At 37.2% G+C, this 144,179-nt stretch overlaps 2 protein-coding genes and 1 non-coding gene across 7 annotated transcripts in view; 1 reads left to right on the top strand and 2 right to left on the bottom strand.

Annotated features, from left to right (window-relative positions):
- Positions 1-34,670, bottom strand: part of LOC149822678 (LOW protein: exocyst complex component-like protein) — a 46,772-nt gene extending 12,102 nt beyond the window's left edge. Inside the window, exons 1-5 of the mRNA XM_089981212.1 lie at positions 34,528-34,670; positions 16,409-16,503; positions 11,693-12,716; positions 9,204-9,725; positions 8,189-8,377 (exon numbers count right to left, since the gene is read on the bottom strand). Of these exons, the coding sequence (XP_089837338.1) occupies positions 8,189-8,377; positions 9,204-9,725; positions 11,693-12,716; positions 16,409-16,503; positions 34,528-34,623 (1,926 nt within the window). The 5' untranslated portion in view covers positions 34,624-34,670. The remainder of the gene's footprint in view (positions 1-8,188; positions 8,378-9,203; positions 9,726-11,692; positions 12,717-16,408; positions 16,504-34,527) is intronic.
- Positions 34,671-46,784: 12,114 nt separating this feature from the next.
- On the top strand, positions 46,785-46,857 carry TRNAK-UUU (transfer RNA lysine (anticodon UUU)). The gene has a single exon. It is a non-coding gene; the product is annotated as a tRNA-Lys (tRNA).
- Positions 46,858-51,076: 4,219 nt separating this feature from the next.
- LOC149822676 (SAC3 family protein A-like) lies at positions 51,077-134,111 on the bottom strand. 5 transcript variants are annotated; one of them, XM_089979968.1, is made up of 15 exons: positions 133,885-134,111; positions 133,708-133,783; positions 129,156-130,014; positions 106,808-107,242; positions 106,427-106,528; positions 100,296-100,396; positions 90,064-90,241; positions 89,331-89,801; positions 89,048-89,188; positions 88,766-88,825; positions 79,175-79,305; positions 53,658-53,791; positions 53,351-53,577; positions 52,641-52,738; positions 51,077-51,693 (listed from the first exon to the last, which is right to left on the bottom strand). In XM_089979968.1, the coding sequence occupies exons 3-14, from the start codon at positions 129,945-129,947 to the stop codon at positions 52,643-52,645; spliced, it is 2,868 nt and encodes a 955-aa protein (XP_089836094.1). In that variant the 5' UTR covers positions 129,948-130,014; positions 133,708-133,783; positions 133,885-134,111; the 3' UTR covers positions 51,077-51,693; positions 52,641-52,642. The 5 variants fall into 5 exon arrangements, with proteins under 5 accessions (XP_089836094.1, XP_089836096.1, XP_089836095.1 ...); XM_089979970.1 differs by having other exon boundaries at positions 89,331-89,798; XM_089979969.1 differs by lacking the exon at positions 51,077-51,693 and having other exon boundaries at positions 52,502-52,738; positions 133,899-134,012.
- Positions 134,112-144,179: the final 10,068 nt, after the last annotated feature.

The following is a 144,179-nucleotide window of genomic DNA, read 5'->3' as shown; positions in this document are numbered from 1 at the left end:
ATTTACTAAAGAAACTACACAAGCAGGAGCAAGTCTTTCAAGACAATATATTAAGAATGACTTAATTACTAGCTTCAAGAACTTTAATAGCCATGCTCGATCATGGTTTACATCCTGAATATATGGTCATAGTTGTTGTGTTGCAGGGCCTCATAAAATCCTTGCAAAATTTTGGGAACATTGAACTTTATCTTTATATTTGTAAGTGTGTTTCTGATGTAGAGTTGATTGGACCATGCCTTATATATCTGCACATAAATGCATATAAGCTTTGGATAATGAGAATGCTGTGATGTATATATGTTATAATGATAAATGTGGGCATTTTATGTTGTTGGTTTTGAACAAGGTGGCTGCCAACTATTGTGTAGGTCTCAGAGATGGTTGCATGAGGGATCAGTTATGTTAGCTGGATTAGTGGATTCACTCTATGTTCATTGAGGGGTACTGGGTTTGATTCCTTACCTGGAGCTACCAAAAGGAATGAATGATTGACAATTGGACATGTGAAATTTGATTGACTTTTACTAATTTTGTGATTTTATATTAAGTTGGTAAGCCTATTGTTATTATGCTATTTGTTCTTTGAAAAATGAACACTTACATATGAAAAAAAATGCCCATAGCCTTTGAAAAATGAAAAAAGAAAAAAGTGCCGAAAACTCGCTCGAGTCAGCCCGAGTCAACCCGAGTCAGGCCGAGTCAACCCGAGTCAGGCCGAGTTTTCGCAGAACAAGTTTAGCTTACCGAGTTGACTCGTTGGAGGGTCGAGCCGAGCCGAGTCACCGAGTTGACTCTGCGAGTTTTAAAACCATGAGAGAGAGAGAAACAGAAAGCAAAAATAAAACCCTAATTAAGGTCGGGCGCTCTTTGTTTATACCCCATTTTTTAGTCAAATCTGGGCTTTGACCCTAATTTGACCACCAGCAGTAAAGGCGTATACGCCTCATTGTGAGGCGCGCCTCGCCTCGAGGCCTGCGCCTCAAGGCGTATGAGGCGCACTGTAAAAGTATCTTCAACAAGATACTTTAGTCGATAACACAACAACCTTAAGAATAAATGTGTGAACATACACACCCAAGAACACTTGTGCACAATAAACACAACACACCGAATCACAAATGTGCACTTGTACCCATAAGTTTCATAAACACTAAAGAGGTTGGGCTATAATCCCAAATCCCTTCCAGAAATACAAGAGGAGCTGCCCATATAAATAGGGCTTGGAGGAGGCCTTGGGAGGGGCTCCACATAGTCGTTGGAGCCCCTCCAACGGTCACAAATGTGACCGTTGGAGGGGTCCAACGACTAGTGGGTTGGGCCCCTCCCAATGCATGTACAATGCATTAAATGCAAAAAACAAAAATACAAAAAGAAAAAGAAAAAAGAAAATACAAAAAAACATATTCTTGAAAAAGAATATGTGTAAAATTCCTAAACTACCCTTACTATGACTATATATATTTTATATATATAATTGGTAAATACATATACATATATTATATATATGTATATGTATTACCTTATATATATAAAATATATATACGAAATTACAAGTTTGATTACATAATTTAACACCCCCCCTCAAACTTAGGGCAAGATGACCGATAGTTTGCCAAGAAGGAAGTTGAACCGCGGAGCGCACAGGGCTTTAGTAAAGAAATCGGCCAACTGATATTCGGACGTGACATAAGGAAGGTCGATAACTCCTCGGAGATATGCTTCACGAACATAGTGACAGTCCATTTCGATGTGTTTTGTCACCTCATGAAAGGTGTGGTTCTTTGCAATGTAGATTGCACTTTTGTTGTCGCAACATAGCTTGGTGGGTCCTTTAATTTTGATCCCCATGTCTTCTAGCAGTTGGTGAATCCAAACAATCTCCATGGTAGTAGTGGCCATGGCACGATATTCAGCTTCAGTTGAGGAGAGCGACACATTTTGTTGCTTCTTGCATCTCCACGAAATTAGTGAGTCTCCTAAGAACACACAAAAACCAGTGGTGGAGTGACGGTTATTTGGGTCACCTCCCCAATCTGAGTCAGTATAAGCAATCAATTTTAAATCAGAGGAAGAGGACAGAAAAACTCCCTTATTTAGAGTACCCTTTATGTATCTTACGACCCGTAAGATGGCACTCATGTGAACGGATGTAGGCGCATGCTGAAATTGACTTGCAGTATGGACTGCATGGGATATATCTGGTCTGGTAATACTCAGATACATCAGAGACCCTACAAGCTGTCTGTAAGGTGTAGGATCCAATAGGGGAACTCCATCATCAATTTTCATCTTTGCTCCTACTACCGCAGGAGTTTCACACAGCTTCTCATCTGTAATACCTGACCTGTCAATGATCTCAGAAGCAAGCTTAGTTTGAGATAAGAAATATCCTCGAAGAGAGTATGCCACTTCAATTCCCAAAAAATAAGTTAAAAAACCCAAGTCAGACATTTCAAATTTATCTTTTAAGATAGATTTTATACTTTTAACCCCGTTAGAATCACTCCCAGTGATGAGCATGTCATCAACATACAGAAGTAAAATAACAATCCCTGCATTGGATTTTCTAACAAATAGAGCAGTGTCAGTAAAACAAGAGGAAAAACCATTCTCAATCATAACAGAGTTAAATCTATCATACCAAGCCTTGGGAGCTTGTTTTAGGCCATAGAGTGCTTTCTGAAGACGAAACACCTTTCCCTTAGGAGTCTCCATTCCAGGAGGAGCATCCATGTAGACTTCTTCGCTTAAATCGCCATTTAAGAAGGCATTTTTCACATCCATTTGATAGATGTTCCATTTGTTGATAGAGGCAACGGTTATAAGACATCGAACAGTGACCATACGAGCTACAGGAGCAAAAGTTTTTTCATAGTCAATACCATATTCTTGACTATATCCTTTTGCAACTAAGCGAGTTTTATACCTTTCAAGGGATCCATCACTTTTAATTTTTACTTTGAAAACCCATCTGCACCCTATTGTTTTCTTGCCTTTAGGAAGGTTTTGGAATTCCCAGGTTTTGGCTCTTCTCAGAGCCTCAAGTTCATTGTCCATGGCATTAATCCATTCAGGGCATTTACGTGCTTCTTCAAAATTTCTAGGTTCTATATAAGAGTGGATGGCACTAAGGCAGGCTCTATATCTTGGTGAGAAAGAGTCATAGGAAATGAACCTAGAAGGAGGCCTTCTACTTCTCTCAGTTCTACGAGGGATCACTTCATTCTGAGAGGCACTGGAACTGGCATCATTATATCTGTCAAGAGCACTCCTAAAGTTGTTTTGATCTCTATGAGAGTAGGTGATAGGGTCTCTAGGTAATTCAATAGGTTGATGTGACGAAGGAGACAAGGAGATGTTTTCCTCGGTTTCAAGTTCATTTGGGTTATCTTGATCTGACTCATTATCACTAGTATCATCGTCCTTATTCAGTAAATCAAATAAAAAAGAGTAATCCATATTTTCATTATGGGGGTCACATCTTTCAAATCCACTAACATTTTCCAAAAAACTCACGTTCCTGGAAACATACAACTTATCACTTTTGATATCATAACAACGAAACCCCTTTTGGGTTTCAGAATAGCCAAGAAAGGCACAAGGAATGGCCTTTGGAGAAAGTTTGTCATTCTTATCAGTAAGAACAAAACACTTACACCCAAAGACCCTTAACCTGCTATAATCAGGTTCCTTATCATAAAGTTTTTCAAAGGGAGAAATTTTGTTTAAATTTTTCGATGGAAGTCGGTTTATGAGATAGACAGAGGTAAGAGCTGCCTCAGCCCAAAGATTTTTTGGAATGCTTTGAGAAATGAGCAAAGTCCTAGTTGTTTCAATGATGTGCCTGTGTTTTCGTTCGGCTAACCCATTTTGTTGAGGGGTTTTTGGACATGGATTTTGGTGAAGAATTCCAAAATTTTCAAGATAACCCTTAAATTCATTTGCGAGGTATTCTCCTCCAGAGTCAGACCTAAAAATTTTTAAACATCCATTGAATTGATTTGAAATCATCATGTGAAAATTTTTAAAGGTTGAAAAAACTTCATGTTTATGTTTAAGGAAATAGATCCAACAAAACCTAGTATAGTCATCCACAAAGATTACATAATATGAAAAACCTCCTTTAGACATTACCGGAGCCGGTCCCCATACATCGGAATGGACAATTTCAAATGGTTTTGTCGTAAACATGGATCTTTGAGGAAAGGGCAAACATTTCATTTTCCCAAGAATACATTCATTACACAAAAAGTCACTTTTACAAATATGTTTAACAAAAGGCAAGTACGAGATTTTAACAATATTGGGATGACCCAATCTCTTATGCCATACATGAATGTCTTTGTTTTGGACGACGTTGCAAAATTGACTCTTGGGAACTTGAAGAAAATCTACGTAGTAGAGGTCTCCTCTTCTAGAGCCTTCCCCAATCAATCTCCCAGACTGGCGATCCTGTATCCAACATTTATTAGAAGAAAATTTTATATCGCAACCATGGTCCGAGAGTTGGGAAACGAAAAGAAGATTTAGGTTAAGGTTTGGGATAAAACGAATTTTTGGAACAAAGAAGTCTTGTTTTTCAAAATTACCTATTCCTTTAATCTCAAGAGATGTACCGTCCGCGGTTGATACAAAGGATGGAAAAGCACTTTTAGAAAAATTTGAAAGAGTGCAATAACTAGGGGTCATGTGAAAGGATGCCCCGGAATCTAAAAGCCAAGATGTCTTACCGGGGGAAGAGGATGACATAGCGGCTCCGGAAGTACCTCCCTTGAGAAGAGGTTGTAGGGCTTCCACGATTTGTTGAAGAGAAAGAGACTCACTTGATAAAGGGGGTCGTTCTTCAACTTGAGATGCCATAGCTGTTGCAATCAATTTCTTCCATTTAGGACACAAGGGTTTGATATGTCCGGGTTCTTTACAATGATAGCAAATTACTTTGCTATAGTCTCTTTTGCCATACCGATCATTTCCTCCTTGACCTTGATTCTTGTAATGAGGAGGTCTATAGGTCCTCATGTTATTTCCCGGTCTTGACACGGCATTAGCCATTTCACCATCTTCTTGAGTAGAAGAAGTAACAAGAATGCTAGGGTTATTTTTGCCAATCCCCATACGGGTTTCTTCACCACTTAGCTTGGTGATAACATCTTCGAGTGAGGGGGATGTGAAGGCGGAGAGAAGAGAGGACCGAACTTGTTCAAATTCGGGTCTAAGGCCATTTAAAAAATTGAAGAACCGGTCTTCTTCAAGTTGTTTGTGCCTTAATTCGATAGCCTCACCACTCCATTTAGGTTCAAGGATTGCGAGCTCGTCCCAAATAGAGGATAATTCGGCAAAGTACTCCCGAATGGTCATGTCATTTTGTTGGAGAGTCAAAGCCCTCTTTTGAAGAAAGTACTTGTGGGATAGATCTCTTGAGGTGTACATTTTCTCAAGATATACCCAAGCTTCGGAAGCCCTTTTAAATTTGATGATGTTGGCATTTATCTTGGTCTCAACGGATGAGAAAATCCAAGATAATATCTTGAAGTTCTTCATTTCCCAATCATCATGTTTCTTAGAATATTCTTCAAGAGCCTTTTGTCTTTCATCCCCTTCAAGAATCTTAATATCACCTCCTTCAACAATGGTAATTTTGGGTTCCGATTCCGGTTCCGGTTCCGGTATGGATCCATAAACGTAACCCCAAAGCCCCTTTCCTTTAATATGGGCTTCCATATTACCGGCCCAAACATGATAGTTTGAGCCATTAAGCTTAAACCCAAGAGAGAAATGGGAGTTTTTTTCGCCCATTAGAGAGGAAAGAATGCAAGAGATAGTATGTACCTTAATTACTTTTTGCGTCTTTCTTGACAAAAGAAGCTCCTAAAATATTGCTCGAAGAAGATGATCCTCTTTGATTTCAAAAAACTTGAAGGCACGCTTCCCGAGGAATGCAAAAGAAGGCGAGTCGCAATTCTTCTTCTTCAACCTTGCTCTGATACCATGTAAAAGTATCTTCAACAAGATACTTTAGTCGATAACACAACAACCTTAAGAATAAATGTGTGAACATACACACCCAAGAACACTTGTGCACAATAAACACAACACACTGAATCACAAATGTGCACTTGCACCCATAAGTTTCATAAACACTAAAGAGGTTGGGCTATAATCCCAAATCCCTTCCAGAAATACAAGAGGAGCTGCCCATATAAATAGGGCTTGGAGGAGGCCTTGGGAGGGGCTCCACATAGTCGTTGGAGCCCCTCCAACGGTCACAAATGTGACCGTTGGAGGGGTCCAACGACTAGTGGGTTGGGCCCCTCCCAATGCATGTACAATGCATTAAATGCAAAAAACAAAAATACAAAAAGAAAAAGAAAAAAGAAAATACAAAAAAACATATTCTTGAAAAAGAATATGTGTAAAATTCCTAAACTACCCTTACTATGACTATATATATTTTATATATATAATTGGTAAATACATATACATATATTATATATATGTATATGTATTACCTTATATATATAAAATATATATACGAAATTACAAGTTTGATTACATAATTTAACAACGCACACCTTAGAGATTTTGCGTTTTATTCATGCGCCTCAAGGCATAAAGCCCCTCGCCTTGAGGCGAGGCGCGCTTTTTGCGCCTTGAGGCGCATTTTTAATAACACTGATCAGGTGTCATAATTCATGCATCAGCCTAGAACATCACATATGAAGGGTATGAAAAGAATTTTAAGATATTTAAAGGGCACTGTTGAAGATAGCTTGCTCTACAAAAATAGGACACCACATGAAGATATGTTAATGGTTACGGTTTATTCAGATGTTGATTGGGCAAGAGATCTTGATGAGAGAATGTCTGTTTCTAGATAGTGTTTTCCTTGAAAGAAATTTGGTCGCTGGAGTAGTAAAAAACAAAAGGCTATTGCGAGGTCTAGTACAGAGAATGAATATCATTCCATGGTTGCAGTTACAGCTGAGATGACATAGATTAGACACACGTATGATTTGGGAGAAGTCATCCCCAAGTCACTCTTGTTGTGTGATAATCAAGGAGCAATCAAGATTTTAGTAAATCCCATTCAACATAAAAAGACAAAACATATCGAAATTGATCAACATTTTATTTGTCAAAAAGTGGAGGATCAAGAGATTGAGACTAGCTATGTCCGGACTGAAGACCAAGTGGTTGACTTGTTCACTAAAGGCCTCACAAAGAACAGGTTTTGGTATTTAAGAAGCAAGTTGTCCATGGTTGTTAACCATGTACAACTCGAGGGAGGCTATTAGAGTGTGAGGTTTGAGGTGGTTGGATCTGGATCTTGATCCAGATCCATATCACTCACGTCACTGTTCACGTCTCCTAGTTCTCTATTGTATTTTATTATATATTGTGTTCCTAAAATACCCTTTATTAGTCTTCTTGTATTTTATGTTAATAAGAGTGTTTTAATAAAGATGTATTTTAGTGTAAAGTGGATATAAATAGTCACAATGAGGCACAATTTTCTCATATTGAGAATCGTGAGAGTTCAACCCAAACCTTTCTCTCTAAAGGAAACCTCAGAAAACCTAAATCTAGCAGCATACACCATTTAACTTCACACAAAGAAGTCGTGCAAAATAGGGTATTAACTTCAAAAGAAATTTGTCATAATTTGAAAATCAGAAAAGCGTCTCATCCACAACATATTATCCCAAAAGCCCGACATGCAAATAAAAGTATCATATGCACTATACACTTCTAACATGATCCAGATGTACCATGACAATGGACTCAAATATGTGAAGGTTTCAAGGTGAATTCTGTAGTCTTTAGTTAAAGTTCATGGAAGCAAAATAATGTTAAGGTTTCAAGGTGAATTCTGTAGTCTTATTAGTTAAAGTTCATGGAAGCAAAATAATGTTAAAATCATTTGAACAGTCATGTTTTTTGTTGATTATTTAGAAAAAGTGATGCTCCTTGTTTGCATATTGAAGAGAAATTAGGAAAAGACAAGTCCACGGTTTTGAAGAATGAATGCAGAATAGGCAGAAAGAGAACCAGTGCACCTCCAGCCATAATAGAGGTTAAAGCACACACTGCAAACACAAGAATATCATGAAAAGGCTAACAAATGAAACCTGAAATATTTGGCCTATGGGCAATTTAATATAAAAGGTAATACAAAATAACATACTTGTTGTAGTCCAAATGGCTGTAGCTGAGCAGAATCATCCTCAAAGACTCCCCAGAATTCTTGTTCATCTGATAGCCACATCACCACAGTCTCTATTAACCTAGCAAGCAAATTTTTCTGCACCTTTTCTTTTCCAACTAAGATAAGCCCCGCAATGCTTGATAGCTGCTGCAGCTTTGCAAATAAATCCTGTTGCCAACAAACAGGGAATCAAGCCAAAAAATCAAATGGAATTTGTGCAGAGACAAATGGTCAACAGGGTCGCAGGTCATAGGACCAATTTAGGTCCTGTCCTTTTTTCTCCTGTGTGTGTCTGTGTGCACACACTCTGAAACACACCCCATATTTGGAGAATATCACAAGATGTTATCATTGGGGTTTCTAAAGTATCATATCTTCAAAAAATATTAATTAGCTTATACCATGGATCCCACCACAAAGATGGTTTCCTCTTTTAAAATTCTCAAATTAAATAACATTGTTTTCTGAATTCTTTTCTTTTTCATTTTTATTTTATCTTTTCGATATTGCCAAAAATTCTCAATACTTTCTAGAGTTAAAACTATTTGTTTTGTCTTTGTGTTACCAAAAGGATGCTGACGTTGGTGAGAGGACATGATAAACAAATACAAGTATGCTTTACAGTGTTTGAGAGAATGTAGACATGATTTTTGTGTTTCATTAGACATACAAAAGTAATAAAGTAAAGACCCACTTTCCAAAGTGTGGATTAGGGGATACCAGAAGACACTGGTTCACATGATAATTGAAACTTCCTATTTTATATACTTGAAATAAGATAAACTTGTGTTCCTTGTCTATTTAAGTCACATGCTTTCAATTATGATTATGTTATTTTGGTAAGAGAAAATTATATATATATATATATATATATATAGTCTTCAACTCATTCCATATCTTCAATCGAAATGGGATCTTATGTTTCTTTTGATCCTACTTTTAGGATAATGCTGAAGCAATTCATTGGTTATTAAGAACAGCACTCAAAATTTACCTGGAATGCCAGAGAAGGCAAAGGCTCTGAGTCCCAGAACAGATCCTCCGTTTTCCCATGTAAGTACATCCGTGCATCTAATTGTGTTTTACCATCTCTTGAGTAAATGAAGTTCAACATATATTGGCGACAGAAATAATCTCTAAATTTATCCAATGAGTGCTGGAGATGACGCCTCCAATCTTTAAGTTCTACAGTTTTACTAGTAGGGCCAGTGCTCTCAGAAGATCCACTTTCACTTCCCTTACAGTCTTTCTCCTCGCTGCAAATCTTGGAAACCGCCATTGGTAATAATTCATCGACAACAGCGTATGCATTTCCTAGAAGAGAAAGCTGCTGTGAATCAGTTTCTGCCTTGAACTTAATAGTGTCTTTCTGCTCCATGAAGTTATCATCTTCGGAAGGACCTGGTAGACTTTTCATTAACCCATCTATGTACATATCAAATAGCTGAGAGATTCTACTTAAAATGGTTCCACCAAAATGAAGAATGACCTCTGATGTTAAATGATCAACAATGTCCTGTGAACAGAATTAATATACAAAGCATGACAAGCAACTACAAGGCAGAGTAAGCAGTCATAACTAAGAAAAGAAACAAAAACCAGTGTCAACACAAAACGTCAAAGAAACGCTACCAGATGTGGGAGATAATCATAGTAATACTATCATAAGCAAACAGTACACATAATTTCATTTGAAAAACATATATTTAAGTGGTGCAAGTCTTAATTCTAGAAACAATAGTCCACTCCCAAAATATGTTTCTGCTATTAGCCAGAACCACTATTTCTGAACAAGCAATTAAGCCTTCCTGCAACTAGCCTCAATAATGGCAGCAAGCTTTACTACATTTTGTTTGGAACATGGTCGAATAAAGTATCAAGGTATCATTAATCTCACAAGAGAGGAGCTTGATGGAAGGAAAAAACAAAAAAAAGGAAATCGAGGTGCAGCCAAAAGGGAATCGTCCTTGGGATGACTGGGACGTCCCATGATACTAGAAACCAACTCTTATAATAGGGATATAAGCTGATTACAGTTATATCCTACTGGGTTATAACTACAACACCATGTTCGTATGTTACAATGGGTAAAACATCAACACAACAATATACATCAGACCATATTCCTAAACATCCACCAGACAACACACATAACCAGAATACCACCATAAGTTAAAATGTCTGACTACCCTTGTACTGCATGGATTGACACAACAACGTACATCAGACCACATTACTAAACGTCCACCAGACAACACCATGGTACATAACCAGAATAAAAAATTCCTGCAGCTTGATCCAGCTTTGTGACTTGACCTGGGCAAGGCCAAAGAGTTTTAAGCTATGTCACATAGGTGTGGGTGCGGATGAGGCGATGCGGCACTTTAAAAAAACTTGGGTGTGGGGGTGCGGGGAGGGTATATATATAAATTTTTTAACAGTTTTAAGTTAACACTGTGAGTATGTGTGTGCATTTATGTATTTATATATATAATATAGATAAAACTGGACTTGGTCAGGGTTAACTGAATCTACTTTTAGACATAAATGGACCTCATTGTGGTTGACTTCACCTGACACAAAGGAAGCCATGTCCAAGTGTCGCACCCGCATGGGTGCGGGTGTGACGCGGGTGCGGTGCCCTGTTAGAAGAGTCCGTGTTACATAGGTTTCAAGTTTGGGTTAAACCATACCACCATAAGGTTAAAATGTCTGACTACCCTGGTACTGCATGGGTCCCAGAAAAAACTATCAGAACCACACTAATGCTTTCAAGAGAAAATCAGATTCGGCAATAATGCAAATTACAAATCCTAACACATTCACAAATACAATGAAAAATCATCATCATCGTTCTACACATCCATGGTCTACATATCCATCAAATTAGCGGACATGTTGAATGATGGAACTAAGCATCTAATTCTTCACGTAATAAAGGTACTTTTTCCAAAATATAAGAAAAAAAAGTCTGAACAATGACAAAGTTCTCACCTACCTACATCCCTTAAGTTGTTGAAATGCATTAGCGTTCAAAAGGGAATGATCATGCAAGAGAGTTATTTGTAAGAATATTTGGTGATGCATTTAGCAAGTACATTAATGCAAATTAGTGCTCAAAAGGGAATCATCATGCAAAATAGCTATTTGTAAGTTAATGCTTAATAGTTAACGTCTACTATTTTCATGTGAGGATTCTGCAGGTTACAGGATCCCTATTCTGATTTCATCTTGTATACAGTTAATTCAAGAAAGAAGAATAATCAGGAGTATGTTTACAATATAAGTTATTCCTAATAACAAAAACTGCAAATAATTTGGATTTTTATTTAAGTTCCCAATGACAACAAAGAAGTTGCTACCCAAGAGCAAAAGACATGCAAATAAGAGGCCAAAAGCTGGAGGAAACAGGGTTACTCAACATGAAAAGAGTACATTTACATTATAGTAGAACATGATTTAGTTATAGGAGGTGTCTCTTACCTGAATGACAGACAAAAACTGCTTTCCGCTGCTAGTAAGCATAGAACATGCATCAGCAGAATAAGAAGATAAGTACCGAGGGGATGAAATCACAATCTCATTATCTGCCAATTGATCAACTAACTTTCTTGCACGCCGAAAATTCATGTCTAAGACCTCATCCACGTATGGGCGTAAAAGCATTAAGAGCAATTGAGAAAATCTTAGTCCTTGAACTTCCAACATTGAGCAGTGACTAAGACTAGCTTTGACACAAACAGCAACAGCGCGTAAAGCAGCAGCAGTCTCTGATGAAGGTGAATTTTCCTTGACGAGCTTAATGAAGGATTCTAGTTCACACTCAATCCATTGTTCAAGCCTACTGGTATATACTGGCATGTCACCAAATATTGATGAAGACTCTCTCGCTGCAGTTAAAATAGCTGAAAATACAAACTTTGATAGGGTAGCAGAGTTTGTTTCTGGGTATATTAAACATGATGGAAGGAAGTTCTCAATATTCTTCTGAAGGCGAGAGCTGTATGATTTCAATAATAAATTATGTGCAGATGGACCATTTCCAAGTTTGAGCAGCCTCACTAGAGTGCTCTTCAGTTCTGAAACACCAATGGATGGGTGCTCCGCAATCTCAATAAGCTGTTCCACAAGCATTACTTTTCTTTTCAAGAATGCTGATTCATAAGACGCTTCCTTTGACAAATTACCTCCAGAATCAAGTAATTCAGGATTTTTCTTCTCCTCTTCCTCGATAGCTAATAGTGCTTCTTCCATTTTATGCTCTGCCAATAGAACATCTACAGTCTCCAAAAAGATAGTTCTTGGGTCATCTATACAGTTAGATGCAGAATCAAGCTCACATAGATTGTGTTCTTCACATTCCTCTTGCTCAGATTTGTTCAAATTCAACACCTCAAGCTCTCGGCAAACACCACTCATCAAATCCTGCACAAGGATACCTTGGGCAGAGACATGTTTCTGTAGCTCAATCAATTCTTGCTCGAGTTCGATAACTTCTTCTGCTATTCTACAATATGAAAGAAATTGCATGAACACAATTATATTAACTTTCAGGTAAGTCTAGAAATCTAAACTAAGTGAAACAATATATCTTTATGTTGACCAGAATCATCTAATAAGAAGAATTAAAGAAATCATTATCAAGTCCATGCACCCCATGGATAATCATATCACAAACAAAGCAGTTGTTAAAACCCATTGCAAAGGGACAATATAGCAGCCAGACTATTAACAATACACAGCCCATCCTTGAACGACAGACAGGTTAAAATTTTTCAGAACTGGAAAACCAATCAAAGAATATAGAAAATGCAAGATGAAAGAAACTGCAAATAGTTTCCATGAGAGAAACCTTCACAGGAGAGAGAATGTCCTGTTATAGCAAGAGAGGAAAGAAATTGCAGCTATTGCAAATTATAATTGCTCTGCAAGACATAATGATGTGATTTTTTAAAGCCAGACATCCCTGTGCAAAAAGGTTGTCATATACTATTGAATTAAAATCTGCATTCAGGGTATTTATTCTGTTTGACCTATTTCTTGTACATATGCATGGGATAGTCCTAATAACTGAATTTAATAAATGAGAATGACTCCTAAAATCTGTAGTTATTATAATACTATCTCAAAGTCACAAACATATCATTCTGCAAATAAACTAGGGATGTGCTAAATTTGTGTTTCATAACATAAACAATCTCACAATTCAGATTATCTTCTGATCTAGACTATGAACTGTTCTTCCTTATGCATGTTTCCATGAGACAACTAATAGCATACAGCTGATAATGTCTGGTATATCTGGACAAATCAGAAAAACCTGCACTCTGAAAAGAAATCTCCCAATAAGAGATGTGAAAAAACTTCTTGGGAGAATGATGCTCTTACATCTCAGATTTTTTATTGAGTCCAGGCTTGATCTTGACACAGTTAAAGCTACAGATGACTGGAAGACCCTGTACAATAAGACTAAGAAGATTTGGCAGAATACTCACAGCATGCAGAGCTTAATGAAAATCATTTCTATGCATCTCGAGGATCAGACTCTGGATATGGATTTAGTTGCCGTGGAAAAAGATGAACCCCAGGGTGCTTTATGAACCAAGAAGATCATGCTCTTGGAGATATAATGCAAGTATTATATGTTTTAGTTTTGGATTCAGGGGAAAAATACTGGAGGATGAATGAAGCTTACTCTGTCAATGTTCAGCAATCTGGCGGTGAGAGATGTTGAGCCCAGTGTTGAGATAATCATTGATGAAGAAGCAGATGTTGCAAAGGTGTGTTTTCCTAGCTATAGGAGACTGCCATGGTGAGGAGCTACTACATGACAGGCCTTCCAAAGCTATGGTCTGCATCAGTTTCTGGTCTTCAGCAAACATAGGTAGACTCTTTGGTTGGCCACATCAAGCATGATTTCAATGCGCAGGAAGGTGATCCAAAACAAGATACTGAATCATCAGTCATTATGGTGGTCACCACATGGAACAGGCTCTTTGTCAGGTGCATGCAGTATATAAAAGTGCAGAACAATTTGAGGGTTCAGTTGGATTCTAGTGTTTTTATTTTTACCCAACAAAATATTTTGCACAATCAGAAAATGACCAAGATGGCGGTAAACTTGATGGAAGCAAGCATCTTGGCATCCTAGGTACATTTGGGAGAATCTGGTTGCTGATGGTGCACATATCTGTTGATGAAACAGAAGTCATCCCTCAAGAGCTAAACAAGCTTCACGAGACTAGCTAGATATGCATCATAGAGACGCACTACAATGCAATCTTGGTTTATAGCTTTATAAGAATAAATATGGCGGGACATAACAAAAATAATTGCCCTAGCATAATTCAACAAAAATATCAACGACAGCAATAGTAATCTGATGAGAAATGCACATAGGCCTACAGACAGGTGATGCAACGGTCATGCTAGCCCTATACTGGCATGCTCATTTCAGTAACACCTGGCTCAGACAGGCTATGTGGGTCAAAGATGCTTTTCAGATAGGATTGCCAATACAGTGCTTTCTTGCAACACTAATTAGGAATTTCTCTCATCTAGATGCAGATCCAACCTAGGACTAAACAAGATCCTAGAACCATTTCCACATGATATCTTCTAAAAGAATCAGGGCTCATTCAATTAACCTGAGGTTGGATTATGCCAACTGGATCTGACACCTGTTTCAGATCTGACATCTTCAGATAGATTCAGACTTAGATCCGTTGATGGACGAGATTGCCCCAAAACCATCACAATCAAGTCAATGAATCCATCTGCTGCTTGCATCAGATTTAAGTAGTAATATTTACAAATTTTTAGTCTGAAACAAGGTTGTAGGCATCGTATCATTACCCGTATCAGTTGGGCACAAAATAAGGTATGTATTGTATTGTATCGTATCATAAAAAATATTTTTTAATAAATTTTTTCTAAAATTCTAAAAAAAATCAGAAAAATTGCAAATAATCTAAAAAAATCATAACACATGAAACAATGATGAATTGCACAAAATATAACTATAGAATCACATATAAAGCATTTATGTCTCTATAAGCTTCACAAGACGTCATCAAACGTCAACTATCTCACAAGAACAACGTAAAATATTAAATATCTTGCAATTAAAAATTGCCACAAGACTCATATTTTTATATTACATAAACAAAAATATTATGGCAATAGTTGCACTCGATTTTTAATTGGTTTCTACTCATTACTTGAATGCCCCATTTCCATGCCGAATCATCTAATGCCATCTTTGTTGGAGGAGTATGGAGCCTGATTTCTACATTTATATAAATCCCTAATTTCTGCGGGCGAATTTTTTTTGGAGGGTACTTTTATAATTTTACTCATAATAGGAATTTTTTTACTTTAACCTATTTTTCTTGAGTGAAAAATAGTGAAAATGCACTCTTACTTGAGCAAACCACAAAAGCCCTCTCCCTTGCGCACGGATTGATCCCCAAATCGCTCTCAAAACTCCTAGGTTGAGTGGATACCCCTCTAATGGCCTCTACACAAATGAGGAAGTCTGCCTTCAAGAGGTCTTTAAAACCCAAAAAATAAAAAACAAGTTTCGGCCCTTTTTAAAGTGCGTCGAAGGTGTATCGTATGACACACTATGTATCGTACGATATGGCACGATACATGGATGTATCGAACGATACATATGATACGGATATCGTATCGCTTTTGCCCATAGTAACGATATGCATTGTACGATACGGTACAATACTTACAACATTGGTCTGAAAAACAATGAATCAGTTGATCACAAGCATCGGAATAGTGCATACAACTTGTTTTTGTTGTATACAGACAATGCCAGTCTATTCTTTTTTTCACTTTTCCAGAATCCAGTAAAACAGGGTTTCTAAAAGGAAATTTTGAACATCAAAGAAACAGAAATGGTTAATTACAGAGACAGAACAGTTGTATTCAGGTCCTGGTTTTTGTCATATCAATTATCCTATTGTATTGACCACCAAAATTCCAAAATATGATCGTCATTTTTCTGTTACCTATAAGGTGTGAGATACACCTATTAAAAGTGTCAACATTCTGAAAGCATGCTCATATATTGCTAGTAAATAAAATCAACATGAAAAAATTTAGTTACTATTCACATTGTTATATCTTACCACACACTAACCTAGAAGTCTAGAACAAAAGCAAAACATTTTAGCAGCTTACCTCAGAAAAGCTGTGTATTTTGCATGCTTATTTCCACATAAATTATCTACTGAATCTTTTAATTCCAAAAGCTCTGTGCAAAGTCTCCTAATTCCCTGGGAAAAATCAACAATTAAGCAAGAAATTGATCTTTGCACTTTCCCATCATAGGATAATACCAACCAAGATCCAAGACAAAAATTACAATTGCCTAAAAGAAAAGTATAGATGCAGAAAAAATGCATGAAATATGATACTAAACAAACAAATGCTAATCACAATATGAAATAAGAAACGACCATTTTCATATTGATGGTGAAATGCTACAAGTCAAGCCTAGAAACTGAATTGGTACTAAGAGGAAAGTCCTCTGAATAAAGGAACCATCCCGTCCAGTATCAATCAGTAACTCAATGCTTGACCATAAGTGGAAACTTCAATTTAGTGTCAAATACAGCAAAAACAATATCCAATCTGCTGCAATACATGGAAAACATTCACTGGAGACAATATCAATGTACTAAATGGAAGACATGCACTGAGACAGCAGCAATTGTTTCAGCTCAAGAGAAGAAAAATAAAGAGAATTAAATGACCTGTCCTTAAGTCTCACCAAGTCGCTAAGTCCACGGGCATTCACCAACTCATAAAACAAGATTGTGATATAAAAGTGATCAGGTATCAATTGATGGTGGATAGAAAACTGAAGAATTGTTTTTTTATGTTGGAAGTTGGAACGCTGCCAGGAGAGAGAGAGAGAGAGAGAGAGAGTAAAACAAGGCTTTGATGTGAAGAAAAAAAAGAACTTATATTCATCAATCATGAAGAAAAAGGTGAACATACTTAACAGCTACAATTATATACAACTATGTGTAGAAGTCTAGAAGAATACTAAACCAGAGTTACCGGAAGCTTCTTAGATATGTGGGAAGCTCGCTGCCCGGAAACTCGCTTCAGAAGCGCGATACTCCTCGCTTCCAAAATTTGATGAAAACCTCGATTCCCCCATGCTTCTCCTATGCTTTCCACAAGCTTCATTTATTCTTATTATATGTTCTCTTACTCAACTTTTCATGTTTTTTATGTGTTTTCTCCTATGTCACACGGACTCGGCAAAACAGATGCCGCACCCGCGTCGACGCGACGCGACGCGGGTGCGCGTGCGGGTGCGCGTGCGGGTGCGGCACCGGGTGCGGTCAACACGACCCTGGGTGCGGTCAACGCACCCAGGGTCATTTTGATACATGTTTTTTTATTTTTTTTTTAAATTTTGCCCTATGAAATGGTACAAGAGTGATTCTTTGGACAAATCAGAGGTGCCGGAAAAATGCAAAGGGTGTTTTGGAAGGGGTGTTGTTTTAGAGTTGATACCTGGGGATTTGAAGGCAATAGGAAAAGGTTGCAGAGTCCTTGTTGCAGTAGCTCCTGCTGCAACTGCACCACAGGGGACATCGTATAAATCGCTCGACCTGCCCTCACTGTTATAAAAGGTGGGGTTGTTGTTACAACGGGAGAAGGGAGGCATCCTAAAGGGGAACGCATCGGTGCGAGACAGCTTTTGAGGCGCCTTACTAATACCTTCCCTCTCTTCACCGGAATCATTCACGGCCAAGGCTGCTGCTGCGCCTGCAAAGCTCCCTGTTGTGCCTGCACTACTACTGCCCCGGTCTCTGATGCGCAACCAATCTCCCCCTTTCATCCTTTGCTGCTTCCAACATTCGGCCTTTGGGACAAATTAATAAAGCTAACGCTGCTGCCCCTTATTACTTCAAATCACATCACACTAACCCTTTACATGTCTCGAGTGTTGCACCCAACCAGGGTTGGGGACTCTAACCAAAGTTCCTTCACGTGATGCACTAACTAATTGCCCCCAACTAGTCTCACCTCCACTTCCAGAAGGAAAAAGCGCAAAACACAAAATCTCCAAATATCTTATTATATGTCATAAAGAAATCTAAAAATGTAAAGGTAGAAAAGATGGCTGGAGGCGGTACGGTCACGGAAACAGAGGTCAAAACTAATAAAATATTGACTGGTGATTTTAAAGCCCGAGTAATTACGCGGGACGACTTTTAAATATGCCTTGCCCAGGACCCGCGTTGGGGGAACCCGGACCCCTTTTAAATATATATATATATATATATATATATATATATATATATATATATATATATATATATTTTATTTTTTTTTGCCGCACCCCCGCACCCGGGTTTTTTGGAAGTGCCGAATACCCGCACCCGCACTTGCTCCCGCACCCATGTGACTTAGGTTTTCTCTAACTCTTCTCACTCACTTCCACGTGCTTTCGCTAAATTGGTAGTTATCATTTTTAGATTTTGTTAAATTAATTCTTACACTAAAAAATCATGAAATTTATTATGTCACTTTTATTTTAGTTTTTATTTGTGTTTTATTTTTATTCTCATTCAATTCTTATATTTCTTTTTTTTTATTCCTCGCTTCCTGCTTCCTATATGTTTTAAAATGCATCGCTTCTCGCTTCTGCTTTCCGTATCGTTTCTCGTTTCCACTTCCTAGTTTGACAACCTTGTACTAAACTAAGAAAATATATCATTAAGACTCCATAGGAATGAAAGTGGAAAATATTCACTTGAAGGCTGATGAAAGATGACCGGTCATACCAACATGGATTTGCCTCAAGAAATCCCCTCATGGAAAATGCCCGCCTTAGGGATCTGTTTGGGAGCCAGTAGTTGGAGGTCACCGGAGCAGAACCATGGAACCAACAGCAGCAGCCATGTGGTTTGGGAGAGAACAAAAGGGACATTTGACGGTGTCCATAATCGGATTACCACCACAGGGAGGTGGTAATTTGCAAATGTTGTGCCAACGCCCACCTCCGACAGCACTCAGTGATGCTTCACCTACCATTTTATCAACCTTATGGGACTGACTGCCTTCAAAACTCTAGCCCTTTCACTTTCTCTCTCCCTTTCCCCTTCACTATACCCCCTCTTCCAAAAGGCATAGCCACAAGCTTGAATGACCCTGCTATGGATAGCTATGGAGTACATCTCTTTTGAGCCTTCGCCTATTGTTGCTATTGTAAAGGGTGTGACAGGAGCTCTACAGAAAATCAAGTTAAGAAGCTGGACTGTCCCTCTCTTCTGTATATTGAAAAAACACAGCCCATTTGAAGGTACATTCAAATCCAAATCCAAATCTGGTGACTCCATTACATTTTCTTGTTGTATTCTCTGTTTTGAAGTGTTTTGCTGCAACACCCTGTTTTAGGTTGTGTTTTTAGGATACTAATGCAGCGAGGGGATCAGCTTTCACGGGCACTTGAAAGTTGAAACGAAGAGCATGACTCCCACACTGTGCGTTGCTCAAAAAATAATTGGAATAACCACCGAAATCGATGGTGTTGGGTTTTCTTTAATTCAATATGCACTTCAATCGAACAATAGAATGATCTTAAATTAAATAGAAACAAGCAATAGGAAGGAATAAAGAACAAAGGGAAATTTGCTGGAAGAAAACAATTCAGAAACAAAAGGCTGCTGCAATCTCCAATATTCTCTGCTCACGCAACCCTAGAATAGGGTTTTTAAAGACGTCAACTGGATCCGGGTCTCGAGTCCAGTCCCGGACCCAAGACGTCTTCTCGTTGCTGCTGGGCCTGGGGCGCTCGAACCTGTGCTCGTCTGGAATAAGTACGCAGGGGTACACCATCCCTGCGTCTTGGTACCATGTTCTGGGTCGGATCCACTACGTGTGTCTAATCCTCAATCCCATCGTGCATGTCCAGTCCCCTGCCTGGGTCAGGCTATATGGATCTGGATCAATCCTGCTCTGCATCAGATACCTTGCTAGAAAATTCTAACCATAGTTACCAAGAAACAAAATGGATACGAGAAGCAATGCATAAGGCGGGAGCGAGGAAGCGTGTTAAAAAGCAAGAAGCAGGATCCGGTCGTGAAGCAATTATGCAAGTGCATGAAAAATAAAAAAAGAAACCCATAGAAATCAATATGAAACACGCATGAAAGCAAATAATAAATGATATGAACACAAGTATAAAATGATATAAAACCAACACACATGCTTGTTATTAAAAAAAATATTATTTTTTAACATGAAAAACGTAGGAAGTGTGAGAGAAATGAGTGAAAAGTGATAGGAAGTGAGAGGGAAACGTTAAAAAAGCAAAAGCGAGTCGATTTAGGAAACGAGGAGGAAGCAGGTTTCCCACTAAAGGGATCGAGTTTTCCATATTTGGAAAGCAGGTTTCCCAAAGCTTCCTCTCCTTTCGAGGAAGCGAGGAGTTTCCCGCTTCTAAAGCGAGATTCTGAGGAAGCGAGCTTCCCCACCTAGGAACTCCTTCTAAATGCCTATTATTGTAAACTGATTTTAACTCTACCAGTCTTTCTTGTTCCACAGATCTTTCCCTCATTTTTCTCTTTTATTTGTAATTTTGTAGCTTTTCACAATATTTTTTGTGTTTCCCCTTCATCATTATGTCTGCAAATTACATCATGGAACATATTTTTTGAGCAAAGCATACTCCAAAGTTCAAATCTCACAACTACTATGATGAGCACACTTGTTTGAGGGCCAGTAGCTGGGGAGGCAACTGCAAAATCCATACTTCAAATTGATAATCCCAAACAGCTGACAATGGCTTTGTTAAATCTCTAACCAGAAATTTTTCCCAAACAGGTAACATGGAAATGCTAAATCCATGACATTTGTGGATTTCCTACCTAGCTACCATCAACTGCCAGCTCCCAAACAGAGCCTAGAAAGTCAATCCATGTGACTTAACATAATAGGCTACAAACAGTTTTTATTTATATTCTCCCTAATGAAACAGAAATCCACACCCTATGCTTCATTGTTATGAAATACAAGGTTAGCATCAATACCAATTGACTCATTATTGTCTATGCACAGACTTTATACATGATTTCACATGCACAAAAGCCCCCATAGTTCTCTATGTGGTTTCCACACTTGACCTTGCTACAAGTCTACTGTTAAAATGTATCATTCAACATTTGTAATATATATATATATATTTTATATATATAAAGCATAATACATATTCATATATGGTATATATGCATATGTATTATCCTAATTATATATATAAAATATATATTTTTCTATTTATAGGCATAGGGGTAGTTTAGACATTTCACTATTTTACGCATATTCTATTGGGAATATGTTTGTAATTTTCCTTTTAAATTTATTTTTTATTTTTTCCTTTTTCGTGGTTTGCACAACCTTGGGTGGCTCCCCAAAGAGTCGTTGGGGAGCCCCCAACGGTCACAAATGTGACCGTTGGGGGCTCCCAACGACTCCTTTGGGAGCCCCCTAGGTGGCTCCTTTCTTGTGTTATAAATAGGGGTCTCCCCCTTTGTATTTCTTACTACTTGAGGGAGCTTATGCTCCATTTGTAATGGGTTTTTTACCCCTTGTCCATTGTTTCTTCAATGATATGCAACTTATGACTTTATGTCATATTTTTCCCTTTTTATGGGTTTTATGGGTTAGCACATTATGTGCTTGTGTTGTTTCCCTTTAATGGGTATATTTGCACTTCACGTGCATATGTATGGGTTCATTATTGAACCCAATGTATTCCAACTCACTTTCTAACATGGTATCAAAGCAAGGTTGAGATCGAGTTGCTCTTTGGTGCATCGGGAAGCGTGGTGTTCAAGAATTTTAAAGAAAAAATGGTGAAGTATTCATTTCTCTCTATTGTTTTTCTTATAGTTATTCGGTATGCATTCTATTTCTTTGAAGTATTGTATGAAGAATTTAATATGTTCTTTGTTTTTTTTTTTTATGTGTGCTCTTTGTCATTAAGTCCTTTTATAAAAATTTGAGTTACTTACTACTCCTTTGAATCTTTTTCGTATGTTTTTCTTTGAAAATTTTTAAATGATAACTTGTTTTGCGAAAAATTAGATATATGATTGCTCAAAACTTGATTTAATCGGTCGGTAAAAATTTATGACCATTGGAACTTTGAATCTACTTTTTAAACCTAACCTTGTTTATGAGAATACCTTTATATGAATGTTTAGTCTTTAAAGAAAGGTATGTTAAGATTAAAATGTTTGTGAAATGTAGCTTTTTTGAAAATTGTTTGTCATATATGAAAAATTCCATATTATGTTCTCTTACCCAATGTGTCCGTTTTATATGAGCAACATTTAATTAAGAAAGTTTTTTTTTTATATATAATACCGGTTGAATTAAATTTTAAAATGGTCTTATGGAATATGGTGATTTTCTTTTCATCTTTACACTCTTAAGGATGTTTTCAACAGCTCTCTCTCTCTTTTCAATAAGAGATATTTATATTTTTATGTTGTGTTGTCTCTTGTGGGTTTGGGTGTTTGCCCTTTTGTTTGTTCATTAGTGAATGTTGTAAGTGCTTAATGCACTCCTTGCTTTTCAGCATATTTCATTATAAAAGTTATGATCTTCCCTAATGTTTATTGCGTACTTATTTCATTAGGAGTAGGTAAGAATCTATTAAGTCATGTTTTTTGATAAAACTAAGAGTTTTTTAATTTTTCCCTCAATAAATGTTTAATTTTTATTTATGCCATAGTACAATCTTATTTTATCATAAGGTTTTGTTAATGAATCTATTTTGTTGGGATTTCTTCCACTTTAATGGAGTTTTCCCCTTCGTTGGGAGTTTTATTTGTGCTTAAGCTCTCCTTAAGGAGCCTTTCGGTCCTTATAATCTTCTTGTGAGTATATACTCTTTTATGGAGATCTCATGATTGTTTATGAGTATCATTTTTAAGTTGCAATAGTAGATTTCATAAGTTTTTTGAACTTCACCATCTTTATGAATGCCTATATTGGCCTAAGTTTGTTATTTTCGAACTTCACCAACTTCACCGCTTAATTGCACCTTATATCTTTCATAATTAAGGCTTGTTTGTTCCAAATCGGTTCGTACGCATGATGTTGCTTAATATTTCATGTTATGTTTGTTGCATAATAAGCCTTTTTGGTGTACAAGACTTCTTTTGAAGATTAAGCATAATTTGTGGTTATGCAAAATTGTTTTGATGGATTATATTGGACCTTTGATTCAATTTGTTAATCGGTCCTCTTTGTAAAAAAAAAAAATTATTTTGAAAATGATTCCTTATGTGTTTATTGCCCTTTTGTGGCATTTATGTTTGTCCATCACATGTTATTTAATGCATCATTGTTTTGGCCTTATTATTGTTTTATTAGAGATGTTTGTTGAGGTGAGTTATGGGCACCTCGTGTTATATCATTTTAGATTGTCCAAATTGCCATATTATAGATGGTGGTTGAGGTGAGTTATGGGCACCTTGGGACTCTAGAATGATTTGGTATATGATCTCTAATTATGAATGTGACACTCGTTGTTATGTCTTTTTAGATTGTCCACCTACCATATTATAGATGGGGGTTGAGGTGAGTTATGGGCACCTTGGGACTCTAGAATGATTTGGTATATGAGTGTGTCACTAGTTTGTTCTTGTGCCATTGATATTATGGATGCTTCTAAGTAAATGTGATGGACATATGGTATTTGAAACCTTAAATGTTTTAAGGTACTTTTAAAATCAAGATGTTTTGGGATTATAGCCCAACCTTTTATTTGTTTATGAATCTTATGAGTGCATTTGCACATTTGTGATTCCGTATGTGGTGCTCGTTGTGCACATGTGTTCTTGTGATTTTGCACAAGTATTCTAAGTGTTCTTGGTGTGTGTATGTTCACACATTTGTTCTCAAGAATTTTATTTTATCGATTATAGTATCTTGTTGAAGATATTTTTTACATGCATGTTATTGTTATGAGAATTCATTTTAAAAGGAGTATTGTTTTATTCGAGGTTTATTTTCATTACAAGTTTATTGCCTCAAAAGTCTTTTTCTTTTATGCCCATTATCTAAGTGTCATCATATGTAGACAAGAATTTTATTACACCTTCGTGTGTTTTTAGCCCTTTGTTGGCTTTTGCTCTCTTGGTCTAGTAGCTGAACACACTTGTCTTGAGTGTTTTTATATGTAGACAAGGCACGTTGATTCACACCATGGTGTGTGATTTTTAGCCTATGTTGGCGTTTGTGTCCTTGTTCTAGTCGCTTTAGATGTATGCCCATGGTTGGCTTATTTCACTCATTTCAAGTGCTATCATATGTAGACAAGAGATGTATTATGTTTTAGCCCATGGTTGGCTTATTACTCTTGTTCTAGTAGCTGAACATACTTGGTTTTAAGTGTATTTTTTACGTAGACAAGGGATACTTTTTAGTCCATGTTGGCATGTATTCTCTTGTTCTTGTCGTAGATGCACTTATTTCAAGTATTATTATATGTAGACAAGAGGTTCTTTTACACACCTTTGTGTGTGTCTTTGGCCTTTAATGGCTTTATATTCTTGATCTAGTAGCTTATACACTTGATTTATGGGTTTTGGAGGACTAATGAGGAAGATGTTTGTAATGGATAAACTATTGTTGAAATTTGCAAAATTTCATTCATGACTTGTGTTTTTCAAGCAAATCATATTTTTGATATGCATATCAAGTTGATTTCTTAGCATTTAATCTATATATTAAGTGCTTATTGTTTTTGCCACCCTTATATACAAAATGTGTATTAAGTATGTCTTTCATAAATGATTTTAAAACCTTGTGAACTCTTGGGTTTATTTTGCCTAAAGTATGCTTGGAGACTTTGTTTCTCTTGTTTGGCACTTCATTACATGTTTGAAGCATGATCATTAATGAGTTCTTTGAGTATTAATTCATTTCATGATAAGTATATGCATATGCTCTTTATGGCTTTTTTGGGCCCTCATTCAATAATGTTTATGTATATCATGCCTCTTCGTAGGCTTATTGTGGTGTCCCTTAGTGGACCATTTTGTTATTCCCCATTATGGGGTTATATTTGTCCAATGGTGGACCTTATGAATGCATTATGCATTCTTGCAATTTACTTTTACATATTTTTTGCTTCCGCTCATTTTGTTTTAACATGATGTATGATTTAGAAACTTTTGGTTTTCTAAATTTCTTCGGTTCATGCTAAGGTAACCATCTTATTATGCATAAATTTTTGCACCTTGTTAGGAATGTTCTTTTTTGAGTAAAGTGCAAAGATATTGTTTACTTGTTCTTTTGTTGTTTTTTCTCAGGATCCTGAAGATAAGAGGAAAAGAAGTACCTTGCATAGCAGGTGCTCATCGATAAAGACATTGGAGGAAGACATTTACAATGGCATTCGTACTGAAGGCTCTTGAAGCTTTGAGATTCTCCTTCTTGCCGTCTTCAATCTTTTTGTTCCCCCACGCAAAGCTTGAGGGGGGGTGTTAAAATGTATCATTCAACATTTGTAATATATATATATATATTTTATATATATAAAGCATAATACATATTCATATATGGTATATATGCATATGTATTATCCTAATTATATATATAAAATATATATTTTTCTATTTATAGGCATAGGGGTAGTTTAGACATTTCACTATTTTACGCATATTCTATTGGGAATATGTTTGTAATTTTCCTTTTAAATTTATTTTTTATTTTTTCCTTTTTCGTGGTTTGCACAACCTTGGGTGGCTCCCCAAAGAGTCGTTGGGGAGCCCCCAACGGTCACAAATGTGACCGTTGGGGGCTCCCAACGACTCCTTTGGGAGCCCCCTAGGTGGCTCCTTTCTTGTGTTATAAATAGGGGTCTCCCCCTTTGTATTTCTTACTACTTGAGGGAGCTTATGCTCCATTTGTAATGGGTTTTTTACCCCTTGTCCATTGTTTCTTCAATGATATGCAACTTATGACTTTATGTCATATTTTTCCCTTTTTATGGGTTTTATGGGTTAGCACATTATGTGCTTGTGTTGTTTCCCTTTAATGGGTATATTTGCACTTCACGTGCATATGTATGGGTTCATTATTGAACCCAATGTATTCCAACTCACTTTCTAACAGTCTACAACACATTGTTTTGCTTTTCCACAATAGAACTTCCCTCCTACCATAACATTAAGAGATGATGATCTACTCTCAGTTTCCAATATCTCCAAACTGATATATGTGTATGTGAAAAGACGTCATTCACGACTGGGTCTGGATCTCGGGATCCAACCCCAATTCGTTTTATTTTAACACATGCTCATTAATGGCATGTTGTAATTTTAACCTATCATGTAATGGGTATTTTCGTACCCTAATTATTATATCTGTATATACTTAATGAGATGCAAAACCGTAGACCCTGATTAAGGATTCTTCTGCAGCCATCAGAGCCTCTCTCTCCTCTCTAATCGTTCTCTAACATGGTATCAGAGCATTGATCCTCTCCAACATCTTCTTCCAAGGTATTTCTGATCTTACCTATTCTTCTTTTTCTTATTCTTTCTAAATCGCTTGAATCTCTAAGCCAACGTATTCTTCAGATCTCTGTCCAGCCAACGTATTTTATTTCCCTTCAACATATTTTCCCTATTTCTAAATTCTGCATCTCTATTTCTCTCTTTATCCTCCTTATTCTTCTATTTTTCTCACACTGTTTGACGTGATCATCTCACTTAACATCTCTTATAATCACGCAAGAGTAAATCTTGATCTTTTGTGTGATTTCATAAGTTAATATCACGTCCATATTGTTCCTCATTTTCTTCAAAAAAGTAAGGCCAGATTCAGATCTGAGTAAAATATCAGATCCCTTTAATTTCGGATTTCCTTTCTTTTATTCCTCTTTGCATTTTTCAAAAAGAAAAACACGTTACATTCAAATAACGTGTTTCTGTTTTGCATTTCATTGACTGATCTTTATTTAGATCAGTTTACTGCATAACCTCGGTTTATATCTCAGGTCTGCTGTAAAAAAAAGGGGGGGGGGGCAGCCGAGTTCTCTGAAATTACATATTGGTTCTGACTTTTATTTCTGAATTTTATTTGTTGGTCTTTTACTTCTTTTGTTCTACTCCAGTCTCGTTTCTAATTCTATTTTGCTTTCACTTTCAATCGCCTATGAATTCTTTTTCTTTTTCTCAATCTGGCCTTTCTTCCAACTTTCTTAACCAACTTGCATTTGAAAAACTGAACAATTGCAATTTTCTCACTTGGAAAAGACAAATCATCTCATTTATAAGAAGTCGGGATCTTTCTGGACATCTAGATGACTCTATTTTTATTCCTCCAGAGTTCATATCACAAGATGGTAAGACCGGGGAGGGTGACACTTCCATTACTTTTGTCAGAAATCCAGAATATACATCCTGGATGAAGCGAGATCAGGCTTTGGTTGCCTACATCACTTCCACCCTGTCACAAGAGGTGCTTGTGGCAATCTCAGATGACTGCACAGCTATGTAGTTATGGCATCGTCTTGTTCAGACGTATTCTCAAGTTTCTCAGGCTAAAGTTTTATTTTGAAAGAAAGAGTTTCAAATGCTGAGAAAGAAATGGAGTACTTAAACAAAATGAAAACTATCACAGATCAGTTGGCCATCGTAGGTTGTGTGGTCAGTGATAAAGATATGGTGCAACAAACTTTGAGCGAGCTGGGACCCGATTATCATATGATGGTTACTTCATTGCTGTGTTTGTCAGACTTACCTATATTTGAAGATCTTCGTGCTAAGCTCTTACAGTATGAGATGACTTTGAAAGGATTCTCTGAATGTAATCACAACCCCATTGGAGCACACAATGTTCTTTACACAGGAGTTATCTATGGTCGAGGACGTGAAAGGTATGAATCTCGAAAAAGGGGAGGTCAAGAGAGGAATGGACAAGGAGCTCGTAGAATATTACCTACTCTCAGTATGCCTCCTAATCTGCAAAAGCAAAGGACAATACTTACCTGCTTTCTCTGGGGGCACATAAAGGCAAATTGTTGTTTTAACCCGCAAAATAGAGGAAAGTAATTGAAGACAAGAAAGGGAACAGATACATTAAAAAATAGTAGAGAAATCAAAGAATTGTTATTATCTGCCTTTGCTGAATTGAATATCAAACGGAATGATCAAGGCACTTGGTATGTTGATTCTGGTGCAGCCACTCATGTCACTGGTGATGTTGGTAAGCTCCTAAATCTTGTTCCTTATGTTGGTAGAAATAGTATAGTCACTGAATATGGGTCTCACCACCATATTTCGCACATTGAAAATTCTGTAATTCCTATGTCCAACTCTTCTCTTGCTCTTTAAAATGTCATTCATACTCCTAATATCAAGAAAAATATTGTTTCTGACTCCAAGCTTGTAAATGACATTAATGCTTCAGTTGAGTTTACTATTTTTTCTGTTTGAGTTAAGGACCTTCACACGAGGAAAATATTCACTGAAGAAAACGTCAAGGAAATATGTATGTGTTCCAAGAGAATCCTTCCTCTCGTGTTCAGCATGTTGATTCCATCTTGAAGCTCACATCATCATCTTCAGTTCCTCCTGAGAGTGTTTTTAATCTTTCTGAATGTATTGAGCTGAATCTTTGGCATGGTCGTCTGGGTCATTGTAGTAATCGCTTTATTGATAAGCTTTTTCAAGTAGTCTTATTCCCAAGTCAAGTCTAAATTTAAGTGTCGACAATAAAAAATGTTCTAGTTGTCTTCAATGTAGGAGTCATGTTCTTCCTTTTCATTCCATTAATAAAAGAGCTTCAAGACCATTTGAGATTATATGTTCTGATGTTTGGGGTCTGGCTCTAGCTTCTTCCATGTCTGGCACTAGATATTATCTCATCTTTGTTGATAGTTATTCTCGATATACATGGATCTTCTTTATGAAAAGTAAATCTAAAACCTTCAAGTTATTTCGGAACTTTCATTCCCTTGTTCAAAATCAATTCTCTGAGAATATTATTTGTTTCCAATGTGATGGGAAGGGGTGAATTCTCTTCAAATGACTTTATTAGTTTCCTCCAGACAAATGAGATAAGTAGGCAGGTGTTTTGCCCTCATACACCTCAACAGAATGTGATTGTTGAACGAAAGCATCGCTATATTGTCGAGAGTTCAATGAGCATGATGCATGATAGTAATCTTCCAGTTCGATTGTCCATGAACATCTTGGAAAACAAATCACCTTATTTCTCTTTGCATGGTGTGCATCCAAATTATCTTATTTGCGTGTATTCAAGTGTGTATGTTATGTTCATGTTGACAGTTCAATGCGGGACAAGTTTCAGGATAAGGCCTTAAAGTGCAGATTTGTGGGGTACGCTGATGATTACAAAGGCTACAGATGCTATGATCCTGTGAGCAAGCGCATCAAAATATCCAGAAATGTTGTGTTTGACGAATCAAATTTTGGTCATAATGCTAACACTCCTGAAATTGAAGTTTATCATCCTTGGTTGAACTCAAATCTCTTTTCTCGTATTGATGATGTTTGTTCTTCTGAATGCAATCAAAGAGATGAGGGAAACATATCTACTGCTGCGCAAAGGACTCAGAAAAGTGTGATTTCTAAACCACTATTGGCCCCCGAAAGGTATAAAGGCATTGTTTACTCTCGACGTGAGAAAGAGATACCTCTCAGCTCTAATCAGGAGTAGAACCCGATATCAGCATCCAATTGATAGGTGGGTTAGTTATGAGAACTTCATGATGGATTTTCAACTCTTTTAGCCTCTTTGGGCAAGGAAGATCAACCCACAACATTTTATCAAGCAATAAATTCTAAGAGATGGATTGAAGGTATGAACGAAGAAATGGAGGCTCTTCATGAATATGGTACTTGGGATATTATTCTCAGACCACACAATCTAAATGTGGTTGGGTCAAAGTGAGTGTATAAGATAAAGTATAAGTCAGATGATACTAAGATAAAGTATAAGTCAGATGGTACTATCGAGTGATACAAGACTAGGCTGGTTGCCAAAGGCTTCACACAGAAGCAAGGACAAGACTATAATGAGACCTTCAGTCCGGTCGTGAAAATGGGCACTATCTGCATCATACTATCATTGGTTGTTGAGCACCAGTAGACTCTCAGCCAACTGGATGTGAAAAATGTGTTTCTACATGGAACTCTGAAGGAGGAAGTATACATGGAGCAATCCACTGGGTATGCAGAAGGGAACTCTAAAGAATACGTGTGCAACCTAAAGAGAGCTATATATGGTCTGAGGCAGGCATCTCGATCTTGGTTTGATAGTTTCTCTCTTGAAGTAGAAAAATATGGCTTTAATCGGTCTCTTCTTGATGATTCTCTTTTCATATTCAAATGCAAAGATATAGTTACCCTGTTACTGATATATGTTGATGACATTATCATTACAGGTAACTCTAATGAACATATTGAATAGGTTAAAGAACTTTTGAACCATAGATTCAAGATGAAGGATCTTGGTAAATTGTGATACTTTCTTGGAGTAGAAGTTGACAAGACTCCTAAAGGTATGACACTTACTCAACATAAGTATATTGTTGATGTTCTTAGCAAGGCAGATATGACAGATTGCAGGCCTCTAAGTACACCCAGTGTACTTCATCAAAAACTCAATTCCCAAGATGGAGAATTGTATGAGGATCCTACAGGATATCGCAGTATCTCACCTTCACTCGGCCTGATATTGTCTATACTGTCAATCAGGTATCTCAGTTCATGCAAGAACAGCATATTGGGCATATGAAAGTTGTTAAACGCATTCTTCGATATTTGAAGGGAACTATTGGAGATGGTCTTTTGTACAGAAAGAGTATGCATGGCCATCACATGCATGAACTTCTTACTTACACAGATGCAGATTGGGCAGGAGATCCAGATGAGCGTAGGTCAGTCTCAAGATATTGTGTTTTCATTGGCCTAAATCTTATCTACTAGAGCAATAGGAAACAAAAGGCCATAGCCAGGTCGAGCATAAAAGCTGAATATAGATCAATGGCAGCTGCTACAGTTGAAGTAACATGGATCAGACACCTGTTGACAGAAGTAGGAGAATCAATTTCTAAAAGCGTTCTTTTGTGTGACAATCAAAGTGCTATCAATATCTCATTCAATCCTATCTACCACAGTCGTGCCAAGCATATTGAAATTGATCAACATTTTGTAAGACAGAAGATTGAAGAGAAGGAAATTGAACCAGAATACGTATGGACTGTTGATCAAGTTGTTGACTTGTTTACAAAAAGACTTATCAAGGACTGATTTTGGATGTTAAAAGGCAAGTTGTTCATGGTTAAAAACCATGTACAACTTGAGGGAGGGTGAAAAGACGTTGTCATTCACGACTGGGTCTGGATCTCGGAATCCAGACCCAATTCGTTTTATTTTAACACGTACTCATTAATGGTATGTTGTAATTTTAGCATATCATGTAATGGGTATTTTCGTACCCTAATTATTGTATCTGTATATACTTAATGAGATGCAAAACCGCAGACCCTGATTAGGGATTCTTCTGCGGCCATCAGAGCCTCTCTCTCCTCTCTAATCGTTCTCTAACAGTATGAACATGCATGCATTGTGGGTGTGTGCAAGCATGTTTGGGGGGGGGGGGGGGGCATGTGTTCATCATTATCACAAACTGTTGCTGTTTGGGAGATCCACTAAAATGCTTCAAGTATCCACATGATTGTCATATGGGATTTCTTGTGCAAATAACTTTTTTTTAAAGGAAAGCTGGGGTTAGGCAGACCCCTACCAGTTAAACAACTATACCATTGGGTTCCAACATAAAGTGACGTGCACTAGCTGCTCCTACAAGACAAGCAGAGCCCCCATTGGTTCTTGTGCAAAAAACTGTATCACACTTATCACGCATGAATTATTTGGACATATGAGCTCTCACACAAGTATCACTGATACTTTATATATCTTTGAAAGACCATACTTTTGAAAATTTATGATAAGAGACTGTCTGTTTTTTTGCTATTGCTAGTGAGTTTAAGAACTTCTATAACACACTGCAGAAATAGCTTCCTTGTATGAGACAAAAAATTGCAGTTTCCTATATATTTTGATCCCTCTTAGTTCAAAAATTAAATACCAGGGAACAAAGTTTTGTTAAAGCAAGTGGGAAGATATGTGAATTCTTGAAATAGTGTGGGATCATTAGTCTCCACATTTCTAGAACCAGAAACATCTTTCATTGCTGTGCCTCTCAGTCCAATCCAACAGTATCTTATGTCAAACTTGGTCTCCAAAGTGATTCCAGTGCCAAAATGTTGTCTGCATAGCATGAAACCAGGCTGGACCATATCCATGCTTGGACAGAATAGTTGCTCCAAAATAGCACAACATCTACAGAGACTTGACAATATCAATTTCAAGAGTTGTAGATTAGATGTGTGTCTACTGTCTATATTCTTCTTGTTCAAGTTTGTATTACATAATTGAATATGAGTCTCCTAAAGTAAAATTCAAATTTCGGATTGACTGGTTTAATATTCTGACAATAAAACTAACTCTGTGGTTATGATGGACGCACAATATCCCTCAGAGTTCTCAGGATGAAAGGTTATGAATAAGACAATAAGTAGAACAGGCAAGAGACATAAATAGGTACTTCCAAGTCAGTCCTTGGGCCCAAACCTGCAGAAAGCATTGAAACTTATCTTGAAAAGGAATGGGCAGCAACCACTGCCAACCAGACCTAAACCTTAAACCAGGAAGGCCCTTGAAGGTAATTTACGATAATGAATCAACAAACTTCACTCTATGGAAACATTACATCCATCTATTCAATGACAAAAAGTTACGGGTATTTAGACTGCTCACTTAAAGCTCTCCCCCACATTTTCTTTTTTAAGCCACTCATTGTGACTCAATGTTCATTTTCCCTAATCCAGAAATGAGACTTTCACAATCTAGTAAAGTCCATCCATATTCAACACACAAGAATAAATATGATAATAAAAACTGCACAAAGCTACATAACACATACACATTAATAGTTGGTTGTAGCTAAATAATAAAATCTTCAGTGCTTGTGATGTACGTCAAGTTATTGTCAAGAACTGGATACAAGCTGCAAGTTTGCTAGGATCTAGACTACTTCATTTTAAACAAAGACAGGGCCTGTTCTGCCTGTTCAACCATGAGAAGCTTCAGCTTCAAACATAAAAAAACAGAGCTGCTGACTTAGTGAAAATGATCCAGAGAAGCAATCATATGGAGAATGTTTTGACATGAATCACTTTTCACAGTTTATTTTTAGGCTACTGTACAGTATAGCACGCTCTTCAATTTCTTCTTTATGCTTCCTCCTTCACAATTGAAGTTTCTTCTCATTTCCTACTTGCAGGTCCAATAATCTCAACAACAAAAAATACTTGAAACACTGTTGCCTTAGATTGAATAACAGGATAAGTCCATTATGTCAACCAGGGTGGGCTTTTGTGATGTAATTAAGAAAGAAAAAGAAATGAGCCACAACCACAATCAACTTCTTTCTAGACATCAAAAGATCCGCACTATTCCCAGTTACCTTGTAATCAATCTTACAGATACCAACCACCCAAGTAGTCTACTAGTATGATACATCTTCTTTTCCTATTCAAGCATGTATATGTACAGGGTCGCGCATTTGATACCACTGCGATATATCTCAATCTAAATATATCCTTTCTGACGATATTTCGTAAAAAAAACATGGCATTTCCTCGTATATAAGTAGTTTTAATAGTACACCACAGATCTTCGGTTCCCTTCCAACATTTCTCTTCATATTTTCAGTCGTTCAGAAACTTCAATCTTTCACAGTTTTTCACCAAAACCATGTGACTCCTTTCATCAGTACATTAATTTCCCTACCTTACAAGATAGAGACCAAGTACAGAGCTTCCTTTTCCTTAGTGAAACAATGAGAAACCAACCAATTTACAGACACCATCCTACACAAAGTATACACCTAAAAAAATTAAACGCAAGAAAATGTAACCGGAAGATACCACACCCATATTTCCACTAAATTTCAATAAACTTGATACCGAACCCTCTGCAATGGCCAAACAAATGCGACCCAACAAAAAGGAATCAAAGATTTTCAACAGAAAAATGAAAAAAGCATGTATATCCTAAGCCTTTTAGCTCTAGCATATGAGAGAGAGAGAGAGAGATTGGATGAACGACAGAGCTAAAGGAGTGAGAAGCAAGAATAGGGGAGATTTCATTGTGGGTACCAACCTTTTCTGTGATAGATTGGTAGACGGAGTTGATTTTTGACTGTGGTGTGACCCATTCGTGTGATGGGAAATCTGGTTCCTCCTCGCTGCTGTCCATATCTCTCTCTCTCTCTCTCTCTCTCTCTCTCTCTCTCTCTCTCTCTCTCTCTCTGAGTATCGGAGAAAATGGCCCACAGTAGCGCTAGCGCTGGTGGACAGTGAAGTCGCCTGTCTTTATTTTCCTGCTGTTTTTAGTTCAAGGTGGTGATTAAATTTAACTAATTAAAAATTAATCCTACGAAAATTTACAGAAACACCCTTTTGTGATACCAAAAATTTTGTATAGATGAGAAATTTGTGAGGATAATTGTAGTTACCTTTTCTTAGTTCCCTGAGTCATTGGTGAATTTGAAGAGTAAGTCCATTCTCAAAAAAAAAATCCAGCACAATTTGTTGTCATTAATTGTATATTAGTGATGAATACTTACATCCCAAAATAGCTAAAAAAAAACTGTGCATCTTTTGTGCAGCTGGCAACGTTACATGGTTGAATTTGATTTCTAGGTTTAACTTTGTTAGCATATCGTTATTTTTCTTTGTTTGTTGTTCTGTTCTGCCATTAAGAGATTAGACACAGAATGAAATGTATATTTTTAAGTCTGACGATAATTAGTAATGTTATTAACAAGAAATATGGTCATTTTTTCTATAAATCTAACAACATACTCCAATACACAAAAATTCAATATATCGTTATTTTACTGCTTTTCTGTTTTTTTATTTTCTTCCATCTTTTATAGTTTTCTGTTTTGGTCCTCTTTTAACTTAAATTTTCCCAGAACTGCTAGGCATATCACCAGATTTCCTTGTGGAATCCTGAGAACAGTATTTGTGACACTGAATGCTAAGATATATAGCCTATTGTTTAAGTATATTGATTAAAAATTTTAAAAATTGCATGCCCTCGTGTCATATTTTCTGAAAAAAAAAAACTTGGGAGTCAAACCCGTGTCACGCATCCATGTATTGACGTATCTTTGTGACATAGGGTAAATGTTTTAAATTTTTAAGCAAGTGCTCAGATGACCACCTGACCTACTTTTTATTCACAGAATTCGAGTTAACTCCTACAAATGATTGTCTTAAGTTTTTCCTTATTTAAATTATTGAGTAACCCTTTCATAGCTTCCCATTTTGGCAATTAAGCCAAGGTCAGTAACGACAGTAAAAGTAGTCCATGAAGCTAACCGAGTAAATATTGAAAAAAACGGGGAATTTACATATCGGCACCTAACTTATAGCAAATTACATTCAGCTACCTAGATTTTAAAAGTTTTTTTGATAGACACCTATCTTTCCAAGCAATTGCTCACATGATTACTTATGTACTTTTAAAAAGTCATCAATTACAAAAAGTGACATTCAAAAAAAGGGTTAAAGTGTACTTTTAAAAAGTCATCAAGTGATAGAAAATGTAACTTAAGGTGGTCATATGAGTAATTTGTGAAGAAGCTAAACAGATAATTGAAAACTTTTAAAACATAAGCGATTAAAACGTAATTTTGCCATAAATTATGCTTCTGCACGAGTTTCCCTCTAAAAAGTGAGGTGCTTTCTTCAAATATTTTACACTTGAACCCCAGTTAAACGTAAATTCATCATTGTTGGGCACCTATATGTAAATTACCAGTTTATTTAGTGTAAGTTGGCAAAAACTTGTATAGTTACTCCATCATGTGGATTTTGTACCTAGAAAGCTCTCGATTTGAGAATGAAGCATGCTTTTACTTAACATATATGTGATGTTGTTGATGGTTAATCACCTAAGATGCATGATCCAAAAAGCATATTGGTCATTGCTTTCTTCTAGAGGAAGAAAATCACTTTTAAATGAGAGTAAAGCCTCACCGAGAACCGGGTCACTTAATGGGGTTGAAGTAGAGGTCGGATCTAGGTCCAGACCCGGTTTCTATTGGGTCTGTTATAAGCAAAACCATACATGGATCATATAAGGATTACATGAACCGGACCCAGTCTATACCTGGTGAAATATTTTTTATCTTTTTATATTGAAAAAGCATGGGTCTTAATTGGAACTTGGGTTGGACCCGCGTCTGGTATGAAATTTTATACACCATACCTGGCTCCATATACTAATCAAACCCTTTGGGTCCGACCCTATTTTTAATTAAACCTTCTTTTTCATCACCAAACTCTGATCCTATAAGGTTTGGTACGGGTCGGGTTTGTGGGTTCAGGTCAAAGCGTGCCCATTCCTACGTTGAAGGCATTTGTTGTTTCTGATTATTTTTTTTTTATATTCAATGAATGTGAATTTCTAAAGATTGTGATGTCTGCATTCTCGAAAATTCCACATTTTAAAAGCATTTTTTCTCGGGCACTCGTAAGAAAAGATTGAATATAATAAGCACAATTTGAGAAAATAAGTCACCTTCCGACTTGCCATTCAAACACATCAGCTTATAAGGAAAAGTCAACAGCAAATTTAATTTATTTACCCAGTTCCCGAACTTCATAATTTAAAAAAAATATATTTACTCACTTCTGTCATTATGGATGTTGACCGATATATATATATATATATATATATATATATATATATATATATATATATATATATATATATATATATATATATACAGAGAGAGAGAGAGAGGGGACGAAGGAGTGCCGCTGATCACGTGCGATCAGCAGCCTTTATTTTGCGCAAAATGATGATTTAGTGGCGGTCAAGAACAATTGCTAAATCAACATTTTGTGTGATTTCATGCAAAATCGGATGATCCAGGATCAGCAGCCCTCCTTTGTCCGATTATTGGGCATCCACTGATACACCCAATCGTGTGTGTATTTATGTCCAAAAACATGATCCGGTTTCTATCAAATAAGCTATGTTAAGTATATCTATAATGTTTGATTGAGAATATGTAACCTACAAATATGATTTTTAGTATGTTGGAGTAGGTGCATTAATATCTCTCTTATATATATAAAGGAAAGTCCAAAATTGATGATAATTGTAACGCTCTAAAAATTTACATGGTTTTTTTGGTAATTTTGTTTTAAATAGTAAGCACAACAAAAATAATTTAAATAAAATGAACATCTTGAGCTAGTTACAAGCGTTATCATCCAAACATGACATCAATTAAAATAAAAAAAATCATAGGTTATCACATAAAGATTTAAAAGAGTTATTACGATAAAATTATTTAAATAAAATGGTAAAGTCCTCAATTAAATAAACAAAGGTAAGGATCTCTAGAGATTGTGTAAATCATGACTGCATTTGTAGCAACCCACAACGGCTCCTGCATAGTCATTCCTGACTTATAGATTTTTGGCAAAATACTAGTTAGACTTCACTAGTCTCAGTAGAAAACTTGTTTCAAAGCACGCAAACAACATACCAAACATATAAGAACATGCATAATAAGGAATTAAATACTTGAACATTCATTAATATCAGAAACACAACATATCTAAAGGCATATTTCAAAACTAACCGTAGTGCATTCACATAATTCAGTATGTAAAATCAATTGTATTAAAAAAAATAAAGTTGTATAGTTATCATTTATGTTCCACAATTAACACCCTATGGGTACATACAATTCGCTTACGTCAGAACAAATGAGACCATCTGGGGGTTTATTATGCTTGAGTGTTTTAATATCCCAAATCACTATCTAAAATGAATTCTTAAAGGGGTGGTGTAATAATCAAGAAAATACTCCAAAAGATTGAAATTTCAAGATGCATCCAACTTTTGAAGAAGTTATAGGACCTACCCGCTTAGAACAAAAGTGATAGACCGAGTTTCCTAACTCTCTGGGGTAAGGAACCATCGAGTCATTGCCTCACGTAGCAAGTTTAGGCATACACCACCAGCACACCAAACTCTATATCATCTACTCTCTTCAAGGTAGCATCGAGACCAGATAGGCATCAACCTTATCAATTAATGTTTATGACATTATGAATTGAGCCCTGATACAAAATCAGTCAGGCTTTTATTTATGTTTATATTTATGTTCATGTAGAGTATCTCATTGGTCTAATTCGATCATAAACCCAGCTCATGGGCTAACACACAGATGCACTTAGGACACCATCACAACACAGTATTGGCATGACATACCAACAAAATCCCAAGTGCTCATGTGGCACTACCAAGGTTCTACACCCGTTTTGTTCATCCTCGAGCTTTCACACATCCATGAACCATACTCATATCCACAAACATATAATTAATCAAACACATGCATTCATAATATGGACTATGGTCATGACATTCATATATGAAATAAATATAATTTTATGCAAACTAATAAATGCATACAACATATCAAGCATTTTCACAAAGTTCAAAGAAATATAAACATTTTCATGCACAAGTTATAAAAATAGCAACTTATGTGATAATACATTCATGTACACTAACTCTCATAGAGTGACGGTAAAAACCATAAAGAATCTTATTTTTACCATGTTTCTAAGATACCAATTAGTTCAGACAAGTGTTTAACATAACACATCCAATAATACACAAATGCACGCAAGCATTCGTTATATATATATATATATGTTTTTCCCATATATTTATTTTTAAACATATATATATATATATATATTTTATATATACATATATATCATATATGTCTTGATCTGCAGCTAGACTGTAATAGTCCATGGTAGACTTGCAGTCATCGGTGGTGCACCGAACTTGTCACCCCGATCTAAACGCATGCGGGCTGGTTTAGTTGAACCTAGCCTACTGCACCTAAGCAGATGTAGCAGATGCTGCCCACCCTGCACAACACAACAGACCGGGTCTGATGTGTTCAGTAGAGTGCAGTGCCTTGTTGTCCAGCCGCATGGTAGTAGCCGACTGGAGGTTGGCAGACCCCAATCGGTCTTGATTGTTGCAACAGCAGTGCCTGGCAGGGTGTTGTGCACCCTGCAGTGCCCTACTGCACCTAGGTTAAGGCCGAGCAGACCCAAGGTCAAGCTGGGTCAAACCAACACGATCTGGTCTGGTCCAACCAGCATGACCTTGGTCAACTCGAGGAAAGGGTTGGGGTCGTTCATACCTCAGTCTAGTTCCCCCCCCCCCCCCCCACACACACACACACACACACATATATATATATATATATATATATATATATATATATATATATATATATATATATATATATATATATATTCTTTTAAATGTGCAGGTGTGTGCACACAAGTGATCACATGTCTTCCAAATATTAATACAATTTTCATATCTAAAACAAAAACATAATTTTATAAATCCCAATACAATAAAATATATTTCAAAAAAACATGATATCAAGGCATTGAATTAAATCCAATACTCACCAAAGAAATAATCATATGAAACGTAGGCCATCATAGTCTTGTATAAAAAATATCCAGATCGCATTTGATACAAAATAGAATGCACATAATAATCATTATCTATTGAACAAAATCAGATTTTGAATCACATTGATTAAAATTGAATGTTCGTAATAACAGTTATGTATTAAAAGAAAAACTTTCATATTCCAAATTCATAATAACCAATACCCATAAAAGAGAAGATTAGATCAACCGTAAAAACCTTAAAATTTGAGATAATCAATCATGCATAATAATCAATATTTAGATTTCAGAGATATCACAAAATATGAACAAATTATAAACTAAAAAAATAACTATTTTTTTAAGCCTTCCATAAAATCAAAACACATGCATAAACATTATGGTTTTGATTCGCACCAATGGTGCCATCAATTTGACTTAATCAAGGTGGATCGATGAACATATATGAGGTGGGTGCCATCAATCTCACTTAATCAAGGTGGATTGATGCACATATATGAGGTGTGTCCAACATAGTCCTATATGTTAGTCCATCATTTATGAGCAAGGATCCAAGAACTCTACCTTGATGCAAATCAAATAAAAACATAGACCAAACATAAATTAGCCCATGGATGTTTCACCTTCATCAACTCTGAACAGTACCACTCCGTTAATGGAGTTTCTTCACACCAGTAGTGTGAAGAAAATGAGAGGGCAGAGATAAGAGTTGAGATAAGAGTTGAGATAGAGAGAAAAAGAGAAATCGATAGAGAGGAGAGAGATTTGAGAGAGATATAGAAAGAGAGTGAAAAGGTTGGGTGTGTGAGGCTCCCTTCCCTAGTGGGCCTCACACCAAATATGAAAGGATAAGGGGGTGTACCCCCTCTTGCACATTTGGTGCCCCTCACCAAGGTAAGTGTTTTGAATTTATTTTTTCCTTCCTTTAATTTTTTTGCTTGCTTGCTTTGATTTCCTAAAAAGAAAGAAGAGTAAAGTTAGGAAAGAAAGAGTGTGTGTGTGGCTCTTTCCTTGAAGTCCTTACATACAAATAGAAGGGGATAGTGTCCCACCCTCTTACCTTTTCAAGAAATGATAATGCAAAGGTAACTCCTTGAGTTACCTTTTTTCCTTATATTTTTTTTACTATATTTTTTTGAATTATCTTCGTGAAATAAAGAGAGAGAAGGGGGTCGACCTTCACCTCTTTGGTAGGTGGGTCCCACTAGGGGTCGAGCCACCCTATCCTCTATGTATAAAAGATTATATCAATTTTTTTGACATTCTAATTAAAATTTTGATTTGGTTTTTCTATATGATTCTAGATCCTATTTGGATTGCAGTCAATTTGGATCAACTAAAAATTCAAATTCAATTTTAGAATGGATTTTGGATATATCCAAGATCCAATACCCAAACACCAAATCCAATTCCATTGGATCAGATCCAACCATTTCTATAATGGATTCTGAATCAACCTGAGCAGATCAAAATACTAGATCCAATAATTGGAATTATGGAGTTCAATTTCAAGTTGAATTTCTCAAACCTTTAATTCCATTTGAGTATATTTCAAATTTTTTTTTCTTCAATTGCTATTTATCAAAATTTAAACTCCAAAAAATTGAACAAAAAATCCCTTTATTCATTTAATAAGTCATTAAAAATTTACAGGTTTTACAATAATAGACGACATTTTTTCTCTAATGATAAAGTTTTTTTTATCGAAACAAACTTTGCATATTTGTTTTTTATTACTCATTGACTGAGCGACATGCTTTGAATTATGGATTTTTTTATGATTAGATGCATTTTTTAAAGCTCTAAAAAATGAACGACTCACAATACTTTTTATCGTAAAGTTTTAAATGCATTTTGAGTTGTCTATTTTTCATGTTTCGAAAAGCATGCCAATATGTTGTAAAGTCTTTGTGTAAAGCATATTTCTTACTAAGTAAATTATAAAGAACAAATATATGAGGTTTGATCAATCAGATGCTCAAGCATTGGAGAAGGGGCGGTGTTCGATCATCATTGGTTGTAGATTTTGGGTCTTCGTTTGGTTGGATAGTCTTCATTTCATATATATATATATATATATATATATATATATATATATATATATATATATGGGAAGGGGGATTGTGCAACCAAAGAAATGTGCAACATCTGTAACCAATGATGATGGGGTGGTGTGCTTTTTCTAAGGATTGAGTTTTTTATCGTTTGGGCTCTATATATTGCATTTTTCATTTTTTAATTAGCAATATATTTTAAATTATGAATTTTAGATATTTAGATATGATTTATAAATCATTAAAAATGAACGGTTGACAATACTTTGTATTATAAAATTGTGAACAATCTATTTTTCATGTTTCAAAAAACATGTCCAGATGTAAAATCTTCATATAAAGCATATTTCTTTTTAAATACATCATAAAGAATAAATATATAAGATTTGATCAATGAAACACTGGAACATCATAATAGGAGAATTGTCTAATCATCATTGGTTATATATGTTGCACCTTCCTTTGCTTGCACGGTCCGCCTTCACACACACACACACACACACAAGGGGGACCGTCCAATCAAAGGAAGGCCCAAAGTCAACAACCAAAGATAATTGACAACATTCCTTCTCATACAATCAAGTTTTTTTACCGTTCAAACTTTTCATATTGAATTTTTATGATTCATTTAGTGAACGAAATATTTTGGATTATAATTTTTTTTTATGTTTAAATACACATTTGTGAAAGTGCTATAGAATTGAGGCAACAAGCACTAGAGGGGGGGTGAATAGTGCTTTTAAATATCGTCTTCAGAATTTTGACGGATTTTGAAATTCACAAAGCAATCACACAAAAAACACAAGAATTTATCCTGGTTCGGTCTTTCCCAATCTACATCCAGTCCCCAAGCAAAACCAGCTTGAGATTTCCACTATCAACCTTGTGTAACTACAAGATCATACATAGACAAAATCCGGTCCCACTTTCAGTAACACACCTATTGAAAGCAAACAACTCTTTTAAACCAAGGAGTCTTTTTTACAGAAAAATAAAATAAGTAACAACTTACAAACAACCTACGAGCCCTTCTTATGAATGCTAATGAGATGCAATTGGCTTTTGAGGTTGTTGAAATACTCAACTCACGAATTCACTGTCTCTTAAAGAAATTTGAGTGAAAAACTGAAGTGAAAAATATCAAGTGAGTGAAAAAAACAAAGAGTAATTCAATGTAATTCAATTGGATTGCATTCAATTCGATAATTTTGAATGTAGAATGCACTCATATTTATAGTTGAAAGATTCCATACGTTGAGGGTATGAAAGGGTGTCAAAATAGTTCATTTTGAACGATCAAAATGTTTGAAAAATGAAAAGACACGCCTTTTAAAAGTTACAGAAAAAATGACAAAATTAGTCGACTGGAACAGTAGTTAGTCGACTGATAATTAACTATTAGTAGACTGACAGTTATCGTCGGTCGACTAATGTGTTTATTAAGCCATTTGAAAATCTGAAGTTTTGAAACTTAGTCGACTAGAGAAAAAGTTAGTCGACTCATAATATCATCAGTAGACTAAAAAATCTTTCAGTCGACTGCTGCTAAATATTTCTGAAAATACATGTTCTGTCCAGTCGACTGATAAAATCATTAGTCGACTGCTGTTAAATTTCTAGAAAATAGGCATTCTGTTCGGTGGACTGATAAAACCTTCGGTCGACTAATTTGACAAAAATGACATTTTGCTTAGAAAATTTGGCGCGAAAGGATTAGTCGACTGGTGAGTCTATTGATCGACTAATAAACATGAAAAATTAAATAAAGAGTTTTCTAAAAAGATTTTCATGAAGGGTTCTTTTAGAAAAGTTTTTCTAAAGACTTTTTAGGTGAAATGCAACCGAAATATGCACTCTAAGTAAGGCTCTTACAAGAATCTAAGACTTTTAATGAATTTAACATTTGCACACTAGTCTTCAAAGATTCTTTATTGAATTCTTCAATTCTTGTCATCTTTCTTCATTGCCTTAGCTGAAATGCATTTGATTCACTTGTTCATCATCAAAACCTTGTACTTGAAGTATCGTGTACGGCTTCATTGTCGTAACAATTTGAAAGCACTAAAAATCAATGGCCCACAATACTTTGTATTGTAAAGTTTTAAATGCAATGTGAGCCATCGATTTTGAAAGTTTCAAAAAAAGTGTGTATACATCGTAAAGTCTTCGTGTAAAGCATATTTTTACTAAATAATATATAAAGAGCAAATATATGAGGTTCGATTGATGAGATGCTCAAGCATTGGATAAGGGGAGTTGTCTGATCATCATTGGTTATAGATTTTAGACCTTTCTTTGATTGGATGGTCCCTTTTTCACACACACATATATATCCCTTAATAATAAAAAACTGAGATTTATCAAAAATTGAAAAGGGTAAATTACATATGGGCGGGAGTCTAATATATGCAAGTCTACATCTAGCAACCTCATTTTTTAAATACTTAACATAAATGTTGGCCTTCTCAAGCAATTGTTCAAATGACCGTGTGAGTTACTTTTATTTATTCATTTTAAAAAAAGAGTTACTTTTATTTATTATAATTATTTATTTACACTTGAGTTTATGTTTGCCGTAGATGGAAGGGCAAATAGTATTTAATAAGGCTTTAATTAATGTCCCCAACCCCGCAAGTGTTTGGGAACCCATATTTGGGACATGAGAATGGTGCTGAGAGTGAAGAAAGAGCGAAGATGAGCCTTTTTTAATTCTATCATCACAAGCACGTAGTTGACAACTTCATCTTCATCTCTCATTTTCTTCTAGACACCCATCTCATCTCTTCAACACTACATAAGTGACCTTCAACCAAATAAAGAAAGGAAGGGGTCAATAATGTCATTTGAAAGAGTTAACTAGAGTTTTTCAATATAAAAATAACTCAGGCAGCCGATGAACAATTTCTTGAAAAGGTAGTTATTTATCTTAAATATTCAAAAACCAAGGTGGTTAAGTTAAATTTTGAATTATCAATTAAAAAACAAAACACGATCTTACTTCCACTTTAATGCAAATGTTTAGTATTTGACACTGAAATTTTTGAAGAATAAGATGTTAATAATATTAATAGAAATTATGTACAACATCAAATCAATATTATCTCGCAAGAATCTCATTTGTTTTCTCTCATAAGAATTTCATCCAATTGCTCATCTTATTTTTTAAATTTTTTAAATTTTTAATTTTGGGTAAATCTTATCCATAAATGCTATATAGATAACCTTTTTATTTGGGATCAACATTTGGATCGCAGGATATTTAATAGTTTTTTTGGGGAACCCAAAAATCAACATTATAAATACACCAAACTTTACAATTAAAAGTCAATCATTACCAAATCAATCATGTTGAATATATCTAAGGCATCAGATTGAGTTAAAACAAGTTGCATCTATGAAATCCCAAATCGATTGTACCACTAATGCATTGAAGTAAATATATATCTAATTATTTGTGTCGTGTGAAGGAAGCTACAATTAAGCTTTGGTTTAGAGCCAAAAACCAGGATTACAGCTATGAATTTCATACACTAAGTAAAAAAAAATGGATTTGGCACTTCATATAGAACCTGTTTGAGATGGCTGGAAAGCAGGATACATCATCTGTGATTCCGGTTGTTTAAAGCAGGCAAAGTTACTAATGGGTATGCTCTTGCTAATAGAGAGTTTAGGCTCTGGACCAAAATCCTGTGGAGCTCATTGAGAGCTGCAGGAAAGACTTGGTTTTGGTGATTAACCGTACACTGAAAGGCAGGGGGGATGTCTTAGACTCGGTAAGATCTCTTAATAGGATGTCTCATCTGTTCTAAACTGTGTGTGATATCTTATGTTCTTAAAAAATTGTAAACAGAAGCTACCGAGCAACAAAAGAAAGCAAGCAAGGTAATTGTTGTTTTCTTTCTTTCATTTTTTTTTTCTTTTCTTGCCTAAAAGAAGGAGCAAAGCAGCCCATAAAAAAAGTAACAATTGAGTTGCTTGTTTTTTTTAGGCTCGGGTTTGTAATCCTAGATAAGCACAGAAATCTGAGAAATCCTGAGAACGAGGATGTGCGGCTAGATCTCTTGCTATCTCAGCCATCATCATAATGGAGGAACATCAATGGTCCTCGATGAACCCAGACTCTGTTCCCTCTTTGTAATTTTTTTTAACTTTTTTTTTAATCAATAAACTGGTAGGGGTCCTCCTAACCCCAGCTTTCTATGTAGAAAAAAAAAAAAAAAGTTGCTCACATCATAGGAAATCAGCACACTGGGCCATGCCTATATAGAATGGGCATTCTATAGGGATTCCCTTACTCCTTGAGAAATCAGAATTGAAATGGAATCCCACACAAGACTAGGGTTGCACAAGAGCCGAGCTCGAATTGAGACTGGGCTGTCCGAGCTCGTTTTATTAGAAAAAAAACAAAAGAAGGCCCAACCTTGGATCCAATTGGAGTCGGGCGAGCTTGGTTCAGCTCGAGCATTTAAACTCGAAAAAAAAGGTTAAGAGTGGGCAAGATTCGAACCCCTGACCTCCTTACCAGAGCCATAGGGCTTCTTTTTTTTATCTATTATTTTACACAACTTGTACATAGACAAATCTCTTTGAAGCTAGACAAGCCTCTATCGGTGAGTGCGGTCAAGAACGTTTCTACAAACAAGATCTTACCTACTCATGCTCAACTCATTATCTAAATGGGAGAGTTTGAATGAAGCTCGAAGGAGTCGAGCCCTAGCTGAGTCCAAGCTAGCTCGAGTCGTTGTCTATTACTATGCTTTAGAAAAGAACATAAGATGCGGTGTCTTTTGATAAGAATAATTTTCATTGATAATTTAACAAGTGAGCCGTCTTAGCTCAGCTGGTAGAGCGCGTGGCTTTTAACCACGTGGTCGTGGGTTCGATTCCCACAGACGGCGTTTTTTTATTTTAGTTCAGATTTTACCACTGTTTGATATCATTTTTATTATTTTAATTTCATTGTAAGGATCAGAGTTCAGACCCGAATTGATTCGGTAAATATCTCGCTTCATCACTTTTTATTACATCTAAGGGTTCTGCATGTTGATCTGATTGCAGGTCATGTTTTGGATGGTAAGACCAGACCGTAATTCATTGGCTAAAAGCTTTTTAGCATAAATTTACTTGTTGAATTTTTGGATCGTAATTGGATCTCGAGTCCAACTTCAGTATGGTTGGTAAACTTCCAAATCAAGTTCGAGTCAATTGACTACTGGAGCTGTGGGTCTGACTTAATTAGCGAGTCGGACCCATTTTAGTCGGTCTAGACACAATATTATCAGTCCGAATAGAACCGACTTACCTGAGATGGGATCAGGTCGGACCGTCAGAGTGTGCTATGACGGTATTCCGTCAGAGCACTTCTGGATGCCGTTCATCTCAAGATGAACGGCATCCAAAACCAGTATGGGAGGCCCATCATTTGGATGGGCCCCACTTTTTTCTGATGCCGTTCATGTTTAGGATGGACGGCATCGGAATGATTTAAAATGAACGGCTCACATCCAATGCATGTCTGGCTCTGACGGTAACACGTGATGCTCTCTTGGCTTATTTGGGCGTGTACCTGACACGTTATATAATATAACAGAGACACAAACACGTAAACGTCATATTTTAATGTCATTTAAAATTTTCATTTTTAATAATATTTCCGTAAAAATACATATCACAAGAATATTTTTTATTAATTAAATGAAAAATTTTCATACTAATTCATGTGCACACCAAATGTTTGAGTTTTTGCAAATGCTCACCAAAGTTTTCTTATTGTTTAATCAAATTACCGCAATCATAAACCAACGTTGGATTGTTTTTGCATTAACACTAACTCATTTTGAAGTTACCATGTTGCTTCCTGGTGAAATAAATTTAATAATTTGCCTCTATTCTAGAAGCATAAATAATAAGTTTGACGGTAAATACAGGATGAAAAATGAAATATATTTAATGTAAAGTAAATAAAAAAAGTTTTTATTTACTTTACATTAGATATATTTCATTAGTAAATAAGAAAATTTATTTACCACAGCCCTTGTGGTAAATAAAAAAAAAAGTTTTTTAAAAATTAGGACTCGTATGGGAAGGGCATATGGGTAGCATAATCATTTTAATAAATTTATAACAGAATTTGTTAGAGGTAACTAAATTGGGGTCATTTGATTAACCTAAGTAAAAACTTTTTTGGACAGAGAAAGCTCGGGTTTTGAGCATGGCCCGACCCATTTATTAACAGGTGGGGTTTCACGTCGGTTCTTAATGGGCTTGGGTTTGAATGGCTACCCATAATCTGCCCATTGGTCCAATGGGCCAATGTTTAGTGCACAGGTCTGACCGACCCAATCTCATTTGTAAGTTATTTTTTAAAATTAAGTTAAAAAAGTAATTGCAAAAGCAATGAATTAATGAAATTCTTAATTCCATATTAGTTTCAATACATTCAATTCAACCATTAACTTTAGTTTTCAAATTACTAAATCAACTAGTCAGATAGTTCAAGCCCATCGGGTCAGCTCAGTAGCCCGTGGGCTGACCGGTGCTAGTCCATTTATATAACAGAGTGTGCTTCTGTTACATAACTAATGGTCAGGGCCTAAAAATCTTTACCCAAACCCAGCCCATGGTGTGTTAGGTTGGCTTGACCGGTCAGGCTGCCCAACCCATTGCCCATACCTACATGTATCCAATCCATTCATACTATGTTCAAGCTCAAGCCAAGCTTCAGTTTGGTTCATTTGAATAGAACCAAGCTCTAAAAGGCTGGGCTCAAGTTTAGACAGGCTCATGTACAATGTGCACATCTTTTTATATTTACATGAAAAAACGCCACCAGGATCAGAGACCTAGCTGCGATGGCTCTGCCTGCCGTACTTACGACCACTGTCCTCGCAGCGTAAAACTCCGTGGGCTTACCTTTTTCTCCTACGGAGTCACCACGGTTCGACTTGGCAAGGGGTTGACGCCCATGATGAGATTTAAAACTAGACCGCCTTCCTAGCAGCATTGCCCTGTGTACATCTTTCACTTTCTCGACCATTTTCCTAATTGGTGGTACCCATAGTGACACATATATCAGAGATGTTTTGAAAATATCACAAAATAAATTATAATTTGCTTATTGTTTTGATAAACATATTATCCCGATGGTATCGTGATATTTGCATTTTGAATACCATATATACGTGTGTGTGTGTGTGTGTGGTGGCGGGGAAGTGAGACCATCCAATCAGAGGAAGCTATAAATCATCAAGCCACTTTCAAAAACCAATTTTAAAAGTATTTTTTGTTAAATATTACAGGATGCAATCTCCAAGGTCAAAAACCTACGAATCATCTCTTCATGTATATGTATATGTAGAATTTTATGACATATTAAGAATCAATATTTTGAAAATTTTGAACTTTTCTACATCATAAAAACCCAATCTATGCATCAAAACAAGAGTCAGTTCTTAGGTTTTTTTATCATGAAGATTACATCAGTATGGTCTGATTTGCCAAAATAATTTAAATATGATTTTTAAAAGTATTTTGGATGGTTTGTAGCTTCTTTTGATCGCACAGTCTTCTTTTCATTATATATATATATATATATATATATATATATATGAACGGGAGTTGGACGACTGAAACAGTTGATAGAGGGTCGGACGAGCATGCACGATCAACGGCACACTTTTTTTGTGCAAAGGGGCTCTTTAGCGGCGGCAAAGACTGCAACTAAAGCTCTTATTGAGTGGACGCACGGTGAGTGTTAGTTCGTTCGATGCTACATCCCATCTGACATTACTCTCTCTCTCTCTCTCTCTCTCTCTCTATATATATATATATATATATATATATATATATATAGAGAGAGAGAGAGAGAGAAACCCGTATCTTTAACATTGGACGAACTGTCCCCATTGATCACGCTGGGCAGAAAAATGACATTTAGCGGTTGTTCAAAACTGTCGCTAAATGTTCTTTTTTCGAAATAAAAAAGTGAGGCATTACACTGTGCATTTAAACATGTTCGAGGGAGAACCAGTTCAAAGATACGGGTTTTACTATATATATATTCTAATTTGATTTGTACACTTTGGACAATAAAACATGAAGAGATTAAAATTTCCAATTTCTCACAAGAAATTTGCTGCTGTATTTTTTTTTTTGTTTTAAAACTGTGTCAATGTGGTAAATCTCAGGAAACATCGAAACCACCCACGGTCACAAACTGTTTGTTTCTCAAGAAAACGTGGGGCTCACAAGCATCATACGTGTGGGATCGTTGCAACCACAGTAGGAAAACAACCCACTTTCGTACGAAGGCAGGTTGTTTTCCCGTGAAACAAAGGGCTCCGTTTGTCTGGTAGGAGCAGCTAGTGCACGTCACCTTGTGTCGGGACGTTGCAGATTCAAAACCCAATGGTATAAACTAAGCCCTTGAGGATCTCGTACTAAATCTATCTGACCCTTGATATCCATTGACCACCTAGTGCATCCAAAAGTACACCCATCACGAGTCAGGTACCCGACACATCAGGGTACTCCCAAACCCTCTCAAATAACCAGCACTCAGGTTCAGGTTACGTTGAGTAGAGAAAATGAAAGTTCAATCTCAAACAAATAATTTAAAGGGTATTTGAAATTAAAAAAAAAATTACACAAAATACGTATAAAAATGCTCAGGTCATTCAAGTCTGGTCAGATATCTGGCAAACCTGACCGGAATGTAGCTCAGGTCGAGTTTGGGACCACTGAATATTTGGGTTCAAACCCCAATTGCATAAAATGCACCCAAGACAAAAACATGGCTTGTCCAAGACTCCGCCGCACGGCCAGCAATGTCCAAACAAGACTGTTGCACATAGCAAAGTGCATGCAATCAAAAGGACCTCAACTGTCCTTCCCACAACGGTCGCCTATAGATGTAAAACTTTTGATCACCCCATCCCTGCCCGCCAGTAACGCCTTCCCTCCAGCCTTGCGGTGACCGATGCATACCCGAGAACCGAATTGGAATACTCCAACTTGAAGAACCTTAAGCCAACCCACCCTACCCAGGTGCAGAGAACCCTCATGTGAGAAGTTTGTTTGTGTATCATAAATCTATAAAACAATACCAAATCAGATAAAAGAAGTCCGAAAACAAGCTTTTCACATGTAAAAATAACACAAATGGATTCGACATGAGCAATATCAAAACATACAAAATATCGATCGATATATAAAAAAACATAATCCAATTAAGCAACTCCAACTGACATGAATACACATTCAGATCTTATTTTTAAAGATCTCGTATCAAAAAAATCAAGTGCCGGATACAAATTGGGAATCCCCACCAAACACGATCCATTTGTACACTTGCATCCCAGCACATCACCCAAGTATGCTCCCTCCTACAACCCTGGTCGACTCTGACCTTCGAAGAGCTTCTGAAGGGCCACATCCCTATCCTTACGCACCAATTTCTCCAGGAAAGAAAAAATGAACTTTTCCCATTTGATCATGAAGCTTTTCCCGTGATTTGCCATAAGAAACAAGGGCTAATCCTTTTTTCCATTGGATCTATAGCTTCATTTACCAACGGGCAGTGAATTGACTGTGTACCTCCAATCATTTACCATGGAAGGCATAGGGATTAGTAGTGACTTACCCCTTTCCCAGTATTTGAGGCATTGATATAGTCGGTGAAAACATTTTGCCTTGATGGATCAATGCCCCTACCCAGCAAGATTTGTATGAAGTGCCTGCACCAATCACATGGAAGGTGTATCTTGAGACGATGTTTCCAACTTCATTTTTATCATTATTGCCAAAACTCTCAGAAAAGTTGACAGCCTAAACCATAGTTGCCAGAGTAAAATGCGAGTGAAAGAAAAGAACAGTTGAGATGCAAACGAATATGGAAATGACAAGCCACATGAAAAAACTGATTGCATGAACTTTAATGAATCTTTTTTCAACAAAATACACAGGTGTATGCTTCATATGAAAGAAACTTTGAAAAGTCATATTTCCAAGCCTCCCATAGTAAGATTACCAGCTTCTTCTCGAAGCTTCTGGTAACTATGGCCAAAACTCGAAGCAACCACATCTAAGCATTGTGATTGCTTTGCCACATCTTCTATCCACATTGTTACATCAGTTCAAACTATTAAGGGTATGAAAATATGCAAACCATGTCTTGAACCTGGACATGTACGAGACAGGAACCTACTGACTTGTTCAACAGCATGATCATCTAGAAAAGAAATGACGAGACAGAATAGTTTCCCACACTGAAATGATGAACGGACCATGAGTAGAGCACAATGACAACACTGTCTGAAAATGCTGATGAGAAATAAAACTTTAAAATGTGATTATATTTTAGCAGCATGAGCAAGTGATAATGATGAATATGTCAAGCTTTGCTCTTCTTGCAAACACAGGAAGAACGAGCATATAACACTACCAACTCCTAACAATGATGGTTGAGTCGTTTGTTAGGTACAGCCACTTGCAACAAGAACAAAAGGTTCGGAAAATTGGCTTTTTCCACTGAGATATCCCCAATCAAAATTACAGGTAAGTGCTACTTTAAATGGCCCAGCAAAATGCAGTCATCAGGACTGATTTTTTTTTCATATATTTTATGTTACATAATGAATTAACAAATAAAACAAAGAAAAAACAAATATATATATATATATACCACTATGTCCTTGTGAGGAAATCATTCACAGCAAGACTTGCATCACCATGTGCAACTGCATCTTCCGGCTCTGGCATGTAAAGGCTGGATGCTGTTGCCTGAAAATTTCCCAATGAAACAAATTTTTGGATGACTGAAAGTTATAAAGCAGATTTAAGTTCTATGGATAACTAGAGGATTACTACTCCCTAAATGAAAATAATTCAGAAACTTTCTGTAAGATATATCCAAAAATCAAGAGCCAAATTTTCTTTTAACTACGAAAACATCAAATTCATAGATAACTTCTGATTCTAACATGACTAATGGCAATTCTTCGTAACCTTTTCCATTAGAAAAAGAAAAAATAAACCAAGTCAAATTCTTCTTTAACAATAGAAAACATCAAACTCATAGATAACCCTTGACTAACATGATTAATGGCATCTTCATAGGACTACCTTTAAACTAATTGTTTTTGGTTCTTTCCCTTTCCAGTTATTGCTAAGATGAAGCTGACTTATGTCCATCCATCGCACATTTAATCCCACAGAAAAATTGTCTCTCATAGTATGCATTTTTATTGTTGGTTAAAATACCATTTGTTCAGCTTATGACACTATTCTATGCAATGCAGAGGGCAGTTATGAACTGTGAAATCTTAAGAGAGTTCATCTGGATTTCTCAGTGGCAGATCTGCAAATGAATGTGTTATGACATCAATGACATACCTTTGTGTCAAGCAGTAATTCCCCATTGGGGTCATCAAGGAGGTTTGCACCGTGAGCCCTTAACCATTCTTCACACTCTGATAACCCCTCTGCGTCCTTCTCACCTTCCGCAGGCACTGCACTTGTAAATCCCAGAGCCCGAGCAATGAATGATACTGGCACTGTAGGGCGATATGCACGTGACATGCATCTCACAGCTTCAAAACGCATTCTCTCCATGTAAAGGTCTGCAACAGAAGATGAGCAATAATTAATGTATAATGATGATGAAGAAAATAACAGAGCATCAACTGACAATTTGCAGTACCCATAAGACAAGTGTTCAAATTTGGTGCAGTCTTGTACAGCCTAAAAAACATAATATAATTTCCAGATGTTACAGCTGTGCGGACTGCCAGTGCATGCTTCACAGCCTCATCCTTCTTTGATTCCAGTGACAAACTGTCATGAAATTAATATTTGATGTCAAGCAGGAAGACTAAATTGTCAAAGTTACAAAACTTAGGAATTTTGACATGAAATATAGGCAAACAGCACACATGAAGGAAATAGAATTCTAGAAGATGCCAATACATTAATGTACTAGAGAAAGCATGGTGTCCCATTCCAAAAAAACAGATGCACATCAAGTGCATCCTAAAGATTGCACTTCTGCTATTGCTCATACAGATAAAAAAAAACTTCAATTTCCACTGAGAATACCCATACCAACATGAAAGCATCATTGAAGTTAGTGAATTATCCAAAAAACAATCTACCTCAAATTATTTAAAAAAAAAAGACTAAAAACCCCAAATTATGTGAAAGATGCTCATCTTCCAAAGTCTTGGACAATGAAGCCAGCATTCAACATGCCCCTTCGGAAGGACAACATTATGCAACACAAACAGAAGAACAAAAACTTGATATAAAAGAAAGCATCCTTAGACATCCTTCAGTCAAATTTATAAAAACTGTATTCTTCAATTTGATCCATCTCGACCATCTACGAATGAACTAATCAATTGGATTTCAGTCACATTTGTTTCCTCCCCCGCTTTAAAAGCGGAGCAGATCCAGTGATCGAGCCTGATTGCTTTACAAAATACTCAGGCCACACAAAACACAGAAAGTCGCTGTGCATGCAGCGAAATTTTTTGGCAATTTTCTGTGTATTCTGTGTTCTACACAGAAAATCGCTGCAGGCGCAACGACTTTTCTTTGTTTTGCATGACCCGAGTACTTTCCATAAGAACTTAGTATTTCTTCCTCCAGTTCCTCTTTCCTAATTATATGGTTTATTTCTATCATTTTTCATTAGCATTTTTACTTTCTCCACGGGTTCCGTCTATATCTCTATATACTCTTTCAATCCTTATTCCTTGCCGATAGGTTAAAGTAAAAAGGTAGGGAACATTTGTCCCAATAATTTTCAAATTCTCAGCCTCAAAAAGCCCAATATTAGAAATGTGGATCAGTTCCTGCACATGTTTCTTAGGCATTGTTTAATGGAATATTTTAAACAGAATATTTGCAATTTCATGGGAATCTTACAAGATCATTGTGTGCTTGATGCCCAGAACTGCATAAAAGGTTAATCCTAAACTATGTCACACGGACTCTTCTAACAGGGCACTGCACCCGCGTCACACCCGCACCCAGGCGGGTGCGACACTTGGACACAACTTCCTTTGTGTTAGGTGAAGTCAACCACAATGAGGTCCATTTCTATCCAAAAGTAGATTCAGTTAACCCTAAAGTCTATTTTTATCTATATTATATATATAAATACATAAATGCACACAAATACACGTAGTGTTAACTTAAAACTGTTAAAAATTATATATATATATATATATATATATATATATAAAAAAATCCCCGCACCCAAGTTTTTTAAAAGTGCCGCATCGCCGTACCCGCACCTGCACTAGCACCTGCGTGACATAGATCCTAAATCAGTGTTGTTGAAAGAGCTTCTCAAGGCACAAAAAGCATGCTTCGCCTCAAGGCGAGGGACTTTTTGCCTTGTGGCATAAGCCCATGGTGCAAAGGTGGTCAAGGCGTGTGCCTCATACGCCTTGAGGTACACGCTTCATTTATATTGACCCAAAATCAAATAAGAAAAACTCAAAACAAAAGGGGGGAACAGGGCACCCCCACCCTCTTTTTTTAGATCCCAGACCCCACCCTCTTCACCACTGGCGGCAGCTGTAATGAAACAAGGTACAATAGAACAATAGGGAAACAAACACAATGCCAACAAAGGGCTTTAATAAACTCACTTAAAGTTGGTCACTAATGGACCAAATACAATCTCAAAAGAGATAAAAATACCAAACAGCACAAGAGGCATACAAGCCTATAAGATGGGAAAAAACTCTAGAGAAAACCCCTCAAATGCTTCTAAAAGCATTGAGGAACAACAAGGGAGTGAGGCTCTATTTATAGAGCCTCACTCCAACACATGGGAGGCAGTCCAGCTCTTTGGACTGCCTTCCAACAGTCATTATTATGACTGTTGGGTGGCAGTCCAACGTCTGGTTGGACTGCTGCCCAACAGTCATAATTTGACTGTTGTGCACAACTGTTGTGCCCAACAGTCATATTTTGACTGTTGTGCACAACAGTCATATTTTTTACTGTTGTGTACAACAGTCATAAATATGATTGTTGTGCCTAAGCTGTATGACAGCTTATTTATTTATTATAATGTTAAATTACATTTCAGTCCCTAGTGGACTGTACTATATGATAAAAGACAAAAATACCCTTATTGGGTATTTGGATACAATTTTATTTTTAACACTCCTCCTCAAAGTTATGGGGAAATCACCGAAAGTTTGTTAAGAAGATACAAAAATTGAGGTAGTGGAAGAGCTTTGGTGAAGAAGTCTGCAATCTGAAATTTGGACTGGACATATGGCAATGTAATGGTCCCCTTCAAATATTCTTCGCGAACATAGTGACAATCCATCTCAATGTGTTTTGTTCGCTCATGAAATGTGTGATTGCTGGCTATATAGATGGCACTTTTATTATCACAGCATAGCTTTGAAGGTTCTGAGACATCAACACCCATATCGGAAAGTAGTGCTCTCATCCACACAACTTTAGTGGTTGTGGTAGCCATTGCCCTGTACTCAACTTCCGTAGAGGATAAAGACACTTTCTGTTGTTTTTTGCATCGCCAAGAAATGAGAGAATTACCTAAAAATACACAAAAGCCAGTAGTTGAGTGACGGTTATTGGGATCTCCTCCCCAGTCAGAATCAGTGTAAGAAATAAGACTTAAAGATGAGGAAGAGGATAAGAATAGTCCTTTAGATATAGTTTTCTTGATATATCGAACTATTCTTAATACTGCACTCATGTGGACGGTTGTGGGCGCATGTTGAAATTGACTTGCAGAATGTACGGCATGCGCAATATCTGGCCTTGTAATGGACAGGTACATCAACGATCCAATAAGTTGTCGATAAGGGGTTGGATCATCTAATAATACTCCATCTTCAGCTCGCATTTTCGCATTTATTACTTCAAGAGTATCAGCATATTTTGTGTTCGTGATTCCTGAACGCTCAACAATATCAGCTGCAAACTTGATTTGAGATAAAATATATCCTCTTGGTGAGTAGGCTACTTCAATTCCTAAAAAGTATCTCAAAAAACCAAGATCAGTCATATCAAAAGATTTTTTAAGCAAAATTTTAATATCTTCAATTTTCTTTTGATCATTCTCTGTGATGATCATATCATCAACATACAAAAGAAGAATGATCAATGAGGTACCTGTAGATCTCACAAAAAGAGCAGTGTCAGTGTAACAAGATTTAAATCCAAGTTTTAATATCGTACCACTGAACCGATCATACCATGCTTTAGGGGCTTGTTTAAGCCCGTATAGGGCTTTTTGAAGACGAAGGACCATGCCTTTTTCAATAGACAGACCAGGGGGAGGATCCATATATACTTTTTCATTTAAGTTTCCGTTCAAAAATGCATTTTTAACATCTAACTGATATATCGGCCATTTTCGAATGGATGCTACAACAACTAGAGTTCTAACTGTAGTCATACGAGCTACTGGGGCAAAGGTTTCTTCATAATCTATACCATATTCTTGAGAATATCCTTTTGCAACAAGTCTTGCTTTATATCTCTTAAGAGACCCGTCACTTTTTGTTTTAATTTTAAACACCCATCTACACCCTATTGTCTTCTTTCCGATAGGAAGAGGTTGAATTGCCCAAGTGTGAGCTTTGTGTAATGCATCTAATTCAATTTTCATGGCTTCAACCCATTCGTTTATATTTTTGGCCTCGTTATAGTTGAATGGTTCATGATAGGAATGAATGGCTAGAAGACATGACCTGTAGTTTGGTAAGAAGGATTCATATGAGACAAACCTACTTGGAGACCTATGTGTTCGTTCTGACCTTCTAACACTAGTTTCTTCAGTATTTGTTAATTGATTATATCTGTCAAGGGCACACGGATGCTCCCCAGTATTTCGTCTAGAGTATTGAAGAAGATCTTGAGGTGGTTCACTACTTGAGTCATTAATAGACTCGAAGGTTTCAGTATCATTACTAATACCTTTATTGGGTAACAAATCAAATAAGAAAGCATACTCGGATTCTTTCTTAGGAACTTCAAAATCAAATCCACTGTCATTTTCTAGAAATGTAACATTTCTAGAAACATAGAGTTTATCATTTGTTTTATCATAACATCAATATCCTTTTTTATTATCAGCATAACCAAGAAAGACACATTTTATGGCTTTAGGAGAGAGTTTGCTATATTTTTCAAGAAGCACGAAGCATTTACAACCAAATACCCTTAGCCTTTTTAAATCAGGAGAAATTTTAAAGAGTTTTTCAATAGGAGACTTGTTTTCCAAAGTTTGAGAAGGCATTCTATTTATCAGATAGACTGCGGTTAGGGCAGCTTCAGCCCAAAATTGCTTTGGAATTTCTTTTGAAATAAGTAGGGTTCTAGTAGTTTCAATGATATGACGATGTTTTCTTTCAGAAATCCCATTTTGTTGAGGTATCCTAGGGCATGATTTTTGATGCACAATTCCATGATTTTTTAGATATAATTGAAATTCATTTGAAAGAAACTCTCCCCCAGAGTCGGAGCGGAAGACTTTAATATTTGTTTTAAATTGATTTTTAACTAGATTATGAAAGTTTTTAAAACATGAAAAAACTTCGGATTTGAGTTTTAGAAAGTAAATCCAAGTATGTCTACTAAAATCATCTATAAATGTAACATAGTAAGAATAACCACCTTTTGACATAACAGGGGCGGGACCCCACACATCCGAATGCACTAATTCAAAATTTTTATGTGTCACAGAGGTTCTAGACCCAAAAGGTATCATTTGCATTTTTTCAAGTATACAATCTTCACATACAAAATTTTTATCTTTACAAAATTTTTTCAAAAATGGAAAAAGAGATAATTTGGATATACTTGGGTGTCCTAATCTTTTATGCCAAAGATCTATATTAATGTCTTTGACATGATTACAAAACGAGTATTTTGGTAAACACAGGAAATCCATGTAGTAAAGGTCTCCTCGTCTATGGCCTTGCCCAATCAGCTTCCCTGACTGGAGATCCTGCACCCAACACGCCTTAGATGAGAAGAATACTTTACAAGCACAGTCAACAATTTGAGAGACCGAAAAAAGATTCAAATCCAGTTTGGGAATGACTCTCACTTTTGGAACAAAGATTTTTTTTGAAATATCATCAAGGTTTCCTAAGCTTTTGACTTTTAAAGAGGTACCATCGGCAGTTGACACACATAAAAAATATGATTTAGTGCAATAAGATAATAGAGACTCATTACGAGTCATGTGGAAAGAAGCACCTGAGTCTAGAATCCAAGAGGACTTACCTGAAGGAGACGAGGAAGAGATGGCAGCTCCGGATGTAGAAGGTGCAGCCTTAAGAAGTTGTGAGACGGCTTCTGCTATTTGAGCAAGATTTAATTCATTGAAGCTGCCCCCTTTTCTTGATTCTTGAGGTTCTTCACTTAAGGCGGCCACCTTTTTAAATTTGGGACATTCCGGTCTTATATGTCCGGGTTCCTTACAATGATGACAAATAATTTTTCCTTTGTATCCTCCTTCATTGTGTCCTTCTCCATTGAACTTCTTGTCAAAGTGAGGTGCATTCCAAGTCTTGTCTCTTCTTGACAAATTTGAGCAAGGGCCTCACTTATAGAAGGAGAAGTGGTCCTATGAAGCAAGGAAGATCTTACTTGCTCAAATTCCGATCGAAGGCCATAAAGAAAGGAGAAAAGATTTTCTCTTTCGATTTGGGTCATTCTCATATCAATAGCCGAACCTTCTCATTTTGGTTCCAACATGGCTAATTCATCCCAAATAGGAGATAAAATACCGTAAAAATCTCTTACACTTTTATCTCCTTGTTTTGAATTAAGTACCTTATCTTGGAGATAATAAAGTCTAGCCATATCCTTTTGGATAAAAGTACTTCTTAGAAAGCTCCATGCGTCACATGCCTTCTTGAATTTGATGATATTGGTGGCGATCTTGAACTCCATGGTATTCATAAACCATGAGAGTATTTGTGCATTGCTTGCCTCCCAATCTTCCAATTTATTTTGGAATTCTTCCAAGGCTTTTTCTTTTTCTTCTTCGGACAAGGCTTTGACTTGATCTCCTTCTATTCTAGTCAATTTGAGTTGTGGTTCACTAGTAGAACCACTAACAAAACCCCACAATTTTTTTCCTTTGATATGATACTCCATAGCCGTCGCCCACATCAAGTAGTTGTTTTAATTGAGTTTGTAGGTGATGACGGTGACGAACTCTCTTTCTCCCATAATGAATACTTGAGTTTAGACTAGAGAAGATAGGGAATGATCAATGATCGAAGAACACTTCCTTCACGAGATTCTCCTTCTTTCAAGAACCTTGCTCTGATACCATGTAATGAAACAAGGTACAATAGAACAATAGGGAAACAAACACAATGCCAACAAAGGGCTTTAATAAACTCACTTAAAGTTGGTCACTAATGGACCAAATACAATCTCAAAAGAGATAAAAATACCAAACAGCACAAGAGGCATACAAGCCTATAAGATGGGAAAAAACTCTAGAGAAAACCCCTCAAATGCTTCTAAAAGCATTGAGGAACAACAAGGGAGTGAGGCTCTATTTATAGAGCCTCACTCCAACACATGGGAGGCAGTCCAGCTCTTTGGACTGCCTTCCAACAGTCATTATTATGACTGTTGGGTGGCAGTCCAACGTCTAGTTGGATTGCTGCCCAACAGTCATAATTTGACTGTTGTGCACACCAGTCATATTTTTGACTGTTGTGCCCAACAGTCATATTTTTTACTGTTGTGCACAACAGTCATAAATATGACTGTTGTGCCTAAGCTGTATGACAGTTTATTTATTTATTATAATGTTAAATTACATTTCAGTCCCTAGTGGACTGTACTATATGATAAAAGACAAAAATACCCTTATTGGGTATTTGGATACAATTTTATTTTTAACAGCAGCCACCACCCACATCTCTCTCTCTCTCTCTCTCTCTCTCTCTCCTGCTACCTTTTTCTATTCCCTTCCTCTACTATTGCTTCTTCTTTCCTCTTTTTTTATCCTTCTTCCCTCCTTCCGTTCTTTTTCTTCCCTCCTTCTTGATCTGCAATTAATTGACTGCCAGTGTAGGTTTGTAAAGACTGTTTGTCATTGACTTCATTGCAAAATTTGACCATCATTTTCATTTTTACTATTTTTAAGATTGTACAACATTTGTAATATTGTGATATCCATGTTATATCCCAGTACTAGAAAATGATATTCATTAATGTTGTTACGCACTCCTTTCAGACTGATATTATTTCTGTTCTCGACTTGTTGAAGTTGAAATTGTTCATGTCATTCAAAATATTTGAATTTTTGTATGCATCATGGAATTGCTAGGGCCATTTTAGAAGTTTGCTTCAACATTTAAAAACTCGCCGAGTCAACTCGTTGACTCGGCTGACTCGGCTCGGCCCTCCAGCGGGTCAACCCGGTAAGGCATACTCGGGTGACCAAGACTCGGGCATGACTCGGCTAGACTCGGCCGAGTCACGTAGAACTCGGGCGAGGTCTGTCGTTTTCCTTTTTACAAAACTCGCTGGAGGACTCGCGCGACTCGGGACGAGTCATGGGACAACTCGGAGGGTTTGTTTTAATGGCAGTTTCGCAATATTAATTATTTTACCCTTTAAATGGTTAACGAAATGTGAAAACCTAAAGGGTTTTCACTGTTCATTGCGTTTAACCCTCGACTGAAGAGGGGAAAAGCCGAGAAGGTGCGGCTGCAGCTCCAGCCATCCGGCGAGAAAAGCGACGCCGGAAAGGAGTTTCCAGCGTGAGCAGTGACGCCAAGTCGCCGACGAAGGCACATCGTCGCAGCTCCGACGTGTCTTCTCCAGCAAAAATAGTCCATCGGCGACATTTTTCGACGCCACCAAGTATGTTTTTCAAATTTTCCCCTTTTGTGTTTTTTTTCTGCCGCTGCGATAATTTCCGGCAAGATTTTCCGGCGAGTTTTTAAACGTTGGATTCAAGGTGGTCCTTCGGCTGCTGCGACATCGCCTGCGAGGCGTACGCCTTAGTATTTGAGGCGTACGCCTCACCTCAGTATTTGAATCGTACGCCTCACAGGTGAGGCATACGCCTCAGTACTTGAAGTGTACGCCTCACAGGCGAGGCGTACGCCTCAGTTCTTGAAATGCTAAGATGGATGGTTGTGGAGCCAAGCTACATATGATGTGAAGTCTTTACATTTAGGAGGAAAGATGTGACTTTTTCATGGCTTTGTTTTCCCCCTCAAGAGTTCCCTTAGTTTCATGGCCGTTATTAATGGAGTCCAATTGGCAAGGTCAAGGTTTAGCCTCCAGTTGTTTAAAAAATAGTTTGCAGCTGCCATTTTATTCTAGCTATTTTCTGTGGCATATTTGCAAGCGTTATTTTAAAATTAATGGAGAAAGAAAAGGTCAAACGTTATTGTACGTGGATTCCACTTATCCTACATCTCTCTATTTGCCTTCAAATCTTCATAAAAGATTTGAAACCTTATGAATGAGAAAATCCATTTCCACTAGAACAATTGGCTCCTTTGTTAAATAGCACTAATCTCCCCTGGATCGCCAGTTTGGCTCACAGGCGAGGCGTACGCCTCACAGGCAGCACCAAGTTTCCATCCAATCAAACTGTTAAATTTTGACACTGGACCTAATGGTGCTCATTTTTACAGCACGTTCTTGCTTTCTCCACACCAAATTCTGATGACTTCCAAGAGCTGAATTGTTATCCCTGCACACTGAAATACACATTGAAAACTAGGCACAGACACACAAATACTGCAAGTCAAATTCCTCAGCCTTTAATAAATATATGACAAGTTCACTGGATTTTTGCTTTGAGAACTTCCACATGGTTACTAGGGGTACTTTTTTCCATTTTGAATAGCAGCCTGTCAAATATATAAATATCGTTGTGAACATTTCTATTATCTATGTTTGTATAAGAGATGCAGTTCTATTTTTTCTGCTTGTGTGTATGTCAATGTTGTAGACCTCTTCTTTTTCTGTGGACACTTTTCTTTGAAGGCTTTTGTTTATTTTTTTCACCATCATATTCTGGAGAAATTCAATGTGGCTATTTGGTAGTTTGTAAATAAATCAATAGCATTGCATATTTCTTGTTCTTATCCTTGATAGATGCAGCCAAGATTGGGTTTGATTTATTCTCACTGTTGAAGATGTAGGTTGCTGAAGTTGTGAAATAATATGCCATCATTTCTTTCGCTATTTTAAACAAACAAATTTGACAAAAAAAATTAGCATGAATCCATTATTTATTTTTTTTGGCAACGAAGCATGCACTAATGGTTTTTTTTTGTTGTTGATAACTTGATTGTGCTAGTGTTAATAGTAAAAAAAATGATAACTTGCTTATGCAGATGAGCATATACAGTGTTCATTTTGTGTGCATTATGTAGTGTACCATGTATAGTTTTAGTTTTATACTTGTATGACACTATGTTTTTAAGTTTTTAACTTTCCTTGGTGGGTTTGTACTAACCGTGCGTTATAGATTTATCAAATCATCAAAGAAATGTCAGAAGAAGGATCTTCAAGGACTCCAATAGCATTCACTAAAGGAAAGGACCCTGTGTGGGATTTTGGTTTACCACTTGATAAGAAAAAGAAGAGGGTACAATGTACTTGGTGTACAAAACAAATGAGTGGTGACATTAATAGACTTAAGTATCATCTTGCTGGTATTAAAGGAGAGGTGGAACCATGTGACAAAGTCGAAGAATCTGTAAGAAAAAAAATTCGTAAGAATTTGCAGTCATTTAAGGAACACAAATTATATAAGAGAAATATTGTAAATGAGATTGGTTCCTTTGTTGAAGTAAATGATAATGATATAGACTTGTCAGATGAAAGTGATGAGTCTTCTGAGAAAAGATATATAAAGGGAAAAAAATTGATGAACGATGCCCCAAAGCATAATCTTGATGCTTTTGTTAAAGTGAAGGCAGGGTCTCTATCAATGAAACAACTTGGAATAAAAGCAGTTTTGGATAAAAAAACTAGAGATAGGTTATGTTCAGCTATTGCGAGATTTTTTTATCATTCAGCCATTCCTTTCAACGCAGCCAATTCTCCTTACTTTACGAAGATGATTGAAGCTTGTTCCTCAGTAGGAATGGGATTGAAGCTGCCTTCTTCATCTGAGATTTCTGGAAGATTGTTACAAGAAGAAATTAAAAAAAATTGATGATTATTTTAAAGAATACAAGGAGTCTTGGGCTGAAATGGGTTGTTCTATTATGGCCGATGGTTGGAAAGATGCAACACAAAGGACATTGATAAATTTTTTGGTTCATTGTCCAAGGGGCATTTACTTCTTGAAATCAGTTGATGCAACAAGTATCGTGAAGAATCGAGAAAATTTATTAAAATTATTTGATGAAGTGGTGGAAACAGTAGGTGCAGAGAATGTTGTTCAGGTATATTATTCTGTTCTTTTGTAATTTTCTATTAAACATTGATATTTATAATTTGTCTAGTATGTTAATAATGTTTTGAAATTTAAAAATGACAGATAATCACAGATAATGCAGCCAACTATCAGGCAGCTGGAAAGATGTTGGAGGATAGGAGGAAAACCATATTTTGGACTCCTTGTACAACTCATTGCATAGATCTCATGCTTGAAGATTTTTCTAAGATAATAAGCATAGCTGGATGTGTGGAAAAAGGAAAAAGGATCACGAAGTTCATCTACAATCATACTTTTGTTTTGAACCTAATGAGGACTCAATTTTCTAATAAGAAAGAAATTTTAAGACCGGTTACTACAAGATTTGCCACTAATTTTATCATGCTTCAATCTTTGCTAGATCATCGAAGTGGTCTTAGAAAAATGATGGCATCAGATGAATGAAACAATTCAAAATATTCATCATTTGCTGAGGGAAAAGAGATGGAGGATATTATATTGAATAGTAATTTTTGGAGAGTCATAGAATCAATTGTTAAAACTATAGAACCTCTGGTCAAAGTTTTGAGAATGGTCGATGGTGAAGAAAATCCTACAATGGGTTATCTTTATGAAGCTATGGATAGAGCCAAAGAGGCTATAAAAGAAATTCATGACAATGACGAGAAAAAGTATAAACCTTATTGGAAAATAATTGACAATCGTTGGGAAAATCAACTTCATCATCCTCTTTATGCAGTAGCATACTATCTCAATCCCAAATACCACTATAGTCCACAATTTTCTAAGGTATGTATTTGTTTATATCTTTTTATTAATTGTTTTAAATTTTGAATATGAACTTTCTTTTATCAATTACCAATTTAATGTATTTGACTATTTGCACTATTTCATGTAATTCACAAAGCATCCTGAAGTAAGGCGTGGTTTAATTCAATGTATTGAGAAGTTGGAGCCAAATATTTCAGCTAGAGTAAGAGCATGAAAGCAACTTGAGTTATTTGAAGACGCAAGTGCAGATTTTGGTACTTCTATAGCTGTTATGACTAGAGATGAGCATAAGCCAGGTGATTTATCTTTAACATTATTGTTGTGTTGTGCAAAAGAATATTTCTTTAATCAACTTTTCATTTTTGTGTGTTTTGGCTTTATGCAGCAATGTGGTGGAAAATGCATGGAATATGTGCCCCCGATCTTCAAAAAATTGTTATTCGTATACTTAGTCAAACATGTTCTTCATCTGGATGTGAATGAAATTGGAGTACCTTTGATCAAATTCACACTAAGAGAAGAAATAGATTAGCTCAAAAGAAACTTAATGACTTAGTGTTTGTCTATTATAATTTACGTCTGAGAGAAAAGCAATTAAAGAGAACACGTCTTGACCCAATTTCTTTGGACAATGTATATTTGCAAACACCAATGGATGAATGGGTCATGCAAGAAGGAGTTTTAGATGGAGATGAGGTAAAATCATAAAAGTTTGTTTGATATTTTAACTTGATTAAAATTGTTTTAATTTAGTTTTTTGTCTTTCTCTATTGCATGTTAACTCAAATGTGTCATATTTTATTGAATGAAGGATTTCTTAAGAGACTTGGAGATGGAAGTTGAAAACATTGAAGAAGCTAATCTTATTGATGACGAAGGTGGTGATGGAGTTGAAGATGAAGATGCAAGGGAAAATGCAACCACTAGTACTCCAATTCAGCCATTAATTTCTACTTCAAACTCAAAAATTGATTCAAATGAAGTTCCAAATAATAGCACTTCGCCTCTATTTGAGATTTGAGTCACTGACTCTTGACTTGAGAATTGAGATATCATATTTTGTAAAAGTGGATGAATTTTGGATGAATGAAATTTGATTTTGTCATTGTGTTATGATCATTAACTTTATATTTATGAACTTTATAACTTAACTTTACTTTAGGGCTTATTTTTGAAAAATATTGAATTATTGTTTTGCTTGGTTGTTCGATTTCTTGCTATTAGATAAGTAATTATAAGTTAGATATAGTTTTACTTGATGTTATTTTACTTATTAATCAATTACACTAGTAATTAAGTCATTCTACAAACTTTTATATGTTTAAATGATAATTTATATATTGTTTTTCTTTTAAAATCAAAAGTTAACAAAACCCGGTCCGAGTCACTGAGTTGACCCGCCGAGTCACGAGTCCATAAAGAACGAGTCGAGTTCCGAGTCACGGGTTTTAAAACCTTGGTTTGCTTTTATCATATAGAAAAATCTTTTTGGGGATCATATAGAATTTTGCTTTTTTGTGCATCGGTATTTATTGGATATTTCCTATTTATTATTGGTTGTTAATTCATGAATAAAGCACTTCTTTTACTTATTTGTATTTTTAGATTTTTTAAAGTTTTAAAATATATTTTTGAGGCTTATGCTTTACACCTTGCTTCATATTTGGCGGAGTGCTTCACTATGCATCGATGCTTTTCACAACATTGCTCCTAATGAATTCATACCTAAGTCACACAAACTCGGCTAAAAGGTCGACGCACCCGCGTCGACACGCCCCAACACAGGTGCGGCTTCGGACACGGGGTGGACACGATCAACTAAGTGTTGGACTCGGTCAACGCACCGGAGCTGAGTCCATCCACATTTTGGACTCTGTCAACTTTGACCGAGTCTATTTTTGTCCATTTATTTTGGTAAGTTTGTGTTGTTACTGTAACGATCCAAAATTTCGAACCTTATAAATTCCTTGAAATAGTTGGAAAATTCCTTTTCTTTACAGAGTTTATTTCTAAATCAGCGGAAACGATTTCTTTTAAAAGAAAAAAGAACAGGTTTGACAACCTTGGGCACGTTAGCGAGAAAACAAAGATTTACCATGGACGATCTGCAATAATACTTAGGAAACCATTCCTTCTATTTGAAGAGAATATCAAGTTTGTACAAAATTTGGGTTTCCTCAAGGGAAAACCGTATCAAAAACCAAAAATGTCCAGGAGAAGCACTACGAGCAGAAACAGTGGATCCTTAAATCATCTCGCAGTCGCGCCATCGCCTGTTGCACCTAATCGTCACCTGTACCCATGAGATGGGTTAGTTTTGTGAAAAACTAGCAGGAGTGTACAAAGACAGAAATAACTAAATTAGGCATAGATAATTTATGCAGCAGGTAGTAACGAGCGAACTAAGCAGATAGACTGGAGGAATAAGCTAAGTACAACAAACTGAAAAGGGTGTGCATGCTCAATTTAGTTATTACTTGATAACCGACCATGCGGGTATATACATGGCACGTGAGTCGAAATAGTCGAGTCCAAGCCGAGTGTTCATTATGTTAAGTATTTTAATATACCTCGGTTGTCTGACTGAATCCTATTCCTATGGAGACGACCGATGGTCGAGAGAGTAAGTCTCCAAGGCCTGATAGGGATGCATCCAACTTCTGCAGAAGTGTTAGGCTAACTTATATAGCCCCTATCCCCTCCCCCTAACCTCCGATGACTGGGGAAAAATGGGTCTTTTGCCCTTTTTTGGAAGCCATAAATGGACTGTCCATCGGAGTTGGTACCCTTCGTCCTCTCTCTTGACGAAGCAAGGTTGAATTGAGCGCGACGGGGTTTCTTAGCCGTTGCATCATTCTTCATGCTCTGGTCCATTAGACCGAAACGAGCATCTTGCCTATGAAGGCGATCCCACTCTTATATGTGTTTTCAACAACCTGCACTAAGCATTAATCGAGGTCATAAGACTCTCTCATCCAATCGTCGTAGTACTAACATGTCTCGCATGTTTAAGAAGTACACTTACGAGAAAAGGGATACAGATCCCTAATAGGAGCCTCGGGAGTGTGTTTCGCAAAGATATAATGTTTTTTTAAAAACTATTTTAACATATCAAATCTTTCGAAACGACACACAATCTTGCCAACATAAGGCATGTGATTTTCTCGAATCTGACATCCGATGACGCAGTGTCTGGGTGCTATGTAAGTCACGACACTGGTTTTGGTAAATGGGTTTCACAAAGGAACCTATCACCCAACAACTTGGTCTTGCTCCAGATCAAGGGTTTCCCCAAAACATATCGGGTGGAAAGAGGAATAGGTATTCCTCTCGAATACACTGAGTCTATGGCAAGGAAAAGAAACAAAAGATAATAATGCGAAAAGGAAGTGCCTGGGCGCGAAGCGCGACGGCAAACAGGAACTGCGAAAGCAAGGGACAAGGATCGCGAAACCGCGTCCTTGAATTAAAAGACAGTAAGTAGTAACTATGAAAGCAAAAGCCTGGGCGCAAAGCGCGACGACAACAGAAACAGAAAGTGCGTAAGCAAAGGATAAGGACCGCGAAACTGCGTCCTTGAATTAAAAGACAATAAGCAGTAAATACGAAAGTAAAAGCCTGGGCGCAAAGCGCGACGGCAACAGAAACAGAAAGTGCGTAAGCAAAGGACAAGGACCGCGAAACCGCGTCCTTGAATTAAAAGACAATAAGCAGTAAATACGAAAGTAAAAGCCTGGGCGCAAAGTGCGACGGCAACAGAAACTGAAATGCGAAAGCAAAGGACAAGGATCGCGAAACCGCGTCCCTGTTACGGCAGGCAGGGGCCAAAGGCCCCCTGCGGCTATCTAAGAGGCGGCAGGGGCCAATGGCCCCTGTCGTTCGTGGAGAAAAAAGGGGGGGCAGGGGCCATTGGCCCATGCGGGACTGAAAAAAAAGGGGGCAGGGGCCGATGGCCCCTGCCGGAAGGTGAACAGAAGGAGGGGGGGGGGGGGGGGGGGGTAGTCGCAGGGGCCTTTGGCCCCTGCCTGCCGTAACAGGAGAGGAGACAGTGAGGGAGGGGGGGGGCTCACCTGCGGCTGCCGGAGAGAAGGGAGGACGGCGGGGAGGTGGTTGTCGAGGAGGGAGCTCGCCGGAGAGGGTGGCGCCGTGAAGGGGGGGGGGGGGGGGGTTGGCCTGCGTCGGCAAAGGGAGAGGGAGATGGAGTCGGGGGAAGAGAGAGCAGAGGAGAGAGAGACGAGAGATGAGAGAGAGAGTCGGGGGGGGGGGGGGGTCAGGGGAGGCTCGTAGGCCCTCCCCCTCCACTCTCCCCTCTCGTCTTTTAATAGGGAGGGGGCGCACACAAGGTCCGCCCCCTGTGTCGCCGGAGAGGCCCCCTGCCGTGGGCTGCCAGTCCCCTCGAAAAGGGTTTTCGAGGGGCTGGCACAGGTTGGATCCGGGTCGGGTCTGGACCCGACCCGGGTCCGATCTTTTTTAATTTTTTTTTTTAACTGGTTTTTACATCCAACCCTCCTTAAAATAATTTCGTCCTCGAAATTAAATTGAACTTAACGATCAAGGTACAAGTCAGGGTATTTCTACCTAATAGCAGAGTCAGGCTCCCAAGTACATTCCTCTATTCCATGGTGCTTCCAACGGACCTTTACAAGAGATATTGTCTTAGATCGAAGCACTTGATCTCGACGATCAACGATCTCGACTGGTCTTTCCTCAAAAGACAAATCCTTCTGAATGTCTACATCATCATAATGGATGATGTGTGATGGGTCGTGAACGTATTTCCGAAGCATGGATACGTGAAAAACATTATGGATCTGAGCGTACTGAGGAGGTAAAGCCACACGATAAGCTGCTTCACCAATCCGTTCTAGGATCTCGAACGGTCCGACAAATCTAGGGCTTAGCTTTCCCTTTTTCCCAAAACGAAAAACGCTCTTTGTGGGAGATACCTTAACAAAAACCATATCTCCTATCGAGAAGGTGAGCTCTCGACGACGACGATCCGCGTAACTTTTTTGCCGACTTTGTGCAGTACGGAGTCGCTCTCGTATCATTTGCACCTGCTGAGTGGAGTGTTGTAGCACTACAGGAGATTCCATCCTTCGCTCGCCAACCTCGTCCCAGTAGAGAGGCGAACGACAAGGCTTTTCATACAAGGCCTCGTAAGGGGCCATCCCGATGCTAGCGTGATAATTGTTGTTGTACGCGAATTCGGCCAGACTGGTATGAGAATCCCATTCTCCCTTCCAGTCCATCATGCACGCACGCAGCATGTCCTCCAAAGTCTGAATTGTGCGTTCAGACTGTCCGTCTGTCTGAGGGTGAAATGCGGTACTGAACTTTAAATTCGTACCCAACGCGATTTGAAGTTGTCCCCAAAACCTCGAGGTAAACCTCGAGGTAAACCTCGGATCACGATCGGAGATGATAGATACCGGAACACCGTGCAACCTCACAATCTCACGAATGTAGAGATCCGTCAAACTGTCTAAGGACTGACTAATACGGATAGGAAGGAAATGAGCCGATTTCGTGAGTCGATCAACGATCACCCAAATCGCATCGTTCTTTCTTCGTGTCCTTGGCAAACCGACGATAAAGTCCATAGTGATGTCTTCCCACTTCCATTGTGGGATGTCCATTTGCTGCATCACTCCGCCAGGTCGTTGATGCTCTATCTTAATCTGTTGGCAAGTCAAACACTTAGAGATGTATTCGGCCACGTCTCGCTTCATTCCGCTCCACCAATATCTGCGTTGCAAGTCTTTGAACATCTTCGTGCCTCCCGGGTGAATCGTATATTTGGATTTATGGGCCTCTACGAGAATTTCGTCTCTCAAAACGGGATCATTTGGGACCCAAAGACGATTTTTGAGCCAAACGCTTCCATCGTCCTTAAGTCGGAAAGGAGTATCGGTTTGATGTGTACGAGCCTTCAGCTTCTCGTACTGCGCATCAGTCTTTTGCCCAGCAAGGATCTTGGCTAACAGCTCAGGTTGAGCTATCAGATTAGAAAGACTGATAGAATTTGATGAGACTGCAAACGGTTTCCAGGAAACCAAACCCTCAATCAACTTCCAACCAACGTATGATAGGTTGACGGAAATGCTAGAAGCCTTACGGCTGAGAGCATCAGCTACCACGTTCGCCTTTCCTGGATGGTAGGAAAGGGTGAAATCGTAATCCTTGAGAAATTCTAGCCACCGTCGTTGCCTCATATTAAGCTCTTTCTGTGAAAACAAGTACTTGAGGCTCTTATGATCCGTAAAAGCCTCGAATTGTTCCCCGTACAAGTAGTGTCGCCAAATCTTTAATGCGAAAACCACAACCGCTAATTCCAAGTCATGAGTCGGATAATTTTTCTCATGAATCTTAAGTTGACGCGATGCGTAGGCGATTACCTTACCATTCTGCATAAGGACGCAGCCCAAGCCCGTCCCGGAAGCGTCAGTAAAAATAACGAAGCCGCCTTGTCCTGAAGGCAAGGCCAAGATAGGAGCGGTAGTAAGTCGTTCCTTCAGTAACTGAAAACTGTTTTCGCACGAATCGTCCCACACGAATTTAGCCTCCTTCTTTAGCAGCTTTGTCATAGGCAAAGAGATTTTGGAAAAGTCTAGGATAAATCTTCGATAATATCCAGCTAATCCAAGGAAACTTCTGATGTCACGAACATTCCTCGGTTGCTGCCAGCTTAGTACGGCCTCCACCTTTGCAGGATCTACGGATACGCCTTTCTCGGATATAACATGTCCTAAAAACATAACCTCCTTGAGCCAAAACTCATTTTTAGAGAATTTATCAAACAAACGCTCCTTCCGCAAGGTTTCCAAAATGATGATCAGGTGTTCGCGATGTTGATCCCAAGTCTCCGAGTACACCAGGATATCATCAATGAACACGATGACGAAGGTGTCTAAAAAGGGTTTAAACACACGGTTCATGAGGTCCATGAAGGCTGCAGGAGCGTTGGTGAGTCCGAAAGGCATGACAGTAAACTCGAAATGCCCATACCTGGTTCGAAAAGCCGTCTTGGAGATGTCATCTCCCTTAATTCTGAGTTGATGGTATCCTGCCCTAAGGTCGATCTTTGAGAAAATATTGGCATTCCGCAGTTGATCGAACAGGTCTTCGATACGCGGTAACGGATACTTATTCTTTATCGTGGCCTGGTTGAGCATTCGATAGTCGATGCACAACCGCAATAATCCATCTTTCTTTTTAACGAATAAAACAGGAGCTCCCCAGGGCGAGACACTGGGGCGAATGAATCCTAGATCCATCAATTCCTGTAGCTGCTTCTTGAGTTCCTCGAGCTCGGTTGGCGCCATACGGTATGGAACTTTAGAAATTGGCGCAGTACCCGGTAGCAACTCGATGTTGAATTCAACCTCTCGTGGTGGGGGAAGTCTTGGCAGCTCCTCTGGGAAGACGTCTGGAAAATCCCGAACCACCTCCAGATCTCTAATCGAAACTAGCGTCGGTTCGGACTGTACGACACTGACTAAAAAGGCAGTGCATCCCCTTCTCAGGTAATGTTGTGCCTTTAGCGAAGAAATCATCTTGCTTGCATGGACCGCCTTTACGAACTTGAATTCCACCCTAGGCATCCCTGGTGGAGATAACCCAATTTTGCTTTCATGGCAAAAGATCTTGGCATGGTACTTGTGCAGCCAATCCATGCCTAGGATGACGTCAAATTCGGTCATATCTAGAAGGATAGTGCAGGCCGGATAATGTCGATCTGCCAAGACTACGTCCAAAGCTGGCACGTAGGTCGCACAAATAGTGCTCTTCCCAATCGGGTTATAGACGTTGAGAGCATTATCTAACAAACTTACAGGTACGTGCAAGAGTTCAACAAATTTTACAGAAATAAAAGAATGAGTGGCACCGCAATCAAAGAGTACGAAAGCTGCTTGGTTAGCAATCAAGATGGTACCTTGCACAAGCTCGCCTTTGGTCAGCTGTTCGACCGTGGCAGTGTAAACGCGTCCTGGTGCTTTCTTCTGGCCGCTGGACTGTGGTTGCTGCGCCTGGTAAGAAAGTTGTTGTTGTTGCGGTTGCAGCGGTGGTCGGGGGAGCAGAGGTGCTCCACCATTCCGTCTGAGGTCGTCAGCCGCCTTCTTGTGGCACTCGCGTGCAAAGTGGCCCATCTTGCCACAGTACAGGCATCCGCCTGTAAGAAGAGGGCATGCTTGCCCGGGGTGAGGTCGTCCGCATTTGGGGCAGACATCGCCCGCCTGCTGCCGGGCGGGAGGGTTGCCCTGAGGACGCTGACGTTTAGAAGGAGGATATGGCTTTCTTTCACCTTCCTTGTTTACGAAAAAGGGCGGTCGCTTGGTTTGACCGCCAGAGGGATATTTCTTTTGATCGTTACCCGCAACGGGTGGCTTCTTGCTTTGGGTGCTCTTGGAGCGTTCCCAATCCTCGGTCAGGAGAGTGGCTGCAGCAACAGCTGCGGAGAGAGTTGATGGCATGCTGTTTAGGACCCTTGGTCGGAGTCCTTCTTTTAATCCGCGGATGAATTTAGCCGCCCGCTCCCGATCATCTGCAAATAAGTTAGGGCAATGACGCTCCAACTCCTGGAACCTGGAGATGTAGTCCACCAGACTTGACGAGCCTTGGCAAAGTTCCAAGAACTCCACCTTTTTCCTCTCCCTCGCATGAGGAGGAAAATAGTTCTCCAAGAAAGCCTTCTTGAAAGCCTCCCAAGGAATAAACGAGTCTGTCGGGAACTGTATGTTCCGAGTCGTGTCCCACCAATGGCGGGTGGCACCCAAAAGTCTGAAAGTACCATAAAGAGTCTTCTTGTCTTCCGGGACTACCAAAACTTGGAAAACCCGCTCTACTTCCAATATCCAATTCTCGGCTGCATCGGGGTCGGGCTTGCCTGCGAAGGTTGGAGGATCGAGCTTTAAGAACTTTTCATATGATACTGCTGCAGGGTGGCTTGGTTCTGGGGTAGGTACTTGCTTGTGTGCTTGATTTCGCATGGCGCTAGCCAATGCGCTCAAAGATTCCATGATGAATCCCCGTTGATCTGACCATTCGTCAGACGAACCTTCGTTCGACCCTCGAACCATCCTTAAAATACCCAGTTGATACATGAGTCATAACTTGAAAGAGAAGAGTAATATCAAAAAGTTTATCATATTTCCGAGTAATAGAGATTACAAAAGCCCAACAGTGCTGGTATAAGAGGGCACTTACAAAAAGTTAAAACAAAAACTGCCCACGGTACAAAAACCAACGAGTTTTATATCCTATAGGGATGATGAGAGTACTTCCTCAAGTACTCTCTTGCGATACTCGTGCGCCTCAACCCGCGCAGAGGGGGAAAAGGATGCAAATCCTCATTTGGGACTCCTTGCCCGTGAAGAGGAGTAGTGGGGGAGTAATGTGGTGAGGCATCCGGTGCATAGGGCGGCGAAGCCGGAGTGTATACCGGAGAATCCGGTACGTACTGCGGTGGAGCTGGTGTGTACATCGGGGAATCCGATATGTATAGCGGTGAAGTCGGAGTGTTTACCGGAGTATCTGATATATACTGTGGCGAGTCTGGGGATGGTGTGTAAATTGGTGAGTTGGGGGAAGGCATATGAGTGGGTGGAGCGATGTCCTGAGCACTCTCTAGGGGTAATATTTGTCCATCACACGATGGTGTGTCATAAGTACCCTGGACTGAGGATGTTGTGTCCTCCAGATCTTGTGCTGCAGTCGCCCTTCTATCGTATGCTTCCCTGAGTTGACAATTATCCATCGTATGTCCTTCGCCGCAGAAAATGCATCTCATCTGGGCTTGCCAGGGGGATTCTGCTTCAGATGATTCCCGAGAAGTGTGTCGATTAACTAAAACATGATTTGGCACACGACTTCCTTCCCGAAAGTGCATTGTTGCCCATGTAGCGGCTAGCGGTGCCTGGTAGGTATCCGGAAGCGTAAAGCCCCAAGAATCCGCAAAAGTGGGAGGGGGCGGCCCGCTGGTCCAATGATCTGAACCGATAGAAGAACGCTCAAGTCTTCCTACCACAGTGCTTCTGCCCCTCACAGAACGACAACGCGTTCTTCTTGCGCCTCTTCTGCGTCCCAATCTTTCACCATCCGGAGGGTTCATTTTCTTTGGACAAGAAAAATCCCAAATACTCATGTAAGGTATACTCTAGTCTAATAATATAGAAAAAGAGAAACTAAATTACTTACAGCGCGATGCGGATGCTCGATGACCAAGAATCACTGTTTCGATCTGCTGTGATACCAAGTTGTAACGACCCAAAATTTCGAACCTTATAAATTCCTTGAAATAGTTGGAAAATTCCTTTTCTTTACAGAGTTTATTTCTAAATCAGCGGAAACGATTTCTTTTAAAAGAAAAAAGAACAGGTTTGACAACCTTGGGCACATTAGCGAGAAAACAAAGATTTACCATGGACGATCTGCAATAATACTTAGGAAACCATTCCTTCTATTTGAAGAGAATATCAAGTTTGTACAAAATTTGGGTTTCCTCAAGGGAAAACCGTATCAAAAACCAAAAATGTCCAGGAGAAGCACTACGAGCAGAAACAGTGGATCCTTAAATCATCTCGCAGTCGCGCCATCGCCTGTTGCACCTAATCGTCACCTGTACCCATGAGATGGGTTAGTTTTGTGAAAAACTAGCAGGAGTGTACAAAGACAGAAATAACTAAATTAGGCATAGATAATTTATGCAGCAGGTAGTAACGAGCGAACTAAGCAGATAGACTGAAGGAATAAGCTAAGTACAACAAACTGAAAAGGGTGTGCATGCTCAATTTAGTTATTACTTGATAACCGACCATGCGGGTACATACATGGCACGTGAGTCGAAACAGTCGAGTCCAAGCCGAGTGTTCATTATGTTAAGTATTTTAATATACCTCGGTTGTCTGACTGAATCCTATTCCTATGGAGACGACCGATGGTCGAGAGAGTAAGTCCCCAAGGCCTGATAGGGATGCATCCAACTTCTGCAGAAGTGTTAGGCTAACTTATATAGCCCCTATCCCCTCCCCCTAACCTCCGATGACTGGGGAAAAATGGGTCTTTTGCCCTTTTTTGGAAGCCATAAATGGACTGTCCATCGGAGTTGGTACCCTTCGTCCTCTCTCTTGACGAAGCAAGGTTGAATTGAGCGCGACGGGGTTTCTTAGCCGTTGCATCATTCTTCATGCTCTGGTCCATTAGACCGAAACGAGCATCTTGCCTATGAAGGCGATCCCACTCTTATATGTGTTTTCAACAACCTGCACTAAGCATTAATCGAGGTCATAAGACTCTCTCATCCAATCGTCGTAGTACTAACATGTCTCGCATGTTTAAGAAGTACACTTACGAGAAAAGGGATACAGGTCCCTAATAGGAGCCTCGGGAGTGTGTTTCGCAAAGATATAATGTTTTTTTAAAAACTATTTTAACATATTAAATCTTTCGAAACGACACACAATCTTGCCAACATAAGGCATGTGATTTTCTCGAATCTGACATCCGATGACGCAGTGTCTGGGTGCTATGTAAGTCACGACACTGGTTTTGGTAAATGGGTTTCACAAAAGAACCTATCACCCAACAACTTGGTCTTGCTCCAGATCAAGGGTTTCCCCAAAACATATCGGGTGGAAAGAGGAATAGGTATTCCTCTCGAATACACTGAGTCTATGGCAAGGAAAAGAAACAAAAGATAATAATGCGAAAAGGAAGTGCCTGGGCGCGAAGCGCGACGGCAAACAGGAACTACGAAAGCAAGGGACAAGGATCGCGAAACCGCGTCCTTGAATTAAAAGACAGTAAGTAGTAACTATGAAAGCAAAAGCCTGGGCGCAAAGCGCGACGACAACAGAAACAGAAAGTGCGTAAGCAAAGGACAAGGACCGCGAAACCGCGTCCTTGAATTAAAAGACAATAAGCAGTAAATACGAAAGTAAAGCCTGGGCGCAAAGCGCGACGGCAAACTGAAATGCGAAAGCAAAGGACAAGGATCCCGAAACCGCGTCCTTGATTTAAAAGTGTACTTATATACATATAAGTATATAAATATATCATTAAGTCCTTTCGATTATCAATTATTTAAGCTTGATTTAATTATTTAAGTCCTTGTGCAACTTCTCCTACCTTGGAGTATTGCGAGAATGAAACCGTCTACGAACGTAAGTGATCGTCGGTTTAGTTCGCGGGGCGCGAACGGGATCCGTTGCGTAACACTGCAAAAGTACGTAGTTTAGCATGTATAAAATGAATATAGGTAGGGAGAAAGCTCGGTTTCTCCGCAACTCAATGCAGGGGTCATCGGCCCCTACCGTTACGAAAGAGAACGGGGTAGGGTCCAATGACCCATGCCACTAAAAGGAGATGGGTGCAGGGGCCATCGGGGCCCATGCTGGGTTTTTAAAAGGAGGGGCAGGAGCCTTTGGCTCCTGCCAACCTTCTTAAAAGAAAGGGGCAGGGGCCGAAGGCCCCTGCCAAGGGAATGCATAGGGGGAGAGTGCAGGGGCCAAAGCCCCTGCCGAGCCCTTGCTCGCCAGAAAAAGAGACAAGGGCCTCTGGCCCTTGTCGGTTAAAAGAGGGGCAGGGGCCAAAATGGCCCCTGCTGGGTTTTTTTTCCAAAAGAAGGGAGGCAGGAGCCAAAGTGGCTCCGGCTTCTCTTTTAAGGAGAAGAGTAGGGGCCATCGGCCCCTACCAAAAGAGAAGGGCAGGGGCCTATCGGCCCCTGCCAGAAGAGAAGGGAGAGAGCGCAGGGGCCAAAGGCCCCCTGCGGCTATCTAAGAGGCGGCAGGGGCCAATGGCCCCTGTCGTTCGTGGAGAAAAAAGGGGGGGCAGGGGCCATTGGCCCCTGCGGGACTGAAAAAAAAAAGGGGGCAGGGGCTGATGGCCCCTGCCGGAAGGTGAACAGAAGGAGGGGGGGGGGGGGGGGGGGGTAGTCGCAGGGGCCTTTGCCCCCTGCCTACCGTAACAGGAGAGGAGACAGTGAGGGAGGGGGCTCACCTGCGGCTGCCGGAGAGAAGGGAGGACGCCGGGGAGGTGGTTGTTGAGGAGGGAGCTCGCCGGAGAGGGTGGCGCCGTGAAGGGGGGGGGGGGGGGGGGGTTGGCCTGCGTCGGCAAAGGGAGAGGGAGATGGAGTCGGGGGAAGAGAGAGAGATGAGAGGGAGAGAGAGTCGGGGGGGGGGGGGGGTCGGGGGAGGCTCGTAGGCCCTCCCCTCTCCCCTCTCGTCTTTTAATAGGGAGGGGGCGCACACAGGGCCCGCCCCCTGTGTCGCCGGAGAGGCCCCCTGCCGTGGGCTGCCAGTCCCCTCGAAAAGGGTTTTCGAGGGGCTGGCACAGGTTGGATCCGGGTCGGGTCTGGACCCGACCCGGGTCCGATCTTTTTTAAAAAAAAAAATTTAACTGATTTTTACAGTTACTTCAATAGAATTACTTTTTTATTTTTGCTTTAAAATTTACAATCTTATTATTGTTATATGTATATATATATATATATATATATATAGCCGTGTCCCCGTGTCCAAAATTTTTGAAATTGCTCCGCTAGCATGTCGCACCCGTACCCGCACCCATGTGACATAGATTCATACCTATAAGAAACAGAAAACCAGAACCACATACCAGTTCCTTGTGACTACTTTTTAGTTCAAGTATCAGGACATATCAGCACACTACTTTTTGTTTAGGAGTGTAATAGAGCTGATCAAGTCATTTTCTAAGCTTAAACATTTCTATCTGATTTAATGAAAAGACATTCTTTGGAAGGATAACAGGTCTGTGTAAAAGCAGCTTTAGTGTTATTACGAGAATGAGTTGAAATGCATCAAAGATCCTAAAACTATAAACTCAAAGGATCCACATCATGCATATAAATACAGACAAATAAAGTTTTTTTATATATAACTGACACATGTTTCATCCAAGGAAGAATATCATCCACTAGATGATAATCAAATAAGACAATGCAGTAACACAAGCATGAAGAGTATATTTATGCAGAAAACGATGAATACCTTGCCATAACAGATGAAAGATCTCTGTTGTTATTCGAATGCAAAATAGCACACAGCAAATTGTAAGCAGAAAACTCCAGGTGGGATCCCTCAATTCCTTCAGAATACAAGCCTTTCAGTTGTGACTGGCACTGCAAAATGCAAAAATAAAAGGAACAATGAAACAAAAAAATTGATCAACTTTGAAAAACAAAACAATAAGAGGGTTAGCTATGAACAAAAGCACAATTTTCAATCTTAGTGTTTAGACAAAGACATTTGTGCCAAAAGAAAAAAGATAAAAAAAGGAATATTTAGTTAGTTACATTTTCTCATGCCTCTTATATTATCAATAAAATAAATTTATCCCTGTACATGATTTCATCTACAATATAGAACAAAATTATTATCTGTTGGCTGTATCTTCCATTGATCAGTAAATATTCCTTTTAAGCAATTGATCTTCATCAACAATAATCGTATGATGGCCTTGTATATGCTTTGATCCAAGGTTGTAAGTATAGTATTGTTACCCATATCGGTCGGGCCCAAAGTAACACTGTATTGTATCGTACTGTCGTAAATGTATCGTCAATTTTTAATAAAATTTTTAAAAAATTCCAAAAAAACAACTAAAAAAATTAGCATAAATTCTAAAAAAACATCACATAAAACAATTACAACCATAAAACCACATATTAAGGCAACTACATAATTCAAATTAATAACAAATCATATCACATAAAACAATTAAAGCCTTGCATTTAACCAACTAACTAACAATATTAAATTCACATTCAAGTCATATTAAAATGTCATAACTCATAAGTCATAACTACACTACTAAGAGTTCATGATAACTAAAAACATTATATTTAACTGTCTTACATGTCAATTTTCATCTCTAAAGTTCTAAATTATAAAGATCCTAAAACTAAACTATCTTATAGAACTTATTTGCCAAACATCAAGACAGTATTTCCTCAGTTCTGCATCCAACTGCCGCTCGATGATCTCTTTATATTGGGCCATTTTTTTGGCAAGCGGGTCATCATCATCATCATCTTCAGAATCTGGAACAATGATTGAAAGTCCTTCATCTTTACATTTTTTGCAAAATTCTTCTTCGAATTTCTTCTAGTTCGGCAATAACATCAACATGAAACGTTGCCGGAATAGATGGAGAATCATATGGACGTATATTTTGATATTGACCTGCAATATGTTGCTTAAATCTATGCAGCCCACCTATAATAATAGCATCACAAAACAGACATCTCAAATTCAATGATAACCCTAGTCGTGGTACATCATTAATGCTTCTACAATATTGCCATGAAGGATCATTTCTAATATGACATGAACGTCAAGACAAGATCAAAGGATCTAAAATAAAACACAACCAATTAAAAAACTCAATAAGCAAAGAATAAGAAGCACCAGACACACCTTACACCCAAAACACTCAATAAAAAGCAAAGAATAGGGACTTTGTACCTTAACCCACTTCCTTGACTGAAAAAATGGTGAAAATACACTCTTGATAAAATCGCAAAAGCTCTCTCCCTTGCGCACGAATCGGCTCCCAAATCAATCTCACGGAACCTAGGGTTCGTGTGTTCCTTTTAATGGACTCTAGACATATGAAGAACTCGACCCGCAAGAGGTCTTTTTAACTCACAATGAAAAAAATACAACTTTTGGCCTTTTTAAGTGTGTTGATATTGTATTGTATGATACACCCGATACGGGTTCGATACACACTAGTATCGTGATACAAGTGAGTATCGTTTAGCAAAACACAAAAGTAGCGATATGTATTGTACTGTATCGTATGATACAGCACAATATGTACAACCATGCTTTGATCTTCAAAAACCAATTGATCTTCATCTTCTTAATTTCCCATTTACCTTTTTAAGTTTAGGAGATTCTTCAAGATTCCAGATATACCCAATAATCATTTTGATAAGTGCTTATCCCTACTTTTAAGCACCTTGAATGTGCCTCACTGGTGAAGGAGATGTCCACCTCTGTATCTTCCATGATAAGACAATGACTTCATGAAATTGCAACTAACTGTTGCATAAATAACCAAATGGTCCTAGAAGTTAGAAGTCCATAAAGTAAAGTTAGTAGGTAACAAATAATCCTGCTGAAATAGAAGGCACATCTTGACTCACCACCAGTTTTCTCTGCAGATTTTGATTTCCCTAGATATCAACAGTTTATAACTAATAAAGGCAGAAAAATAATGCTGATGGCTAAAAACCATATGATCTGATTCTATACCATTACCAGCCTCTCACAGTTACGCTGTCAACCATGTTAAATAATGTAACATAATTGAACATGTAATCTCATAGTTTTAGTTTACTTTTAAAAGTTTAGTTAGGATTAGGTTAGTTTATTTAACTAGGTTAGGTTTCTTTCTTTTTTTTTGTTTATTTTTGGACTTTTTTGGCTTTATGCTTTTTTGACCAAAGTCAAAAAGCATAAAGTAGAAAGAGCTGTTGGACTCCCAACAGCTCTATTTAGAGCCGTTGGGAGCCCAACGACTCCCTCATTCCCTCTCTCCCTTGTATTATAAATAAGGGGTGATCCCCTTGTGTTTTGAATTAAGGCTTTTCATAAAGCCCTTTCACATTCAATAACAACAACAACAACAACAACTACGCCTTCATCCCAAAACAATTGGGGTCAGCGATATGAACCAAAAAAGAAATTCATTTTGGGTCTTCCACATGAATCCTTTTCCTCCAATCATTTCTATCCAACGCCATGTCCTTCAAAGCATTCATATCCTTTCCTATCATCTCCATCCAAGTCTTCCTAGGCCTACCCCGACCTCTTTTAACTAATATATTTTCCCATTTCTCCAACCTTCCAACTGGAGCATCATTAGGCCTTCGCCGAATATGTCCAAACCACCGTAAACGATTCTCTCGCATCTTATTTTCAATGGGTGCAACACCTACCTTCTTACGTATCTCTTCGTTCCGAATCTTATCTTTTATTGTATTTCCACACATCCATCTAAGCATCCGCATCTCAGCTACACTCATTTTTTGAATATGATGTCTCTTGGCAGCCCAACATTCCGTACCATATAGTAAAGCGGGTCTAATAGTCGTCCTATAAAACTTTCCCTTCAACCGCAATGGCATTCTACGATCGCACAGCACTCCAGTAGCACTTTTCCATTTCATCCACCCAACCTTTATCCTATGATTTACATCTCCATCAATTTCTCCATACTTTTGAATGATGGATCCCAAATATTTGAAATAATCATTCACCGGTATATCTTGCTCACCAAGCTTCACTACACATTCAATAAAAAGGTTTATTTTTTATGCCCCTGTGCATGTGTATTCGTGTCATTTGTGCACTTGTGAGAGTTCTCCTTGTGCCTTTGTGCACACCTCTTGTCTCAAGTATTGTGTGTACACACACTCTCTTTATAGAGATTTTCATATGGTATGAGAGCAAGGTTGCTTGGGGAAAGAAAATCTTGCGGTTCTTTACAATATTGAGTACCTCGAAAAGTGTGCCTTCAACTTTCTTGGAATTGGCATGAAGACTTCTCTTGATCCTAATATTTTAGAAGATTACTACAAGTAAGATTTAAAATCTCATTGTAGTACGTATTCTTTTCTCTCATCTTATCTCTCTAATGGGTGAAAAAGACTCTCATTTCTCACTTGCTTTAAGCTCAATGGCTCCAATTATCACGTGTGGGTTGAAAATATGGAAGCTCATATTAAAGGAAAAGGGCTGTGAGGTTATGTTCAAGGCTCGATTCCAGAACCAGAGCCTAAAATTACTTTGATTGAAAGAGGAGAAATCAAAATTCTTGCAGGAGATGAAAGAACTAAAGCTCTTGAAGAATATAGCAAAAAACATGAGGAATGGAAAATGAAGAACTTCAAGATTTTGTCGTAGATCTTCTCCTCCGTTGAGACTAGAATCAACGCCAATATTATAAAGTTTAAAAAAGCTTCTTAAGCATGGGAGTACATTGAGAAGATGTACACTTCTAGAGACTTGTCCCACAAGTATTACCTTCAAAAGAGGGCGTTAACCCTTCTTCAAGGGGAGATGACTATAAGGGAATATTTTGCCGAACTCTCTCTAATTTGGGATGAGTTTGCTATGCTCGAACCTAAGTGGAGTGGAGAAGCCATAGAGCTTCGTCATAAACAACTAGAAGAAGATCGATTTTTAAACTTTTTGAATGGGCTAAGGCCCGAGTTTGAGCAAATTAGATCTTCTCTCCTATCCTCCTTCACCTCTCCCTCTCTTATAGACGTCATTACAAAATTAAGTGGAGAGGAAACTCGTATGGGCATTAGCAAGCAAAATCCAAGTGTTCTTGCAATGCCCACAAATCAAGCTGAGTGTGATGGAGCAAATGTCGTTTCTAGGCTCGGGAACAACTTGAGAACATATAAACTTCCTCATTTTAAAAGTCAAAATCAAAGTGGTCAAGGCGGAAGAAGGGACTATAGCAAAATTGTGTGTCACTTTTGCAAAGAGCCGGGTCATATCAAACCGGTTTGTCCTAAGTGAAAGAAATTACTAGCAATGGCCACCACATCTCACCCACAAAAAGATGAATCTACAAATGGAGCTCTATCTCTAAATCAAATTGTGGAAGCTCTTCAACCTCTTCTTAAGGGAGTTACTTTCTGTGCTGCCATGTCTACTCCTTCTCCTTCAGGTAAAACCTCTTCACTTTTAGATTCCGGTGCTTCATTTCATATGTCTCCAAACATTTCCTCTCTTTCCGAATATTTTGAAAGTCCGTCACCATTGTTTGTTTCAACTGCGGATGGCACTTCTCTTGAAATTAAGGGAATTGAAAATTTTAAAACCCAAAACTTCTTTATTCCTAAAATTAGATTTATACCAAAATTGAATTTGAACGTACTTTCCGTCTCTCAACTCTCGGACCTTGGGTGTGACATTCACTTCTCACCTAATAAATTTTTAATACAGGATCACAGGTCCGGGAGGTTGATTGGGGAAGGCTCTAGGAAGGGAGACTTATATTATGTTGACTCTCTTCAAATTCTTAAAACCCCCTTTTGTAACGTGGCCCAACATAAAGACATAAATGTTTGGCACGAAAGACTTGGTCATCCTAATATCACCAAGTTGTCCTATTTGGACATTACTGAAAATCTTTGTAAAAGTACTTTCTCTTGTAATGATTGCATTCTTGAAAAAATGAGAAGTATGTCTTTTAAACAAAGATCTATGTTTACCTCTAAACCTTTTGAAATTATTCATTCGGATGTTTGGGAACAGGCACCTGTTATATCCAAAGGAGGTTTTGCCTATTATGTGATTTTTGTGGATGATTTTTCAGGATTTTTGTTGGATATATTTTCTCAAACATAAGCATGAAGTCTTTACATGTTTTAAATCATATCATATGATGATCAAAAATCAATTTAATAGTAATTTAAAGATATTTAGGACTGATTCTGGAGGTGAATATCTATCTAATGAATTTAAGAAATATCTTGAAAACTATGATACTGTCCATCAAAGATCATGTCTTAAGACCCCACAACAAAATGGTTTGGCCGAAAGGAAGCATAGGCATATAATTGAAATCACTAGAACCCTTCTTATTTCCCAAAGTATTCCAAAAAAATTTTGGGCCAAAGTGGCTCTTGCTTTCGTTTATCTTATTAATCGTCTTCCATCCAAAAATTTAGATAAAATCTCTCCTTTTGAAACTCTATATGAAAAAGAACTTGATTATAATAGGTTGAGAGTTTTTGATTGAAAGTGCTTTGTCCTTATAGATAAAAATGATAAACTCTCACCAAAAGTCATTCCTTGTGCTTTTCTTAGCTATTCTGAAACCCAAAAAGGGTTTCAATGTTATGATACTAAGAATGATAAGTTATATGTTTCAAGGAATGTAACATTTTTGAAAAATGATAGCGGTTTTAAAAAGAATGAATCTCATTTAGAAAATGTCGACTATTCCTTTCTTTTTGACCTATTATATAAAGATGATGATATCTCTAATGATGATGAATCAACATATAACAGTGACAATGAAATGGTGGAAATCAATAATAACTCTAACCCTACTACCTCTCAAGAAGAAAATATAACTAGAGACCCTATCACCTATACTCGTAGAGATAGACACACCTTTAGAAGTGCTATTGAGCAATATAGTGAACCTAGTGAATCTATCTCCACACATGATTCAAACCTTAGAAGAACCAAAAGAACTAGAAGAACACCGTCTAGATTCGTATCCTTTGATTTTTTCTCTCCTAAATATCGGGTTTGCTTAAGTGTCATTCACTCGTATATTGAACCAAAAAAATGTGAAGATGTCAAACGATGTATTGAATAGAGAGAAGCCATGGAGAGTAAACTCAAAGCGCTTAGGAAAACCAACACTTGGGAATTTCAAATGCTTCCAAGTGGAAAGAAAACCATAGGATGTTGATGGGCGTTTAAAGTCAAAACCAAGAGTGATGGATCTCTTGAGAGGTACAAAGCTCGTTTTGTAGCTAAAGGGTATATTCAAGAATACGGGATTGACTATGAAGAGACATTTTCTCCAGTAGCTCGTATGATTACTGTCAGATGTCTCATCACCATTGCTTCCATTAGAAAATGAAATATTTACCAAATCGATGTCAAAAATGTCTTTCTAAATGGTGATCTTAATGAAGAAGTCTACATGGATGCTCCACCTGATATGAAAATTCCTAAATATAAAGTTCTTCGTCTTCATAAAGCTCTTTATGGCTTGAAACAAGCTCCCAAAGCTTGACACGATAGGTTTAATAATATAATGACTCAAAATGGTTTTACTTCATGCTATACTGACACTGCATTGTTTGTTAAGAAATTTGATGCAGGGATAGTTATATTACTATTATATGTTGATATGTTAATAACAGGTGATGATGCCAAAGGAATCAAGAGCATTAAATCTATCTTGACTTCAAAATTTGAAATGTCAGACTTAGGATTTCTAACATGTTTTTTGGGAATTGAGGTTGCCTATTCTCACAGAAGTTATTTTTTGTCTCAAACTAAACTTGCTTGTGAGATTCTTCACCGATCAGGAATCACAGATGACAAGGTTTGTGAAACTCCTGAAATAGTAGGTTCGAAGATGAAGATTGATGATGGGATTCTCCTAAAAGATCTCACACCTTACTGACAACTGGTTGGATCTTTAACGTACCTCAGCATTACGAGGCCTGATATTTCTCATGCAGTACATGTTGCTAGTCAGTTTCAACATGCATCTACTACAGTTCATATGAGCGTCATTCTCCACATCGTCAGATACATAAAGGGTACAGTAAATAAGGGGGTATTTATATCTTCTTCTTCAGAATTGAATTTAATTGCTTACACTGACTTTAACTAGGGAGGTGACCCAAATAACCGTCACTCCACCATTGGTTTTTTTGTTTTTTTAGGAGAATCTTTAATTTCTTGGAGATGCAAGAAACAACAGAAGGTCTCACCTTCATCCAGAGAAGCCGAATATAGAGCAATGACATCTACTACCATGGAGATTGTTTGGATTCGCAGCTTGCTGAAAGATATGAATATTCAAGTTCAAGGGCCCACAAAACTATGTTGTGATAATAAAAGTGCAATTTACATTGCCAAAAATCACACATTTCATGAGCGCACAAAGCACATTGAGATGGACTGCCACTATGTTCGTGAAGAATACTTAAGAAGAACCATAGACCTTCCATATGTTACATCAAAATACCAATTGACAGACTTCTTCACCAAAGTATTGTGCTCTCCAAGATTTAACTTCCTTCTTGGCAAACTTTCGGTTATGTCACCCTAAGTTTGAGGGGGGGTGTTAAATAATGTAACATAATTTAACATGTAATCTCATAGTTTTAGTTTACTTTTAAAAGTTTAGTTAGGATTAGGTTAGTTTATTTAACTAGGTTAGGTTTCTTATTCTTTTTTTGTTTATTTTGGACTTTTTTGGCTTTATGCTTTTTTGACCAAAGTCAAAAAGCATAAAGTAGAGAGAGTTGTTGGACTCCCAATAGCTCTATTTAGAGCCGTTGGGAGCCCAACGACTCCCTCTCTCCCTTGTATTATAAATAAGGGGTGATCCCCTTGTGTTTTGAATTAAGGCTTTTCATAAAGCCCTTTCACACTCAATAAAGAGGTTCATTTTTTATGCCCTTGTGCATGTGTATCCGTGTCATTTGTGCACTCATGAGAGTTCTCCTTGTTCCTTTGCGCACACCTCTTGTCTCAAGTATCGTGTGTGTACACACACTCTCTTTATAGAGATTTTCACAAACCACTACCTGACATTCCAAGCATATCAGTGTACTTGGCGCAAATACGATAACTTAAGGAATCACTCAGATGTCCCAATTAGAAAGTTGAGAATTGCAAAGGGCCGGGGTTACACAAAATCACATAAAATAGGCCCCGAGTCAGCAAATATAGCCTAGGATGACCAAGATCATGCAGCTTGAAAGATTACAGAGTCCAGCCAAACTAAGGCCAAAATGTAAATAAGACTCCAAAATCAAGGCCATGCACGACCCATCTATGTATAGCCATAAATGTAGCAATATGTTTTACATGCCCATCCAAACACATGTTACATTTTAATCCAAATTATTGCACTGAAGTCCATATGGGGCCAGTACCTAGAGCTAGAATTTGCATATCCATATGAAATTTGTATATATTACCATTTCTTGATTGTGTTTCCCTAAGACAAATAAACGATCAGAAATGGCATTTCATCTCCTTGGCATAAGCTAAATTAACTTTTGACACATGCAAAACAAAGATAAAAAGTATCAAGCCATTGGCAGATAAGTGAACACTTTCTTGCCTAAGTAGGTCATTTTCTCTCAGAAAGTTTGAAAGCATGTGATTAATTTTTTCTCATGGTAAAATGACACAAAAGGACGTGATCTTCACAGATAAAAAGATTTCCTTGTGAAAGTTTCCTCCGCTCACTGAGGAAACAATTCCCAGATAACTCAGGCAGTGGTCTACTTCCCACTGGCAAACATGCCCCAAGTTCCTGGTTCGACCACAAAAACACATATGAAATCAGCAAATAGGCCTACTGGATAAACATTATGTGAAAAGGCTACTCTTTTCTTAGGGCAGTTTCATGCCAAAGGGACATTTTCAGGCCAACAGTCAAACAACAACAAATCTTTTGAATTCCATCCAGCAGAATTCACACTTGTAAAGTTTATCATTTGGTAGGATGTGTTTTAGCCTCCAAAGAGCCAACAGCAAGTTTGGTGTGTCTGCCTGTGGAAAATTTGTGGCAGCTGTTAAAACTGTCAAGGCTATAAAGTAGATTTTTGTCCAAACCTTCCTTCCAATGAGCTCTCTGATGTTACTCTATATATTATGAAGCACAATGTACTCTAAATGAATTTCATCAAATTTTCTCCCAATCAAGGAGGAACAAATCTTAAAACATTACTATGCTGTATTATATCCATAGCTAGACTACATTTCTTTTAAGCAGGATTGCAACAAGCTCAAAATGAAGAAAAAATATTTAAAGATCTCCTTTCAACCTAACAAGGCACTAACCTGATTAAACTCAGGCAGGTCCCCAGCTTCAAGTGCTAATCTTGCATGTGTCTCATAGACCTGATAGAATGATATCACTATTAGGGACAAGCACAGGAGAAGAAAAAGAAAAAGGGCTTGCGGTTCCAAAAATAAACTTCTAAGATTAAAAGCCATAAAACAAAGAAAAAGAAAAGCCAAAATCAAATCACATTATGGGACAAATAGCACACATGTTTATCAATAATATGCTTAAGCTTGAACAGAGTAGAATTCTGTAAAGAAGTTCAATGCAAATCACACCTTTACAGTTAGTTCATTCCGTATCCGTTGTACAGTAAGATCCTGACGAATAGATTTCAATTGATCAAACTTGTAAAGGTAATTCTTTTGGGAATTTAGAACCATTTCAAGAGCTTTCGCTAATACTTCTTCAGGTCTCACCTATAAAGACACAAAACAGTTTCATTAATAAAATAGCAAGGTCTATGTACATTCACAGGCTAAACAAAACATTAAAAGGTAAAACTATGCATCTCAAAGGCATTAGGAACACAAAAGTGAATGTGGAGCTTCAGGCAGTTACAGTGGCAGGGTCAGGTGCAGAAGTAAGCCGTAGATAGTGTTTCTCAATCTCCTGGCAGGTCCCTTTCACGGTAAGTGCATCCCAGTCAATATCTTCCACAGCCCTACTGTAACTATCGTCATGACTTTTTGCAAGCAAAAGAGCACTAGCCCTTCTGCTAACAGAGTTTCCAGCTCCAACAGCTTTTGGCCTAACTTGCCTTGTTACATGTCCATGCTCATGAACAGATTCAAAGCGCTTGAAGCGATTCTCACGTCGCTTCTTTTCCTCAGGTGAATTAGCCAAAGCAACGGCACCTGAATAATATGCAGTTAAACTTGACTCCTTGTCACTGTCACTTGAATTATCTCCATTCTCAACAGCATTTGTGTTTTCAAAGAGCCGTTGCTTCTTCTCTGGCCTCCTGTTTGAGAAGAACTTTGTACCACTCCATGTGTTCTCCTTGGCCTCATATTTGATTGTAGAAGCCTGCTGTCAAATTAGATAAGAGCAGAAGCTAGGTCATCAAATATAGAAAAGCACTATGGATGCCATGATTATTTGCTGGTATCATTAGCAAAAGAAAAACATATGGGAAAAATAGCAACTTTAACAACCATCTATACATAATAATGTAGAAGAGAAAATATGTGGTCCTTGTCAATCATGATTGGCCATGTTCAAGTTCAATGTGAGTTACAATAAAGGCACAAACACAAATTACTGGGACAAAAGTCACCAGCCAAAAGATTACCATCGTCTCATTTTCTTTAAGACCATTCCAGATAACTTTCCCTTGATCGTGATTTGCTTGTGCAATCTTCTCTACCAACTTCTCCTCTGAAAGAGGCTCCCACCTACTCTTTGAACGCCTAGTAGGGCTTTTTTTAAAATTTGAAATTGTAGAAAGATCAAGAATGCCCTGCAAGTTGCTGAGAAAAAACAAGAGAAAAAAATCAAAAGTTGTGGCCAGGAATGTTTTGCACATTCTGACAAAAGATTTATTAAACAAAGCAGCAACTGCATCCTCCATCATCACTGTAATCAGACACCTCAGAGCCATCATTTGTCTAAATCTCAGATAAAACTTACTGCTAAATGAGCATAGGCTAAAGGGAAATTCCAAGCTTTTCATAATTTGTAAATTTCCAAATACCAGGATAGTCCACTGAATAGAAAGAATATCCGTAATATGTGAACACATAATACATATTTGAGAAAAGCAACCAAGGAAAGATCAATTATAGACAATGCTGGCAAGTGGCAATAGATCTCATCCTTCAGGCATGATGTTACAGTTGGAGATGTCCACCCTTTAATTTGGGGATTTTTTCTAGAGAAACTCAAAGAAATATTCCAAAAGAAGAAAAAAATATGAATAAATCATTTCTTTAAGATTTCTACCAAATGCAAGAGACTTTTCCAATATTGGAGAGGTTTGCTATGATTCTTATGATTTATAATTCACTTAGCTTTATTAACTTTTGGAAAATATCAAGGTTGTGCTTTATTCCAGTAATGACCAAATGACAGAGAATTCTACCAGAGGTCAACTTCTATTTTACATATATTATGAGAAATCTGTGCCTACAAATTCCACAAAATATGGGAATTTTTTTACCATCTTCCCAGGTTGTTAAAAAAGTAGCAAAACAATGGATTAATTGTTTTCCTCAAACATAGAATGTAGAACATAAACCCCGATCAATCTCTCTCCCAACCCACAGCTGTGGGCCTCAGCAACAATCCTCCTAGTGGTTCCAGAACAAACCTGAGTTATTCATTTATAAAGTAGGATTCACAGCATGAATCCTCCAATGAGCACAATGTAGCATAAATTTCAAAATAAAAAGTAACAATCAGGAGTAACAGCAACATTAGCCGGAGAATGCTCGGGTCGTTAGACCAGGCACCATTGTTGTCCACAGCAATGTTAATCATCACTATTGCCGTCAAGCCACAATTCACAAAATAGTGATAACTTTTTCTGATTGGATTCTTGTGTGTTTTTTAAAACTATATATTATGTAGTTCCATGCCCCAGGAGATGGTAGAATCCTACAACCTTTTGAAGGTTTGATATTAAATGATACATGTGAACTGTGAAGGACAAAGAAACCCATTGGAGTTGTACACTTGATTGAACTTTCAGCAACACACAGCATATATGCACGCCAACTACACAATGTGTTACTCACACCTTAAAAGATCATTTTGCAATGACGCACCTATATGAATGAATCTTCCCCTTCCTGGGAAAGGTAAAAATTGATTAATGTACAAATAGAAGGAACCACTAGTGATGAGCTTTCACATGAATCACATAATCGGAAATTCCTTGCACAAGCATTTATGTTGAGTTGCACCTGGATATCTATCAAAGCTGTTTTACTAGCCCCAACAAAAGGTTTTGTATACATGAACAATGGCTGGGTTAACTTCCGAATACGGTGAGGCAGTGAAGAATAGGTGCTGGAAGATGTGCAGAACCATAACAGGTGTGCTGTAGATTCCTCCTTTCTAGTTTCTACACAAGAAGCATCCACTTTCCAAGTAGAATCCTATCCTTTTCAAGTTTGTTCTGGTATTTGAAATGAAATGAGGATCTTCCAAACACGAACTTAGATCCGCACAAGAAGGTGTCTAAAAAGACACTAAAGCATAACCCTTAAAAAGGGTATAATGGGAAACAAAAGAAGAAATAAAAAATATTCTTTATTGATATGAAACACCAAATGCTTAAGAAGCATTGGAATAAAATACAAGAGGGGATGCACCCCTTTATATACAAGTGGGAGAGGAGAGCTCTTAAGGAGCTCTCCTTGTAACCGTTGGACTAGTCCAACGGTTATAAATGTAACCGTGTTGGACTAGTCCAACGGTTACATTATTAGTTAAGTTCCAAGTGGAACTTAACTAATAATGTAAGTCTAGTTCTATTAGAATTAGACTCTCAAAAAGCTAAAAAGAAAATAGCAAAAAAATAAAAATAAAATTACATAAGTATATATACAATAATAATAATAATATGAACATTATTATATATATATTACATTTTAGCACGACCCCTCAAACTTACGGTACAATGAGCGAAAGTTTGTCTAAGAGAAAGTGAAATCTCGAAGCAGCGAGAGGCTTTGTAAAGAAGTCTGCTAACTGATATTTTGAGGTAACATATGACAGATCAATTGTCCTATGTAAATATTCCTCTCTGACGTAGTGACAATCCATTTCAATGTGCTTGGTGCGTTCATGAAATGTTCTGTTGATTGCAATGTAGATCGCATTTTTGTTGTCGCAGCAGATACATGAAGCTTGTATTGTTTATGCTCCCATATCAGCAAGCAGGCGTCTGAGTCAAACTACTTCCATGGTCGTGGTTGTCATAGCACAATATTCGGCTTTTGTAGACGAGAGAGAGAGACCATCTGTTGCTTTTTGCATCTCCGTAATATCAAAGATTCACCTAAAAAGATACAAAAACCAGTGGTTGAGTGTCGGTTGTTGAGATCACCTCCCCCAATCAGCATCAGTGTATGCAATTAAATCAAGTGAAGAAGTAGAAGACAAAAAGAGTCCTCTCAAAAGAGAGGACTTGAGGTATCTGATGATACGCAAAACTGCTCCCATATGAACAGATGTGGGAGCATGCTGAAACTGGCTTGTTGTGTGGACAACATGTGTTATGTCGGGTCTGGTAATGGATAGATAGGAAAGAGCTCCGACTAGTTGTCTGTAAGGAGTCGGGTCTTCAAGGTGTTCTCCATCATCAATCCTCATTTTTACATTGAGGACTTCTGGAGTATTTACTTTCTTATCATCGATAATGCCAGACTTTAAAACAATATCAGAAGGAAATTTAGTTTGAGATAATAGATAATCCCTAGAAAAGTAAGCAACTTCAATACCTAAGAAATATCTTAATAAACTTAAATTAGTCATTTCAAAATGAGATTTAAGAAGGTTTTTGATGTTTTCAACTCCCTGTTTATCGCTTCCAGTGATGATCATATCATTCACATATAGAAGAAGCACAATGATCGCTGCATCAGAACTCTTAATAAACAAAGCAGTGTCAGTCAAGCAGAAGTGAAAACCAATATCAATCATAACATGACTAAACCTGTCATACCACACTTTGGGTGCTTGCTTAAGGCCATAAAGAGTTTTTTTCAGGCGAAGGACTTTACCCTTAGGAATATTGAGACCGGGAGGGGATTTCATGTAAATTTCTTCAATTAGGTTTCCATTTAAAAATGCATTTTTGACGTCCATCTGAAATATGGACCATTTCTTGATGGAAGCTAAGGCAATTAAGGTTCTGACTGTTGTCATACGAGCAATAGGGGCAAAGGTTTCTTCGTAGTCAATGTCATGTTCTTGGGCATAACCTTTGGTCACAAGACGAGCTTTATATCTTTCAAGAGTACCATCACTCCTAGTTTTAATCTTGTAAACTCATCGACATCCTATAGGTTTCTTCCCAAGTGGAAGGTCTTTAATAGGCCATGTAGAAGCCTTTTTCAAGTGCATCTAACTCAGTTTTCATGACTTCTACCCATTTGACATCATTCTTTGCTTGATAGTATCAAGATGGTTCTTCATATGAGTGAATTAATGCAATAACTGCCCTATATGTGGGAGAGAAAGATTTGTATAACACAAATTTTCCTGGAGGCCCTGAGACTCGGGATGACCTTCTGGTTGAAATTTCAAAATATATTTCAAGTGCACATGGAAGATTAGGCTCTCGTCGTCTTGAATATTGTATACTAGTATCTCTATGAACTTCTTCATTGTCAACATTGTAATCAAGGTCAATAATACCTTGATCATCATCAAAGTTATAGTCAGGATCATATTCATCAGATTTTGATGTTAGATCTAACAAAAAGGAGTACTCTGTAACTTCCTTTGGTTTCTCAAAATCAAAGAAGCTCTCTTTTTCTAGAAAATAAACATTTCTTGATACATATAACTTATTATTTTTGAAGTCAAAACACCTATATCCTTTTTTATTTTCAACATACCCTAAAAAAGCACAAGGAATCGCACGGGAAGAAAGTTTATCATTTTTGTCCATAAATATGGAATATTTGCATCCAAATACTCTCGGTCTAGAGTAATATGGAGAAAGGTTCACAAGTTTTTTGATTGGTGTTATATTTTGCAAAGAAGAAGAAGGCATTCAATTAATCAGATAGGTGGCATTCAAGGCAGCTTCTGCCCAAAAGATCTTTTAGGACTTGATTTGCTATTAATAGAGTCCCAGTGGTTTCCATAATATGACGATATTTTCGTTCTGCTAGCCCATTTTGTTTGGGTGTATATGGACAAGACCTTTAATGTGTGATGTCACGCAAGTTAAGGTAATTTTTAAAATCTGTGGACAAAAAATCTCCCCCTGAATCTGTGCGAAAGATGAAAATTTCATTTTGAAACTTGTTTTTAACCATATTATGAAATATTTAAAAGTATGAAAATACTTCAGACTTATGTTTTAGAAAGTAAATTCATATATGTCTGAAATAATCATCGACAAAGATAACATAATAAGCAAATCCTCCTTTAGAAATTATTTGTGCATGACCCCAAACATCCAAGTGAACTAATTCAAGTGGTCTTGAAGAGACAAAAGTTCTATTCTGAAATGGTAATCTTTTCATTTTGCCAAGAATACAATCTTTACAAATAAACGTTTCAGAATTACAAAATTTTCCTAGATTTGGAAAATGTTGAATTTTGGCTATATGAGGATGACCGAGTCTTTTGTGCCACAACTCTAACTCATTTTTCTGAATGTTGTAACAAAAAGCTTTCTTTGGCATTTCCAAAAAATCCATGGGCCTTCCCCAATCAGCTTTCTTGACTGGCGATCATGTATCCAACAACCATAAGAAGAAGAAAAAAATATTACAACCACGGTCGAATATTTGAGAAACGGATAATAGATTTAAATTTAGTTTGGAAATAAATCTTACTTCTGGAACAAACAAATTCTCAGTTTTATGGATTTTTTCAAAATTTCTTATTCCTTTTATTTCAAGAGAAGTTTCATCCGCTGTAAAAACTTTTGACACACTTGTTTTATTTTTAACACATTCGGATAAACTTTTATCATTTGGGGTCATATGAAATGAAGCACCAGAGTCAAGAAGCTAAGGAAAGTTACCTGGATCGAAAAAAGATGAAGCAGTTGCCCCAGTCAAAGCTTCTGATGAGGAGGAAGCTCCTTTGATGAGAGGTTGGAGAATCTTCATTAGCTGGGCCATAGAGACTGGTGCATCTTGATCTTTGGGTTCCGATCCAACAATCACAACTCTCTTTTCTCGAGGCTCCTTAAGCTTAGGACACTAAGGCCTGTAGTGTCTCGGTTCATGACAATGATAGCAGATAACCTTTTTCTTATCATAATCACCACCTTGGTGGTTAAAATGGGGTGGTCTATATGATCGTACATGATTCTATGCTCTGGATACAGCAAGAACAAAATCATCTTCAGCCTTTGGAGTATATTTCTTGATTTTGTTTTCCTCCATAGTTAATTCCTCTATAGTGTCGACAATAGAGGAAACTTTTCCTTGATGAAGAAGAGCCGATTTCGTTGACTCGAATTCCGGTCTTAAACCGTTTACAAATTGATAAAAATGCTCCATATCAAGTTGTTTTTGTCAGAGCTCAATATCTTCCGGACAACGCCATTTTGGCTCCAAAATATCCAATTCACTCCAAAGTTCGGATAATTCATTATAGTATTCTTGTATAGTTTTGTCACCTTGGGTCATTGATCTAACCCTTTCTTGAAGATTGCACACATGTGCAATATCTTTTAGGAAATACATATTTTTGAGATATTCCCATGCCTTATCGGCATGCTTAAACTTGGCAAGACTAAAATATTTCTTTATGTCAACGCTATTGATTAGCCATGACATAATTTTAGCGTGCCCTATTCTCCATTCTTTCCATCTCTTTTCATAGTTGGCTAAGGCTTTGCTTTTGTCTCCTTCGGTCAAGGGAACTTCTTTATCACCTGCTATTTTGGTGAGAACAAGTTTAGGTTCCGAATCGGAAACATCTACTATGCCCCACAACCCTTTTCCCCATATGTGGTGCTTCATTATTGAAGCCCACATTACATAATTTGTGTGGTTTAGCTTCATGGGTATGATGACGATTTTATCTTGATCATCCATCTTTTACAAAGGTGATAAAACAAGAAGAAAAAGAAATAAAAGAAGAGAAAGAGATGGTAAGAGAAAAACACAATATTTTGATGCTACGGTCCTTTCTTTTCTCTCCTTCCTTCAAAAGAGGCTTCAAAAACCCCAACCAAGGTGATAAAACACCTTTGCAAGCTTGGCACGGAAAACAAAGCAAGAAATCTTCATGATGTAGGATGAACCTCGCTCTGATACCATGAAATGAAATGAGGATCTTCCAAACACGAACTTAGATCCGCACAAGGTGTCTAAAAAGACACTAAAGCATAACCCTTAAAAAGGGTACAATGGAAAACAAAAGAAGAAATAAAAAATATTCTTTATTGATATGAAACACATAAAATACAAGAGTGGATGCACCCCTTTATATACAAGTGGGAGAAGAGAGCTCTTAAGGAGCTCTCCTTGTAACCGTTGGACTAGTCCAACGGTTATAAATGTAACCATGTTGGACTAGTCCAACGGTTACATAATTAGTTAAGTTCCAAGTGGAACTTAACTAATAATGTAAGTCTAGTGCTATTAGAACTAGACTCTCAAAAAGCTAAAAAGAAAATAGCAAAAAATACAGAAAAATAAAAATAAAATTACATAAGTATATATATATATTACATTTTAACAGTATTTACTTTGTCAAGAGATGTCAAACTATTTAAATCAAAAAACTCATCAGGATCTCAGGATGTACATGAAGCATTCCAAAGAATTGTTAGCCATGTCAAAGCAACTTCAAATCAGTGATTAACATTAGCAAAATAATAAAGACCTATGTCACATGGGTGCGGGTGCGGGTGCGGGCGCGGGTGCGGGTGCGGGGATTCGGCACTTCCAAAAAACCCGGGTGCGGGGGTGCGGCAGGGGCAAAAATGTCAATATATATATAGGGGGTCGGGGTTCCCCTCCCTTACGAATCAATTTTTTTTAAAAAAAGCAGTTGTCTGCTGCTTTTTTAAAAAAAAAATCGAGCAGCTGACAGCTGCTGCTGTCAGCAGCTGTCTGTCAGCTGCTGACAGAGCTGCTTTTTAAAAAAAGAATCGAGCAGCTGACAGCTGCTGTCAACAGATTTTTTTTTTTAAAAAAAAATCGCAGCATAGGCCAAATTTTTTTTTTAAAAAAAATCCAAAAAAAAAAATTGGACTTAAATGATCCTGGGTGCGGTCAACGCACCCAGGATCGGGTTGACCGCACCCGGTACCGCACCCGCACCCGCGTCGAGTCGCGTCGACGCGGGTGCGGCACCCTGCTAGCCGAATCCCTGTGACATAGATAAAGACATATTATGTGCTTAGAGTGTACTTACAAGTGATATGAACATTATGTGTAAGAGACTAGTAACTCCACCATTGGTGGGGGTTTTTGCTCCAGTAATGCCAACCCCAAGCTTGGATAAAAGGGCGCCGACAGCTGGAGATGAAGATGTGTCCCAAGATAAATCAGGAACATTGTCCATCAACAGAAAAAAATAAGCCTGCCATTTGAGATGGTCTGGATGTGTCACAGAAAACCAGTCACAGCACCAGTGAGAAAAGTTACCATGACACATAGAAGGAAAGAGAAAAAGGAGACACATGAGGACTTGGAGAAAGGTTGTGACTTGTGACAGGAAATACAAAAGCTTGCAAGGTGACTCAAGATGTGACTAACACAAGCTTGACAGGCAAGGAAGCGAAAGGGGGAAACAATACGGGAAGTAGAAGCGAGAAGCAAGGCATTTTAAAAAATTATAAGAAGCGAGAAGTGAGGAATCAATTTGAAAGCGAAAGAGGAATACAAAAGGAAGCAATATGGGAACTGAATAGGAATCAACTAGGAAGCCAATAAAAACCAAAATAAAAAATGACTAATTCTTATATTTCAGTTTTTTAGTGTAAGAATTATTTTTTATTAAAATTTAACAATGATGGCTACCAATTTAGAGAAAACACATGGGAACTATGTCACAGGGATTCGGCTAGCAGGGTGTCGCACCCGCGTCGACGCGACTCGACGCGGGTGCGGGAGCGGCACCGGGTGCGGTCAACCCGATCCTGGGTGCGTTGGCCGCACCCAGGATCATTTCGGTCCATCTTTTAAAAAAAAGATCCCTATGAAATGGGCTGCGGAATTTAAAAAAAAATTCTACCGACAGCTGCTTGCTGCTGCTCTTGTTTTATAAAGGGGCACTTTTAAAACCATCTAAAATTGAAGAGCCTTTTCAATCCAGATCCTTCTTTTTCGTAAAGGATTTTCTCTCTTCATAATAAATGATAATGATGGTGGTAGCCTTGCTAGCTATTAGTATTCATTGTTTTCCTGACGAGATGGGTGCTCTAGCTGTAGCCTTGTGTAGACCTCTCTTTTTCACATGTTCAATCCAATAAATTTCTTTTAGCTGTCGTGCAGCTGTATATAAAATGAAATTTGAAGAATCCTATTGCGTGGCAGTGGAGTCGTAGTCCTCATGAAGACTCTCTCTCCAACAAACCACATCAAACCTTGCGCTTATATTTTTTTTCGTGAAGACCAAGGAGTTTCATACATGATTGAATCATGACAGTCAGCAGAACGCAGCAGGCTGGGTCGATCAGATTGCCAATCCTTTCGTTTCATCAATTTTGTCTTGTTGCCTTAAAGTACACAACAAGCAGAACGTGGGTAACGAGTCTTCAAACAAACACACCAGCAAAAAAAATTGGACCCCCGACCCGCGTCGACGTTCTGCCCCGGCCGCACCCCCGCACCCGGGTTTTTTGGAAGTGCCGAATCCCCGCACCCGCACCCGCACCCATGTGACATAGCATGGGAAGTGAGTGGAAGTGAGAGAGAAAACACGTGGAAAATGTGAAAAGAAACATGATAGAAGCATATAGGAAGCATGGATGAAATGTGCAGGAAGCATGGAAAAAGCAAGGAGTATTGCACTTTTGAAGCGAGTTTCTAGGAAACACGCTTCCCACCTACCTAAGAAGCTTTCAATAACTCTGGGCTAACTACTTTATCACTCAAAAGATAACTCATGTTAGTCAACAAGTCTAGAGAACTTGTGTACTATAAGCTATGAGTCAGTTATTCTTCAAAGAAACTCAGAATATTATAGAAATCCAGTGACATGGAACCTAAAAGAACCAAAAGTGGAATAAGGAGATACACAGGCAATATTACAAAAATGATTGAGACAGCAAATGGGTGCCCACAGGTTAAAGGTGGATGTCACTTAGAAAGAAAGAAAGATAGGCTGGCTGCAAAAGAATACATATAGAAAATGAGGTGAGGGAACTACCAATTTCACAAACAAAACAAAAAATAAAAAATTTATACCAAGACATTGGTTGATGACATGTCGACTTGATGTGAGGACTGCAATTCCTCATGGAAAAACAAAGATATGCACATGTGAGAAGGCATTCACACCTAGCACCTTTGAGTGCTTAGATCAAACTAACACAACTAATTTCAAAGTTTAAAGCACCCAACAATAGGAAGTGAATATGCCTACAATGTTGGAGATTCCTCCACATTTGCAGACATTGTGTTTTTTATACTTTTTTCAAACCAATCAATTCCAGGAAGCATAGGTTTACAATCAAGAGCTATCATAAATATCATGCTCATTATAAGATCCAATTCTAGAAAAATAAAAATCATCAAAATAATTATCAACCCCAAACTGTAGAAAACAAACAAATCAGAGGCAAGGGCTGTAGAAGCTATTGGCTTTGTTCTGAATCAAAATAAAGTAATTCCTGAGATATGATATAAAAATATTAGGGAAATCTTTGCTTACTCATTTTCTGCAGCTTTTGCTATATCTGGTAAAGCAAAAAGTGGTTCGATGTCCCAGTTCTTTGTAAAAAGAGTTCCATCAGCTGAAGCTTTTGTGAACATCTGAAGCAATCAAGAAGTTAATTAAAAAAAAAGGAACTCTAAGACCATTAGCACTAAAACATCACATTTCAACCTACCCAAGAAAAGACCAAAATAATAAAAAGTTCTAGCCAGGAATAAACCAAAAGAAACTACAAATGGAAGTAAAAGTACGTTCAAAATGCCCCATTCACAGCACTTGAATATCAAATTTTGGAAAAACATGACTAACAGGCATAGAACATTAGAAAAGATGGAACCAATATACAAAGAAATACATGATGAACACATATAACAGTAGCTATTACTCAATTCTTAAACATGAAAAAAAATGATCGAAGCAGGTATGAAACATGGCTACTTCAAAATGTCCTACATACCATATCAACATTGGTATTCCTGGAAGATGGTGCAAGGAGATTCTTTGGTGCTCCACATATAAACATACCACAGTACATAGGATAGATTGTATACTGTTATCAGCTTAACATTTAAGTGAAGCACACTATTTATGATATATAATACGCTTATTGTGTGTGTGTGTGTGTGTGGTGTACACAATTTCAACCACATCCTATCACCCTCCTTTTGAAAAACAGGTTGTCATAGCAGTTGTGCCTGTATTACGCCACCATACAACTGTAATGAAACATTAGTGCAAAGAATAATGTCACAATGTGACTACAAGAGATGCACAAGCAAACAAACAAGAAGCCACTAATGGGCAAAAATAAAATAAGCCACAAGGGTCCAAGTGATAAGCACACACAATACGAGAGAGAGCTTAAAAATGTAAAGTCTTTATTGAAAATGCTTCTAAGAGCATTACAAATGAGAGGGGCAAGAACCCCTATTTATACAAGTAATGGAAGCAAAGGGGATCCCATAGAGTCGTTGGGAGCCCTCCGACCATTGGGGAGGATCCCAACGGCTCTTATGAGGGCCCATTCAAACGACTTAATAAAAATAAAAGAAAAAAAAAACAAAAAAAAAAGTTATAAGAATAAAAAAAAGGTCCCTAATGGAAATGTGTATTTACAAGTGAAAAAACTGACTTGCCCTTAGTGGGCATTACAAAGAACATGAAGAAAATACACATAGTAATCATATGTTTTAATACCTCCCCTTCAAACTGACAGTGAGATCACCAAAAAGTTTGCTTAGAAGAAAGGACAACCTAGGGGATGGTAAAGCTTTGGTGAAGAAATCTACAAACTGTTATTCTGAGGTAACATATGGAAGTTCAATAGTGCTTCATAAGAATTCATCCGGAACATAATGACAGTCCATTTGAATGAGCTTTGTTCGTTCATGGAATGTATGATTAATGGCAATGTAGATGGCATTTTTATTGTGACAATATAACTTGATGACTCTCATATCTTTTAGAAGACTTTTTAACCAAACAAGTTCAATTGTGGTGGTGGTCATGGCCCTGTATTCGGCTTCTTTGGAAGATAGAGACACATTTTGTTGTTTTTTACATCTTCAAGAAATTAATAATTCTCTAAAGAAAACACAATAACCTGTGGTAAAAATACAATGATTGGGGTTTCCACCCCAATCAGAGTCAGTATAAGCAATTAAAGTTGCATATGAAGAAAATAAAAATAGCCCTTTTGTCACGGTTTCCTTCAGATATCTAATAATTCGAAAGATAGCTGCCATGTGAATGGTAGTAGGAGCATTCTGAAACTGATTGACACTGTGTACAATATGAGCAATGTCTGAACTGGTAATACACAAATATCTTAGATGTCCACGATAAGGAGTGGGGTCTTCTAAAAGAGGTCCATCATTGGCTCTAATCTTAGCATTTATCACTTATCAAGTCCCCACCTTCTTTTCGTCAGTTAATCCAGATCTAGCAATAATATCTTATGCAAACTTCATTTGAGAAAGAGGCTATGCAACTTCAATGCCCAAAAAATACTATAGAAATCCAAGGTCAGCCATATCAAAATTACTTTTAAGAATATTTTTAATATATTTAATGCCCCTTTTATCATTCCCAGTAATGATCATATCATCAACATACAATAGTAAAATAGTTATGTGGTCATCTGCATTCTTAACAAAAAGAGCAGTGTCAGTATAACAAGAAGTAAATTCATTATCAAGAACTTTACTGAAACGGTCATACCAAGCTTTTGAAGCTTAAAAGTTTTTTTGTTTTCTATTTCAAGACCCGACGAAGGATCCATATATACTTCTTCGCAAAGATCCCAGTTTAAAAAGGCCTTCTTGACATCTAATTGATAAATAGGTCATTGTTTGATAGATGCTAAGGCTATTAGAGTTTTTACACTAGTTATCCGGTGCAAATGTTTCTTCTTAATGAATTTCATATTTTTGAACATATCCCCTTAGTAACTAACATAGCTTTATATCTTTCTAATGACCCATCACTTTTAGTTTTTACTTTATAAACCCACCTACAACCAATAGCCTTCTTACCCAAAGAGATACTTACGATTTTTCAAGTGTTAGCTTTGTTGAGCGCTTCTAATTCTAGGTGCATAGCATCTACCCAATGTGAATATTGCTTAGCTTCTTTAAAGTTTGTAGGCTCATGATGTGAATGGATCATCATTAGACAAGCTCTATAATTTGGGGGAAAGGAGTCATATGACACAAATTTTTGAGGCCTAATGTTTCTAGAGGATCATTGAAGTAGGAGTTCCTCAACTTGGTCATTTAAAGGGAGATTTTGTGAATATATGTCAAGACCATTTTGATGCTCATTTCCATCACGCCGAGTATATACATGAATATCATTGGGATTCTCATTGGGAGTTTTATGACAAGATCTTTGATGAATAACGCCTTTTTATTTAAGGTAGTTTTAAAATTCATTTCACATGCATTCGGATCTAAAAATTGCTATAATATTTTGAAATTGATTTTGAATAAGATATGAAATTCTTTAAAAATGGAAAAACATTGGATTTGTTTTTAATAAAGTAAACCCAAATGTATCTAGTGAAATCATCAATAAAGACAACATAATATGAATATTCTCCTTTAGACATAACGGGTGTTGGTCCCCATACATTCGAATGCACTAATTCAAATGGTCTCTTAAAAATAAAGTTGCTATGTTGATAAGGAAGGGAATGCATTTTTCCAAGAATACAATTATTGCATGTAAAGTCTTTTTTTATTACAAATTTTTTTCAAAAAAGGAAAAAGATACAACTTAGAGATACTAGGATGACCAAGCCTTTTGTACCAAGTGGCATCTTTAGATTGGACATGATTACAAAATGATTTAGCTGGTAATGACAAAAAATCCATATAATATAGGTCTCATCTTCTATGGCATTTTCCAATCCGCTTCCTGGATCAGAGATCCTACACATAACAATTGGTAGGTGAAAAAGAGGCACTAAATTCAAGATCGGTTATTTGAGAAATAGAAAAAAGATTTAAGTTAAGCTTTGAAATAATTCTAATTTTTGGAACATAAAATTCTCGGTCTTTACTTAAAAAATTTTCAAGGTTTTCCATTCCTTTAACATCTAAAGATGTTTCATCAATCGTAGAAACGAATGATTTAAAAGAGTTAAGACTTGGTTTGGATAAAAGAGATGCATTTGGAGTCATATGAAAGGAGGCACCCGAATCAAAGATCCAAGAGGACATACCGGGAGTCGATCAGACTGCAGCCTTGGAGGTGGAAGGTATGGAAATATTGTTTCTCATAAATTGTTGGAAAGTTTCCGTAAGTTGAGCAATGAAATCCTTTATGTCTTCATCTCTTCTTGATTCTTTACTTAAATTGCTTAGATTATGTCCAACGGAAGCTACATTCTTTTTAAGCTTAGGACAATTGGGTTTAAGATGTCCTGGTTCATTACAATGATAACAAATCATTTTTCTTCCTCCATTATTATTTTTCCAAAAGGGTGGAGGTTTATATGTCCACATGTTATTTCCCGGTTTAACTCCGCCTGTGTATAACTGTTTAGTTATACACTGTCGGTCCCAAGCCCGGATAAAGGAGGAGGGTTGCGGTAGGCCAGTGACAGCCAGCATAAAAACTTAGTCACACCCTATGAATATGAACCAATATGGTTGACCCCAATTGTTTTGGGATGAAGGCATAGTTGTTGTTGTTGTTTGTTGTATGTTATTTCCTGCATGGACCTCATCAATGCATTTTTTAAGAGCCAAGCGAGTTTGTTCTTGGCATAGATCGGCAAGAATTTCACTAAGAGGAGTAGATGCGCTACGAAGAAGGGATCCTCTTAGTTGTTCAAATTCGGGGTTGAAGCCCATGAATGAATTGAAAAATTACTTCTTTCTCCATTTGCTCTTGCCTCACGGCAGTATCAATTCCTTCCCATCGTGGTTCATCCCATAGAGGAGATATAGTACTATAATAGTCTCTAATGCTCATATCCCCTTGCTTGGTTCCTCTTGCTTTTTCTTGTAAAAAGAAATGCCTAGCAAGGTACTTTTCAGTATGCAAAACTTTCATAAAGAACCATGCTTTATTTGCCTTCTTAAATTTGGCTAGATTAACACAAATTTTGAGCTTCACATTATTCATGAATCATGCCAATATTTTGGCATGCTCACTTTCGCAATCTTCAACTTTGGATTGGTATTCTTCAATAGCTTCGATTTTTTCTTCATCACCTAAAGCTTTTTATTCATTTTCTTCCTTCTTGGTGAGCTTTAATTGTGATTCCAGAACAATGTCATATACATATCCCCAAAGTTTCTTGCCCTTGAGGTTGTTTTTCATAGCGGCCGCATACATACTATAGTTGGACCCATTTAATTTAAATAAGAGGTCAATTTTTGCATCTTTCTCAGCCATTGCGGAAGAGTTGAAGAAGAAGAAGAGTGTGAAGCTTAGACACACTCAAATATAAAAGAAAGAAGTCACAAGAGTTTTCAAACACCTAAGGGCTCTCATACTGTAATGAAACACTAGTACAAAGAATATTGTCACATCGTGACCACAAGAGATGCACAAGCATACAAACAAGAAGCCACTAATGGGCAAAAATACAATAAGCCACAAGGAACCAAGTGATAAGCACACACAATATGAGAGAGAGAGAGCTTAAAAATATAAAGTCTTTATTGAAAATGTTTCAAAGAGCATTACAAATGAGTGGGGCAAGAACCCCTATTTATACAAGTAATGGAAGCAAAGGGGCTCCCATAGAGTTGTTGGGGATCCCAAGGGCTCTTATGAGGGCCCATTCAAATGCTTTAATAAAAATAAAAGAAAAAACAAAAAACAAAAATGATAAGAATAAAAAAAAGGTCTCTAATGGACATCCGTATTTACAAATGAAAAGACTGATTTGCCCCTAGTGGGCATTACAAAGAACATGAAGAAAATACATATATATATATAGTAACCATATGTTTTAACAGTGCCCATAACATGTGGCACAGTGGCATAGCTAACCCAGAGGGACAGAACCCAAGGAAAAAAGGCTTTAAAAATCAGGAAAGATTGGAAGTTTTTTTTAAGTGGCCAACTAGTAGATAATAGTTGTTTCTGCACATGCAAAAAAAAAAACCATCACCACATTTCTGGTGCTTGCTCTTGTGATCATCACAAAGGAACAGAAGAAGGCACATGCAATGCGGAAACATCATTTGATTTTCAATCGCCGGCTTGGACAAATCAGAAAATCAAGGTGCTAAATTGACCAAGTTTTTGAGGTTGAAAAACTATTTATTGGTAACTAAGTTGACTATTTTTCTTTGAGAGATTCTACACTCTACTCTACAGCTATAAAATTGAGGTCCCATCAAATAATTAGCCAACAAAACCAAACATGCACTTTAAATGTCTGTCACACTTGTAAGGTTGGATTAGTTAAAACATAAGAGAGACAACTGAGAAAACACTTCAATAAGAATGTATTATTCAAACAATATTTCGAACACAAAAGTGAATAATACAACAAAATATGGAATGCTAGGTCAACACCAAGCTTGCAGGGTGCAATCAAATACAAGCATCCCCACCATTGTCATATATCAGACAAACAGGACATGTTTTCAATATGATCTGCTTACCTCCTTCATGATATCTTGGCTAGCCATTTTCTGTGAATCATCCTTACAACGAGCCAAAACCCTCTCAACATATGAGAAGAGAGAAGGAGGAAATGTTCCAGGCTGCATCAAGACAATAGAAGATTGCAATTATCAAAAAAGGCATGAAAGCATAAGTTGATCAGAAAGGTAACAGAAGTGTTAGCTTCCAAAACTTGGCACTACTTGTTAAGAAATAATCTATTTACAGTGTAAGGCAAAGTGGGAAAAAAAAACATGAGACAGCAAATTGCCAAAGCATTGAATAAGAAAAAAACAGTACACAATCTTTTTACAAGCAAAGGCTGATTATCAATAGAGAAAAAGCAAACATCAAATTAAGCATATTTATCTGATTCAGACCTTCAACACTGCATCTGCCACATCATGTGATGGTGCTCCACTATTGCTCTTTGGCAATGAAACACCGACATAAGCAGGTTTTGACGTTGTTTCTGCTGCCACAGTTTCTTTGTCTGATCTTGGCATGCTTAAGGAAAAAGATGAAGTGATTCTTGGATTTGTAGGAATCTGAAGTTTACTTGCTCTCCGTGTATCCAATACCGGAGTTGTTTGAATTGGTGAATGGAAATTCTGAGCAATCTCATATGACGGGGCATAGTGTGAGCTTGGTGCTGGAGATGTAATTTTATGTTGATCTTGACTGTCAGAATGAATCTGATTCAAGTCCAGAGGTTTCTGAAAGTATAAAGGTGCATTGTTTTGGCACTGATTTTGGAAACCCAGAGCCTCATGTTTCCAACTTTCAGAATGGTTTTCAATAGCTGCAGAACTTTCCTGGAATGAAACACCAGGAATTAGTTCCAGACTACCTGGAAAAGAAAATACTAGAAACACACACCACACCCAAAAAACAAGCACCAAATAGAAAGTTCTCAATAAAAAATCATCCAATCAGACAGATGATGTTAAATTCCAAATCCATCTAAAGGAATTTGCAAATTAAATATTAAAATGAAAAAGATTAACACATTTATCCAGTCATTAAAAACTAAATCAATAAGTTGTTGAAAACAATCCAATCATATCAACAAAAGTAAAAAGATATTCTCACAATCTTGAAGGAATGCATGTGTTTGTATGTTTTCATTTTCCCAAAATAACGCACAAAGTACATGCCTGAAACTGGAATTTTCTTATGGCAATAGAACTGCAGAAAGTTTTCATGGAAATAATTTTGATCCAAGAACAAAACAAGAGCTAGTACTACTAATTCAGACATAAACTACAGATTGTTACACTAGACATGCCCTATGCTGCTACATAAGAAGGTTGACCTTTGACCAAAAAAAATCCAGCATAAGAATATAGTGACTTCATTCCATCTTTATGGAACTATGGAGCATAAACATCCACTTGATTGAACCTCTTTTCGGGATAACATTATAGCAATTTATACCCAGTCTCATCATTTTTCAAGTACAGAAAAAAAAAAACCTTGGAGATGCATTATCTATGGATCAGACTTCAAACTAATGACACTTAAAAGGATGTATCAAGCAATGAAGGAATCAAGATCCCATCTATTATCCATGGTATACCATAATATCCTTTTAAATTAGATGAAAGATATACAACATTATTCATCATCCTTTTTATATCCTACTGCCTAACCTTTCTTTAGTTTCTTATAGTTACACTTTTAATATAAGAAGATCATCAGATATAAAGCCTGATGTTACCCATCAGAAGCAAAGAACTAGCAGCAGCCACTGCCAATGCTTTTTGTTTCTTTTTCTTCAGCCAAAGAGATGAAATTGGAAGTGCCATACTATTAAAAATGTAAATATATATACAATGTATATGTACATACATATGTATATATATAGGTTAGTTTTTAGTTTATTTTTCTTTTCTTTCTATTTTGAAGTCAACAAGAAGTTGACTAAGTCAAGAGAAGTTGGAGAGGACCCAACAGCTCTATTTAGGGCCGTTGGGGTCTCTCCCAACATCTCTTTTGGAGAGCCTCTATTGTATATAAATAAGGGTGAACCCCTCTCTCATTTGTATGCTTCCTGTATATATTGAAATCAATAAAATTTTATTTTTTATCTCTTGTGCTTAACCCTTTAGTGGGTGTTTGTGAGTGAACCTAATTGTGGTTCCTTGTGTGTTCGCTTTAGTATTTTAGTGGACTTTGTTGTAGTTCCTTTGTGTGTCCACTTTGAAGATTGGTGAACATCTGTGGAGACTTTTATTCCCTTACATGGTATCAGAGCTTGGTGATCAAGCTGAAGTTGTTTTTGGTGCATTGGGAAGCATGTCATTCCAAATTTGAAGGTGTTGAAGATCTCTTGCAATCCCTATTCAAGTGCTAGTAAGATCGTGATTGTGTTTCAAGTAATAGATTGATGGTGCTTGCTTGGTGAAGGATTCTACGTGCTCTTGATCGGTGGTGGTTGCTTGGTGGTGGAGTGCTCGTGATGTTCACCTTTTCTCTTATTCTTTCCTTTCTTTTTTTTCCTTCTTTCTATTCTTTTTTTTTGTTTTTGCCCTTGTAAAAATAGATGACAATGAAATGTCACTATAAAACCCATCAAGCTCAATGATTCAAACTATGTAACATAGACTTCAATTATAAAGCATCTCATATGGGAAAAAGGGTTGTGGGGACTTAGTGGATGGGACCGATCCAGAACCCAAGCCACCTTGCCAAAGTAGAAGATGAGAAAGAAGTATCTCTTACGAAGAATGAGAAAAATAAGGCAGTAGCCAATTATGAGAAGAAATGAAAGGAATGGATAATGAGACATGTCAAGATTATGTCTTGGCTCATTAGTAGACATTAAGAAGTGTTTTAGACTTGCTAAATTCGAACATGCAAACAATGCATGAGATTATCTCAAAAGAATGTATTCTCTTAAAGATATTACACATGTATGCAATTTGCAAGACAAAATACGAAATATGACTCAAGGGTACAAGAGTATTAGAGAATACTATAATGGATTGTCCAAATTATGGGAAGAGTCGGCTCTTCTTGAACCAAAGTGACATTGTCTCGAAGATATAGAACTCTGCCAAAATCAAATAAACGCAAAAAAAATTTACCAATTTAGTAATGGTTTGAGATCAAATTTTGAATCCACCAAATCTGCTCTTCTTCGTCGAGGGAAAGTTCCCTTAATAGAAGACACTATAAAAGAATTAAGTATGCAAGAAAATAGGCTTAAAAAGTGAATCTCTAAGATTGATGAAGACTCAGTTCTAGCCGAATCTAGACTGGCAAATTATGTTCATACCTACAAACCACCACACTATGGAAGGTCAAATGATAAACATTATAGAAAGCAAGGCCATGAGTACAAGAGAAAGAAAGTTATTTGCAACTATTATCATGAACCGGAACATGTGAAAACATAGTCCTAAATTGAAGAACCCTTATGAGAAGGTGGCTTGTGTTGGACCTCCACAAGAGTCAAGTGATGTAAAAATCACACAAGATCTATCCATTGAAAACATGTCCATGACACAACTAGCAGAGGCTCTTCAATCTCTACTCAAAGGAGCATCCTCATCAATTGGAGTCGCGGTTTCTTTTTTCAGCTTCTCCGATCCAGGTAAATTTATTTGGTTTCTTGACTCAGGTGCCTCTTTTCATATGACACCAAATGGTGATATGTTATCTAAACATCATAACTCAAGTGGATCAAATGTGTTTATTGTCGATGAAACATCTCTTGAGATAAAAGAAATAAGAAATTTTGAAAACATTTTTCAAATTCAAAAAGACTTTATTCCAAAAATTAGATATATTCTTAAATTAAATTTAAATCTTTTATCTGTTTCTCAATTATCTTACCATGGTTGTAATGTTTTATTCTCTTCTCGTGGTTGTCGAGTGTGGGATCGTCAAGTCAGAGAAGCTAATTGGAGAAGGCTACAGAGAAGAAGGCTTATACTACATGGATTTTTTGAAAATTATATTTTTTTGCAATGTTTAGAAAATTATATTTGAACTATCATATTATATCCAAAATCCAGTATTTTCTAAAGATGATTTTTTTTGTAATTTTGAAAATTTTATATATGAAAATCGTATTCTTGGCAAAATGAAGAGATAACCATCTCAAGAAAGAAACTTTTGTTTCTTCCTGACCACTTGAGTTAATACATTCGAACGTTTGGGGCCCAACACCTCTAAGGGTGGTTTTGTGTATTATGCAATTTTTATGGATGATTTTATGAGACACGCTTAAATTTATTAACTTAAACACAAGTCTGAAGTTTTTTCATATTTTCAGATATTTTACAATTTGGTCAAAAACCAATTCAAGAATGATCTTTCCATCTTTTGCACTGATTTAGGAGGGAGAGTTTTTATCAAAAGAATTTAAAGACTACCTAGATTTAAATGGTATCACACGTCCAAAATTTTGTCCTTACACCCCTCAACAAAATGGTTTAGCTGGAAAAAAAACATAGGCATATTATAGAAACAACAATAACCTTGCTTATTAGAAACCAAGTACCTAAAGAATTTTGGGTTGAAACCACATCAATTGTGGTTTATCTTAATAACAGAATGTCATTTTCTTATTTGAAAAATGCATCTCCTATTGAAAAAAATTTCAAACAAGTCCCTGATTACACTAGATTGCGAGTTTTTTTAGTGTAAATGTTTTGTTTTTACTAATAAAAATTATACTCTCTCTCTCTCTGTGCTATTCCTTGTGTCTTTTCAAGGTATGCAAATAATAAAAAAGGCTATAGACTATGTCACATGGGTGCGGGGGTGCGGCAAGGGCAAAAATGTAAAAAAAAAATTATATATATAGAAGGGGGGTCCAAAATTGAAACTTCTAAATAAAATCATTTAAAACTTCAAAATATGGGTTTAATTTACACGTTGGACTTTAGGAGACCTTTCCTATTCTCAATGAAAGCTTTAAATTTCCAAGAATCTAAATAAAATCATTTAAAACTTCAAAATATGGGTTTAATTTACACGTTGGACTTTAGGAGACCTTTCCTATTCTCAATGAAAGCTTTTAATTTCCAAGATAGATTTTAGGAAACAACTTTCTATTATCAACACTTTCCAAAGTTGCCTTGTTGAGAAACTCGTTTTATGTTTTTGGTGGATGAGAGGAAGTTTATTACTATTAAATGAGAGAGAGAGAGTTTAATGAGAATTTATTCACTTGAACATAATGTTGTTCAATGCATTTAAATGAATTTAAAGCAAGGGTCTCTTTTTTTTATTTTCCAAAGCAGATTTTTTTAATCCAAAAAATGGACCAAAATGACCCCGGGTGCATTGACTGCACCCAAGGTCGGGTTGACCACACCGGGTGCCGCACCCGCGTCGTGTCGCATCGACGCAGGTGCGGCACCTGTCTTGGTGAATCCCTGTGACATAGGCTATAGATGTTTTGACGTTAAAAATAAAAAGCTATATGTTTCAAGGAATGTGTCTTTTTAGAAAAAGAGTTTTTTATAAAATTAAGAAGACTAAGGAAATAACTGAGTATTCTTTTCTATTAGATCTAATTTCAAAGATTAGTGATTGTGATATTGATCTTGATGAAGATCAGGAAGATAGAAATAATATAATAAGTGAAGAAGAATCTCATGATAATGAGATGAGTGAAGAACAATCCCATAAGGATCATGGTTGTATCCAATATTCCAGGCGTAGTAATTATGAACATCCATGTGCTCTTGAAAAATATACCAATAATGAAAACCATGTAAAAATACAAACTAGAAAGTCGTCTAGAGTATCAAAACCCCCTGAGAAATTTGTGTCTTATTTATCATTTTCACCTAAGTATTAAGCCTACATTGCGTTAATACATTCCAATATAAAACCCTCCAACTATATTAAAGCAAAGGAACATCCTGAACGGGTAGAAGCCATGAGAGTAGAATTAGATGCCTTAGAAAAGGTGATTTACGTGCATTGTCCAAAATATTCTCCCAATAAAGAAACCTATAGATTGTCGATGGGTATATAAGGTTAAAACCAAGAGTGGTACGACTCTTGAAACGTACAAAGCTAGATTAGTTGCCAAGGGATATTCCCATGAGTATGAAATAGATTATGAGGAAACCTATGCACCAGTTGCTAGGATGACAACAATTAGGACCTTAGTAGCCCTTGCCTCTTTGAAGAGATGGCATATATATCAAATGAATATTAAGTGTCACTAGCATAGAACTTTTTGCAAACCCGCGATGCGCCAAACTGCCTAGTCTGGCCAAGGCTAATGGCCAAAGGCCACGCACCAACACTTTTTCATGTACCAGATCATTCTATTGGCCCTACGCACCACCCCGTGCATAGCTGCCTAGCGAAAGTTGATTGCATGTGTATCTACCTGGTCCATGCCACTGGCTCTACGTATCATTCCTTAGCGCATCACTATCATGCTCGATGAATAACCAAAGGGGTCGTAGTCCAAGTTCCAAGGAAAGACTGACACTCACACCCAACCGGACAACCAACCAATCCAAACGGCAACGTTGCACCTCTAAGGCTGCAGCGCGACCCCCTAATAGCGTCACTCGAGAAGGCCTTGTAGGTCTGTAATGGACGGGGGAAGAATGATCCCAAGACCACCTAGCCTTGCGACCAATTGGTAGTTGTTACGTCATAGCAAACAACACTACCCAGATTGTTTGCTGACGCCTAGGCATTCACTCGCCTAGCGCCGAGTCACCATACTCAATTGGAACCACCTAAGGTGATCCCTAGGAGAATTAGCCCTAACTCACACGCACTCATGTACATCCAAACGCTACACGTGGGAAACTCATCCAAGTCGAGAGGTCTTTAACCAAATCCCCAAAGACAACATCCTATGATGTGTTGACATTGCTTAACCAAACAATGTTTCACATCTTTGCCATCACACTGTCGCACCAACAGCGATTTTGTTGCCTATCGCATGCCATGCTACCACTGCATGTCACCGATCAAGCCAAACCATACTGCATGTTCCTACACTCGATGCATTTTTCGCTCCACACTGCACATGCCCCCATTCTGAAGGCTCGGTCCGAGACATTAAGAATGCATTTCTTAATGAAAACTTGGTTGAAGAAGTCTATACGGAAGCACCACCTTGTATAATTATTTCTAAAGGAAAGATTTTTCACTTAAATAAGGCCCTGTATAGCATTAAACAAGCACCAAAAGCTTGGTAATGACAAGTTTAGTCAATTTATGCTTGATGTTGGATTCCAATTTTGTCTAACACAACTTTGTTTGTTAAGATTTCTGATACAGGTATTATTATTCTCCTTCTCTACGTAGACGACATGATCATCACAGGATGTGACACACAGAGAGTTGAACACATTAAAAAGCTGCTCAAAACACATTTTGAAATGACTGATTTGAGGTTTTTAAAATATTTTCTTGGTATAAAAGTTGTTTATTCCTCTAAAGACTATTTACTGACTCAATCTAAATTTTTTCTAGATATTGTCGTTGGGTTAGGTATCTTAGATAATAAAAAGGTTGACACTTCCGAAGTTGTAAACATCAAAATGAAGCTTGATGATGGAGAACCACTTGACAATCCAAAATTGTACCACCAACTTATTGGGGCTTATCTCTCAATTATGAGACCTGATATAGCGCATGCAGTCCACACAATAAGCCAGTTTCAGCATGCTCCCACCTTTGTTCATATGGGAGTAGTTTTATGTATTATTAGATATATTAAAACTTCTATTTTTCGAGGACTTTTCTTGTTTGTTTCTTCATCATTAGATTTAACTGTTTATACTGATATTGACTGAGGAGGTGATCCCAATAACCAACACTCAACCAATGGTTTTTATGTGTTTTTAGGTGATTCATTGAACTCATAGAGGTGTAAGAAGCAACAAAAAGTTTTTCTCATCGATTGAAGCAAAATATTGAGACAGCTACAACCACTATAAAAGTGGTCTAGCTAAGAAGATTGATGGCTAACATGGGAGTTCAGCTTACTGAAGCATCATGGATGTGTTGTGACAACAAAATTTTCATATATATTGTCAGCAACCGAACCTTTCATGAACATACCAAGCATATAGAAATAGACTGTCACTATGTACGAGTAGGGGTGGCAATCGGGTCGGGTTGGCGGGTCGGGTTGGCGTGTCAGCATACCTCAACCCGAACCCGACCCGTTTATTAAACGGGTCAGCTGTGCCAAACACGAACCCGACCCGTTTAATAAACGGGTAACCCGACACGACCCGCCAACCCATTTAATAAATGGGTTGGGTCGGGTAAACGGGTTTTCAGGTTCGCGGGTCGGGTTGGCAGGTTGGCAGACGGGTTGGCGGGTTGACCCACCCGCCTAACCCGTTTATTAAACGGGTCAGCCGGGTTGGCATACCCCCAACCCGAACCCGACCTGTTTAATAAACGGGTTACGCGGGTCGACCCGTTTATTAAACGGGTTGGCTTAAGCCCAACCCGAACCCGCCTAAGAGGCGGGTTGGCGGGTCGGGTTGGCGGGTCGGGTTGGCGGGTCGTGTCAGAAATTGCCACCCCTATGTACGAGAGGAGTATCTACATGGCACTATCGATCTTTCATATGTCATTTCTGAATATCAATTGGTGGATTTTTTCACCAAACCTCTTGTTGCTCCTAAATTCCACTTTCTCTTAGACAAACTTTCGATTATCCAACCATAAGTTTAAGGGAGAGACAATATATATATATATATAGATAGATATATATAACTCGGTTAGCTTTTAGTTTATTTTTCTTTTCTTTTTATTTTGAAGTCAACAACAAGTTGACTAAGTCAAGAGACGTTGGAGAGGACCCAACAGTTCTATTTAGAGTCGTTGGGGTCTCACCCAACGTTTCTTTTGGAGACCCTCTATTGTATATAAATAGGGGTGAAAGCCCCTCTCATTTATATGCTTCTTGTATATATTGAAATCAATAAAATATTATTTTTTATCTCTTGTGCTTGTCCCTTTAGTGGGTGTTTGTGAGTGAACCTATTTGTGGTTATTTGTGTGTAATCTTTAGTATTTTAGTGGATTTTGTTGTGGTTCCTTTGTGTGTCTACTTTGAAGATTGGTAAACATCTTTGAAGACTTTCATTTCCTTAAACATACCTATATAATGATACACACATACACATGCATACCCACACACTGGTCCCCGCACCCATAAGTTTAGTGGCTTGCATCATCGTTCAAGAATGTGTTATCTACATATCACGTTACACATACTGCTTCATACATCAAAGTTCAAGCCTCAATGAACCCAAAAGGAACAGTGTCACCTTGAATGGTACTTCATTTTTCTCTTCTTTAGTGCAAATTTTGCATGCTACACCCACACACATACACAAAATGAAATTTTAGAAGTATCAATTTTGTGTGCCATTTTCTCTTCATTGAGTTGTTGCACCCTTTTTCAAGGAGATTATTCTTGCAAATCATGTCTTTGGAAATATTAGCCTTCTTTAAAGCTATGCAAATAGACTGACAACCGTCCATTTATGCATGAACATGATGGCTTCTAAAATTGATATCTTAGTCATGAACTACGGCCAGTGGATTCTCTAGGCAAGCATTCTCTGTCATGTCCTACTTTTTAAGACAATAACCAATTGCAATTCATAATTTCCAGAATAATGTATGACATAGATAGAACAATTCACACTGGTAAGGATATTCATAAGCTTTCAATTGCAGTTCATACTCCAAGTTTCAACTTATGATCAATGCATGTATTATCCTACAACTTTCTTACAACATACTAGATCTATCACCAATCCCATAGATCCTGGAAACTGGTTAATAGGTCTTTTCCTTTTGCAGGATCAAGACTTAATATTCCCCATAATGTGCATGCTGTTGGGTCATTGTTCCACTATATCTCACCAGTTCATCCTATTACAATATATTAGATGATTACAAATTATGACCTGCACCATTATTTATCATCATTAACACTTATGATAGGTTCCATAACCCCACACATAGATCAGTACCATGCTGGTTCTGGTTTTCCTTTTCTTTACCCAAAGAAATATGCCCATCTCCTACAAAAGTAAAAAGAATACCCGGAAACAACCACAACTAAAACCAGATGTAAAGCAACCGAAATATGCTACACACAAGGTTATTTAGCAGCTTCAACATCCACAAAACTTCAGCATTAAGAATTTTACACCATAATATACTAACAAAATTACAGTTTACAACCTTAAGTTGACATAATAGTAATATCCATAACTTTATAAAAGAACAAGCACTAATATTTAACAGCCTTGCCAAGTAAAGCTAGTTAATTTGCAGCAAATTCCGCCAAGCTTGGCGTTACAAATTTATTCCTCTACTGTTACAAGTTAGAGGAACAATTGTAAGTTGTTTTCTACAGGCCCAGTAAAAAGAGACATTCTTGATTTGCTTGCGACAGAGGCATCATGAGCTTTAAGGATTAGAATATGTTGCAATTTGCAGATTTTTTCTCTCAATACATGTGCCGCCCGTATTAAAGATTTTTCTCTACTGTTTAAGAATGATTTTCTTTGGTTAACCATTGTATTTACTGTATCTGGATTTTACGCTCATAATATTAATGGAAATCCGCCAACCTTTTAACAAAGATCATCACCATAACTTCCTCCGAATGAAACCTATTAGTGATAACAGGACAATGATGCAGACATACAAATGGGCCTGGTCTCGACAATCATACAGCCATCCAAAACCCTTTTAATTTAAGGTACTGTTCAAAAATAATAATTGTAGCATAATAAAGTCACCAACTAAACATAGGCACCTATTAGGAGGAAAGTCATCAAACACTAATTCAATTCTTTAATAACCTATGTCACCTGGGTGCCGGTACGGAGGATACAAGGCATCAATTCCAAAAAATGTGGGTACGGGAACATGGCTATATATATTAAATATCACATAAGTACAAAATAAACAGAATATAATCTATAAATATGCTAGATCTAAAATATATATTACATATTGAAAATATAAAGTTATAAACTGAAAATATAATTATAAATTAAATATAAACTTGTATGTACGGAGGGTAAAAGGGTGTGTCCATGTGTCGACGCGGGTTGACACGGGTACGGAGGGCAAAATGGAGTGTCCGGGTACCATAGCTAACAACAATTCCTCTAAAAATAACAGCCAATAAGTAATGGAAGTTTTATGTTACAAGATCAGATATCATCTTGAAACTCTTGATAAAATGTATATATATATATGAGTGTCTATATACATATATGAGTGTATATGTATATATCAGAGTTACCGGAAGCTTCTTAGATAGGTGAAAACTTGCTTCCCGGAAACTCGCTTCAGAAGTGTGATACTCCTCGCTTCAGAAACTTGATGAGAACCTCGATTCCCCCACGCTTCTCCTACACTTCCCACAAGCTTCATTTATTCTTATTATATGTTCTCTTACTCAACTTTTCATGTTTTTTATGTGTTTTCTCTAACTCTTCTCACTCACTTCCATGTGCTTTCACTAAATTGGTAGTTATCATTTTCAGATTTTGTTAAAAATTTAATTCTTACACTAAAAAATCATGAAATTTAGTATTAGTCACTTTTATTTTAGTTTTTATTTGTGTTTTATTTTGATTCTCATTCAATTCTTATATATTTTTTTTATTCATCGCTTCCCGCTTCCTATATATTTTAAAATGCATCGCTTCTCGCTTCCGCTTTCTGTATCGTTTTCCACTTCCTAGTCTGGCAACCTTGGTATATATATTATATACATTTTTTTTGTTTTAATATTGTAATAGGTTTTTTCCATGTAGGGGCATTTTGGTCATTTGTACACATGTAATAAGTACCGCCCGTTAGGGGCAGTTTTGTCATTGTATTTTTTTATCTTTTGTCTTTTTCCCTCTTATACGAGGGTATATTGGACTTTGTCCAATATAGTAGTTGGGATCTTCCCAAACGGCTATATGATGACCTATGTCACAAGGACTCGGCCAACTAGGTGCCGCACCCGCGTCGACGTGATGAGACATGGGTGCGGCACCCAGTGCGGTCAACCTAGCTTTGGATGCGGTCAACGCACCCAGGGTCATTTATGTCCAACTTTTAGACTATATATATAATTTTTTATATTTTTGCCGCACCCCCACACCCAAGTTTTTTGAAAGTGCCGCACCCCCTACCTGCACCCATGTGACATAGATGGTAACCCATGTAGCCTATATAAAGGGGTAAATAGTAAATACCCCTTATTTCTAATGTTTTCCTAAGCATTCTATGTCAATAAAGATTATTATTTTTTATGGTTTTTGTGTTCTTTTGTGTATGCTCTTTGGTGCCTCTTATGATCTCATGTATTTGCCATTAATTGGCTTGTGTATTGTCCCTTTGTGGATTTGTGCTTGTGCATATTTAGGCTCTTTGTAGCCATTGTATGCACTTAGGTGCCTTTGTATTGTGTTTGGCATTTGTACAAGAGTTGCCAGTCAGGGAAGCGGGAAGCGATTCGAGAAGCAAGAAGTGACGCATTTTCAAAATTTTAGGAAGTGGGAAGCACGGGACTACTTAAAAGCAGACCAGGAATCGTCTTGAAAGCCACCTAGGAAATGAAAGGGAAGTGAGGAGGAAGTGAAAAAAGAGAAAAAAGAAAGAAAAATAAAAATAAAAACAAAAACAAAAAAATGAAAAAGAAGGGGAAGCGAGTTCCCATTTAGGGAGGTGTGTTTCCCAAATTTTTTTAGTGCTTCCCAGCACGTTTCGGAAGCACTACGTTTTGCGCTTCCAAAACGTGTTTCAGGAAGCACGCTTCCCTGTACCCTATGGCGCTTCCGGTAACTTTGATTTGTATTGTCCCTCATAGGACTTGTTCTTGTGCTTATGCACACTATGATTTGCTTTCCACTTGATTTCATGACATGGTACCAGAGCCAAGAAAATTTTCTTGGTATTTTGCTTCTTTGGGTCTTGGGACTCTTTGGTTCGAGTTCGTGCTTCGTAAAAAAATCGTGATCGATGTCTGACTTGGATTCAAGGGAGATTTTGACCCGGTATGTATCTTAAATCTTTATATTATTTTTACTTTGTCTATCTCATGCATTATGCATGAGAAAACACTCAGTTTTTTTTATCTTTAAAAATTTATTTGTTATTTTTTTAAAAACTAAACCTTTAAATGCTTTTCAAATTTATTATTGGATTTATTTAAAAAATCATTATTAAATATTTTATAAGGTTTATACTATTTATTTGATTTTGTGAAATGATATTTATACGATCTAGTGTTCCTGAGCATGTGTTTTTGGCACTTAGAAGCTTTATTCGAGCACTTTATGGTTATAAATATCAAAACATGTCTTTATGTATGACTTCAAATTTCATGTCCTTTTGGTTTTTAGGCTTGTGTTCTTTCCTCTTGTGAGGTGTTTATTGTGAGTGCACTCATTGCACTTGAATGGTTTGTGCTTTACATGCATAGTGCATCATAATCATTAATAAAAATATTTACTAAAAAGGTTTTTGTGAGGGTTCTCTTTGGAGACCTTAGTGGCATTTGTGACTTGTGATTGTGTTATTTTTAGGTCATATGGCTCTTTAGTAAACATTATCTTACATGTTTTTACATCACATGAGAATTTAAGCATAATGCTTCTTGCATGATTTGAGGATCAATAAAAGATTATTTTATTATTTGATCCTTCTTTGTGTGTATCCCCTTTGTGGGACTTGTGGGTGTGTCACCACTTTTGTGCTTGTCCAATTTTGGTTTTCGGTGGACTTTTGCTTATGGTCGAAGACTCCTTGATTCTTCACATGCATTAGATCTATAGGATCATATTGTTCTTTGGATATTATAATGTCTCTCTTTATGCATTCTTTGTGCATTATTGTGAGCTTAATGAAACAATATTTTTTTATAAGGGTGTGCTTTCTCATCCTTGGTGGCTTATGTTTTATTGCCTTATAGGCATGTGTTTGTGCCCTTAATGGCCTTGAATGTGGATTTGTGAGAATTAATTAACATTTTAAGAATTGTATGTTCTTGTCTTAGTGGCAATGTGATTATTTCACTATTGGCTATTTCCCTCTTGAATTACTATCTCATTGCCTTCCTTATAAGGCTTTATGTTTTTTGAATTGTTGATGAATATTATTGTATGTCTTATATGTGGCCTCATGAGGTTTTTAGTGACTTGTTTGCATCTTGTCATATGATTGACATAGCTATTGCTTATAACCTCTTTTTTTAAAGTGTTTTTTTAAGGGTTTTTTATTGGCTTCTTGCACCTTTGTGTTGTGGAGCCAGAGTTAGTTGTTGAGGTGAGTTATGTGTGCACCTCTATCTTCTTGTCAGTATAGATTGCCACGTTTATGAGTGTCGTGTTGGCACTTGTTTTGGTTCTGACTGACAGTTGGTTGACCTCTGATTGTATAAGTGAATTGTATCACTCAATTGCTTATTTGGCCTTTGTTGATTATTGAATACTTGTAGCGATCTTCATTAGTGATGGCTCAATCAGTTTGTTTTTGTTTACCTCTCTTGTTTTCTCCACTCTTTCCTCTTAATTGAGTAATATTTCTTTGGATAAGAGATTTTGTTTTATCAGAGTGGTGAGTTATGTGCACCTGTTAAAACTGATGTTGTTTACAGCTTTACAATCATTTGTGAGGTGAGGGATATGCACCTCTTGTGGTTGTAGCCAGTTATTATTGTCAGTTTAGATAGTCGGTATTTCTGGTACATGGTCACTGTTATGGTTATTGCTGACATTTATATTTGATATCTTGTCCTACACACTGATATACTTGAATTTTGAAGATATTGAGTTTGAGGTCAAAGAGGTGATTGCTTGTAGTGAGCAAATTGTTGTTGAAATTTGAAAATATCATTTCTTATGATATAATTAAAATTGTTGTTGTATGTGAGATTTTTAAAATATCTCCATGTGTTTTCTAATCTTTTTCGGTGCTCGTTTCCCTTGTATGGAAAAAGGTTATCCATTGAATAAGTTTCATGAATTTTGTGTGCATTCTCTCCTTGGGTTGTGTGTCCTCTTGGTCCTTTGTGACTTTTATGCATGAACTCATATTTGGGTTGTGTGTGCCTTTTTGCCTCGTGTGGATAAACTCTATTGGGTTATCATGCACTATTATGTGCATTAAATATGCTATAATTGCATGTTGGATATATATATATATATATAATGTTGAAGATATTTAGATTTGTTCCATGTTGGTTATCTTGCATTTTTTGATGAATTTAATTAATTCTTCTTTTGGTGTGAGCTCCTTTGAGCCATTACATTTAATATACATGTTGTTGGGTTTTTTAAGAGTTGTATCTTATTTGAAATACTCAAGCCTTTAGGACTTTATTGCTAAATTTTTTATCTTATTGATATTTTATGTCTAACAATGGTTAATGTATCTTGCTTGAATTGTTGCTAATGTTTCTAAAATTTTCTATCATGCCTTTATGTTTTGTGGGGGAACTTAACCATCCTCTCTCTCTCTCTCTCTCTCTCTCTCTCTCTCTCTCTCTATATATATATATATATATATATATATATATATATATATTAATTTGTGTTGTTCTTGTTCAAAATATATATTTGTTTTGAAAATATATACATACATCCAATAACTAATTTTTTATCAATTGGGCTAAAAAGTTTTCTTTTAAAAAACTATTTGATTAGGATATCTTTCTTTGTGTAGTTGGAAACCATGTTTTGTACTATCTGCAGGTTCTTAAAGATGATATGGGTTGAGAAAGAAATTTTGTTTTTTATGCATCATGAACTATGTTGCCACAACACGCCAAATGATATGGGTTGAGAAAGAAATTTTGTTTTTGATGCATCATGAAATATGTTGCCACGACACGCCAAATGGGTGGTCGTACCCGTGTCGACATGTGAAAATCTCTATAAAAAGAGATTTTGTGTAAAAACACAATGCTAGAAGCACAAAGTGCACAAAGGCACCAAAGAAGAACTCTCACAAGTGCACAAAGGCACGGATACAAATGCACAAGAGCATACAAAATATGAACTTCAATATATTGGGTCCCAAGAGGGGCTTTACAAAAACATAAAAGAACCTAAAGGGGATCACCCCTATTTATAAGACCATGGAGTCGTGGGGGGGGGGCTCCAATACATACGTTGGAGCCCCTCCAACCTCCAACGGTTAGAAATGTAACCGTTGGAGGGTGCTCCAACCTATGTATTGGGGGCCCACATGTTACATCATTAATAAATGAATGGAAACGGACAAAAAATAAAAAAGAAATACAAAAAGAAAAAGAAGAAAACAAAATACAACATATTCTCAAATGAGAATGTGTAAAATATGTGAATTTACATAAATACCCTTATCGGGTTTAACATATATATATATATATGATATATATATGATATATATATATATATATGTATATCTATCTTTCTCTCTCTCTCTCTCTCTCTCTCTCTATATATATATATATATGAATATATATATATAAGATACACTACATTTTAACGCATCTCCTCAAACTTAGGGTGACACAACCGAAAGTTTGCTAAGAAGGAAGTTAAATCTTGCAGAGCACAACGCCTTGGTGAATAAGTCTGTCAGTTGATATTCTGATGTAACATAAGAAAGGTCAATGGTTCTTCTTAAATATTCTTCACGAACATAGTGGCAGTCCATCTCGATATGCTTCGTGCGCTCATGAAATGTGTGATTGTTGGCAATGTAGATTGCACTTTTATTATCACAACATAATTTTTTGGACCCTTGAACTTGAATATTCATATCTTTTAACAAGGTGTGAATCCAAACTATCTTCATGGTGATAAATGTCATGGCTCGATACTCAGCTTCGGTGGATGAAAGCGATACTTTCTGTTGCTTCTTACATCTCCAAGAAATTAATGATTCACCGAAAAAAAATACAAAAACCAGTGGTGGAGTGACGGTTATTTGAGTCACCTCCCCAATTAGAATCAGTATAAGCAATTAAGCTTAATTTAGAAGAAAAAGATAGAAATACTCTCTTGTTTACTGTATCCTTTATGTATCTGATGATGCGAAGGATGGTGCTCATATGGACTGTAGTAGGTGCATGTTAAAATTGACTGGTGACATGTACTACATGAGAAATATCAGGCCTAGTAATGTTGAGATACGTTAGGGATCCAACCAATTGCCCGCAAGGTGTGGGATCTTTTAGAAAAATGCCATCATCAATCTTCATCTTCGAACCCACAATTTCAGGAGTTTCACAGACCTTGTCATTTGTGATTCCTGATCGGTCAAGAATCTCACAAGCAAGTTTAGTTTGAGACAGAAAGTAACCTCTGTGAGAAAAAGCAACCTCAATTCTCAAAAAATGTCAAAAGACCTAAGTCTGACATCTCAAATTTTGAGGTTAAGATCCTTTAGCATCATCTCATGTTATCAACATGTCATCAACATATAACAATAATATAATAATTCCTGCATCAGATTTCTTAACAAACAATACATTATCAGTATAACATGAAGAAAAACTATTTTCAGTCATTACATTGTTAAACCTATTATGCCAAGCTTTGGGGGCTTGTTTCAAGCCATAAAGAGCTTTACGAAGACGAGGAACTTTATTTTTAGGAATTTTCATACCAGGTGGAGCATCCATGTAGACTTCTTCAGTAAGGTCTTCATTTAAAAAGACATTTTTGACATCCATTTGATAAATATTCTATTTTACAATGGACGCAATGGTGACGAGACATCTGACAATAACCATACGAGCTACTGGAGCAAATGTCTCTTCATAGTCAATCTCGTATTCTTGACTATATCCTTTAGCTACTAGACGAGCTTTATACCTCTCAAGAGATCCATCACACTTAGTTTTGACTTTGAACACCCATCTGCATCCTATAGTTTCTGGGAAGCGTTTGAAATTCCCAAGTGTTGGCTTTCCTAAGAGCTTTGAGTTCACTCTTCATGGCTTCTCTCCGTTCGATACATTGTTTGGCATCTTCAAAAAAATTTGGTTCAAAATATGAGTGAATGGCACTTAAGCAAGCCCGATATTTAGGAGAGAAAGAATCAAAGGATACGAATCTGGAGGGAGTTCTTCTAATTCTTTCGGTTCTTCTAAGATTTGAATCATGACTGAAGATAGATTTGCTAGGTTCACTATATTGCTCGATAGCACTTCTAAAGGTGCTTCTATCTCTATAAGAATAAGTGAGTCTCTAGTTATATTTTCTTCTTGAGGTAGTAGGGTTAGAATTATTGTTGATCACAACCACCTCATTGTCACTGTTATATGTTGATTAATCATCACTAGAGATGTCATCATCCTTAGATAATAGATAAAAAAAAAGGAATAGTCGGCATTTTCTAGATGAGATTCACTTTTTTCAAAACCACTATCATTTTCCAAAAAAGTTACATTCCTTGAGACATATAAGTTATCATTCCTAATATCATAACATCAAAATCCTTTTTGGGTTTCGGAATAGCCAAGAAAAGCACAGGGAATGGCTTTTGGTGAGAGTTTATCATTTTTATCTATAAGGACAAAGCACTTAAAACCAAAAATTTTCAACCTATTATAATCGGGTTCTTTTTCATATAGAATCTCAAAATGAGACTTTATCTAGATTTTTGGATGGAAGACAGTTAATAAGATATACGGAAGCAAGAGTCGCCTCAACCCAAAAAAAAATTGGAATACTTTGGGAAATAAGAAGGGTTTTAGTGGTTTCAATGATATGCCTATGCTTCCTTTCGGCCAAACCATTTTGTTGTGGGGTCTTAAGACACGATCTTTGATGAACAATATCATATTCTTCAAGATATTTCTTAAACTCATTAGAAAGATATTCACCTCTGAAATCGGTCTTAAATATCTTTAAATCACTATTAAACTGATTTTTGATCATCATATGATATGATTTAAAACATAAAAAAACTCCATGCTTATGTTTGAGAAAATATATCCAACAATATCGTAAAAAATCATCCACAAAATTCACATAATAGGCAAAACCTCCCTTGGATATGACGGGTGCCGGTCCCCAGACATCCAAATGAATAATTTCAAAAGATTTAGTGGTAAACATAGATCATTGTTCAAAAGGTATACTTCTCATTTTTCCAAGAATGCAATATTTACAAGAGAAAGTACTTTTACAAAGATTTTTGACAAAATGCAAATAAGACAACTTGGTAATGTTGGGATGGCTAAGTCTTTTGTGTCAAACATTTATGTCTTCATGTTGGGACACAATACAAAAGGTGGTTTTAGGGATTTGGAGAGAGTCTGTATAGTACAAGTCTCCCTTCCTAGAGCCTTTTCCCAATCAACCTCCCAGATCAATGATCCTGTATTAAAAAATTATTAGATGAGAATTGAATGTCACACCCAAGGTCCAAGAGTTGAGAGACGGAAAGTAAATTTAAATTCAATTTTGGTATAAATCTAATTTTAGGAATAAATAAGTTTTGGGTTTCGAAATTTTCAATTCCCTTAATTTCAAGAGAAGTGCCATCCACATTTGAGACAAAAGATGGTGACGAATTTTTAGAATATTCGGAAAGAGAAGAAATGTTTAGAGACATATGAAATGATGCACCCGAATCTAAAAGCCAAGAAGTTTTACCTAGAAAGAAAGGAGTGGATACGGCAGCACCGGAAATAGCTCCATTAAGAAGAGGTTGAAGAGCTTCCATAATTTGATTTAGAGAGAGAGCTCCACTTGTAGATTCCTCTTTTTGTGGTTAAGATGTGGTTGTCATTGCTAGTAATTTCTTCCATTTAGGACAAACCGGTTTGATATGACTCGATTCCTTGCAAAAATAGCACAATTTTGCTATAGTCCCTTCTTCTGCCTTGACCACCATTGGATCCTTGATTTTGATTTTTAAAATGAGGAGGTTTATATGTCCTCAAGTTGTTGTCGGGCCTAGAAACGGCATTTGCTCCATCGCATTCTTCTTGATTTGTGGGCATTGCAAGAACACTTGAATTTTGCTTGCTAATGCCCATACGAGTTTTCTCTCCACTTAATTTGGTAATGACATCTTCAAGAGAGAGAGAGGTGAAGGAGGATAGAAGAGAAGATCTTATTTGTTCAAACTCGGGCCTTAGCCCATTCAAAAAGTTAAAAAAACGATCTTCTTCTAATTGTTTATGACGAAGCTCTATGGCTTCACCACTCCACTTAGGTTCGAGCATAGCAAGTTCATCCCAAATGGAGAAGAGTTCGGTAAAGTACTCCCTTATAGTCATCTCCCCTTGAAGAAGGGTTAGCGCCCTCTTTTGGAGGTAATACTTGTGGGATAAGTCCCTAGAAGCCTTTTTAAACTTTATAATGTTGGCGTTGATTCTTGTTTCAAATGAGGAAAAGATCCATGACAAGATCTTGAAGTTCATCATTTCTCACTCCTCATGTTTTCTACTATACTCCTCAAGAGCCTTAGCTCTTTCATCTCCCTCAATAATTTTGATTTCCCCTTCTTTAATCAAGGTAATTTTAGGCTCTGGTTCCGGAATCGAGCCTTGAACGTAACCACAAAGCCTTTTCCTTTAATAACAACTTTCATATTTTCGGCCCACATGTGATAATTGAAGTCATTGAGCTTGAAACCAAGAGAAAAAATGAGAATCTTTTTCACCCATTAGAGAGATAAGATGAGAGAAAAGAATACGTACCACAATAAGATTTTAAGTCTTACTTGTTGTAGTAATCTTCTAAAATATTGGATAAAGAAGAGTCTTCACGCCAATTACCAAAAAGTTGAAGGCACACTTTTCGAGGCACTCAATATTGTGAAGAACCACACCAATTTCTTTCCCCAATCAACCACGCTCTGATACCATGTGAAAATCTCTATAAAAAGAGATTTTGTGTAAAAACACAATGCTAGAAGCACGAAGTGCACAAAGGCATCAAAGGAGAACTCTCACAAGTGCACAAAGGCACGGATACAAATGCACAAGAACATAAAAAATATCAACTTCAATATATTGGGTCCCAAGAGGGGCTTTACAAAAACATAAAAAAACCTAAAGGGGATCACCCTTATTTATAAGACCATGGGGGGGGGGGGGGGGGGGGGGGGGGGGGCGCTCTAATACATACGTTGGAGCCCCTCCAACGGTTAGAAATGTAACCGTTGGAGGGTGCTCCAACCTATGTATTGGGGGCCCACATAAAAAAGAAATACAAAAAGAAAAAGAAGAAAACAAAATACAACATATTCTCAAATGAGAATATGCATAAAATATGTGAATTTACATAAATACCCTTATCGGGTTTGATATATATATATAAAAGATACACTATATTTTAACACATGCATCGACACGGATACGAGTAGCGGCCGTAGTGCAGGTATGCCACAGGTCGGGTCCCACACTGCGTCGGATCAGGTTGGGTCGGGTCTAATTCAGACCTGAAACTCAGAAAAACAGAATAAAACAAAACAAAAGCAAAATCACCCCCCACCCCCGAAATCTCTCTCTCTCTCTCTCTCTCTCTCTCTCTCTCTCTCTCTCTCTCTCTCTCTCTCTCTCTCTCTCTCTCTCTCTCATCTTCTCCCTCTTTGTCTCCCTTTCTCTTGTCTTCCCCATCTTGTTTCCCCCATTCTTTTGGTAATCACACCGTAAGTTTGAGGGAGAGTGTTATATATATATATATATATATATATATATATATATATATATATATATATATATATATATATAATTGTTTTATTATTGTAATAGGTTTTGCCCATGTAGGGGCATTTTGGTCATTTGTACACATGTAATAAGTACTGCCCATAAGGGGGCAGTTTTATCATTGTACAATTTTTCTTGTCATTTTCCCTCTTATATGAGGGTATATTAGACTTTGTCCAATATAGTCGTTGGGGATCTTCCCAATGGCTTTATTTATAGTTGTTTGGGATCTTCCCAACAGCTATATTTATAGCTATTGGGATGATCCCAACCGCTATATGGACCCATGTAGCCTATATAAAGGGGTAAATACCCCCATTTGTTTCTAATGCTTTCCTAAGCATTCTATCTCAATAAAGATTATTATTTTTTATGTTTTACTTTTTTGTGTTCTTTTGTGTATGCTCTTTGGTGCCTCTTATGATCTCATGTATTTGCCATTCATTGATTGGCTTGTGTATTGTCCCTTTGTGGACTTGTGCTTGTGCATTTGTAGCCATTGTATGCACTTAGGTGCTTTTGTATTGCCTTTGGCATTTGTATTATCCCTTACATGACTTGTTAGTTTGCTTATGCACATTATGGTTTGCTTTCGGCTTGATTTCATGACAACTCTATCATGCCATCTATTAAAAAATTCCAGTGATAAACAAGAAGTTTGAAATACCAGTGTTAGTCACTTTATGTACAGAAACAAAAACAGAAATCAAAACAAGAACTAGGCCTGTTAAGAACATTAAGAGAAGAAGCAAAGAAAAAGCACTCTGAGATCCCCAGTGGACAATGCACATGAAAACCTGCAAGCAGAGTGAAACTGAAAGACAAAATAATCTCAAACAGAATAAACAACAAGTACTGATAACATTCACAACAACAACAATAGGAACAATGACAGTTGAGATAACAGTGTCACGCTATCATTGTTGTTACTGCTGTTAACAAGAAGAAGAAGAAGAAGAAGAAAACGAGGCAAGTTTAGCTGGAATTCTTTCCTTCCTCACACATGGAGCTAAATACAAAAGCTAACTAACCTGGACGGATGCTCCAGGGAAGTTGGACTCTGGTTTACAGGATGAGCAGGTTCCAGGTGGTGGAGGTTGAGTGTTTGGAACTGCATACCCACTGCCAACACCTGGAACTGGACAGCCCATAGGAGGTGTAGCAATAATCGATGTGCTTTCAGTACCAGGTGCACAGCTTACATCAGGTGCAGTTTGACCATAATAATTTGTTGCCCATGGATTACAATGCTGTGGATACTGATGCTGACTCACACCACTACTACTAGCAGCATGAGCGCCATTAGAATCTGCTGCCATGTAGTTTGGATAAGGGTAATTTCCATAATTACCAGTGCTCCACAAGCTGCTCTGATTATTATAGCCACTACTCTGGTATCCTCCAGTGGTCTGATAAACAGCAGGATCGTAGTAAGTGCCTGAGTAACTTGGCCCCAGACTAGTGTTTGCATTCGGAAATGAATTAAGAGGCTGATAAGAACCTGTGTTTTGGTATGTTCCCACTTGCTGAGAGTAAGAATGATTTCCTTGCTGCTGATAGGCATAGTAATAATTTTCATATCCTGTATTGCTATATCCATAGGGGTAGGTGGAATTTGGGTAATAGCCATAACCAGCATAACTGTGTGATTCATTTGCTGGCGTCAAACTTGAGGTTGATATGTTGCATGTAGAACTGGAACCATTGTGAAGGTCACTTGAAACTGCTGATTCTGACAGCTGATCATGATTATAGCCAGATATTGATGGCAAACTTCCCACAGTTGATTTAGTATCAGTTTTGTGGACAAAATTGTCAGCCATGGACCTGACTTGCAATGAAGTTGGAAGATCTCACGAAACTAATAACATACTCCCCCTTGGCCACTACCTGACACCGCACATTAATAGCAGAGGAGGAAAAACCATTAATTCTTGCAAAACCAAATTGCATTGGCCTCAAAAAGCAATCTAGAAAATGCAGAACAAAAATAAAACACGGCTGCAATTGGATGGCAATGTAACACAAACTTATTGTTAAATTAGTTTAAAATGCTAGTTCTCAAAATGGAGATTTCAAAAACCCAATTTTCTGGTTTGGATGACAAATTGTTAATCTTTCTTTATGTACTGGACTTCAAATGAATTTTTTTATTTAAACCATGCATGCACAAACATACTACATCATCAATCTCTTCCTCTTCTTCATCAATTATCACAGCCACCATCTATAGTATTTATCATAAACTATCACCGATAGCAAGACGTCATCGATCACTGGTTGTCAGACTCTGGTGCTCATAGGCCAAATTTCATTTCTGGGTTCCTTCAGCACAATCAGGGTGATCTCCGTTGAAGAATAAGCTGGAGACCTCTTCGTTGAACAAAACGGTGTCCACTCAGCCAACTGCTCACCGCAGTCACCTGCACATCACCTGTTAGTTGAACATATAGGTCTAGGATCAAATCTGACCAGAGGTGCTCCCAATTTCATCACTCTAGCTTCTGATCTCATTTCTAAGGCCCAGATCATTGTTTTGAGAGAAATCTGCCGGTAGATCCTCAAGAAAACACGGTAAAGTGCTTAGTTGAATTCATATGTTCTACCAGACTATCGCTAGAAGGCTTCAACAACCTGAGGCTTAAGACGGCCACTGGAGATTCCCTCCGATATTTTGGGTATATTGGATCCCTGAGATTCCTTGTTTAACATCAAAAGCATCTTTGCTGAGGGAATTGGCCTAGAACCACCGTTCTTGGCTCCAAGATTCAACCGAACAGTCCTACCGAGTAGCCGAGTCTGAGCTCAGGTGTGGTGCATGGGTGTCGAATCGCACCAGATATTGGATTCCTACTTCAGGGTGAACCACACGCACACACACATAATATATATATATATATATATATATATATATATATTTATATATATATATATAGACAGAGAGAGGAGTCCAAGGAAAGGTGTGATTCTTAATTCCATAAATAGGATAGAATGGATAACTATCATAGAACAAGTTTTCCAACAATATTTTAAGATCATATCAAAGAGCATGGTACAATTTGTTGTAACTATTGTAGGCATACAATAGAATGCACTCCTTTGTATTGGAAAAAGGGGTATATCATGCTATATCATATGATACATAGTGAATCACAAATATGAATATTTTTTTATTTTTCCACAAAATTTCTCATGTAATTTTTTTAGTTACTTTTTCACTTATCACAAGACTTTTTTTTACCTAGACTTTATTATGATCATATTTACCATATTGATAAAACCCCCCAATTCTCTTGATTATTATGAAGAGTATATAGGACCAAACATACACTAGAAAGACAAGCGGAGATGATTTTAGGGAAAAAACAATTATTTTGTTTTTTGCATTTATTGTGATCAGCAAAAGAGAATAATAAGGGACACAGAGAAACTTTTCTATATAATGTATTTATAATTGTTGATATTTTATTATACACTTTGACGTTAATATTTGTTGGTTGACGTTTTATTTACAACATTATACGGTGCAGCTTATTATTAAATCATTTAAAGTGGTAATGGTTGACCCTCTAAATGCACATTATAAAATGCTTTTTATAACACTGGAATCATAATAGTTATTATTGATGTCAAGAAATATTTGTTAATTTATTACCATGTTATTTTTACAATTAGGCTTCTTTTAATGTGGTGGTGGTGCTTAAGCACGGATGATGGTTGGTGAATAAATCTGCTGAAAGCCAAATATGGGTTAAACTGCATGGTCTGGCAGTGGGCAGCACGTAGAAAATGGAAGAAAGGCTTTAGTTTTTGAAAAGATCCAATTGTGGTTCTAAGAACACATTAGGATCAAACTTGGAGTTCGGAATTCCACTCTTTTCTGAAAGACAGATAGATGGTAGACCAAAGGCTAAGGACTTAATTCCCTTAATTCTTTCATTGTCGGTCTGTTGAAAACAGAATGATTCATCAAGCCATTTCTTTCAAAACCTCCACCCCCTTATAATAATAGGGTACTTGACTTTTGGGGGGAATTGCTTCACACATGACTATGATAGATAGCCCTCTCAATACCTTAGTGGAGCTTTGCATTCCGTTCATGGGTCCAACCAACAATTCATTTCTCAAAGCAACAGTTTAGAGAGAGACTTTTTTTGGGGGTATGTAGCCATAATTTACAAGAACATTTTGTAGCATTTGTAAGACGAGGAAGGCTTAAGGATTTACCCGGCGGCAATATGCTACATTGTTTGAGGAATATTAATTCCCAAAATGCGGGTGAAAATCCATTTAGTGATGCCTAATGCCTAAATGACTCTAATTCTGTCAATTCGTATCTATCAAGACATTGCCCAATCTTCAACAATAAGCTTAAACCCAACTCATTCACCTCATTCATTAAGAATGTTGATCCAGAAAAAAGCACAAAAGGGCATGGAAACAAGCTGGATTCGGACATCGATATCATACCTACTGAATCTTATTAGAGAATATAAAAAGAACCATCTAATTTGCTCCATAGCACAATGTTGGTCAACTTGTGGCTCGTTCATCTCACTCTTTAGGAGCCTCAAGGATGAAGATTTCAAAACCGAATGAAGCTTACAGCTGCACATGCAACCCATAGTTATGCCAGATAACATTGGTGGATGCTATCTAAAAAAATACTTGAATACTAAATAAAGTGAAAACAGGAGTGTCCACAAGTATAGCTGTATAGGTGTCGGGATGCTAGGTGCCAGGCATGGAGTAGCTGGCTGATAGGAGTGGCCATATAACATAGAATTGAGTCCCTTAAGTATATCCAAATAGAACCTTATCTATTATCTTTACATCTGCTTGTTGGTCTTTGCACTTGTACTTAAGTTGAGAGTTCGAACTTCAAACTAACCACGTGTTGATTATGGTAGCCTGAGTTGGAAATTTCTGATTCAACACCCGCTTCACAATTATCTGCATGCATTTCCCTATGCATATTTAAACTTATGGTGATATATATGAGCTTAATTCTATTAGTAGGCTTTCTCATGTTCTGATCTTGATGTTTCTCCTCTAAAATCAATTCCATTTATGATGCCGGTAATCCAATTCAACTTCTTGATACTCCAAACTTTACTTGTACTGTTAATCCCACCCATTGTTAAGAACCACATATTTAGCTGGTTTTTCATGTGCCACCTTTTCTAACCGTGAGAGATTGAAACCACAAGACTCATTTAACTTTGACTGTTGTTAGATTAAGAACACTAGATGCACATACAAGCGCACTGTACACCTGCACAGGTACAAAAACCTGTGCACATGCATATTTACTCATGCTAAAAGCTTTTACTTCAAAATCATAAAACTACTGGATTTCAACATCAAGCGCGAACAAATACCAAGCCTAGACGACCATACTCGACGTTTCTAACCACACAAACAACCATGCATAAGGTCATGCTCGATTTGCACAACACGCAGAAGAAGAAAACTAAAACAAAGTCACAGTAAACAAAAATGACGAACAAAAATACCAAAACAAGGAGAAGCAGAAAAAAAAAGAGGAAGAATCATGAGCAACAAAACCCATATGCACCATACCTTACGAAGTTACAAAACCCAACACCATTCCAGAAAATCTCGTCTTCACCCCAATCTCCAGAGAAAAACCCTAAGCCTGTCAAGCGTCACCGAAGCAACACGGCTGTCAAGCATTTGAACCAAACCCTAACCTTCAAAAACTCAAACTCCTATCCAATTGTGAAGAAAAACACTAACTTCGACAAGATAACCTCAAGAATTGAACGCCGCGGAGCAGACCGGCCGCCGGATCGGAGAGAAAGGGAAAAACCATGCGAATGAAGCAAAGTAGAAGGGGGGAAAGGGAAAGGGAGGAAGAAACCCTTAATCTGATGAAGGAAACGAATGATGGATCGGCTGCAATGAAGGAAACGAACGAAAAAGTGAGACTCTCTCCCGCTCTCTCTCTCTCAGACAATGAAAACAGAGAGAGAAGACGACCATGACGATTGCATTTATAGGGCAGCAAAGCCTGAACATGAGTCGAATATGAGTTTTATACCCGACCCGCTCGTAGACGACGTGGATCTTGGTTATGGGTGCAGACGGATCAGATATGGATTGGATCATGCCAGATCCGAGTCCAAATCCGAAATTCAAAACAGTAGATTCGAACCAAATCCATATCTGAATCACATCCGAAGAGGTAGGGTTGGATTCAGATCCGAAATATATATGTATCAGATATAGAGCAGATCATGCCAGGTATGATTCCTAACCTCCAATGCAAACAGTAGATTTGGATCCAAATCCAGTTACGAATCAGATCCGAAGAGGTATGGTTGAATGAATTTGGGTCTGAAATATATGTGATATTATTGGATCCAGTGAAAACAGATTAAGAGCAAGCTCTTTACATGAACAAATAATGCAATCTGATCAGACTTTGATCCGAAATCTGGATCAGATGCAACCTAAAGACTAAAGTACTGATTCAAATCTGGTCTGAACCAGAAAATAATAGGATTTAGCATATCCAAATCCAATCCCAATTTGCATTCGGATCTTGCTTTAAGGAGCCCAATCTGGAAATAGCATCCCACGTTTGGATCAGATATCTGATCTGTATTGTTTGCACCCCTAAAATTTGTTTTAAGGTCCATTCGTAGACGTGTGGTTGGTTCCGGTTCAGGTTTGGTTCAGATTCAGGTTGTTGTTCCAGCCGCCAACAGATCGGGCTCACCCCAGAAGGCATGGTGCTGATTTAGATATCCAATTAGCTAACTGGATCGGATGCACACAATACAAATATTAAATGAATCTAATGCTTGGGTCTCAATCTCAAACTCCAAGTTAAGATCCAAATGTATGTATCTCTCATCCCCTCCCCAAATGGGCCAAAGAATCAGAGATGCTTGGGTCGACACGTTGGTTGCATGAAAACTGAACTTTGATGGTTAATTTTTTCTTATTATAAAGTGTTTGAAACATGCCTAAGGGGGTTGGCTTAGGGATGGCAGTGGACCGGGGGAAAGCGGGGCCCCGCCTCGCCCCGTTTGGACCGGGGATGAAGGGTATGAAACGGGGATGGAGGTGGGGGTGGAGGATAAAATCCATCCCCGCCGCGGAGGCGGGGCGGGGGTGGACCTGCACTTTTCCCCGCCCCGATCCCCGCCCCGACCACTTTTCCCCGCAATATCCCCGCCCCGCCTCATCCCCGTTTGGACCGGGGATGAAGGGTATGAAACGGGGATGGAGGCGGGGGTGGAGGATAAAATCCATCCCCGCCGCGGAGGCGGGGCGGGGGTGGAGGATAAAATTTTGAGGCGGGGCGGGGGTGGAAACCTTGTCCCCCGCCCCGCCCCACTGCCATCTCTAGGTTGGCTTAGTGGGGTGGGTCTGTGAAGCAATATTGGTCCAATAGCACTGGCTACAGTAAAAGCTTCTACAGCCCGTTGACCAAACGAGGATCCCAAATACTATAAGCAATGGGTCTTACATGTAAGGGGGTATGTACCCATGATTCAAAATTTCCTTGCCAAGCCACATGAAACTATGTTCATAAAAAGATTATTGTTAACTGCCTAAAGTGAGAAGCAAAAATATTCTGATAAAGACATTCGCATCGCCCTTCAGCGCAAGCTAATGCCTAGCATAAGCCCCGGGGCAGGGGTCCTAGCCTCAGAGTTTTATGTGGTTGGCATGACAACCGTAGGCATGGCAGATTGAGCCAGTGCGACCAGATCTTCGTGCCGAGTGCAGTTTCTTCGGGTTATAAATTTTTAAAAAAAATTGTTGGAAACGTGTTAAGAGTTTATGGCTAAAATTTGATGTTTGATGAATGTTTTAGGAAAATCTTTGTTAGTGCAAACAGGTGACAAAAAGGATTTAAGAAAATGGAGAGCTCAAGCCTAGAGGCTCGTTCTTAAGATCGCTATCTTTAGAACTTCAATCACCCTACTTCAGGAATTTCGAAGATACGAAAAAGGGTTTATTGCGATTGAGTTCTCATGATACAACTAGGCGTGAACCTCAGAGAGTCACTGCTTCGCAAGAACAGCTGACCTCTTCCCACACTTGAACTCTGCAACCCAAATCAGGAAGAAAAAAAAGAGAAAACTGGAGAGTCAGAAATTCATATCTCAAAAGATGAGAAAATGAAGAGATTTATAGACTTCTAGTAAGGTCAAAATGTTTTGCGATAAATGAGATTAAATGTCATAAATTTGATGATTTGAAAAGGTCCCTGAATGGTCACCCACCTTTAACTATAGATTAAAGGCCTTCAAAACCGTCCAACAGTCACAATGCATCATAAACTCAATATAAATTCAATTAAAACCTTTCAAATTGTCAGACATCTCAAAACCGAAAAGACAAAATGGACATTTGCGCCTCATATGCACCTTGCACCGCTGCGAGCGTGTGAAGTGCAAAGTGCACCATCAAAATGCCACATTGCACCTCAAAGTGTCTTTACGCACGCGCACATGTGAGTGTGCACAAATGACGCATCTGTTGTTGTACAATGCGCAACAATGTCCACAAGCCACCTAAAGACTCAAAGCTTACCAAATTAAAGAATAGATAACAAACCCTTTATTTAAACCATTTGAAAAACTTTTCTCTCTTAAATATGGGACTAAACATTTTCAAAGCACTTTTGGTGGGAAACAAAACTTAAAAGGATTTTATATTTTATAACTTTTCTAACAATCTTAGATTCACGTAAAGAATGCCAATACCATGTAAAATTGTCTGAAGTACCACCTTCTAAGGTGTTGTGATGTTGACGATGCTTCTGAAAGAAGCACAAAAGAAATTGTGATCATGCAAATCTAAACCAGATTATGTAGAACAGAACTTGATGATTTTCAAGATGCAGCTTTTTTGTTTCATTCAAATTCATTTTAAACCATCAACTGAATGCACATTCAGATCTTACTTCATTAGCCAGATTCATTTTCACCAGTATTTGGCAACTTGTGGAACATTTGGCAGTTTGGGACCTTGTTGTTGGCAAGGACACTGGCTACCAAACAGCTGATGGTACCATGCCACTTAAATCCTGGATTGCCAAATCCAAGATTTGGCATATCTAGCCTCAAAACCGGCTCTAAAACATAGACTTAAAGGCATATTTGGAATCTGTAGCTGGGATGGGCGTATAGGGAGTTTATGCATTTGAGCAAGTGGCAGCTGCCAAATTCATGATTTAGTGTAAACACAAAGGAGAAAGGGCCTCACTTCCCATCCCAAATGCATAAACCCCCGTCCCAGCGCCGAGATTCCAAACAGGACCACCAAGGTAGTTTGACCAAGACTTTACCTCGGAACCACCAAATGCATAAACGCCCATCCCAGCGCCCAGATTCCAAACAGGCCCTTATGGAAGGTTGTAGGGTGGAAAAAAATTTGGCATCATATGAAGCATTCAGTTCATAAACTTAACTCGCCCAAAAGTGGAGTTTTGGAGTTTGTGAACTTGATCAATGGACAAATGCAGCCAAGAACTTACCCTTCTGATTCAGGCATGGGTGAAAACAACCCACGTTTGACTTAAATTAGACCTGGATGAAAACAATGCAGGTCTGATTCAGCATGTTTCCATTAGTTTATTGTGTTGGTATTAGGGACCAAGGTCTGGGTCAAAGGAGACCCAAGTTTATATTGTTTTTTTTTTATCAAGCACCTCCACTTCCTTTTTTTCACTTTATGTTGTTTTTTTAAAACCCTTCGACACCAACTTGAGTGGGGTGTGTTCCTTTTTCATTTGAAAATTTTTAATTATGCACAAATATTGTAATGCTCTATGTAGATCCTATTAAGAGTATGTCATGAAACCTTATCTTTAGGTAAAAGTGATAGCAAATGACACGTACATTCTGGTTAATCAACTTATGATGATTATCACACAATTGTTGAGTAATTATATTGTGTCGTCAATTCTCCAAATGTTTAGATATGTTATCTTATTATATGATCATCTTATTTAATTCAATTACTTGATAGTACAAAATGTGTTAAGTGTGAATTTACACATTTCTTGTATACTTCAATGTAGCTTAATTTTTTATAAAATTAAAATAGTGCTTATGTTGAACTAAATACATGTTGAATTCTTGATTAATATACATTTAACTTAAGGATTTTGTGCATATTCTTCTATTGATTGCATTATTTTTCATGTTTGGTTGTCAATTTAAAAAAATATGAGTAAAACATGATTGTGCAAATATAATTTTGTTGGGAACCAAAATCATATTAATGCATGCTTTCATTTTTCTTTTTTGAATTTGAAAGTGTTTTATGTTAAAATTTTAACTCAAAACTAGTCAAAATTTAATTTAAATTTAATCACTAAGCTCAATTATAAATATTATCGTCTTCTAAAATGTTTCTAACCTACGTTGTTGTTTGAAATCTCCTTAAGGTCAACCAATAACAAATTGCATTTCTAGAAAAGAGATATAAAATTAATCTTAAACTTTTATAATAACAAGTTTGAATTGCTTTTCTATACTTTTGTATATTTTTTATCATGTTATGTGTATAATAAGCAAAACTAATTCAAAATTGAGAAAAACTAAATATACTTTAATATTTGGATAATTTGTTTTTATTGCAATCTAATTTTTATGAACTAAATACATATAATTAACCTTATCATTATTAAACTTTTTGTTTAGTGGCATATGAAGTTGGCTTTCTTTTTTAAGGACCTCAATTGACTACATAAGTTTCCTCCCTATTGTCTTCAGAGTTCAATTCTTTATTCATAAGTTGCATTACCAAGAACTAACAATTGGCTAGAATATGCGAAATGAGCAAAGGGATTAAAGGACAAGGGTTTAGTATTGTTGAATCCCATGATTTTTGGTCATTTTGTTTAATATTGCTCATATGGAAGCCTGACTTTAGATACGATGTTGCATTTCATATGCTTGTTTTCAATTTATGTAAGTTAATCATTTTGCTTTCGCCAATAAGGTTGGTTATGTTTGTAATCTCTATCTTGCTATTTGAAAGTATGCTTATCTACCATGATAGGTTTCGTGAATTCTTAAAACAAAATTATATCTTTTCATTTATTTCTAGTGTTTCGTTGTTACTATAAGACACCTATCATGAGACATGATAGTGAAGGTTCAAAAGAAAGATTTAATTTTAGATATATCAACTTTTCTCATAACAAATGGTTGTCCTATAAATAGGTGAGCAAGTAGGTTTTCATCGGATGATGAAACAATTATAAATGGTAAAAAAATATTATAGAGATAAAAGATAGGAAAAGATAACCTGAAGTCAGCTTGATTAAGCTATTTTATTATTTCAATTGGTAGAGAGAGCTCAAATGTAGATTCCTTTGTTTCCTTGGTCAAGGATTGTCTTCTTTTTTACTAATAATCAACAATAGATGTCAAGCTATTAAGCTCTTTTGCCAATTTACTTTGTAGGGCAGCACAAATTATACTATATTTTTATATCAATAACATAATTAACAAGACCAATTCTATTACGATGACTAAAAACAACCTATTTATGGCTTCTGATGTGTTAAATAATTGGGTTCTTTTTTTATCAAAAAATAATAGGGATTCTTGTAGTCTTGGCATTAATGGCAAATACAAAAATGTCAAATGAGGCTTTCGTATTTTTTAGTATATTTTTCTTTTTACAATTCTGACCTCATGGATGAATTCAACATGAATGATTTACTAGGAACTAACATTGTGTCCTTGTTATGGTGTATGCGACATAAAACTTGAATATTATTTATTGCTTTATTATTTCATGCTTAGGTTTACAAGGATGAGCATATGTGCAATAAGCAAGAATAAGTCATTTGAATTGAAAAATAAATGTACATAGTGTTTGTGATATAGAAACTATTTAATTACATAATGGTACTTCACCTATAGCATGTTAAAATGAAACCTAAATTGACACAAACAAGTAAGTATCCTTTTCTAGATAGTCGAGAGCATTGCCAAATATGTAGGCATAAAAAAAATAGTTTGCAATTGGATTTGCAAAAAATGGATGCTTCAATGATCAAATCATAAACCACAACTTCAAATATTTTCTTCTCCAACTTAGGCAAACATCCATATGGTAAGCTTGTTGCTTATGCCAGTTGCCTCAGCATGAACTCCCACATGTCTTTACATATGCATCAAAACCTTGTTTACAATATTTTATAAAATTGTCTACCAACCACATAGGTTTTATTGTTGTGGGACCTCAAATAAAAGTAACAACCTTCACCATCTCTTCAACATTGACTTTGTTTTCCTTGACTAATACCTTGTAATCATCAATGCTTTTAATTCAATAGAAATTTCTTTTGAGATAATTCTTTGTTCTCTCTTGAAAGGCTCATGTTTAGCTTTAGTTAAATAAGAAAGTACCTATGTCACATAGGTGTGGGTTTCTATGCAAGTGCACCCATAGAAATGACATTTAAAAAAAAATGAATGTTATATACAAAAAGCAGAGAATGACAATGTCAATCATAAGTGGAGAGACAACTTTCCCTTATTTTGTAAGTCAAAGGAGGCCATCAAACTTTGAGATCAAAGAAGGTAGAGGAGAGTCATAGATCGATTGATAAAATAATTGTAAGTATACTATTTTTTCATTTTACAAATTTTTATTTGTTTTAGACCAATTTCTTTTTGCATGTCATAAGAAACAAGCAACATAGTATGTGTTAGTGCATGCACACTAGCAGTGTGTGGCATGCAAAAATAAATTGGTTTAAGACAAATATATATATATATATATATATATATATATATATATATATATATATATCACCCAATATTTTTAAAAGTGTCATATTCTCTACCACTCGAGTGACACTTTACCCAAATTTGGGTGCTACAAGTGTAGATATGACACCTTACCCAACTTTTTTTAAAGTCTCGTATCCACACTTTCACCGACATCAACACCTGCAATTATATGACAAAAGTGTTTTCTTATTTATATAGAATTAGACATAAGTCCTTCAAGTAAGAACAAGGGATGTTGAGGTTGACAATGGCCATTACAAGTAGATAGATAACTTTCCTTTCTTTTAAGTTAAAGGAGGCCATAAAGTTTAGGATGCTTGGCAAGCGGTCCAATTGCATTGCACTAGTGTCAAGACTTATCAACAATTTACACATTATACCTTAAACCAAGGGTAAATGATTTTAACTGAGTTGGATGTCCACCACTATAACAAAAAAAGAAAAAAAAAATTATCAAAAGAAAGAGAGAATGACTCATTTTTAGTAGCAAAAGCTAATCATTTTTTGTCAAGCAGTCATATAAGCTTATAGAGCTTTTAAAAAGTCAATATATATATTGATAATTTGAGCTCTTGATATGCATCTGAATTCATTAGCTAGTTGGGTGGTATGCATTTTACTCTTGCTTTAATTTTTTTTCCTTTCACTGCGGATTCTTAAAAAACATTATGGTTTTAAGGGGTGTCATGTTGATTTAAGAGAAGCCTTGTGAATAAGACAATGTTCTTCTTTCATGTTTTTTGCTATATTGTATATTCAACTTAAATGTATGCAACAACATTTTGCATATGATTTTTTATATACAAAACTTATAGATGATTTTCATTAGTTGTATTTTGAATTACACCTTATATTGTTATATGATTTTCTTAAACTCTCAAATGCCAAGCTAGCTCTTTACTTGTTGTTTAGATTTATATCAAGTTTGACTGTGTAGGTCTCAAAATATAAGTGAATAACTTTACTTATTATAGTATAAACACACCTTTAACTTGTTTTATGATGTTTTGTTATACAAGCTTGTTGTAGTGCATGATGATGTGATCAAGGTTGGTAGAATCATGGCCCTCAACACTTTTCATGTATCCTCATTTTTTTAGGGATCATCTTTGCCATGGCTTTTGCATTCAAAGGAGACTAACATATTAAGTTATTGTTTTGATGACACGCTTTTTGTTTGCAAGCAAGATCATCTACACACAAATGTGTTTAGTTTTGAGAAAGGTGAAGAGGTTAAAGCAATGTATAGTGTTGTTTTCACTTCTAGTAAAGCTTACTATTATATCGGGAGCTCCATTAAATATATTGTAAGTAGTATCCCTTGCAGGATCTTGTAAAATTTTACACATATTAATTGTAGTGTCCTAATGTATTTGGTCCTTTCACAATTTTAGGGGAGGCTTATGCTCTTTTCTTTGGTGGATAAAGATGAGGTGCCATTAGTTTATCAAACACGTACAATGATCATTCAGTCTATTATTCCTTGTGACGATGGCATACTTGTCATAACACATTTTTTTTTCTTGTACCTATGACATCCTTTGCACATTTTGAAACATACTTTTAAATATCCTACAATCACAAAAGTAGTTGCTACAAGAACGAATATGCTATTGACTTTTATTGAACTTTATGTACTGCATCTACTTGCTTATATTGTATGTATTTGTATCTAATTATTCTTTTTTTTTTCAATAAAGTTTTTTCTAGAATCCAACTAATTGAATAAGTGTATTTAATATGTTTTGTTATGCTATATAAAGAATCAGGTTTTACGCCTTTTTCTCTTTTGTTTTTTCAGGCTAATAGTAAGGAGTTTGAAGAAGAGGTTGTGTGATTATATTTGGAACTCATTGTTACATTAGAGATAACAAACAATGCTTGTTGCATTTCAAACTAGTTCACGTATATTGACACACAATCGTGAGGGATACATTGAAATGCTATTCAAATATCATTTTGATACTTGCATCTCTCAAATGCTAAAAGCATGCCTGTATATGGAAACATTGACACAACCATAGTTGGTATTCATGATGGGACTATTAAGGTTTTGATAACTCTGCTTGATGAGCTTCGTTTGCATTTATTTCAATTACAAAAAGGGCTTTTAAATATGGTCACAAGAATTGACACTTTGACTCTTCATGGCTTAATGGGTGGGCTAGTAACTATGGAAAAACCATAAGGCTTTCATCCAATTTGGTGCATTGTAGATAGTGATGTGATTAGGCAATTTCTTAGTTTGAGTTCGAATATAAGAAAGCAATTGCAAATAAGCTTGGACTTAGTCAACTTTGTGCTAGATTGTGCCATGCCTGTTTAGCTTCTCGCATGGATATTTTTTAGCATAGTTTGGCTTACTCATATGAATTATACTTGTGATAGTTTGAATTTTTTTTCTTTAATCCAATATATTTTCCATGGGCACTTTAGAAAACTTGTTTTTGTCATTTTTTGCACATTGCTTTGGTTTGGTCACCGGTGGGATGAGTCATGACACCTAGAAAGTTGGTGGTGTTAGTTTTGTGACATTTTTTCAATTTTCAAGGGAAAATCATTCTAATTGAAAACCACAATCACATTTTGCATTTTCTAAACCTGTTTCTTAATTGAGTTATATATCAACAAAATTTACTATAAAAATACTTGTAATTGAAAGGTTTACAAAATCACTAATCTAAAACATACTAAACTTTAAAGATAAAATGCATTTTTTGAAACTGGTTTTGGCACAATCTCAGCTCAAGTTTGCATCATTTTCAGTTCTAGCTAAATATGAAACTTGTTCTAGTATTAACTAGTTTTAGTTTGAGTTCAAAATGCAAAGAATCTTATGGGTGTAGCATTAAATAGTTTGAGTATTAATAGATTATGGTGCATATCAAAATGCAAAGAACCTTATAAGCTCATATATATTTCCTTTTGCTTTTTTAAAATATGAAGAATAGGCATGTTTTAGAATTGATAAGCTCCCGGAACCCATAGACATGTCAAGATTGAGTCGAGTCAAGTCTAATTGTTTCACAAGATCATTTAAGGTTGGGATGGACTTAAGCATTTATATCCTTTGATAGTCCAAATCATTTTATTTACTAAGACCATAATCACAAATATTGCCTTTTTTCAAAATTTCTCAAATTTATCACAAGATTCCAAGAAACCAATATAATCATGAGAAAAACATGATATTTTTAGCCGCATCTATTTCAAAAATTTCATGTTTTATCATTATATTATCACATTATCACTGCA

This window comes from Nuphar pumila, chromosome 11, assembly GCF_984573655.1.
Source record: "Nuphar pumila chromosome 11, dmNupPumi1.hap1.1, whole genome shotgun sequence".
NCBI classification, from domain to species: Eukaryota; Viridiplantae; Streptophyta; class Magnoliopsida; order Nymphaeales; family Nymphaeaceae; genus Nuphar; species Nuphar pumila.
The sequence above is the reverse complement of the archived record's forward strand: the minus strand, read 5'-3'. Positions and strand labels throughout refer to the sequence as shown.

Excerpts from the sequence above, each read along its gene's own strand:
- LOC149822676 (XM_089979968.1), bottom strand. The coding sequence starts at position 129,947 with ATGGCTGACAATTTTGTCCACAAAACTGATACTAAATCAACTGTGGGA. Across the intron at positions 79,306-88,765 it reads ACCTGCCTGAGTTTAATCAG|TGCCAGTCACAACTGAAAGG; the intron begins GTTAGTGCCTTG and ends TGCATTTTGCAG. Across the intron at positions 53,792-79,174 it reads CTTTCATCTGTTATGGCAAG|TTTGTCACTGGAATCAAAGA; the intron begins GTATTCATCGTT and ends ATTTCATGACAG.